Source organism: Ochotona curzoniae, unplaced genomic scaffold (assembly GCF_017591425.1).
Source record: "Ochotona curzoniae isolate NIBS_2020 unplaced genomic scaffold, NIBS_Ocur_1.0 scaffold_4701, whole genome shotgun sequence".
NCBI lineage: Eukaryota > Metazoa > Chordata > Mammalia > Lagomorpha > Ochotonidae > Ochotona > Ochotona curzoniae.
In genome coordinates, this window is record NW_024467122.1 from 46,587,790 (window position 1) to 46,731,968 (window position 144,179).

At 36.4% G+C, this 144,179-nt stretch overlaps 1 pseudogene across 1 annotated transcript; it reads right to left on the reverse strand.

Annotated features, from left to right (window-relative positions):
• Nucleotides 1-12,251: 12,251 nt before the first annotated feature.
• On the reverse strand, nucleotides 12,252-14,157 carry LOC121148683 (annotated as a pseudogene). Its single transcript, XR_005882582.1, has one exon. The product of XR_005882582.1 is annotated as a heat shock cognate 71 kDa protein-like (transcript).
• Between the last annotated feature and the right edge of the window lie 130,022 nt (nucleotides 14,158-144,179).

Sequence of the window (144,179 nt, forward strand, 5' to 3'; positions counted from 1 at the left end):
AAAATAAAACTTCCTGTTATGTTAAAGTTTTAGGAGCATCCCAGACTCCAAAACAACTCAAATTCAATATTCTACATTATAAAGTGAAGTATGATCATCATCATAAAACTTGGCAAGAGGCAGCCAAATGGTTTCCCCAAAACAATTCATCACCCATCACTCAGCTTAATGAAAAAAATAGAATTCATCATCAACATATTGATTTGAAGGAAAAAGTAATCTGTCTAACTGTTCCTATAATGACAACTCTAAAAGCAGACAAAATATGAAAAGCGTAAATCGGCTTGTGAGTGTCAAAGATGCTGAGGAATTACCAGGCTAGAGGAAACAAAAGCTCAGAGAAGTGGGCCTTTCTGGACATCCTCCAGTGTTTAGTATCACACTGGGTATTTCACTGTTTCTAGAGATTGTCCCTAGTGACATGAAGGCTAAGTCCTACTTTTGATAAAACTAGATAGATATTTAAGCCTCCAGGAATATGATTCTTGAGATCCAGAAGCAAAGAGAACAAGATGTCAATAGACTTGAGACTGCAGCTCACCCTTGAACTAGCTCCATTGCTAACCCTGAGCTATGCTTAACCCGTATTGGTGGTGCCAATAGGTACGTAACAGAAGCAGATAAAATTTATATTTGGAGGAAAGCGATATTCTAGACAATACTTTTTTTTTTCTTACAAACAATTGCGTTAACATAAGTTCCAGCCCACTAAACAAACAGATCCACAAAAAGATAATTTAACATAAATAAACACAGAAAAAAGTCAGCAGTGGAAACATATCTAAATAAAATGCATAATTCTACTTTTCCAACACAAAATGTATGACAGATACATTCACTATGTTCAATGATATGAATTGATAATTCCATCACTAACTTCAAAATATACATAAAAAGGAGTGAAATAGAATTTCTAATTCTGAAAAATGCAAAAACACAATCAACATAAAGACCCATCACATGGGTCAGTGTTGCATAAGACATAGTTGAAGAAATAACAGGAAAACTGGAGATCAAGTCAGAAAAATATGCGACTAAATAAGAGATAAAATAGAAAGCACAGAAAAATAATACACATGAGACAGATGGTACTGTAGAAATGGGTAACAATTCTATCAATCTCTTATTTAAGTGTACCCTGACATTGTTGGTATAGACAATGTCAGACAGTCCAGCATCCCATTGTCTACACATATCCAACAGTTTCATTGGGATTCCATCTTTCACCTGGATGCAGGGATGCATGTTCCATTATACCCCCATGTCTGTATATGATAGACCCCAGTACCCCATCACTATACATTACCATAAGTGAGAAGCCATGAAACAAGGTCAGCAACCGGTGTGAGTTAGAACAGACACAACAAAAACAACATCAACAACAAATTACAGTACCATGAAAAAAATGGGTAACAAAAGATGGGGGGAGGGGGCATTAACAAGAAAAATAATCATGGTCATATAGCAGAATGTCAGCCTCATAAAAAGGTTATACTCGGTCTAGTATTGCAACATAATGGTTTAAGGCACTTGCAGTGCTGCCATCCCATATGAATGTTAGTTTCACTATTCCACTTCTGATCCAACTCCCTACTAACATGCCTGGTAAAGCACTGGAAGACGATCCAGTGCTTGGGGCTCTGTCACCAACATGGGAAATCCGCATGAGGCTACTGGCTTCTGGGTTCAGCCCATTGCAGCTCTGGCTATTGCAGCTGCTTAGGAAAAGAATCAGCAGATGGAAGATCAGTCAGCAGATGGAAGATCCTCTCCTCTCTCTCTCTCTCTCTCTCTCTCTCTCTCTCTCTCTCTCTGTAACTTGGTCTTTACAATAAAAATAAAAAGGATGATAAATACTCATTATGTTGATGAATTTTATATTGTATACCTGGTGTTGAGCATTTTCAGTAATAATTGGAAATGTCACTAAACAGTGCCACCTGAGCAAACGGGTCTCTAAAAATAGTGCTATCTGTATTCTACTCAGTAACAGCTCTAGAAAATCAAAGTTAAATTCACATGACAATCACATGCAAGTAAAGACTTATGACCCTCTTGTTTATATCTATTTTTCTTACAGTTTAGGGGTGGAAAGTTATAGTATTTTTTGTAAGATAGTTATGAGAAATAACAAAAATTTATTAAAATGGCTTAATTTCTTTCTTCTAAATGCTAAGATATAGTATCTATTAATCAAAGTTTTAAAAATTCAAATCCATCTGAGACATTCTTAATCATTTCAATTAATTGGAAATATGCCTATAATAAATGAACATTCATGACTATAACAGATTTATATTTTCATTTTATAGTACTATAATTATGGGGTAAATTTTATTTAAAGAAGATGTTATTATTTCTATTGTCTTCCTAATTGGAATCAAAGTATCATAAGTTTCCAAGACATCTCAGTGGTTTCTTAAATATTTGAAAGCTTAGTATACCAATTTTTCTGATTATCAGAAAGTTCATGTGGATCCAATTTGCCCATTACTCTTTGTAAGATAAAATGATGCTTACCTAGTGCAACCTGAACAAGAAAATACTAAGATGTCGCCAATATTTTCAGTTACACATCTGTCAGTGTATTTTGGAATTACATTATTCTATTCTTCAAATACGTGAAATTTCTGATAAGCAAAGCTTTTCTGGATAAATTTGTAATTACTATGAATCCGTGATACTGAAATTTGACAGTAAGATGCAGTCCTTTAAGCCTAGTGAATACATTGTAGATAATCATTGATTGCATTATGATAACTGAATCTATCTGTTGCTCATCTATTATCAAGAAGGAAAATGTTTTTGACATAAAAATGGAAGAGAAGGAATATAATCATGCTGTAATGTGCCTGGTACATTGTGGTGTAAGAGAAACTTTGCTGTCATTGCATACTCAGTACATTTTGGATGAGTAACAATTTTTGCCAGAACAAAAAAGCCATGGCTAAATTTTTCAGTGCCAGAAATATTTCCAAACATTAAAGCTCTGCTAAGTACATCTAGCTTTTAAGCCCCTGAAACATGGTTAGTCTAAATTGAGAGATGCTGCCAGTGTAAAGTACACACCAGATCTTAAATATTTAGTTTGAATTAAGAATGAGAAGCCTCTCATTAATAATTTTGATACAGATTACATTTTGAAATAATAATATTTTGGATAGACTGGGTTAAATAAACCATGACTAGGCAAAAAGAGCAAATAATTCCATATGTTGAAGGTTAGAGGAAGATGATTTAGAAGTGGCAATTCATTTATTCAATCTATTGTATCAATATTTACTGAATAAGCTTAGTGTACATATCAAGAGCTCAGATCCTCTACTATTGAGCTATCATGTAATCTTAGGTAAAATGTTTTTGGGGAAACATTTTATTAGGTGGCTTATATAAGTCTTTGCAAACAGAGAAGCATTTTTTTCCATATTAGGTAAAATATTTTTAATATCTTTAGGCCTCACTTTGCTTATACATTGCTTAAAAAGATTGATAATAATAATAATCACATTTTACAGAGATGTTTCAAGGATTTAGTAATTTATGAAAAATGCTTTGCATTGTCAGTTATCTCCAAAGACAATTTTAAAACACTTGCAATTGAACAAGTTTTGTCTAGTGAAATAGAACATATCAATGGAGACCCATGACCATCTCAGGAAGTGTTAGCAGAGGACTTAGGCTTTAGTTGGGCATTTTTGAAGAAAAATCCAAGAAAGTAAGAGTTCACTGCTTTTTTGCTGAGGCAAACTTGCAAGATAGTCTCATTTTGCCTCATGATCTCAGCATGACTTTGTCTGATATTATATTTTCCAATAGTAAAAATCACATGAACATAGTAGAAATTCCATGTCCATTTCTAGATGTTAGAAATTGTTTTATTATTACTTCTTAGCACTGTGCACAATACATGGTAAGCATTTAATAAATATATATTTGAAGTCAGTTTCATATAGCAAGTGAAGATGTTAAATGAATAGAGAATCTGTGACTGTGATCTAAGTAAATCTACCAACATGCTGGAATTCAGACACTCCAGTATTGGATGTAGGCATCATAAACTGTCTTAAATACTGTGCCACATCTACCTGTGGAAATCATTTTCACATATTTAAAGGTTCATAAGGTTGCTCCCATCAAGTGGAAGTGGTCAAATATACAATAAGCAGAAGAAAAATTATTGACAAAGGGTTCTACTTCCACATAAATAGAACCAAAACAAATATTTGATATTTAAACAGCACTACCAGAAAATAACAAAGTTCATGAGTCTGTGCATTCAAGCTTATTTTACAACTGTTGCATTAAGTATTCCCAAAAGGAATCACACTAAACTCAGAAAACAGCCATGAACAAGGAACACAGGTTCTCTGCTATATTATTGCTTACTATTATTGCTATATTATTTTAGAGTTAGAGAACTTTTAAGATGACTAGATGTATCTTCTAAAAAAAATCTAACAACACATGAAGACCAAGTGTCATTTATTCCTACTTTGCAGGGATTGTCCAACATATGCAAATCAATAAATGTGCTACATCCTACTAACAAACTAAAGAATAAAAGCCATATGATTATTACAATAGATGAAGCGAAAGCATCTGGTAAAACAGAACATCTTTTCATGATAAAAAATCTTAAGCAAACTGGGTATAGAAAAATTTTCCTCACTACAGTCAAGACATTATGATGTAGCAAACCCAAAGCCACCATCATATTGAATGAGGAAATATTGGGAACATTTCCACTAAAATCTGAAAATATGTTTACTTTCACCATTACTATTCAATATAGTTCTGGAAAATTTATGCAGATCTGCCAGACAAGAAAATGAAAGCAGAAGGACACAGACTGGAAAGGAAAATCCCTGAATCTATGGAACTTTATCATTTAAAAAATTTTGTAAAGAAAGGATGAAGTAAAATTATCCTCCTTTGCAGATGACACGATCCAATAAATAGGGGAACCAAAAGAATAGTATTAATAGTACTATCATTAATAGTATATTGGAACTTCTGAGAGAGACTGGTAAAGTTATAGAATATAGAATCAACATGTAAAAATAAATAGCCTTTGTATTCATAAGAAATGCTATGGCTCAGAAGAACTTGTAAGATCAGTACCATTCACAATAGCTACAAAAACATCTAAACAACTTTGAATATATTTAATCGAGAATGCAAAAGATCTCTACAAAGAATATTACAAAACATTAAAGAAATAAATAGAAGAAAACACTAAAAAGGAAAAAAACTTCCTTGTTCATGAACTAGAAGCATTAATATCATCAAAATACCCCTACTACCCAAAGCAATATACAGATTCAATGCAATACGAAGAACACTGTTCTCAGATCTAGAAAAAATATGCTAAAAATTCATCTGCAAAACAAGAGACCTGGAATACCTAAACCAACTTAAACAATAACTACTAATCTGGAGGCACCACAAGTCCAGATTTCAAGACATACTAGAGGGCAGTTGTAATAATATTAATAAAAACCATCTTATACTGGTACCAAAAAATAGACCTGTAGATTATTTAAACAGAATGTAAAATTCTAAAATTAATACATGCAGTTACAACCAGTTAATCTTTAACAAATGAGTTAAAAATCAATCCTTGAAAAAAGCATCAAAAACATGAAAAAAAATCCTTTACATTACACCTTACACAAAAGTCAACTCACAACCATCAAACATCTAAATCTCTGACCTTATCCCCTCAAATCACTAGATCAAAAAACATTGGAGAAACTCTACAATACACTGGCACAGGCAAGCAGAAACATAGGAAATAAAAACAAAAAATGGACAAATGAAATTCCATAAAACTAAGAATCTGCGGCACTGCAAAAAGAAACTGCCAATGAAGTGAAGAGGCAACTAACTAGATAGGAGGTGATATTTATAAACTATGTAAGTGACAGAAATTCATATCTGAGATCTATAAGTAACTCAAAAAATTAATCAAGAATAAAATAAGCAATTCAATTAAGACATGAGATAAAAACAGGCAGTTTCCAAAGGATGAAATAAAAATAGCCAACAGACACAGAAAAGATATTCAGGATCACTAGGCATCAGAGAAATGCAAATAAAAACCACATTGAGGTTTTACCTCACCCCAGTTAGAATGGCTTACTCCCCAAAACACAAGCAATAACACATACTGGAAAACATGTGGAGAAAACATACTCCAATCCATTGTTGGTTGGAATATTAACCAGTATAACCATTATAGAAATACGGAGATGCCGCAGAAATCTGAAAAGAGATCTACCATATAACCCAACCAAAAAAATTTATCCAAAGGAAATGAAATCACTATGCAAAATGGTTACTTGTGCCCCCATGTTTATTGCAGTCTAGTGCACAATAGCTAAGATATGGAATCAACTCTGATGTTGATCAATTAATGACTGAATAAAGATGCCACGGAGACCATTATCCTTAATGAAACAAGCCAGTCAACCCCTACAAGGCAAATACCATAAGTTTTCTCTGACATCTGCTAGTTAATTCATAATAAAAAAAATGTACAGGAGTGAAACAGACACCTTGAGAACTGATGGTTAATTTCAGTCCTTGTTTACACTCCTGTGGAATTGTGATCTTTCCACCTTCTACTTGCTGAATATTATGATTAGTGGTGCAATAAGGCTGTGATTATAGAGTGGATGAAATTATGTTTCAGCAAAAATTTAAAAAATAAGAAAGGAAGGGCTGGATTAAGTATAGCTATCCTTTCATAATTGTACCTGTAAAATAGTAGAATCTCTTCTCTTCATGTTAATTATTTTTTTGGAAAAAAAAATCAATTGAATGAACTCATTTAGGATTTAGAATGATTAGAAGAAATGTCTGAGGTAAAAGCTATACACATGTAAAATATTAGATATACACACGGGTTATGAAGGGGACAATGATGATGATAGTGCCAGTAAAATATGTGTTCTACACTTACAAACAACCAGAGCCGAATGGAATGTAATTATTGAAGATACACTAAAATTCAACCTAAAGAGTCCTCGCTATTTTAGCAATCAGATCATATTAATTCTAGCCTGGCTTTTATATATAAAAAATTAACTCGAAGCTGTTATTCTGGCCTAGCAATGGTAAATTTCCACCTGCAACACTGTTGTCCTATATGTATGCCCGTTTGCCAGCAGTTCAATCCTGGCTGTGCCACAGCTGATCCCACTCCCTGCTATTGTACCTGGGAAGCCAGCTGAGCTTGCCCAAGTACTTGGGCCTCTACATATACATGGGGGACTAGAAAGAGGCTCCTGGATCCTGGCTTTGACCCAGCCCACTCCCAACCTTTGTGGCCATTTGGGGAGTGAGCCAGTCAATGAAAGTCCCTCTCTCTCTCTCTCTCTCTCTCTCTCTCTCTCTCTCTCTCTCTGTCCTTCACAGTATTTACTGAATATCTAAAATGTACCAGCCTTTGCCTAAGTCTTTGAAGTACAAGACTAACAATCTGTTACTTTTGTCATGCAGAAGCCTCTAGATTTGTGAAAAAAAAAAGTTCATGCTTGGTAACATGAGGAAAATATTATCGTTTACTTGTGCTTATAAGGAAAAAGTGAGGAGGCAAGCATGAAGGTTGTTTAGCTTGTGCCTGACATAATTCTCCACATCACACCATGAGGTTCCCTAAATAGTGATGTCATCTTTAAAGGTCACAATGACACTAAAAATATATTCTTCCAAAAATCAGTTGTTATTCCTACCAATGAGATTGCTATTAAGTGTTGTCAATAGAGTGCTGTATCTATTGATCTGTAATTTAACAATCTTAACAGCATCTGGATTTTCATGGACTGATTATACATGCCAATTGCAGCTTTTCTTTATAGAACACAGATACACCTAAGCACCATCAGCTATACATAATGAATCACATGTTCTACGAGGTCATATCAGACCAAGCCTTGATAAATTATCATTTTAAGCAAATTACTACATATCTGTCTTATGCAGTTATGTCTTACATACTTTTTTAGAGGCTCTGTGGCATACTCATTTTTAAACAATAACTCTTAATGGAGGGAAATAGATGACTTAGGGAAGAGATACTTCAGGAAAGATTTAAACAATCTGCTGAAACCTTCACTTGTATTTGACAGGTAAGTTCAATGCTTCACAAATTTGTAAATCGATCTTTTTGACATTTGTTTATAAATCCCCAGCCCTTCAAACTCATTTGTTGAAAATCTCAGAATAGGGCCCAGAGTAGTAGCCTCGTTGCTAAAATCCTCACTTTGCATACACCTGGATCCCATATGGGTGCTGGTTTATATTCCGACTGCCCAGCTCCATGCTTGTGGCATGGGAAAGCAGCCAAGGAGGGCCCAAAGCCTTGGGACCCTGCACACATATGGGAGACCCAAAGAAGCTCCTAGCATTGAACCAGATCGGCTCGGCTCCAGCCATTGCCAACTACTTGGGGAGTGAATCATCAGATAGAAGATCTACTTCTCTGTCTCTCCTCCTCTCTGTATATCTGGCTATCCAACAAAAATAAATACATTTTTAAAAAAATCTCAGGATACTTAACTCTGGCTCATCATTGCAACTAAGGAACAGCTGGCCAAAGTCTTGTGGGCTTTCTGGCAAACTGGCAAACTGGCTTAGGATGGCACCCACAGATGTGTTGCCCATGAATACTCCATTTGATATTACATGGGAACTATTCAACAATAATTCTTAGCAAATGTGACATTAAAATCTGTAAGAGCTAATCTTTAAGTGTAATGATTTTTACTAGGAGATCATTTCCTCTACAGTGATTAAAGTCTAGGAAACCTAAGTGTACTTTTCATAAGATTAGTGTTAGACAGAGGAAAAAATGATGGGGATGGTACTGTAACTCATATGTCCCAGTAAACCTAGCTTTCTTCAGAAAGAATACATCTTCCAATTTCCCTGCGCATTAGCAAAGTAACTGACTCCAGGGAATATTCTAGAACTATTTAGAGCTTATTTTGTTCACATGGGGCAATGGATAAAAATCATCTTAAACTATAATAAATAATACATGTATTATTATTACTATCATCATTTTAAGTTCCATAGGCTCTGGAATTTCCCTTACCTCCTCCCCAGATCCTCTCTCCCACACTGAATTCCCCTATACAATTACAAGACTATAGTTCTTCATAAATAGTCATATGTCCATCATTGCAGGCATGGACAATGGCAGAGTCCAGCATCCTATTGTCAAGATATAGTAAACAGTTTCATTGGGAGTCCATCTTTGATCTGGAAGTAGAGATACTTGCTGCATTGTATCCTAACATCTGGATATGATAGTCTCCATTACACAGTTACTTATATCCCCTTAAATGAAAAGCCACAAAACAAAATCAACAACAGGAAAAAAGACAGAAATTTACAATATCATGAAGTTAAATAACATGCTACTGAGTGACTAATGTAACACTGAAGAAATGAAAAGAAAATCAAGAACCTTCTTGAAGAAAATGATGCTACTGTATGATCTGTCATTAAATAATTTAATGCAAAAAAAACTATTTTGAGGAAATGAAAACAAAAATGTCAAAATCCATGAGATACAGTTTCGATAATCTTTGTTGCTGAGATGTGCCTCCTATAGGCAACAAGCAGATGAACTGTGTTTTTGCTTAATCTAGTCTACTAATCTATCACATTTGATTGATGGGTTTAAGCCAATTACATTCAGGGTTAATATGAATAGGTTGTAATTTGGTCCTGTCATTTTAGCAATGAGTTGTTCATTGACTTAGTCTTCTGATGTTATTTTACTGGAATGATCTTAATATTTGCCTCTGGTTTTGGTGGGTTGTATTCCTTTTCTCTTTCAAAAGAACATCTTTAAATAACATTTGTAGGGCAGGTTTGGAGGAGGCATATTCTTTTAACTTTACTGTGCAAGAATTTTATTTCATTTTCAAAGACAAAGGAAAGCTTTGCTGGGTATGTTACTCTGGGCAAACAGTTTTTTGCTCTTACAATCTGGAATGTGTCACCCTATTCTCTTCTGACCTGTAGAGTTTCCTCTGAGAGGTCAGTTGTGAATTGTCGTTCCTCTACATGTCAATTGATTTTTTTTTTCTCATGAGCATTTAAGGATATTTTCCTTATGGTCGATTGAAGAAAGCCTGATTGTATATCATGGTGAAGATCACTTTTGTTCAACCCTATTGGGAGCTCTGTGCTCCTCCTGGATGTTGTTTCCCAATTCTTTTTCTAGATTAGGGATGTTTTCCTTTATTATTTCATTAGATTCGTCTTTAAACCCGGCTTCTCTCTATGCACCTCCTGGAACTCAAATAACTCTTATATTTAGCCTTTAATAGTGTCCCTTAATTCTTGAATACTTTTTCTAGTTTGACCCAGCTCTACTTACAGTTTTTCGATTTTTTTTTCACCATTGTGACAATAAATATCTTCAAATTTTGAGATTTTTTTCCTTCTGCCTCTTTCATTCTATTATTGAGACTTTCCACTCAAACTTTAATTTGTTCTATTGCATCCTTCATTTTCAGTGATTCAGCTTGATTTTGTTTCAGTGTTATTATTTCCTTTGTGACATACTCCTTAATCCTTGAAATCCTGCGTGTCTTCTCACTGTTGGTAAGAAGCTTTATAATGAGTATTCTGAATTCTGTATCCCCCATTTTCTCGGTGTATTCTTCAGTTAACTCTGAGGTTGACAAAGGCTTTTGCTCCTTTGCAGGGGAGTCTTTAGTAATATTCATTGTGCCTCTGTTTCTTCTTTTGTTTTTGATAACTGTGCTTCTGGTTAGCAGATTCTTCTTAGGGCAGGTTTTTAAACTGTATCACCCACAGATCTACAATTCAATTTTTACTTGTTGCGATTGGTGTCAGTTCTTTGTTTGCAGTCACTTGTGCCACTCCTTCCAGAGAGTTTCTGATCTGGGTTCTTGTCAGTCTTTCACCATGGTCTCCATAGCCCCAGCTCCTGGCTCACCAGTCTCCACCTCCTGTGATTCTGTTCTGAGGCTGCACCATTGTCTGTACAACCTTTCTCCCACTTTCAGTTCATGCTGTTCTCAGGATTAGAGACACTAGGTGTCCCAAAAAGCTAGGTTGTTGGTGGTGTTGATCTTCACAGAACCTGCCGACCATTAAATCTGAGGGCCACACAGACCTATTTTGAGTTGTAAGCTGCCAAAGCCAGAATTATTTTTGATATGGGTCCAGTGTAATGCACTGAGCTCCATGAGTTCACCCCCAGCTCAGCACATGTGCACCTCACTGTTGTCCCTGCAGCCTGAATGCCTTTGCATTTTGTAAAAAACAGTGCCTGATGTGCCACTGGTGGAGTTCTGGATCTGCTGGCCATTAGGTCTGATGGTTACCCAGACCTATTTTGGATAGAATCTGTACGATGCCATGCCACTGCAATGTACTAAGCCTGGAAATGAGTTGACTCCAACGTTGTGCATGCACAGTCTCTCCCATAGCCTTTGCTTCCAACACAAAATGGTGCCCAAATCGGCTTTAGTGGGGGATCTGGACTGTGAAATGTACCCTGTTCCTGCACCACATTTTTGGATCTGTTGCTCTGTCTCTGCTCCTAATCAAATCAAGCAAACCAGCAGGATGAGCACTTCTTTGTCTGGTTTTACCTCCCGAGCTCCTGGTTTACTCCACTTCCCACCTGGCTGCTGGTGTAGTTACGGCTGACAGAGGAGTTCAGATTGCCACATGCTAACTGCTTCTAGGGTATCTGCATCACTGCGATACCACACCATTGTCTCTCATTGTCTCCACTGCTTTCCTGTGTTTGTGAGTCTCCAGGTGCCCTTCTGTTGTCAGTCTGTCCTTTCCTATTTCCTGGAATGTGCCCTCTCTGTTTCACCCTGGCTAATGTTTCTCTGTCTGTTCAAATGTGTCCTTACCCTTTTCAGATATCTTGATTCTCCTCCAAAATAATTTAGAAATATAATTCTAAATAAGTGATATTTCCTTGCGTTGTCCCTCTTCTCTCATTCTCTCTCTTTTTTCCAATTTTAAATAGTTTTATTTGACATTGCATTTTCCACTTAGATACAGCGTATGCATATAAAGTGCAATGTTACTTCCTTTCCCTTTGCACATGTTCCATATTCAAGTATGCAGAATTCCCAGTAATTTACTGTAGCAGCCAAACTTTAAAACTGCTAGAATTTGCTACAAATTTGGGTTCTTCCATCTTTTATTGTGTGAAACAATGCTGCATCTACACCAAGGTTGGCTTAATCCACCTCCTCAATGGTGGGCCCTGTGGAAGCACCTGGGAAGGAGGAGCTCCTCTGTCAGGGAAGCCCCCAGGCATCCCTCCTGGCATGCCCCCTGCACTCTGGTATAGACTTTCTCTAGCTCCTTCTGCTAAAGTTCAAATTCCTCCTTTTCTGCAATCCGGTTCTTATCTAGCCGATTGAAGATCTCATTGTACTTGTCAAGAATCTTATGTTTGTCCTCACCATTGATCCTGTCCTGAAGTTTTTCACCTTCAACAGTTGCTTTCATGTTGAATGTGTAATACTCCAGTGAATTCTTGCAACACACCTTGTCTCTCTGCTTCTCTCTGCTTCTAATCTTCAGCTTTGCACTTTTCAGCTTCCTGGACCATCTGCTCAATATCTTCCTTGCTCAAACGGCCCTTGTCATTAGTGATGGTGATCTTGTTCTCTTTCCCAGTGCTTTTTTCCACAGCAGTGATGTTAAGGATGCTGTTGGCATCAATATCAAAGATGGCTTCAATTGGGGGAATGCCATGGTGTATAGGTGGTATGGTTGTAAGTTCAAACTTACCAAGTAGATTATTATCCTTGGTCATAGCAGGCTCACCTTCATAAATCTGAATGAGCACACCAGGCTGGTTGTCCGAGTAGGTGGTGAAGGTCAGCATCTGCTTGGTGGGAATTCTGGTGTTGCGCTTGATGAGCACGGTCAGGACTCCACCAGCAGTCTCAATGTCAAGGGAGAGAGGAGTGTCATCCAACAGCAACAGATCCTGAATGTTCTCAGACCTGTCCCCAGATAGGATGGCCTGCACAGCTGCACCAAAAGCTACAGCCTCATCAGGATCAATGCTCTTATTCAGCTCTTTCCCATTGAAGAGTCCTGAAGCAGCTTCTGGATCTTGGGAATTCTGGTGGAACCACCCACCAGGACAACGTCATAGATCTGCGACGGTTTAACTTGGCATCCAAAACAGCCTCCTCGACAGGGTCCAGGGTGCCACGGAAAAGGTCAACTCTTCAAACCAAGCCTGGATAATGGAGGTGCAGAAGTCAATTCCTTCATACAAATGATCTATCTCAATGCTCGTCTGGATGCTGGAAGAGAGGGTGCACTTAGCCGCTCACAAGCAGTGCACAGGAGCCTGACAGCTCTCTTGTTCTCACTGATGTCCTTCTTATGCTTGCGCTTGAACTCTGCGATGAAATGGCTGACCATGTGGTTGTCAAAGTCTTCTCCACCTAAATGGGTGTCTCTAGCTGTGGACTTGACCTCAAAGTTTCCATTTTCAACTGTGAGGATAGACACATCGAAAGTGTCACCTCCCAGGTCAAAAATCAGCACATCTCTTTTAGCCCCAACCTTCTTGTCCAGGCCATAAGCAATAGCAGCAGCAGTTGGCTCATTGGTGGTCCAAAGAACATTGAGACCAGCAATGGTTCCAGCATCTTTGGTGGCCTGATGGTGAGAGTCGTTGAAGTAGGTGGGCACTGTGATCACAGCGTTGGTAACAGTCTTGCCAGGGTAGGCTTCTGCCATCTCCTTCATTTTGATCAGAACCATGGAGGACACATCTTTGGGTAGAAGCTCTTTGTCTCCCCCTATTCTACCTGCACCTTGGGCCTGCGAGCATCATTCACCACCATGAAGCATCAGTGCTTCATGTCAGACTGGACAACAGCATCATCGAATCTGTCCAATCAGTCGTTTGGCATCAAAAACTGTGTTGGTGAGGGTTCATCACAGTTTGGTTCTTTGCAACAACACGGATGCGTTGTTCAGTGCCAGTAGAGGTGACATAGCTCAGGGTGGTTCGGTTGCCCTGATCATTGGCGATGATCTCCAATTTGCTGTGCTGGAATACACCCATTCCAAGGTGGTGCCAAGATCGATGCCAACTGCTAGTCCCTTACACATGGTTGGGTGCGCTTAGGCCCGGCTATGCTCGGAAGAAGATACAGCAAGCAGAGAAGCTGCGAACGATCCCAATCTCTCATCCTTTCTTCCATCCCTTCTTCCTTACTTCTTCCCTTTCTCTCTTTCCTTTTTTTTTTCACCTTTTTAAAAAAAAAGATTGATTTTATTTTTATTGGAAAGTCAGATATACAGATGAGGAGAGAGAGGAAGATCTCCCTTCTGCTGATTCACTCTACAAGCAGTCACAATGGCTTATGCTGAGCCAATCTGAAGCCCGGAGCCCAGAGCCTCTTCTGGATCTCCCACACTGATGAAAGGACCCAAGGTGTTGGACCATCCTCAATCACCTTCCCAGGCCACAGCAGGGAGCTGGATGGGAAGCGGGACTGCCGAGATTAGAACCAGTGTTCACGTGGAATCTAAGCACATGCGAGGCGAGGACTTCAGCTACTAGGCTATCACTCTGAGCACCCCTCCTCCCCCGACCCTTTTTTTTTAACTCTTTGAGATACATATTTTTTTTTTCTTCCTGAGATCAGAGACTGTCTTGCTTGTGTTGGAGAGAAAAAGCTCTGTGTATAAGAGGGTCACATAGGAGGAAACAGCAGGGTGGTGTGTGATAAACTCTGAGATCAGGACATGGCCCTTGGGTGCAACCAGCCAGAACAAGGGGACCTTCAGCAATACCACCACCAAGAGCCGAGCACTTCTAAGAAGTCCAAAACCTAACACTCCATAGAGGTGCCCAGCCCGGTAATTAGGGAATTACAGCCACATGAAACCCCTGACTCACTACAATTGTGAAATGATAAATATATGTTTTTAAGCTTCTAAGTTAGTGGTGGATATACTGCAAAAGAAAATGAATTTTCAAAATTGATCTTTGTCTAATCTTCCAACATGCTAGTTTCATAGTGGCTCAGGAGGAAGTATTTCTTAATAGTTTGAGAAGCAGAGAAGAAGAGGACTGGGAAGAAAAACATTTGAGCAAGCAGGTCATTCATCTTGCTCAAATTTTCAGGCATCAGATAGAGTTATCAGAATGCAGTATAGAGGCAGGAAAATATTTGTTTAAAAGGAATAATAAACATCAACTCTCATTAACAAACTATTCACTTTTGCCAGTTAGTCAACCAGCCCAAATTGAGTAGTTCTTAACAACATAGGACCTGAGTAGTCTCCTACTAGATGAAGTATTGTGAAACATGCAATTTAATAGGAAGAAATGATTCTGTTTATCAACCTGAATAATGTAAAAAATCTTATAGAACTAATTATAAGTGATAAGAAACCTTTATGTAGACTAATAATAAATTTAAGTGCAAATCTTCATCCTTGAGTAGCTATTTTTAACACCATATAACTTCTTTCAGAGACAATCCCTAAAATTTCTGGATTCAAAATACGATATCAAACTTAATATTTACATATTAATAAGTTGAAGCTTCTAGAAAGAAAAAGGGAGCTTGAGAATTAACATAGTGACCCATATTTGAAACTTGTCCCTTCATATGTGTAGCATTTTAAATTTATTATCATCCTTGAAGAAATATACCAGACTCACAACTATGAAGAATGATAGGCTAAGGAATCATGGGTTAAAAATGGCAAAAGAAGAAAAGAAATAGAATCACTGAGTCTTACATATCTACTTCCCTTTAAGCTAAGAACATATTAGTCATGTCAGAGAACTTATGCAAATAGATTTGGTTCTTTAGGACCTTCACATTTATATCTGAATATTATCATGTGTATGTATACCTACACATTTGTATGTTTCTTTCAGCACAGATCTGTACTCACATGCACTGAAGATAAAATAGTTACAAGAAAATATGCCCAAGATTTTCTCCCCCATACTAATACATGTTTAGGAGCTAGGTCAAACCTATTCTAACAGTACAAAGAAAACCTGATAAGCAGTTTTCTATAAGTAGAAAAATTAATATGAAGGTTATATTTCAAAATCTAGTTTCTGTCTTACTTGCAAAATATTGCAACTATTTGAGTGTTTATTAACCCACAGCAATAGAGGAGAAAAGAACAGTCTAAGAGACAGCTGGTGAACTCTTGTTTTCTGAGGGTTCAGAGTTTGAGTACTGATGTCACGCATTACACTGAGGAGAGGCAACACAGCTATCTTTACAAGTCGATCATCACACAGATTGTGAGCAACTAATTTCCATCAATACTGAGCACATAATAAGCAAGGCCTCTCTGGCTGATCAAACGGATAACTCCTTCAATTAAAGTTCACTCACAGGGTTGGTATGGTGGCATTTCACCTTAGTTCCCCATCTATGATACAGGTATCCTCTTTAATATTTATATTTATATTATTTATGTTTATGTTTATGTTTAGCAGCCAGTTTGTGTCCTGGCTGTTAAACCTCCCATCCAGCTTCCTGCTTATGGCCTGAGAAAGCAGTGGAGGATGACTCAAGCCCGTGGGCCCCTGTAATCAAGTGAGAGTCAGGAAAAATTTCCTAGCTTTTAGTTTCAGACTGGCTCAGCTCTGCCTATTGTGGCCATATGAAATTACCTAATTAAAACACTGTCGATGCTATACCCATTTCCTTAGAATAACCAATCCTTTTATCTATGCAAAATATATGTGTATTTTTATATATGTGTCATTTAAAATGCAAGAGATAGTGTAAAAACTAAACTAAAAGCCTTGTGGGTGGCTATACTACTTTGAATTTAAAGGGAATGTAAGTTGCAGGGTACAATCAATGGTCCCATTTGAATTGCAAGAACAAGCCCATGAAGCTGAACAGCATACAATGAAATTTACCAATAACTATGTCTACATTTTCAAGCATACTAGAAATAAACCCAATATTTTTCACATATTTAATAGGTTCAATTTGTATCTTAATATATTGATACCATGCTTGTATACAAGATTTGCTTCAGGGTGTAACTGAATTCATCATGAAATAGCAATCTAATAAAAAGTGTAAGAGAAACAGTTTTACGACCCTCTATTGACTTGTGTTTTACATTATATTATCTTATTGCAGACATCTGAATTAAAGGTTAACAAACACTATTTAATGGGTTGTCGAGATGAATGTACAGTGCATAAATACATGCTTCTTGCAATTTCCAACAGTTTTAATAGTACATATGTTTTATGATGCAGGTTAAGATGATTGTTAAGTGGGTGATGGCTCTTGACTGACTCTTTTAAGTAATATGAAATAGCACATTTTTTTTAGACTTCCTCCAATTAAGTGCATCTCCACCATTAAAGCAATCTGTCATCATTTTCACAATGTCATTAACATCTACATTATAACTCACGGGGGCTTTGTTCTTCTTTCAAAATTAGTAGAACATACATTGATATAAAAAGCTTGAAATACAAAAATAAAATCAAGAAACCTTTTACTCTAACCTATAAAAATATTTTTAAATAGGTAATATAGAAAGTTTTATTTTACTTAATAAAGCCTAAGAAATTGCATACTAATTAAGATGAATTAATGATATAAAATATAAATTTCTTTTAATATAACAACCAAGAAATATAGTTTGCTGTGCTGCTAAATTTGTTTGAACATGGAAATAATTTAAATTATTCAACTATTCAAAGTAACAATTAGAGCACAAAATTTATGATTATCATCATTCCAGAAGTATTTTGAAAAAATTATAAATAATAAAATATTAACTGGCTATAAAAAATTAAACCTTCTTAGTGAATTTAAATGGCAATACACAAGTTTAAATTGTTTGAACATATCTTATTTATTACTATGGCTTCAGGACATAGTTTAAAATTTCATAATAATAAATGTGAGAATTCTTAAGTTCATAAAGTAAGGCAGAAGGTATTTGTTTTTATTTACACAAAACTATATAGCCATATGTGTGCTTTAACAATAGAAAATTCTGAAGAAAAGTAAAAGAGTGGAGAAATACTTGACAAATATATATTTGGGGAATATATGAGAACAGGGATTGCTTAATCTTACTTCAATCACCCCTAGGACAGTAACCAGAGTTTTGGCCTCAAAGGTTTATTGTTAGCATCCAACAGTTCAAATTCTGCAAAATTTCTTGAGTATGTTATTATTCAGAAACATAACTAAATTGGAACAGTTTTACATGGGTGCTGATATATCAAAGATCTTGCTGAGTTTTTTAGCTTACTTGTTCTCCCAGAATTTTCTGTAAATGTTACTTGGTTTGTAAAGCTTTCATCATCCTGTAACTCTTTTTTATTTAGTTTGTAGATTCTGTTTGGTGAGAGAATAATCAATGTCAGAAGCAATATCAAAATATTCTAAGAAAAGAGATGAACCAACATCACTCATGATTATTAGATATGGACTACTTCTAATCATCAAATAATCTTGAGCATAGTGTGAGATTTTGTCAATGACAAGCTGTATGAATAGAGAATTGTCATGGTGCAAACATTTTTGCATCCTGTTTGTGATCTAATTGACAAACATCTAAATTATGATGCAATTCTGTTTGACTACTTAAAAAGGTATCTCAGAAAAAAGGAACAATAAATAAAAAATGATTATCTCAAATTTGCTCCAAATACTCTGCAAACTTCATCCCCGATTTCTTCTCAAAGTATTCCCTTTTATCTAATTATCCCCAACAGAAGCAGCAAATTCATTGATGGTAAAACCAAAATTTATAAGGGTTTTAAGAAATAAATCTAAAACTTGAGCATGTACCACATTACGGCTGTCTTACTCCGTTTTAAAGTTACCACAACTGAATGGCACACAAGGTAATGTGCAAAGAAACATTTACGTCTGACTGTTTTGGAGAATGGGCATAGTGCTGGCATCTGCCAAAGCTTTTCATGATGGAACATTTCATGGCACAAGTTGCAGGACAACAGAAAGTGGCAACAAGAGAAAGCCAAGTTCACAATAATCAACCCACCCTCCTGATAACATTAGTCCATTTGTAAGATGCAGCATTCATCATTTAACCTACTTTTATTTAGTTCTACTTCCAAAATGCTGAGGTTGGCATTAAGTTTTCTAACACAAAAACATCAGGGTATCATAACAATGCCAAAGAGAATTTAAAATAGAAAATAGAAATAGAAAATAACCTGGTATATTAATTAGTAAGGGTAATCTATTTTCAATGCAAAGGAATATCAATAGAAAGGAAATAGTGAGTTTTTCTTCAATGGGTGTGATGAATTTGTACAAACTATTTCCTCTTAAAAGTTTGATCTTCTTCAACTCCAGTGAAGTCAATTATTTTACTTCTTTCTCTACACACAAAACTTATTCTTACAAAATACTTAGGCAAAGAAAAAAAGAGTCACACTGTTGAATCAGTATAGTAAACTCATCATCAAAACTAACTAATCCTGATGCTCCTTTATGTTACATTCAATTAAAAGCATATAGAGAAGTAAATGTACCTTGAATTGCCTCTTTTGGAGAAAAGCTCAGTGCACATCATTAAAAATAGTACTCTAAAAGACTATTAATAAAAATATTTCCAATTCATTGCTTTTTCAGTATACTTTTTCTAAGCACTTATTTGGTGAAAGCCTTGGTAAAAGGCACGAACCGTTTTCTGGCTTTTCATTCATTATATCATTAAAAGACAGAATTAAAAGGTGACCAACATATTAACTTGGGTGATCATTTTGACATTAGATATCATTCCTCTCGAGATTCCACAAAATAGCTGAAATGGAAATAGCACAATGTTTGGAATCTGAAGACCAATCTAAACAACAACTTGACTTACACTATTTGAACGTCTTGAAGTCACTGACAGTTCACCCTTGAGTTTTTCTTTGCATAAGTATAGAGAGCTGTAGCAACAAATTACCAAGTAGGGGCCTGATGTGAAAGCATAGCGGTTAAAGTCCTCGCCTTGAATGCACTGGGTTCTCAAATGGGCACTGGTTCTAATCCTGGTGGCCCCACTTCTCATCCAGCTCCTTGCCTGTGGCCTGGGAATGCAGTAGAGGACGGCCCAAAGCTTTGGGACCCTGCACGCATGTAGGAGACCCAGAGGAAGCTCCTGGCTTCTGGCTTCGGACTGGCTCAGCTCCAACCATTGTGCCCACCTGGAGAGTGAACCATTGGAGGGAAGATCTTTCTTTCTCTCTCTTCCTCTCTATATATCCGCCTTTCCAATAAAATAAATAAATATTTTGAAAAAAGGAATTATCAAGTAGTTGAATGCTGCATGATTGTGTAAACTCACCACAAACTATCATTGGGTGATTGTGAAGAATAAATAAGATAAGCATGAAAATGTACCTTGTAAACTCTTTAACTGCTAAATAAATAGTTATTATCTTATGGCTATAATTAAATAATTACAGATCTACTTGTGACAGTTCTGATGATTTCCTGAGACTGCCACAGAGTAGCTTATGTCTCCTTTCTAGAAAGTGGGAGACTTCTTCTCTTCTCCTTTCTGGTTAATTAAACCAAAATTATGGTTAAGTTAAGAAAAGGAAAAAGCAAGAAAGATAAATGTCCTTAGCGTTTTCCATAAGTATTTTCATGTAATAGAAGCTCAAACAATAATTCCATAACTTAGATATGATCACACAATTACACAAATTAGGAACCTGAAGCTCATAGAAGAGAAATGTGCTAACTTTCCAATAGAAAAGGTGAAATTGAGATACATATTAATCTTAGTCAAGATCCAGGTTCTCTCTACTTCATCACACCATCTCATGGGTAGCAGGAAAGGTATTCTTATTGTATCTGATATTTTTAAAAAATGCAGCTCAGTATGTCTTGAGATTTAATAAAAGTAACTAATCAAAATGCATAAAGCCTGCTTAACAAAGAAATTTCACTTACCTAATTTTGAACTATGATCTTCTGTATTTATTATGGTTACAAAAATGGTATCAAGCAAATTCATTAGAGTAATCAAAATAAAGTCTACAACATTTTTCAAATGTCAAAAGGAAAAAAAACTTATGTCTGAATCTGCCTAAAAACAAGGATCAAGTAATTGCTTGAGGTATCTTGTTAACTTAGGACCACCAATGATTTTATCAGTAGACCTAAGATTTTATTTATACATTTACTCTATTCATGACTTTTATGGTATTTAATTGAGAATTTAAAATTATACACATATTTCTATTTACATTTTCCCCCATAACAACACACTAAGACAACCTTATTCATTTTTTTGTTGTTAATTCACTGGCTCTGAAACCAAACTTGTAGTTTTTCAAATAGGAGCTTCCAATTTTATTTAAGTGAAATATAGGTGAAAAAAAAGTCATAACTCTGGCCATTTGCATAATAACCATTAGTCATTTATTTATTTGTTTGATGAGATTTCTAAGATCTGATTTTGATCAGGCCTACACTAGTGGTAAAAGATACAGAAGAAAAAAAACGTAGATGCTGTGAAGCATGGTTTTTCTGTCTTCATTTTACTTTCTAGCTTTGGTTGCAAAGCCAGGAGAAGAGAACTGAATAAGTAACATCAACATGATGTAACGAATATGTTCATACAGATTGATACATGAGGACTTAATAAAGGATATAGCTTAACCTAAGAAGTCAATGAAATTACCTGGAGGTAGGAATAAAATGAGCTAAAAACTGAACAATGATTGCAGTGAGGTTAATGAAGCTGAGAGAAATTGAAGGAGAAGAGATGGACTCCAGAGGGAACAACAGAATAAATAAAAACATGGCCTGTTTTTACACATCAGCTTTGATAGATGCCAGATATCAGGACCTACCCACTGAGGAATAATTGAAGTGTCTAACGGATTTCAGTAGAATTAACACCGTATATACTGAAGGCAAACCAAAGTCTGCATTTTGCTGCTGCAACATATGTTCTTCACACCAGGATTAAATATAACTATAAATAGTAAGCTACAATCACCATTGCATAATCATGTACTTTGTTCTATTAGTTGATACCATCAACATCTTATTAGTACTAGATATTATGGTTAATATAATTATTTTTCTTGTTAGCTCAAGTAAGGATTTTAATATTGATTCAATGAAATATTCAGTGATTTGATATTTAAATATTGCCCAAATTATGTACCTTAAGATTTACCTGGTCATGATTTTGTCAATAATCTAAGGAATTTAAAGTTACATTTTTTTGTATTCTACATATTGTTTATCATCAAACAGTTCAATATTTTCATGGAAAATTATGCATTAATAGCAACCAACATCAGATGTAGGAGCAAATGCTAAACAATGTTAAAACTAAATGTCAGGGTTCTCATTGCTCATTATCATGTAAGAATTACAAGTTATAATTTAATTGAGAATTTCATGTTAACCGCATGCTTTACAATGAGGTTGTCATTTCCAGCCCCTAACAGCCATGCTTTACCTTCTTTGTGTAATCACAAAGTTGATTTTTTTACATGCTGATTCATACTTCATATGATGCAATTTTTAAAGAGCATTTGTAGGATATCAATTATTACTAACTTTGTTCAATAGATATTCTCTCTATAACTTCCTGGCAAGCAAAGGTTTGTCACAGAGGATAAAGAAAGCATTGATCATAAGAGAGGAATTACTTAGTTCTCCACAACTGAACCAAATTTTGTCTCCATTCCATGCTATAATGAGGCAATAACAAGAAAGTTATTGCTCATTATAGTCAATTGTTAAACTAATTTGAAAATTACTAATTTTCATGTGTACATGTGTCAATGCCACCTTGGTAAAGATAAGTGATTTTCATTTATTTAGGAAAATCAAGACTTAAAACGCTAAAAATAGTGGTATAGAATTCAAGCCCAAATGCTCCAAATCTTAATAACCTACATACTACTGAAACTAATTTATCATAAAAGAAAAGGAAACATTTTAACGTGAAATGTAGTTTGATTTTTATGAATAAATGGCAATCAAATGAAGGCCAAAATGCTATCAGAAGTCCTAAGATTCTTAGCAACATTTTTTTGTGTATTTGGAGAGATCAACATCAAAGGAAAATCCAAATAGTAACTTTGAAGCACTGCATTTTACTTCCACTTACTCAAACTCTGCCTATAAGGAAATATCTGTATCATAATATTATGGAAACATAGTAAACTCATCATAAGGTTGTTTTATTGAAGGAATAATTCTTTAAAAGAAAATAGAGCTGAAAGAACAGATGCACAATAAAAAGAAATTGCACACTTTGTATTCTCATTGCCCACATGGTTTGAAATAAGAATATGTCACTAATGCTTGTTTTGATTACCTCAGAGCAAACCACTAAACAAAATTATGATATCCAGTGGCTATTTTAAATACATAGAATGAATACTTTATTCACAGACAACAGCTGAAAATTCCATTCCTGAATTCATAGTTGTTTTTTTTTTATCCAATATTCACTTCTACATCTTCTACACATAAACAACTACATTTATCTTTACACCTCTAGGAAGTATTTGTTATCTATCTCCTTGTTAAAATAAGGAAACAGAGTCAGAGTTCCATGTGACCTATTTAAGAGAAAGGCCAGAAGGAAAAAGAGAAACTTGAACATGATTAATTCCTGTCTTCTTTCCAAATTGTAACTGAAATAACTGCTCATGTATAGAAATAGAGAAATGTTACATCAGCACTTGACACTGTCCATGTGGACATCACACATTACTATCCTTGAGTTGTTTATAGGCCTGCCTACAATGTATGTAGGTCCAAATTGGTTCATAACCCACTGAAGAGCACCTAAAAAAATGAATGTAATACACAAACATCTTTTCATTGCATTAGGTGAGAATCAGTGTTCCTTGTGTGTAGAGACGGTCACTGTGTGCAAAGATCACATGCCTGAGTTCATAGATGACTCTAGTTTTTCCAAAACATCTCAGAAATTCAGTCACTCAAGTTGGAGGTGAGTCCACTTGGGAAATTAACAATTGCATTGAAAACGCCCTATCATTTTCAGAAGTATTAATGTAAGGTGTAGGTGTGTGTTGTTTGTTTTAAGTAGCTTGCTTTTCTGATTACTTTCTCTCAGAAAAGTCATAGGGAAAGCTAGTCAAAAAAACTGAAACAAACAAAACAAAGTAATCAAAGGAATTTCAAAATTTAAAGAGCAATAAGAAGAAAACTTTATAAGAAGTGAAGAAGAGGAGGGGGAAGAAGGGGAAAAGAAAGAGAAATAGAAGATATTTTCTGTAAATATGAACCTCTGGACTGAAGAAACAATTGGATCAAATCTCTAATCACAAAGAGAGCAAAAAGATTTGATCATGAAAAATGAAACTATTATTTTGCTTAAAGGAGTGATTTGAGAGCCTGGCTTAAATTGTAGACCACAAGATTATTGGTAGTAGTTTAAACCTAAATCAGAAACAATATCCACCCAGAATTGACAGAATTGTTCTATGCCATGACTCCAAAATAGCCAATGGCAGCTGAACCCAGAGGTGAGAGGGCAACAGAAATGCATCCTCAGTGCATGTTTGGAAAAATGTGACAGGAAATATCCAGAGGAAACAATCTCATAAATCAGATAGTAAGTGCAACCAGGGATTTAGCCATTGAACTGGCTAGAAAATTGGAGTCCCTGAGTTTGACTACACATGTCTCATGGAAGGAGCAATAAGGCAGTGTGAGGAAATTACTAGGTAAACAGATGGCACAGATTTGGAGAACCAGAATTATGATGAACCTGATATTTTAACACAGAGGAGATAAGCAACTGACAGAAGTGCTGGTATATTGAATTTCTCATTTTCTTAGAGTTACTAATAATTGCATAATTTTTACTTTAATGTCCTACAGTTCTTATCTTCAATCCATATTCATATTTCTTATCTTCAATCCAAATTCATATTTTAAAGTTCCAAAGGGATAAGACAATGAAACCCTCTGAACATTTTTATTAGTCTCAACAGACTTCTTAAGAGTGTTTTGCTTAAATGCAAACTTTTAAAATTTTTGACACTGAGTTAAATGGAATATTATGACTGGTTAAATCTTCAGCTTGCTTGTTGTTATTGACTTTTATTAATAATTTTTATAAACAAATTTTATTCCTGAAACTAGTCTCACATCAGCAAGACAAATTTAAAAGCATTAGGGTAAAAACTTTTTAAAAACGCATAAACTAGAACCAATAGTCATATAACTGAAATTAGAATATGTGAGTGAAATAAAGACATTTGCTGGTTACAGAAGACAAATATTCTGATATTTTTGGTAGCATTAGTGCTTCGAATTGTTGTCAACTACTATGGCTAACAATAATTCATAGGCCTCCAATAATCTAGTGAAATACTTAAATTTTATAAATTTTAATATATATTTATGTCATACAGCATGATAATTCTACACATGTATACAGCCCATAATGATTAAATCAAGGTAGGCAGCATTTTTGTGCCTTAAAAAATTTATCATCAATTTACCCCTATTCCCCATCCCCAGCCTCTAAATAATCACTATTCTACTCGCCTTTTAAGTATAAGTTTTTCTTTTTACCTCTTTTTAAAACTTTATTAATTTATGATAAAATTTCTTAGGCCATGGGATTTTTCTCCCCCCTGCCCAATGCCCCCCACCCCGCCGCTGTGTCCCCCTATATTATTACTATGGTATAGTTCTTCATAAATAGTCATATGTCCATCATTGCAGGCATGGACAATGGCAGAGAGTGCAGCATCCTATTGTCAAGATATAGTAAACAGTTTCATTGGGAGTCCATCTTTGATCTGGATGTAAAGATGCATACTGCATTGTATCCTCACATCTGGATATGACAGTCTCCATTACACAGTTACTATAAATCCCATTGAATGAAAAGCCACAAAACAAAATCAACAGGAAGAAAGACAGAAATTTACAACACCATGAAGTTAAATCACATGCTACTGAATAGTTTTGAAATTGTGTTAATCTGCAAATGATATGTTAGATATTATCACTGAGGGAAATAGGGACTGGGGAGGACAAGTAAAAAGAAACGAAAGCATGCCACTGTTCTTGACTTATCCATCAGGAAAATAAAGAAGAATAACAGACTTCAGTAGAAAAACATAATCTCAAACATGCTTCATAAAATATAAAAAAGGACCCTTCTTTTTTCTCTGTGTTGAGACTGACGAGTGAGTCAGCTGGGTTGATGTATTCAGTATGGCTGATGCTGAAGAGGCAAACTGTATAAGTATAGCAGGTTGACACACAGAGGAGTAAACAGATAAACGCAATGAAGATCGGGAACAAGCCTTTTCTTACACAAGAGTTACAAGCATAGACAAGGAAAATGGGTAGGTTTTGGTATTGGTTGTGGTGTTAATGTATACACACGGTTTTTAATACAGAATGAATATAGAATATACATGGGTACATGTATTATTAGACTCTGTCCTAGAATCAGTGACACCTTGGTAATGAGTACACTGAACACCTGAACCTTGGTGTCTACCTCCCTCCCAAGTAAAAATAGTTATCCTTGTAGAATTGGCTATGCAACAAATTGGGGAATTGTTAAAAGAATGAGGAAAACATCAAACACAAAAACTGATTTTGCAATGCTAAATCTTCAGAAATATATATAATAAGATAAATAATGATACTCATGAAGTATAAAATGAATAAAATTGAAATCTGTGACTCTGTACTAACATTTTTTAAATGAACAGTAAATGAGAAAAACTAGATATCTTTTTATATCAGAATGCTAATTGATTAAAAAGGCTTGAAAGATACTTGTTCTACCATTAATATTTTTATAGCAACTTTATTTTTTATGTTTTTCTTTAATTCATTCTTTATAATACACATATTAATAATCAGAAAAAATATTGAAAGTATTTTACAATACATTAAATGGTCAAAATTACATTAATAATCAGAAAAAGAAGTATTGAAAATATTTTAAAATACGTTATGATATCAACAGGAAAGACCATCTGATTCTTGGACTCAGAATCCTACCATAAACTAGATTCATTCCACCAATAATTCAGATACAAAACAAGATGGAGTCCCCCTCCCATACACATAATTCAGTTCTCCAAAAGGAAAAGGAAGGAAAACTTAAGTGGTCTGAGAACTTAATACTCCGCCATACTAAGCATTACTCTTTACGAAGACTTTATGTATAATCCCTGCGTAGGCTGATGAATCCTGCCAGATGTATTCAGAGTGTAGGGAAATATGGCCCAAAAGAGCACAATAGTTCTGAAATTCAGAAAAGTCAGCAAGTGTTTATAGAAATCCAGGTTTTAATTAGCCAATGGGCCAGAGGTCACTAGGGACAATAATAAACAATATTTATCATCCCTTCAGTACCGTGCTTAGGGGTCATTATGGAACAGAGCAGCCAGGCCAAGCCTTGCAGTTAATAGGGAAATTAAGATCACTCTGAGACACACTTACTACACAGTAGCCTGGAAAAAATACAATAACCGAGAGACCCCCATTATAACACTTTCACTATTACAAAAAAGCTGTTTACTTTCAAAATTAAAATTTCCAAGATAGTAAATTATCAGTACTATCAGTGCACACATACTTAAGATAAAAAAAACCATATTTCTGAGTCATTTGAAAAATTGTGACAATAACTTCATTAATCTAATAAGGCACTTATACCTATACTGTATTAAACATAACATACTAATAGTACCATACTAATTTTACTTGAACATTTTAAAACCTTGATGAAAATCTAAAAATGCTGCAAAATAAGAAATTCCCTTTATAAATTTTAACTTCTGAAGTATTTGGTGATTAAAAAAAAGCCAACTTCTTTAAACACAGAGTGTATGTATGGGCAGGGGGAATATTAATAGTAACTATCACTTAAATGTCATAATCTGTTTTTCTTCATTCCTCAACATAGTAATTACCGAATTATGGCCACTGATTGTTCTTCCTAAAAAGGTCCCTATAGATAATTTAGGGGATACACGACACTATAGATGTAAGATATGAATATGGAAAGAAATCATTCTCTTCCCTCAGAAGAATGCATTTCTGTAAAAACAAGTCTATTAAAGACCAGAGGCAGAATCACTTCATTGATGTCACAGAAATCAAATGTGTTTTGCTTAGGAAACCCAATGATAATGATGTAATCTGGGAGAGAAATCTCTCGGTGTATTCTACTAACAACATGATATCAAATTATAAGCACTGCAAAAATCTTGTATAAAGATGAAGATTTTTGAAATACTTTCTTAATTCTGTTGCTCTTAAAATTCCTAAGTCAAATGATTTAAAATCTGCAGTGGTAAAATATGCTTAATATTGACTTTGTCATGAATAAAAATCAATGCTTAATATAAATCTAAATTTGAACTGGATTTCCTCAGCTACTGTTAGTCCTTGAGGCAGAGATGCAAACACTTCCCACCAGAATGTCTGTGAAGGAATGTTTTCTAACTATGACCCCACAGAAAACTCCTTAGCAAAATGTACATCAAACTCTAATACTGGAGTCCAGTGTGATAGCCTAGCGGCTAAAGTCTGTGCCTTGCATGCACCAGAATCCCATATGGGCACTGGTTTTAATCCCAGCAGCACCGCTTCCCATCCAGCTTCCTGCCTGTGGCCTGGGAAACCAGTCCAGGTCGATGCAAAGCGTGAGGACCCTGCACTCACATGGGAGACCTAGAAGAAGTTCCTGGCTCCTGGCTTTGGATCAGTGCAGCTCCAACCATTGCAGTTGATTGGGGAAATGAATCAGCAGACAAAAGATCTTCTTCTCTGTCTCTCCTCCTCTCTGTATATCTGACTTTTCAATAAAAACAATAAAATAAACCATTTTTTTAAAAAATTATAATAGTGAAGCCATTGTTTGAATACAGAGATAATTTATCCTGAAAATATGACAGACAAAATAAGGAAAGACCACTCAAAGTGGAAAAAATAAAAGGTGTAGGAAGTCTTTCTGCATCACTGCCTTGCAGCTTACATCTTGAACCACTGGACTCGTTTCTTCAGTGAATTTGTGTTGCTTTTCCAGGAAACAGATTTTTATATGCCCATTCCCAGCCCAGTCTCCAGGAAAGCAAGGAGAAATTAGCTAACAATTATTTATTAACTGAATGAATTAATCTATTTTAACCCACACAGGGAAACTCAGAGACTGTAGAAGACTGATATTGACACGATATTTCTGCGCAATTTATTCTCATCCAAGAGAGTGCTAGCCCCAGAGGTCAGCAGAAGAGAGGTCATGGAACAGTAGGTCTTAGAGAAATTAACACTAGGATGTACCCTTCGTCAAAAGCATCCCAAAGAAAATGCACAAAAGCTAGATACTAGGAACTGTGCTCTGTGATGCAGAATCAACCTGCTCTTCAGATTGACCCCTGGGGAAAAAAAGTCACCTTCATCCAGGGTTAAGCTCTCTTATACTGTACTCAAGTACAGACACCAAGACAAACCGGAAAGAAAAGCATCTTCCATAGCATACAAGAGTAAATGACAAGGAGCAGGAAGCCAAGAGCAAATCAGAAGCTGAGGCAAAAATAGAATGGATGCACAAAAAAAATTCTGTAAATAGGCTCAATTTCCAAAAAGCACAGCCAAAGATGAAATCTATTAATCTTGGAGATTGAAGTAACACTCCAGGAATAAAGAACAAAATAAAGAAGAAACCATGAAAATCTATGGACATTGAACATGATAAAAGGATTCACCTAGAAATAACATATTAAGGGGATGATTGCAACAAAAATCATTCAGGGAGGAAGAAAGCAGACAAGAAAAGATAAAATGGGAATGTGAAGTCACATAACATTTACCCATAGAACCCTGTGACAGAAAAATCCCGAGGGCAGTGTCTCACCTTGCAACAACACAGTTCAGCTTTTTATCTCTAAACAGGTAAGCCATTGACACTTGCCCATTCTCCAATCAAACCAGTTTCAAAGGGTCAAGAAAAGTTTTCCAAAGAAAGTTGCAAGTGCAAACAATCAGCAATAATTATGTAGTATTTGGGAAATGTATTTAAAAAATAAATCGGTCACAGTGAAACTTGGAATGAAAACAGTAACATCTACTAACAGAAAATATATATGTATTTTTTAATTTAAATGCCATGAGGATAGGTCAGAATTTTCAACATCCAAATCTGCCTCTTTGAATCGTTTAGCACCATCATGAAAATACAGATGCAATCTTGTGATCACAATTTAACAATTATGAGAGAAAGGTCAAACAGGTGCTCTGTAGCTTGTGATCATTTGACTTGAAAGTGGTGTAAAGACGATACATATTCAGGAAATTCATATTTTCCATCTTGATCATGTCCAAGACTAGTGACATGCAGCCTGGTATTTCCTAGAGATGCTGGGCGACTAAGGGAATTGCTGCGGTTTTCAGGTGGGTGAGCATGGAAGGACACAACTGATATCCTACAGTGTACTCTGTTAGAGTTTTACTGTTTTCAGAGGTTTGTTTTTGTTGTTTTTCATTTTTTATGGGAGTGTGAGGCTCACATATTCAATGAGTTTCATGATATATGCAAAACTTTCTCAAGCTTGTGATTATAAAATTAAAAATGTCATAGTAAAAATTAAAAGAAAAATAAGAAAGGAAGGAGTTGGGAGAGTAGAAGTGTGGGCAGAGAGAGGATAAACAAGACAGTTTGTGTTCTTAAATCTGTATATATGAAGTATATAAAATTTTCCACATTATATAAATAAAAATTAATAATAAAAAACAGGCTTTGGAGCCAGGGTTAGGGCACAGTTCAAGTTCTTATCTGTAACACAACCATCACATGTGTTAAGTACATGAAATGGCAGCACCACTCCAATTCAGTTGCCTGATAATGTGCCCGAGAAAGCAGCAGAAAATGGGCATAGTGCTTGGGCTCCTGAACCCATTTAGGAAACCCAGACAGCTGACTCATGACTTCAGCTCGGCTCAGTCCCAGCCATTGCAGCCATTTAAGGAATAAACCAACAGATAAAAGATTCTCTCTCTCTTTTTCTCCCTCTCTCTCTGACTCTCTTTCTCTCTCTTTTCTTCAGCCTCTCCTTCTCTCCCTGTACCTTTCAAATATAATAAATCCCAAATAAATAAAAAAATAAATAAGGCTTTGTGTTAGCTGATTTTGCTAGAACATACTCAAATGTATGTTCTGAACATTATCAAGATAAGCTAGGCCTGGCCAGCATCTAGAACTGGACTTCATCAATCAAATTAAAACCAATCAGTTGATTCTAATTAGGTAAGAGAAAATAATGTTTATATAAATCACTATAGTTATTATTTTTTTTTAAATCAGGGACAAACAATTAGCACAGCAGGAGCCGGCATTGTGGTACAATAGATTGAGCCTCAGCCTGCAGTGGTTCAAGTCCACATGGGTGCTGGTTGGAACCTCAGCTGCTCCACTCCAATCTAGCTCCCTGTTGGTGTACCTGGGATGACAAAAGAAGATGCCCAAAAACTTGAGTCGCCATATCCACATGGCCAACTCAGGGGAAGCTTCTGGCTCCTAGCTTCAGATTGGCTAAATTTGACCTAAATCGCTTCTATTTTTGAAGTTCAAGAAATTTATCACTATGTTCTGTAAACACAATAATCATCATCCTTTAAAAATATTTTTATGTGTTTAATCTACAAACCAGCTTAATAAATGGCTAAGAATATGACTACTGGAATATCAATGATCAGCACCAAGTGGAAGAGTTTGAACAGATATTGAAGCTGTGATTCCACTTCAAAAATTTCTCTTGAATAAGTAATTAGAAATACAGATATAATTTTATATAGAGGAATGTTTATATCAAAATTATCTCCATAACAGCAAAAATCTTGAGTTCATCTAATTGGTACAAAAATTATGGTACCTTCATAAGATAAAAAAAATAGGGCCTGAATGGTAGCCTAGCGGCTAAAATCCTTGCCTTGCACACGCCAGGATCCCATATGGGTGCCACTTCTAAGCTCGGCAGCCCCGCTTCCCATCCAGCTCCCTGCTGGTGACCTGGGAAGGGACCCTGCACCCACGTGGGAGATCCGGAAAGAGGTTCCTGGCTCCTAGCTTCAGATTGGCTCAGCTCCGAATGTTGTGACCATTTGGGGAGTGAATCATTGGATGGAAGATCTTCTTCTCTGTCTCTCCTTCTCTCTGTATATCTGAGTTCCCAATAAAAATGTCTTTAAAAAAACTTAAAAACCAAAAAGAATTAGAAATCAAAATTAGCGTATCTAATCACATGTAATATGATATTAAGTAATAAGAATGGGATAGAAAAATAGCATATAAACAGCTGCCTTGCCTTGCTTCTTATGGAAAATGTACTTCCATAAAACACTATATCCATAAAATAATAAATAAAAATAAAAATAAATCAAAAATTTAAAAATAAAAATAAACTATAACAGTTATAAATGGATATTCCTATTTAAAATGCAGTTTACATGGTTAAGGAAATAATAGAAATTACAAAATCAGTGAGCAATTTTGAAGAGGTGTGAGTTTTCTTCTTGACTGTAAGGGAATGACTAACTCATATACATAAAAATAGTATGTATAATAACACATACACATAAAAATAACTAAATAGAAATAAAATCCGGTAAAAATAGTTCTACCATCATTTGCATAGAGACCAGTTAAAAATTGTAAATATACCAAAGTAGTGCCGGTAGTCTTTCATCTGCCTTTCTTGATAGGATGGAAATACTAATTAATTTATAGGTAATATTTAAAGTTTATTTTATGTAACATGTCAGCAGATGCAGTCAAAAGAGGGAAGTGTGTTTTACAATGCTATGGAAGGTAATAAATGTCAGACATATGTAGACACTGTTATAACTTTATGAACACCCAGGGTAATGTGCCCAAGAAAAACCTTACAAAAAATACCAAATAAAAATAAGTATTTGCTAAGCACAGTCAAGGGACTGTTTCTAACTCTGTGTGTAATGTAGGTGAGATAGAGGGTTAAAGGCTGCAGTGCAGTGGTCCGACAATAAACCCTGTGCAAGTGTAGAGTTTGATGGGGTGTTAATTGAGTAGCAGGTGAACATAAATAGAAAGCACCAAGGGTGTGTAGGGGGAGTCTTTTTGATGATAAGGGAACATAAAAATGCTGAGCTCTCTAATAAGAAATAAATACAATCTGGGGTTTATTTCTCCAACCTCATTCTACCTTCTATAGTATGGGCTGCTTTAGTTGGAAACATTTGCAAGGGAGTAATAATATTGCTTTTAAAATTTGTTGGTGGTGACAGGAAAATCAGATTCCTGAGGCTCATGAAACCTAGGGCTTTATGTCTTATGTTTTGTCATTTGCTTATGATTATATGCAACATTTTGCATGGTTATTATGATTTTCTGAAATAATTACCTCAGAAAGCCTCAACACATGCAAACAATGTCTAGGTTTTTTAGCATAAAAAGTAAAATTTCCTCAGAATTTTATCAGGATATAGGCATCACTAAACAGAGTGGACAGAAATCTGAAGAATGATAAATTTTCTGAAATTCAAGGTTTGCTAAAAGAGAAGGTATTTTTTTGTTTGGCTCACCTTGACAGATATATTAAGATACACAAATAAATTCTTTAATGAAATATTTTCAGGCTTTAATGTTCAAATTTAATTTTGGCCACAGAAAGGCACATGAACCTATGGAACTATATCAGGAAAAATGAAAATTAAAGAAAACAAACAAACAAACAGAAAATCTCATTAACACTAGCATATATACCCACCACACCTTTCTCTGAGAAATGTCAGAAGCTTATACTGGAACATATTCAATAAAACATTGCATATTTGAAAAGAATAAGGTCCCTGTGCACTGTATTGTTGCTTCTAGTAAGGTACTAAATACACTGCATATAATATTGGCAGGCTATTAAACTTTAGTCAAGATAGCTAATGCTTACATTGTACTTCCTGTATACTGGAACTATGCTAAATATATTTATAATACTGTGTCATTGTTTTCCCCCAAACAATCCCTTTGAGGTAAAAATTTCTAAATTCACTTTTATAGATGAAGCTACCAATCTGGAAAACACTTAAGTATCTTTTGTGGAAATATTTCTGAAGCCAAATGCTCAGCCCAAGTAAACTGATAGAGCTCAATTCCTAAACTACAATGCTATAATTTCTCCCACAGTAACTCTTTTAAGTTTGTGCAGAATAGTCATTAAAATGAGTGTTTTCAAGGTATAGAGACTCATTATTTTAATAGTTAAAGTAGAATATCAGAAAGTTTGCCTCTTTTCATATTCTGAGAACACTGGTTCCCAAATTTTCATGTTCAGGTGAGTCAACTTTGATTTAGCATGTCTGAGAGGTGACCTGGAATCTTTGTTCCAAACAGTTCCCAGGTGGTATCTCTGTGAGTGCCAAACCACAGTGTAAGAAGCAGGTCTGCAGCACTAGGCTTGAGAAAGAGTTTGTGATACTCCGGTAGTTTCCCTTTGCTTTTCTTCCAACTCCTTCCTTTCTATGAACTCAAAATGTAGTCCATATTATACACCTGTACCACCTGCCACATTCCACTCCTATCTTTCACATCCTTCTCTCAAATATTAGCATATTTTGAGGTTTGCTAATATAAATATAGACTTTGATTCAAATTCTAGGAGGGAAATAGCCAATTCAAGTATACATTTAAAAAAATGTGCCCTCTTTATATTGCTTTGTAGATTATAGACTGTCTATAGAAGTTTTAAATCAATCTTACAGCCAAAACTAATGTATTATTAAATACATGGGATAAAAAAATCAAACAAGCACTTTTCATAATCAGCATCTTGAGAATTATCAGAGGAACCCAGGAATAATAAGAAGCACAGATATGGTTAGTCAACTAGGGATCAAGATATTGCTCAGAAACCTAAGGTAAGTTTTAGGCCTTAGGTTTCTTGCTCTTATCCAAACCCATATCTTCACAGCATACCAATTCAGCATACCCTTAACCTTGACACAACAAACAGAATCTCTGTTCCATCTGCCACTATCTCATCACTTCTCATTTTACTATAATTGCCTAATATGGAAAGAGGGAAGGGCTCCAGTTGGCTCTCTGGAGTACTTCAACACCATTCTTGACACTGCTGCCAGACAACATCTTCAAATTATTAATCTAATGTCATTTCTTTGCTTTAGGTCCCTTAACAGCGCCTTATAACATTAAAGTTCAGATTTTCCAGTTCAGCACACATGGCTCATTTTTACCAAGCCCCGTCTGTCTTGGTAACATTCTTTCCCTTACTTTCCATCCTCCTCTTACTGAACTAGGTATGATGCTAGGTAATTGCATCATGGGGGTTTTAAGCTTTCCTGCGTTCACATATGCTATTTTTATATAGAAGCGTTCCCCTTTTCTTTTACAGCCCTCCTAACTATACATCCCATTAATTAGCCAATACTCAGTTCAAGAACCATTCCAACAGATCTGGCAGCTCCCTGAATCCTACCAGATACAGAAACTACAGCAGAAAAATCAAGATCCCTAGAATAGATCACAATAACCCTAGGTCACAACTATACATACAAAGCCCAAAATATTATTGGATGTAGCTAAATCAACAAAGGCTCCAACATACATATGACGTCAACATTGAAAGTGAGAAATCAGAGGAATGGCAAAGGAACCAGTGAGGTTCCTGGGAGATGGAAAACCCAATTCACAGTCAGGTGCTCACCAGAAAGTACATGGGTCTTCCTAGCGCAGCAGGAAGGAAAAAAAGATTTTTTTTTTGGCAGTTTTTAATACTGTTTAATGACAGGTATATAGTAGCTAAGGAAATTTACAAAATCTTAAAACACTACATTGGAGATTTTCAACATAAACACAAAGAGTTTAATCTAGAGTATTAGTAATGGAAGATGAAGTCAATAGATGACAAACTTGAAGATTTCATTTCTTTCTTCCTCGTTCTTCCTCCTCAGCCTTTGCTTTTCTTTCCCTTCCTATGTCTCTTCTTCACCCTCTGCTTCTCTTCCCTTCTACACCTTCTCTTTCTCCTGTCCTTCCCTGTGTCTTGCTATGTGCTAGGGAAGACTGTGAGTCTATCACAGGTGTTGACAATTTTAATTCTTTTTCTCTTTTCATTCTTCTCCTTCCCCTCCATATGCTATCATTGCACATTTTGGAAATTCAAAGTTGAGCGAGACTTAAATGATCCAAAGTAAGACTTAAGAGTAGAGAGTTTGGGGATCTGAGACATTTTTGAAACTCACAAATAGAGGCCAGTGTTTCGGACAGTGTTGCAACACCAGCATACCCATGAGTACTAGTTTGAATCCTGGCTGCTCCACAAAACAGATGAAGGCCCTAATGTTTCAAAATGACCTAAAATAATTAAGAAATTATAGACTGTACAGATAACAGCATTATCAGAATTTGAAAATTCGGAGGTGAGGTAATTAAAGAAAAAGGTGAATTTAAAAGAGCCAAAATTTTTAAATTTAGGAAAAAACTTAAAAACAAGTGGAAATACAACTATCTCCAAAATTAAGGAAAACAATAAAGTAAATAAATACAATTAAATATACTTTAAGAGAAACAAAAGATAGAAAAGTGAAAACTTATAGAAAACAATATTAAATTTGCTTTTTAAAAAGCATTTAATAGTAAGTGATAAATATAGAACATAAAGCTGTTCATTGTTTCTATGCTTTTGGGGATAGAGTTAAGAAACAGTTTTAGTGACAGATAATAATTGTATATGTATATGTGAGATAATAATTGTATATGTATATGTGAGTTTCAAAAATTATCTCTTGAATTGAGAGCCTCAAGTGTTTAGAACGTGTCCTCTAACATATCTCCTTAAAAAGAGAGAGAGAGACTTGAAGAAATCACTGATCTGTTTGCAGTAGGAAATGTGCTGCCTGGAGCAGGTCTCAATTCATGATCATCCAGCCAGCAGTGCTAGAAACACGTGGAAAACACAAATTCTCTGCTTTACCTCAAAGCTACTGAATCAGAATTTAACAAGTCCTCCAAGAGAGGCTGATGAACACTGAAATCCGAAAACCACCGACGAATGGCAGTGATTATCAGTGACTCTCAATAAGAGAGAAGCAACCAAACCTTATATTCCAATTGATACAACTACACATCACCAGCTTGTGGAGTAAACATGTCCCTCCAAAAAAGCACTTCTTAAAATTTTTTAGATTTATTTATCTGAAAGGTAGAGTTATAAAGAGACATAAAAATAGACAGATCCTCCATCCTTTGGTTCTCCAAATGGCTACATGGCCAGGGTTGCGTCAGGCTGAACTCAAGAACCTGAAACTCCTCCCTAGTCCCAACATGCCAAAAAAAAAAAATATTGAGCAGAACTCATCTTAAGCTCTAATTCCAGAAATCAAGTTATAGAAAATAAGATCACATTAGGTAACAATATAGAAATGCAATAAAAACACAAATCTAGGGAAAATTCTGCACTAGGTCTCTCCAACAAAGAAACTACAGAGGGAAAATTACACATGGAAAGAAGTCACAGAATGGGAGAAACTAGTTATAACAACATATAGGCTTCACTTGATCCAACATCAAATAAATAAACTAGAAGGGACATTTATGGGTTTTTGTCAATAACCATTTCATCATACTGAAATTTAATCATCAATATTTTTTAAATATAATAGTGTGTTTGTTTTCTGCAAGATTTGAAATTACATATTGTCCAGGTATAATTTCAAAATGAACTCAGAGATAGGTGTAGAAATGGATGAGGTCAATAAAATTGATGTTGAACTGATTGTTGAAATCAAGTGATAGGTACTTACAGATTTATCTAACGTTACTACAATTTTACAAATTTGATTTTTTTCAATTATAGAAAGCTTTACATCAAGGGATCATCTCTTCCAAAAAAAATCCTCCCTTGCTACCATCCTCAACTTCATTCATATAAACTTTGCCAATGACGGAAGAGCTAGATTTGGCTCAGTTTCGGGCCACAGGGGAAAAGAAATTACACCGCAAGAAGATAATTGAAAAATGTTCAAAACAAGAATTATTGATAAGAATGCAGTCAGAGCTAAAAGAGATACGAGTTAGTAGGACCTGGCAGTGTGGCCTAGAGGCCAAAGTCCTTGCCTTGAACGCACCAGGATCCCATAGGGGCACCGGTTCTAATCTCAGCAGCTCCACTTCCCATCCAGCTCCCTGCTTGTGGCCTGGGAAAGCAGTCAAGGACAGCCCAATGCTTTAGGATCCTGCACCCGTGTGGGAGACCTGGAGGAAGTTCCTGGATCCTGGCTGAGGATAGGCACAGAACCGGCCATTGCATTCACTTGGGGAGTGAATCACCAGATGGAAGATCTTCCTCTCTGTCTCTCCTCCTCTCTGTATATCTGACTTCCCTATAAAAATAAATAAATCTTAAAAAAAAAAAGTTAGCACAGGAAGCGATTGTCTTTCTTGTTTTTATCAATAAGCAAGGGAACAAGTCTTCCTTTAGCCAAGCAAGAGCGGTATCTTTGGGAAGGGGTATCTAACAGAAATGCTAGCCTTTGTTAGAGATCCAGAGGACTAGGTGGGCAGGAAAAGTTTTCTGGAGAAATCTGTTATCGCCTGACCACTCTAATAATCTTCTGGTCCCAGTACCCCACAGTCCTACCCACACAGTGGAATCCAAATGGAAGTAAGAGAGCCTGTTAAGGTAATCAAAAAAGAGAAAGATGGGAAAGACAAATGATCTTTAAAGTAACAAAATCCAGCACATGAATAAGTAATCATTTCCAATAAAGGAATGATGCTTAGAAACAGAACAAAACCAGAGGCAAAACAGAAGAATAAATATTGATGTTAGAGGAAGATGCAAAATTATAGGAATAAGGGGCTTCTGATTATTCTCTGATTGAGAAAATTCTCAAATCATAATTCCTCTCCTATTTGCTCTGTGGTGTGCGTGTGTGTGTGTGTGTGCGTGTGTGTCTGAGTGTGTGTTTTTGAATGTGTAGGTGCAGGTGTGTACACAGTGGAATACTGGCGCACACACAGGGGTATGCATGAGTGTAGGGAGAAGCACTTGAGGACACTTTTTCAGAGCTAGTCTCTTGCTCTCAATCCACAGATCACAGGTTTTGAAAAAATCAGTTCCTGCGGCAGATTATTAAAATGGCCACAAATATTTCTACCAATTATTTGAAAGAAACATCTTTTTCTTTTCTACCAGCTTTTCCTCTTTAATAAAGAAGTTTTAGTTGGATGCATACTGTCTCACCTCCAGTGGTATTTTTAAGCAACATGCTAAATCAGAATATCAGTGTAAATACATCTGCAATTGTCAGTTAACCTCATGCTATTATTTTTAGATTGCCTGCGGCAGTGTATTGGTACTGTCAGAAGGAAAATATAACACCGAATAAAACATTTTTGAATTCTTTTTCACAGACCAAGACATAAAATGGGCTCATTATCAACACGTGGTTGCCTATAGCTCAACTTGAATATGTCTTTAGCTCTCCAGTAACTGCTGTAGAGTTGTGTAATTCAGCAAAACGTAATCATGTGTCCTCTTGGGAATGATACGCTGTCAGCAAATGAGCTTTTTTGTTGTTGTTATTCTCAGTGCTTGACTTGAAATACACTAATTATTTGGGAGTTTTTGACACACAATCCTTTTTTTTTCTTTTCACAATTTATTTATTTTTATTAGAAAGGCAGATTTACAAAGAGAAGGAGACAGAAAAATCTTCCATCCTTTAGTTCACTCCCCAGGTGGCTACAACAGCCATAGCTGAGCCCATAGAAAGCCAAACAGGGGCATCTTCCAGGTCTCCCACATGGTTTTAGGTTCCCAAAGCTTTTGGTCATCCTCAACTGCTTTCCCAAGCCAAAAGGAGGGAGCCAGATGCAAAGTGGAGATTTTGGGACCCGAACTGGCACCCACATGAGATCCCAGATGTGCAAGCTGGGGATTTAGCTACTTAGCCAGCACACCAGGCTCTGCGCACAATTCTATAGAAAAAAATGTTTATAAGATCACAGTTTTGCCTGTATCCAATCTGTTCAAGTTGATGGTGCTATTAAATACACAAGACCTAAAAATGATCATGTGTAGAAAGAACATTTTTTATTCTCATATTTTCGCAGGATCTTCCTCTGATAATGTCTGTGTGGGAATTAAATATTTTTTTTAATTTTGGGAAATATAAACAATATGTGTCTGAGCTTTAAATCCAGGTGGAGAAACATTTTTGGCAAATATCATTTGGATGAGTATAGTATAACTTGCAGCTCATACAAAATTATCAAATTAAAAATTAGACAGCTACAGATATATTGAACTTTAAGTCTGCCCTTCAGTTACTTTAGCAGAACCAGATCAAATGATGTTGGGGGCCTCATCTGGCCTGCAGGCTGGATATTCCTGATCTCTGATTTAGATAATATCTGTCTTTGAAAGTACTTCAATTTACCTGATCAGAGTCTTAAACTGTGAGAATTTAGCATATAGTGCTGGTCTTTGCAAACCCAATTCTTTGAAGCAACACTAAATATCCCTAAAGAAATTGATTTTAAAAATCCTTTTATGCAAAGAAAAATGGTATAGTCCTTTATTTAAGTGGACAGGTGGAGCTAGTTAAATGGAGATAACATATTGCTGTTTTAGAAAAGGTGATGATGGGCTTTCAACATTTGCACAACTACCTTGTTCTTCTGAAGTCTAAGACACGTTCAGCTGAGCTACAACTGACTATGGTTTTCACTCTTCATAACAACCAGGATATCCAGGAATCAAACCTCCAACTTCTGGCACAATGGCCACAGAGCTCCAATGAGTGGGATTCCCCTATGGATCTGGCTCTGTTGAAATAAGTTTGAAGTAGAACAGCACGGCTGGAGGAGCACAAAATCTGCACATCAAAGACGTGTGGCTGGACTCTGCCTGCCTCCTGCAAGCTGGGAGAATGAAGGCAAGCCACCAAAGATATTTTAATGTTGTTTTATTATTCATAAACTATGCATAATTGCTTCTACCATATAGAGGTGTTGAGAAAATCAACACTGATGTATGTGAAAAAAAATCTTGATACACTACTGAATATCATAAATTACTGGCTTTTAATTGTTTTCTTCAATCAACATTATTTGAAAATTTGCAACACAGGATTTCTCATGATCTAGTTCTATCTTCTGTTCTCTGTCTTTTCCATTTATCTTTTCTTTCCAGGCTTTCTAGTCTCCCTCCTGATTTAAAGTAATAATTCCCAATAAAAATCTCAAGGCTAAGCAAAAGCCTTGGCAGAATTACTGTGGCAAAATTTGTTCTCTTTCCTTACTCTTAAAAGTGAATGTATTTCTAGTCTAGATGTAGGGATTGAAGCCAGAAGCTTTGCAAATGTATAGCCAAACCAAAACCAACCTCAGGATTCAGGATATTAAGTGGCTGATGTGACAGAAGTCCCAACTGAAACAGTCCAGAAGCACAGAGAGGCTGTTTGAGGACTGAGATGTGTCAGAGCCTTGTGTAAGGCAATTCCAGCAAGGAAAAATAAAAATCATCTTATATTGCTTTTGTTTGCCAACAATTCTGTAAAGAAATAAGCATAACTAGATGCCATATAAGGAGAGGTATTTGACTTGCGTTAAACATTGAGTTTCACTAGTTTTGTTACCAACTAGTGCCATAACTACTCTGAGCAAGTCTTGAGTGGTCTGAGCTTCAACTTCTCCAGCTATGAAAAGCCTAGATATATTTTTTTTTTTACTAAATTCCCTTCAAGCTCTAATACACTGACACAGTCATAAGTAACTCATTTCTGTTTCCATTGTGTTAAAATTAGTTATTTTACAAAAGAAAATAAAAAACAGTTACCATCAAAATTTGTGGTTGCTATGGCTTTCAAATTTTCCCATTCATTTCATAGAATTCAGAGACTCTATATGAGAGTTACACAAAAGACAAATTAATAAATTTATAGCTATGCCTGAAAGATGAACCTTTTATAGAGCATCTGCCAACAGCAACCAGTCAAAATGCACTGAGTATGAGATTTCCAAGTAATCCCAGCAAATAATTATACCACATGGGTATATGGAATTCTTAACTTTCACATTTAGAGAAAATTATGGTTTGGGGGATGTGAAAAATCATAATTAGAAATACTTACTATGCCTTATTCCAGAATTCTTGACAGTTTGGGCAACATTTGTCACAGAAAGAGGGTCAGTAGAAAAATGCCTTTCAGGTAGAATAAATCTGACTCTAAACTTCTGGCCAGGAAGACTCTGTTCCTCATTATGTTTCCTTTGTTCATTCCCAAAAAGTAATCAACATTTTAATATCCAAAATCTATAGCAGATAGAATTTTTAAGGTTTATTTATTTATTTGTTGTTTATTTAAAGAGGTACAGAGAGGGAAAAGCAGAACCAGAGAAACAGAGAAACAAAGAGCTAAATCTTTGATCTGCTGGTTCCCTCCCCAAATGGCCATGATGGCAAGGAGATTCACATGGGCTATAGGGATCCAAGCACTGGATTATCTTCTACTGCTTTTCCAGGGTGCATTTTCATCACGAAGCTGGACTGGAAGTGGAGCAGCTGGTACTTGATCTGGAAACCCATGTACGATGCTTGAGATGTAGGCCGCAGCTTAACCCTCTGCACTACAGCACCAGCTCCATGACAGCATTTGTTAAATTTCATTTTGAATTTTTGTTTGTGCCAAGAAAACACTAAACTTGGTTAATGCAAAGGCAGAATAAATGTAACCTAATGAGAATGAGGAGACATTAAGTCAATGATTAGGAAATCAATATTATACATTGATAAAATCAGCAGTAAGATAACATGGTTTAATATGTTTATTAAACCATCAAGCAAATACTATCATTATCACCATTATATTAAGCAGAAAAAAATTGGAAAAGAGACAGAAAGGGATTCTTGCTAAGTGCTGGCACTTTTGCCACCAAAGAAGTACTCGGAGATCACATCGATACTTGAAGTTTCATGTTTCTGTATCATTCAATATCTCTTGCCTGCTTTTGAGGTCTTTATCTTTGCTTTCCCAACTCACACTGTTTTCATGCCCAGATAATGCCAGTCTCTGTTCTATACTTAATTTAATTTTTGCATCTATAGGTTATAGATAATTATAATTCATTGAAAGGGGTTGATGTTTGATTAAAAAACAGGAAATAATTCAGTGCACCATCTTCCAGCAGCTATAAATAAATGGTATTTTCAGCTCAGCGTCTCCAGAGCTCTGTTGGAAAACAAGAACTTCAGGGTCCCGAGTTGTGGTTTCTATTGCCCTCTGAGAACAGCAGCAAATGTAAGTCCAACTCCTTTCCTCTTATCCTTGGCTTGTGTTCATTCAACAGCCTGGGACATCTGCCTTCTACGGGCAAGGTTTGGCCTCCAAGGACATGAGGGAGACAACATGGATGTTCTTGGAAAATTAAGTCTCAAATGGGATAAAAATATAGATTATCATAAGGCCTTCCCACTCAGGGGCAAGAGCTGTATCACCCTCCTGTATGAAGGACAACTGATCTCTCCCAAGGTAAAGGAGGAGAAGAGCCACACAGGTGTTTTATCCATGGCTACCTCTTCAACTTTGGCAGATATTATTAAAATTTAAAAAAATGAAAGTGTTATTGAATGTTGAACCCAGAAAAACTGAGCCAGTAGGAGTTTCTTTGCTGTGTAAGTAGACTTTCTGCCATCTCTGCACACAAAGGATTAAAGGCGTTTGCAGGGCACCAGAAAGCTTTCCCCAGCTGAGCTGTCATGGCCCATCCTTCAATGCAAAAAGCTGTGGAATCTCTGTAGAACTTGATGCTTCAAAAACACAGATGTATTGTTCCTAAGGCCCAGGTAGAACACAGGCTTGCTGTCACGAATACTGATGATTTTCCCCATTTGGGGAACGATTGGGGTGGTGGGAGGGGGAGTGAGACAAAGGAAGGGAAACCTCACAGAGTCACAACAAACTCCTGCACATCTGAGGAGAGACAGTTCCAACCTTCTCAGTTCACTACTGGGCTCTGAATAGAATTACCTACATGTCAGTCAGTCAAGGTAGTTTAAAATACCTGTACTCCCAAAGCCGGGGTGTCATTATAGATTTAGCACTACCAGCAGCGTTCTCTTTGTCACACAATGAAGCAATATGGCTAATTAACGCTCACTAGGGAGCCCGAGATAATGATGCCTCTCTCGTCCTAGAGCCAATTACCCCAAATATTCAGATTATCTACCTACTATTTCACTGAAAGAAGTGTCTGGAATTTTTTTCTTAATTCAGGCATTATGTATCATGTAACGTCACATTATGTGATGTTGTGTCACAGCCTGACAGCTTACAACAAGGGATATGCTGAATATATTGGGTAGTTAATACCTGCCTGAATTAACAAGACAACCAACTTTCCAAAGACAGAAAGTCTGAGAAATATCTGCTGTACCTCCTGGGATATCTGGAGGGAGAATATGTCTGATTCACTCCATTAACCACTGTGTGTCACTGTTGCTTCTTTTAAGGACACATGAAAGGGTATTTGTCTGCAGAGTTGGCACACATCTCTGCACAAACTGTGGATGGGTTTGTACAGAATCCTTAAGGATACTCATTCATAGTCATGCTATGTCATTGCTCTTTAAATGTTCTCAACCACCCAAGAGCTAATTATTGAGTCAGAGTAACATAATATAATAGGTATGAAATTCAGCAAAGCAGTTGAGAATCTGGTATATGATATTTCTTCATCTGTTAGTGTCAATAATATTTATTACATAATATTCTGCATGGATCGTCTCTTAAATAAAAATGAAATGTATCCTTGCTGCATTATCTTTGTTGCTCCTTAAACAAGCCACATAATGCCTCAGGGCCTTTGCACATATCTTCATGATGAATTCTTTCACCATCTTTAAATATTGCTCAAATGTCAAGTTATCAATGGGACTTATCCTATACACCCACTTAAAATTCCATCCCTTGTTTATCTAACATTCCTCATTCCATTATTTCCTATAGAAAAGAAAATTTAGACAGGATTGTTGAAGGGACTCCCTTTGAAGAACGGATATAAAAACAGGGATAAATGGTGCTAGTCAGACAACCCCAAGAATGGAAAGAAGAGATGGCTCACCTTCTTCCTCTGTAATAAGTATTTTCCACTTATTTGGTAAGGAGATTAAGTGAGATACCATAGAACATGGTAGAAACTTTTTAAAGATGCTAATTATTTAAATTGTTCTGATATTCACCCACACAACATTTTCTATGCCTTCCCACTTGATTTTTCAAAACTTCAAATACTTAGAACAATATAAGGCACTTTATAATTCTAATGCCCAGTCCTAGTCTCTCTTCCAATCCCCTTTGTTCCCTCATTAACTCCTCCTACTTTCACCAACACTTATCTCTTTCTTCTATCCATATTGAATCCATTATAAACCCCAAACAACCATGACCTGTTTTTGATTATCTTGTATTCTCTTCTGGTATAAACAGTCCCAGCTGAACATACTGCCTGTGTTTTAAGCACAGTTTCACAATGCATACATTTGAATCGGTGACTGAATTCATCCAATGCTTCAACGCTAGATCACTGGTTGGCAGAGTTTCTTCCTAATAATTGTTGATGCTCTCACATTATACTCAAGTGACATAAGATATAAATGTGTACGATTTGAAACCATCAATAGATACTGGTTATAAAAAGTGCTGCTTATGGGCCCAGAGCAATATACTAATGGCTAAAGTCCTCTCCTTGCATGTGCCACGATTCCATATGGGTGCAGATTGGTATCCCCACTGCTCCATGTCCCCTCCAGCTCCCTGCTTGTAGTCTGGGAAAGCAGTAGAGGATTGCCCAAAGCCTTGGGACCCTGCACCTGTATGTGGGAATAAGTTCCTGGCTCCTAGTTTCAGATCAGCTCAGCTCCAACCATTTGTAGCTAATTGGGGAGTGAATCAGTGGATGGAAGATCTGTCTGTCTTGCCTTCTCTCTGTAAATCTGACTTTGCAATAAAAATAAATAAGTCTAGAAACAACAATAACAAAAAGTATCTGCTTACAGTTAAATCTAAGTACGTGTCAGAGAATAAGATATTTTGTTTGAAAATGTGCCACATATATTTTAGGATCTATTATGGGAAGAAAACTATTAACATTACTTAAGCAAGATTTAGGCATAAAGTCATAGATGAAAAGTTAATGCCTTTTGTGAGCTTACAATCTATTAAGAAAGAGATGGGCAAATGATAGTCCCACTATTGTTTGGGATAAAATGCATTGTCATAAAAGTAGTGCCCATAAGAGCAACAACTGATGAACTTGTGCAACAAAGAAAAGGATGAGTTTTAGAAATTGCCATGGAGTGAAGTTGGAGAGTTAGGTATGTGAAGGGGCTATAGGGCCTGCAACATGCAGTCACGGAGCTAAGAATATGCTGAGTTCTAGGAGGGAAAAATAGGGACTCTGGAACTCATGAGGATGTTTGCTATCTTAGAGCAATACTAACAAGTCGGGGGTTAATTTTTCAGTTACTTAATATGTAATGTCAATATTGTGATAGGATTTAAAAACTTGTAATGTGTCAGGGAAAACAAAAGTTGAGGATGAAAAAAGGTGAAGGGTGGGAGTGCTGAAGTCTGGGAGGCCGAGTAAGAGGCTTTTGTAAAGAGGCAGATAGAAGCGGAGGAGTAAATGAACTGAGATGAATCAAGAGTAAGCACTGAGTAGAGCCAAGTGACTGATGGCACCAGTGATGATGTCAGAAATGCAAACCTAAGTTCCAGGGGAATGATAATCCCATTATCCTGGACAAAGAAATGCAGAAAGAATATCAGAAGCAGCACACAGATAGGCAGATCTAGCAATGATTATTCAGGCTTGGATATTATTTGCTACGATATTAGGAATCCAGGGTCATTTAGACGGAGGTTAGCTAGAGTGGGCAGTAAGAGATGGACTGGGATGAAATTTAATCAGGAAAAGTATTGTATTTTGAGTAATATAATAAGTAAATATAAATAAAACTATAAGAAATAGTTACACAAATATGGGGCTTTTCTCTCTTTCCAATTATTTCCTTCAGGTAAGTTTCCATAAGATACTGTATGCTTTTTATTCAGGAAGGTTTTTTCCCAAGCTTTTAATCTTTTCACATAGAGCAAGCAAAATATATGTCAGTGCTTCCTTAAAAACATGGCTGATATTTTGCTTTCATTTTTTTGTTAATATGAAGAGAAAATTTTCATGTGTTTCATAGATACAATTCTAAGGCGATAACTATAACACCCCCAACTCTTAACCCAACTCCTTCCTTTCTTTTTACTTCTTTAAATTTTACAATAACATAATTTTGATTTACTTTATAATAATAGCTTAGTGCACTACTAAAAACAATGTTCAACAAGTAAATACACAATGGAATATTACTCAACAACAACAACAAAGAAAGAAACCTTGCCTATAACAATTGGGCAAAGCTAGAAAACACTTAGTGAAAGAAGTCAGTGCTGAAAAGAAAAAAAAAATATTTTCTCTGATATGTGGTGGTTAATGTAGAATACAAAAAAATGCAAGAATGAAACTGATATAATTTGATTTTTTGTTTAGCTTTGTTCCAACATAGAAATACACCACATTCTTTATAACAGTATCCCAAATTTCACAATACCTTCAATAATTTTACAACACTGTCTCAAGATAAGATCTCATTGGCTAAGCCAGCATTTTGAGACTAATTTCTGAGGTACTGTGATAATCTTACTTGTAAAATCTCATTTACATAAGCCAATTCTATCCAAGAGTGGTAAGAATAAATCATAAAAGAAACATTCCATTTTTTTGGACTGAATCCATTGCATTGGCATGCTATTAATATAAAGATACGAATTATTGTGAAACAAGTTTAGATGTAGGATTTTTTCAAGCTTTTATATTTCTGTTGGCAGCATAATATTAGTGCAGGAACCATAAGTACTATTTTTGCCTTTCACAAACCTAGATATATCCAACAAACATATCCCTATATATCTTGTTATTTACTGTAAATGGTAAATGTAGCGTCTCACATTCTAAGAGGCTAATCAGTACCTATACAAGTAATTCCTATTGTCATCCAGTGCAATGAGAATCTGGGGCACACATCCATTATTGCTGCCTCTAAAAAAGGTTTCAGTTTTAGAAATGAATTCAATAAAATCTCAAGCAAACTGTGCTGAATGCTGCAAGCCTTACTTTTCAATGCTTCTTTACAGTTTAAGAAGTTGAATTCTATGTCTTCTGCATTCACTTGCATTTGGTTCATCAGAATTAGGCCAGTGCAGGTTAAGCCATCTTCTGCCGAAATCCCACAAGAGCTCCAGTTTCAGTACCAGTTGCTCTATTTAATATCAGCTACCCCTTATCTGAGAAAGCAATGGCAGATGGTCCAAGTGCTTGGGCTCCTGCACCCACATAGAGGACTCAGATGGAGCTCCTGATTCAGCTTGGCTAGGAGTTGTAGCCACTTTGAAACCAAACCTCTCTGTGCAACTCTTTCAAAAAAAAACAAAACCCCCTTTTTTAAAAAAAAAATGTTCAGCAGGATAGGGTTTCATTAATTATAAATTAATATTTTAATTAGTCTTTTAAAACTAAATATGACATTACATTTTTCTTACTAAAATATTTATTTTACTTGAAAGACAGTTGTATACAAACACACATACACACACACACACACAGAGGGAGAGAGAGATCTTTCATCTGCTGGTTGACTTCTTAAATGGATGCAATAGCTGGGGTTAGGCTAGACCAAAGCCAGGAGCCTGGAGTTTCATTCATATCCTCCTGGATTAGTGGGGCCATATTTCACTAATTTCCCAGTCAGATTGGTAGGAACTGAAATCAAAAGTGGAGCATCTGAATCTTGAATCGGGGCCCAAGTAAGATGCCAACATCTTTGAAGTGGCTTAGCCCACTAAAACCACAACACCTGCCCCTACATTGCATTTTTTCTAATGAAAGGCTTCATTTTAGTTCAGGTTATAAATCCAAAATATTTGAACTATTTCACAAATTTGCACAACAGGTTCTATTGTTCTAATACAGGATGATCCAGAGGAGAACAAACAGCTCATATATCACCACTGGCATCTCTTGACAAAATAAATAAGTCATCTTGTTCCATTTCCAGAAAAATCCTTGAACATTGACAATCTTTTATTGTCTTACTCAGAAATCAGAAAGTTTTTTCAGTGGTTATTCACAGTGATGGTCACTGTGCCCAGCACAGACAAAATAAAAGATCTACAAGGGCCTTTTCATCAAGGGTTAAATGAAGCACTTTGTCCAGCTCTGCTTCCTTTCATCTTCCAAATCAAATGACATTCTGCCAAGAAACATCACCCTCTAAGTTTTCCATGACTACATTCATAATTCATAAAGGATATTACTTTATCCAGCTACATTTTATTATATCAGCATCCTGATCTTCTTCATCAATAAGGTTTCTATAGGGAAGGGACTACTCCTTATTTGTTAGACATAAGAAATACTCAATATAGAAGCTGGAGAAGAGAATACTGATTTGGCATTGGATAAGTTATTCAATCTCACTGCTTCAATATTGTACTTTGTAAAATGGAGACTACAGTAACATGGACCTCTTATTGTTTAGCCAATTAAAAGACATGTCTCTACAAAATGCAGAGATGGGGGAGTTTACTATGTATTTTTTCCTACCTTCTGTGTTACATCATTAAGAGACTACAGTGTCATGGCACAGTTGGCAAAGACACTGCCTACAAAGCTGGCATTCCACGTTGGCACTGGTTTCTGTTCTAGCTGCTCCACTTCTGATCCAGCTACATGAAAATGTGTCTAGGAAAAACAGCCAAACATGGCCCAAGTTCTTGGAACCTAGCCATACAAGTAGAAGACTCAGAGAAAGCTCCTTGCTCCTGCAATTGGCCTGGCCTAGAGCTGACCACTGTGGCCATCTGATAAGTGAACAAGCAGATGGGAGATCTTTCTATCTTTCACTCTCTATATATAATTCTGATATTCAAATAAATAAATCTTTTAAAAGTACTTGCTGTAAATAAAAATGGAAAGTAAGGTTGAATTTTTTTTCTCAGTTTTCTTGGTGAACTAACATTTTCACAATGTATTCATAAATATGCTGCTTTTACAAAAGGGAGAAATTACACTGTAATGTTTTTTGATGATTTTTCTTGAGTATTAAATTCAGCTTACTAGTGTGTGTGTGTGTGTGTGTGTGTGTGTGTGAAAAAAAAAAAAGAAATGAACATCCATTGTAATCTTTGAACCGACGGACACATGTTGTGCACAGTGGATTAAACAACAACTTCAGATGCCCATAACAAATTGGAGTGCCTGGGATCACATCCCTCCTCCTCTTCGCCTCCAACTTCCTGTACTGTGCCTAGGAGACAATATATGATGGTTCAAGCACTTGAGTTCCTGCCAGCCACATGGGAGAATCCAACGGCATTTCAGGCTCTTAGATTCAACCTGGTCAAGTCACTCCCATTTCTGGTATTTCCTAAATGAACCAGCAGTCATGCTCTCAATTTCTCCTTCCCTCTCGCTCTGTTACATGGAATTTCAAAATAAATGAGCAAACATTTAAAAATATTTATTCCAATGATTCTTCAAAGTTATTTTTAAGATTTTATTTAGTTCATTATTTATTTTGTCAGATATATTTTCATATAAAATTTAAAATTTATTAAAATTACAAAATGTTTTTTAAAATCATAACCATCAATCTATATGTACTTATTTAATGATCCCTCATAATTAGGTATTCAGCCAATAATATTATAACAATACTTGTGACAATGGGCACACACATAGCTTAACCTCATAACAGTTCTAGAAAATAGATTATGTGCTGTAATATTCACTTCATATGAGAGGAAAAAAGAACCACTGTGAAATGATTTTTTAGTAGTCTATCATTAAATAAAAGCCATGAGCTAAGTCATTGCTTTAATGGCTCTCTCATCACACCACTTCACATGTAAAAATAAAGCAACATAGTTGTCATTGTTATAAGATTACTGGGGTGTGTATTGTTGTAGTGTAGTAATAATGATGTGTGCTAGTCTATTGATATACTGCTTTTTTTAAAAAAAAGGTTTATTACTATTATTTTATTGGAAATTTAGATTCACAAAGAGGAGAGATAGAGAGAAAAAATCTTCCATTCACTGGTTCACTCTCCCAAGTGGCCACAACAAATGAAGTTAAGCCAATCCGAAGCCAGGAGCCAGGAGTTTCTTTCAGGTTTCCCACATGGGTGCAGGGTCCCAAAACTTTGGGCCATCCTCCACTGCTTTCCCAGGTCACAAGCAGGGAGCTGCGTGGGAAGTGGAGTAAACGGGATAAGAACCAGCACCCATATGGGATCCTGGCACACACAAGGCAAAGACTTTAGCCACTAGGCTACCATGCTGGGCCCTACTCAAATACACCTGATTTTCTTCATGATCAATGATAAAAATATGTGAGACTACCCAGAACTTTCAAATCCACTTGAATTTTGATTCACTGAGTTAATCCTCCAACTTCTGCACATGGAGGTTGAATACATATTGGAAAAATTAAAATCCTACTAAGGGGGAAGAGTTAGCAATTCTGCAATGGACACAAAGTTAAATGGAATTGTAAGTTGTCTATGCAACTTGGAAGCAATATGACCTGATGTGGGATCTATATTGATTTTTTTGTCTGTATCCTCAAAGTTTCTCTGGATGATAAAGGACTAGAAATGACCAAAATTTGGATACTGATGAAATGAGCACCACAGCAGCAGAATTTAGTTCACTACTAAATCCCAGAAGCTAACAAAGGGTTAACAAAGCCCATCATCTCAAAAAGATTTTTAGAATGTCATAATGAAGGTATTTCAGCAAGAGATATGAAGATGTATCTCTTATAATTGATCCATAATTAGACAATATTTGTTTTCCTTTTGACTATCATCTAAAAGAAGCAATGCAAATGAACAGATCCCCTTTGCCAGTATTATTGCTAACTTTCTTTCAATCAGCTTATTCCCATAGCTATTTAAGGGCTTTACTTTACATTATGTATATGTTTATGTTCTATTATTCTGCTTATGTACACAGTATATATAAATTTATAATTAATCCCTGAGTTCATAGAATAATAACAGAACTGTGAGAGAACAAAATAGGACTTTGGGTATTATCAGAATGCATTTATTTCATTTTTGCTTGGTCGCACTTCTGTACACTGAGTAACCAAAGTAAATAACTTTGACATTGTGAATTGACACTTAGCAGCCATTCCAATATCTTGCCAGTATAAATGCTTCTACTTCAGTGGCTACAAGGCTAAAAACTTCTTTTCCAAAATTGCCTTATACCTAAATCTCAATGTGAAATTAAATTCTTTCAACAGTATGTATTAGCACAAGATTTAGACGATGGATGCTGAAAACAACGACTTTGCTGCTGTTTTAGTCATTGTTCCTATAAAACAAAGATGTTTTCTGTGTCTAAGATCTGTGTCTAGCTTCTGTGAGTGTCAAAACACATTTGAAGTGGTAGCAATGTCTGATCACTGAAACAACAGCTATGACCATTGGTTCTAAAATCAAACTTCACATGAACGCCAGTGACTCTATCATTGTAAAATAAGTAGCCTACCACGTGACATGGCATTTCTTTGGTCTCATTCTAGAAGTTCTTTCTGGACACCACGCATTGACTTTCTTCTCTATCACTTTCAGTAACCTTACAGTGACTAATTTTTCATATTCTTTTTTTTTCTTAAACAAACCTACATCGCTTTTGAATGCTGTAACTGAGTCCTAATAGAGTGTAACCAATAAATAGGAGAAAAATCGCCATCCTTTGTGGAAAACAATGTCTACTTTGGAAATATATATGATCTGTGCGATTATCCTTTATTCTCTGTTTCTGTATGCGTCTTTCTGTATATCAAATAAATGAAGTTTAAACCTTGTTCACAATCTTTAATGATTTCCATTGGCACGGCCATTATTCTTGCCATGTACCATGTATCCTACTTATTCCTTTCTTCACTTTGTCCATCTAACAGAGTCAACATACCTGATGGACTCATCCTTTGGAAATGTCTACTATTACTCCTCCATTCTAAACAATTTTAACTTAACATACAATTCCTCCCCTTTTCTATCTGGTTTCCTTGTCCCAACATTACCACATAAAAATCCTTACAGAAATTAATCCCTAAAGTTGGAAAATTTAGCAATCATAATTTCCTCTAAATGCTTCCAAGTCCCATAAAAATTTGAATAATAGGGTCTGAATACATGAACTCCCCACCACCGAATAATGATGCCAAGATAGATAAAAGACAATATGTTAGTTGTTCAGAACTAAAGGATATTAGCCAAACTACCAATGTCCAGGCTCAACCACATTGGTGGTTTTAGCCAAGGAACAGATCTCTCTACCCATAACATACACACAAAGATGCAAAACATCATTCCTCTCCTATGTTCTCAAATCATGTAAAACTTTCATCTATATTTTCTATCATTTCTTTTTAAAAAAGATTTATTTATTTGTATTGGAAAGTCAGATTTACTTACAGAAGGAGAGACAGAAAGATCTTCTGTCCACTGATTCACTCCCCAAGTGGCTGCAATTGTCAGAGCTGAGCCAATCTGAACCAGGAGCCAGGAGCTTATTCCAGGTTTCCCCTACCCAAATACTGGGTCCCAAGACTTTGGGCTATCTTGTACTGCTTTCCCAGGCCACAATCAGGCAGCTGGAAAGGGTATAGAGCAACTGGAATATGAACTAGAACCCATATGGGATCCCAGTGCATGCAAGGTCAAAACCTCAGGCACTAGGCTATACTGCCAGACCTTATTTTCTATCATTTCTAACTTGGTTCACTTAAACATCACAAGGACACTAAGTACTTGAATTTTACCACTAAAATATTCTCCAGTTAATACTCAATGAGAATTATTTAAATATTTCATCATTTACTTTAAACACAGAATTACAGAGAAAGAGGGGGAGACACCAAAAGATATCTTCCATCCACTGGTTCACACCAGAGACGGCCACAATGATCAGGAGCGAGCCAAGCCAATGTGAGGAGCAGGATCATCTTCTGGGCATCTCATATGGGTGGCAGGGCACATGCACTTGGGCCATTTCCCCACTGTTTTTCCAGATTCATTAGCAGGGAGCTGGGTTGGAAGTGGAGCAGCTAGGCCTGGAACTGACACTGATATAGGATACCAGGATTGCAGGCAGTTGCTGAATCCTCTACATCTCCATACCAGTCACTCAATTGAGAATCTTTTAACAAAAATGATAGCTTACTAAGTATAATTGAATTATTGATCACTGAGATGGAAGTATAAAATAATCACAATTGTGGTAATAATGTATGGCAATAAGAGGAAACAGGACATTTGAATCAAACACTTGGAGTCTTGAATCTATTTTCTGAATCTTTTACTGAAAATTATGCTTAATAATCTCACAAAAAGTAACAACCACCATTGATTCTGTCCACTTTTGTTCTCTGTACCTTAATAAACAATTCTGACAATTCTTTCTGATAGCAAATTTGTGAAACTATTCCACTGTAAAAGTTAGGAAGTCAGGCTCAGAAAGGTCAGTCATTTCCCTAAATTCACACAGATATGGAATAGAGGAGAAAGCATTTCCGCTTAGTTTCCTTCTATCCTACCCTGTGTCATATATACAGAGAGGAAAAAATTGACTTAGGGAAGAATTTTATTCTGAAATCCAAAAGCAACTTACATCCAGTTTACTAATAACACAAATATACTTCTCTAGATCGTCCAAACTCAATTTGTTACCTGAACTAGCATGACATCTCTCATTATTTAACCTCTGTTAAGAAATCATTGCAACAGAAATGTTTCCCGTTAGAGCGTTAAGATCACCTAATTCCACCTTCTCATAATAAATGGGTAAGAAAAAGAGACCCTGAGAGTAGAAGGCAATTCTTCAAGGTCACCCAGAAGCAGGACTGGCCTGGAACTCAGCTCATTCCCAAGCAATTCAATGTCCCCTTGCAGAGGGCAATGCTTGGAACATTCATGCACACACACTCACATGCGCACATTCCTGCCTGCTCTGATAGTTTTAATACTTACAGTTTTTTAACTAATAAGGAAATACATCTATTCCTGAAATTCAGAAGAAGAAATACCATAACCATTTCTCCTCTTTTCCACCGAGTGCAGTGCACTAGAGAGAAACTGACAGAGATTGACAGTGGCAGTACCTGCTGCCATGGTACAGACCTGTCAAGAGTGAGATCAGAAAAGAGCGCAACATATAAATATTCCAAATTTTCCACTTTTAGATGGTGCTTCTAACATGCCGCTGATGAGAGCTCAATCTTTCTCCTAGACATGGGCCCCTCCCACCTTCCCCCAATGCTATTTTCACAGGTTATCTTTCATTCTGAATTTCCAAAGTGAAAGATATGTGCAATGTTTAACATTTTTGCTGAGCCAATTAGAAAACTGGAGAGTGTAGGTTCGAGGAGGAAGGAAAGTAAAACTTTTGTTCATGATAACAAAACCACTTAAAACTTACAACCAATATCACTCTATATTCACAGTCTAGGTAGGGATTATGGAAGGTACTCCTATGAAAAAAGAACAGCCCCAGAAGGTGAAACTCATAAACCCAACAGCCAAACAGCTCAAAAAGATTAGGAAAAGAAAGAAAACAGCAAAGCCAAAACTATCAGAAGTTCAGTCAACAAATCACATGGTCTTAGACCTAGATGGAACCTAACACTCCAATCACCATGTCATCCACACAAGAAAATCAAGAATGATGATGATTCAATGTTTGATCCAAGATCACACAGTGAGAGAGCCAGAAATAAACCAAGGCATCAACATCTCACTTTTGTTTTCCTTCGCTGGGTCTAGTATGTGATGTTAACGTTGGAGTCACAAGGACCATTGCTCAGTCCTCTTATGTTCACCAACAGGCAAGCACGAAACCTCCACTAGTCTCTCATTCAATGAGTAGAAACAAACTTTCTGAAATTACACCAGCAATCCCGCTTCTTTAGCAGCAAGTGAGAGGCTGTTTTTGAGACTGTAGGGTACAGAGGTAAATGCAAACACTGAAGTACTCAAACAAGGCAGAGAGCAAGGACAACTGATAACGACTTCCAGAGATTTCACTAAAAAATAAAAAATTAAGGATAGAGCAATGACCATAATAGCTGCCACATAAACATACAGTTCTGCTACTTGGAAAAATTCATACATAATGCACGTGTTAATTATGTGTTATAATGTCCCAAGAAGAATTTTTCCTATTATACTGAATACTGTAGTGAATACTCTTAAATGAGATTTTTCTTTTCATTTCTCAGAATCCATAAAATATTTCATGAAGCCTGCTCCTCAATGAAAATGTCAAATCCAAACTTTTTAGAAGCAAATAATGTAAATTGCATATCAACTCTTTACTAACACATTTATTAATCTATCTTGATTTGATACTAAATCCTGACAGTAACAGAGATAGAGAAAATACAGATTGTTATAAACAAAGATTCAAAAATCCTGAACTAAGTATTTGTAAAACTAATTCAGCAAGGTATAAGATGGTATTCTCACAAACAAACTGAAATATCAGAAGGAAATGTAATTTTAAGTAATATTGGTTTAATATGATAGTAAAAATCAGTTATTTCTCTATAATACTATATCTGATTAGATTATGAACCCAATAAAATAATTTTTAATTAAGACAGGCAAAAGATCACAGAATTCAGCACCCAGTATTTACATTTGAAAAATTCTTAGCAACATGAGAATAACAGGAATTCCTTTCTTTTAAACATCATTTCAAATGATGAAATACAGAAACCCATATATTTCAAATTTTGCACAAGGAAAGGTAATTGCTAACCTAAAAACTTGAAATCCTAGCCAGTTTATTCTGAGAAAAACTGATATAAATGTTAAAAATCACTAGAATACATTAAAAATTTAGCTTATTTGCTGGAAATGAAATCCACATTTTTTAGTTTTATCATTTCTGATTACTATTCATAAACAGTAATGAACATTTTATTTTATTGTTAGTTATTGTTTTCCATGGTATAGTTTTGTAAGTATAGAGCATGCTTCCTCCCCTCCTTTTCCTCCCTCCTCAACTTCCCCTCCCACCATTTCCCCCGTATTATCACAGTAGCATATTCCTTCAATAACAGTTGCAAGCTTAGTATTCTGCTATTTAAGTGCATTACGGCATTGTAGGTATAGGCAAAGGTAGACAATCTAGTATCACATTGTCAAAGCAAATTTAACTGTTTCTTTGGAAGCCTTCCTCTTTTTCAGGAATAGAGCTGTATGCTGCAACCTATTTTCATTTTCAAGTATGCTAAATTCCATTACACAGCTCATCTCAACATATATGCATACACTTTTTTGCCTATAAATCCATTCATTTTGTAGAAAATGAAAATTTTAAGAAAGCTACTATTTACATAAAATTAACATTAATTGCATAGAAATAAAGTAGAAGATACATGATTATTAGGGAAAATTTAAAAATTTAACTGAAAAATGCTAAAATAGTTCTAAATATGTAAATATACATATCATATTTATGCACTGAAAGAAAACACTATAAAAAAATCAATTCTGGGGGCCCGGCGCAATGGCGCAAGTGGTTAAGGTCCTCGCCTTGATGCCCGGGATCCCATATGGGCGCCGGTTCTATCCCAGCAGCCCTGCTTCCCTTCCAGCTCCCTGCCTGTGGCCTGGGAAAGCAGTCAAGGACGGCCCAAAGCTTTGGGACCCTGTACCCATGTGGGAGACCCGGAAGGAAGAGGCTCCTGACTTGGGATCGGCATAGCATCGGCCGTTGTGCTCACTTGGGGAGTGAATCATCGAATGGAAGATCTTCCTCTCTGTCTCTCCTCTGTATATCCGCCTTTCCAATAAAAAAGTAATAAAAATAAATCTTTAAAAAAATCAATTCTGACAAAATTAGCTTGCAGATGCTATGTCATGTTTACAAAATCACAGACCTTTTTGGAAGAACTTAGTAAGTTCAATCTAAAAATTAAGTTAAATGTCTGAGAAGGGATCAATAAAACACAGGACATATTTGAAGAAAAAATAACAAAGGAAAAGGACTCTCCCTACCAGAGATAAAGTCTGATTATAAGCTTGTAGTAATTTGAATAATGTAAAAAGATGTTGAATAGATAAATGGAGAATAGTGTTACTAAAAAGACTATACATAAATGATATATATGTTATATGAGCAAAGTGAGATACTGCAAATCTATGAAAAAAATTCCCCCAAATTATGTTATGGCTGAACCTTATCTAAAAATGGAGACATAGGAATTATTACATGTCTTCTTATATTTTAAAAAAATGAAAAGAAGATGAGCTACAAAAATAAAACCAAAGATTAGTTGTAGAAGGATGATAGAATGAGGTGTGTATTTGTTGAGAAGACTCTACTTGAGATACCTACATTCTAAAAAGCCTGGATTCAGCTCCAGCTCCACTTGCCATGTGTATGCGTCTGCCTTAAAATTAAAATAATAATAATACATTTTTAAAGGAAGAGTGACATAATAGAGAAAGAGGACAAGGACAGATTTCTCTGATCGCCCTTTATGTTTTTAAAATTAACATTGCATTTGATATTTTGCTGACAAAATGCAAATTATCTTTAAAAACAAACATATCTGTGTCTTCACATGCTAGCAGAATCTCAGTATAATGAAGGATTAGTTTTGTCCAAAAGGAGATCTGTCCTTTGCCCACAACTACTGAGAGGTATTTCTGGGCCTCTTGAAATGTGCTTTTTGGTAGGAGTGTCTGTCTTGTTGTATTAGTGCTAAACAGGGAAACTGGAAACTAAAAACTTTGATGTGACCCAAAGAGAATGAGTCATATAACAGTTTGTGATAAAGCTCCAGCAAAATTTCCTGAAATTAAAACCCAGGTAAGTTGTCCTGGCTGACAGCAATCTTCGAATATTGCTCTATTTCATAGCCAAGAGGATGTACTATCACTAAGATGCCATGAAAACAGAGGATAGCTCCAAGATGCTTTGGCTCTTTCCAAACTTCAATTTATATATCATCCGCTTTACTCATCCTAATTTGTATTTTTTCATTGTTCTAAACCTGTTATCATAAATGTAAAGTTGATCTGAGTTCCGTGAGTCATTCTAAGACAAATACAGAATTTGAGGATAGCCCTGGAAAATTCTGAACCTGAAGTCAGCTGTTAAAAATAAAAGGGGTCGGGCCCGGTGCAATGGCGCAGTGGTTAAGGTCCTCGCCTTGCACGCCCAGGATCCCATATGGGTGCCGGTTCTAATCCCGGCAGCCCCGCTTCCCATGCAGCTCCCTGCCTGTGGCCTGGGAAAGCAGTCAAGGACAGACCAAAGCTTTGGGATCCTGCACCCTAACCCTAACCCTGGAGGAAGTTCCTGGCTTTGGATTGGCTTAGCTCCAGCCTGGGGAGTGAATCATCGGACGGAAGATCTTCCTCTCTGTCTCTCCTCTCTGTATATCTGCCTTTCCAATAAAAATAAAATAAATCTTTAAAAAAAACAATGAAAGTGGTCTTGGAATTCCTGAACTCAAAAATTGCAACAAGTCTCATGAAATCTGGTTCATTAGACATGGCAATATGTCTAGACATTTTTCTATTGCAGGCTCAAGTATTAAAGGATTCTAAATGACAGTAAGTATCACTATAAAACAAGGAGAAACAGAAATATTTCTTAAGTATTTAAATAATCATATTGTTGGCTGTAGCTTATGACGTGTTCAAAGATGTGGGCCCTTCGTCATCAGTCTTTTTTAATACTTATACTTGTATCCAAAACCTTACCATAATCAACTGGGTCGGTTTGGCTATGTCCTAAGAGACAAATTTTGTATGAAATAGAACTACTGTTATTTATCCAAATATTTTGGTAACAATAAAAATTAAACATCAATAACAGCAATAACAATAGATAAGATTTTACAGGGTTTAATGTGTGGCATTACATGCTTAGCATATATTATCACTGTTAATTCCCACCGAAAATTCTGGTACTAATCCACTCAAAATTCCATCATTACAGCATTACTCACTAATACCTTGAGTTGACCTATGTTGTAAAACAGAATACCTAAAGATTGGGCTTCAAGCCTCAATGTAAAGATTCTTCAAAACTCATTGAATTGTGGTCCTAATACAAATATTGCTACTGCTCTCCTAAATATTTTTTCTGAGGAGTAAAAAATGAACAAAAATATCTAAACAAATATTAAAAACAAGATGAACATGGTAAACTCTAAGTCTCCATATCTTCATTGTCCTTTTCTTCTCTTTAAACATTCACTCCGTATCATGAATGAGAAATGACATATGAAGTGAAGTCAGATGCAGCAATTAGCTTCTCAACATGCTTCTGGAATCAAAAACTTTGATCACTGTAATTTTTTCAGAAGTATTATTATATTTTCACTATCTTTTTTAGTAGATAATTTCAATGATTTTATCAGCAGTGAAAAAAAAATGCTGGAAGTGCTACAAAATGCTTATAAATCAGTTCATCAGACCTGAAACATTACAGCGGTTCTCAGGCATTACAATTTAAGCCAAATCTAAGAGACAACATAATCTAACATGTGCATTTCACAGATTACATAAATATACAAATTGATGGGGTCATTTACTCAAAGATTTCATTCTTGGGGTGACTGTTTCCAATTCTTTCATCTCCTCCAATCTGAACACCACATATACCTCTTCTCTTTCTTAGCTGATTAAACTGTTTCTTACTTCACTGAAACATAAAAGCAAGGGAAACAAAAAGTCCACATGCTCCGATCACCGAACATACCTATCTAAATCTGCTGATTTTCTCAGCAGGGCCTCCTGTGTGGTGGGTACTCTATCTGATGCCAACCCCTCCATTCCAGTGGTTCTCTTCACTTTCTTTTTTTCCTGCTCATCTTTCCTCCTGTAACTTTTTCTCCATCTTCGGCATCATCAGTGTTTCTCTGTCTCCTGGATTGTGTTCTACACACAGCAGAAATGATATGATAAAAATATTTGTCATATTGTTTCTCCCACCTCTTCTCCACCAGTTTATGTCATCCCCACTCCTAGAACAATGCCCAAAGACCATAACAACCCTGTCTCAGTCTCCCATCAGTTTTCTGCCCTGTTGATTTTGTTCTTTACACCAGACACTGGTCCTCTTCTTGGGAGTTTGTTCTCCCTGCTTGTCTATTCCTGTCACTGCAGCCATTACTCAAATGTCACCTCGTAGGAAATGGCCTTCCTCAACCACCTTATTTAAAGCAAATCTACCACCCTACCTAATAATTTCTCATAACATTTATCATTTCTTGACATTATTTCCTTTACCTAATTATTGTCTGTTGCCCACACTAAAATGTTAGTCCCTTAAGATAGTGAGTTTAGCTTATTGTTCACTTGCATATTCGCAACTTGAAGCCTATATATAAGATATTCTGTATCCAGAATGATGAATAAACATAAAAATGAGAGAGTGTTTCATTATCATTATTATTATTATTATTTGAGAGCAGATTCCATGACACATGGTAGTATAGATGGAAAAATCTAAATAGCTTATGTAAGCACATATTGAGGGGAGTTTTAAAATAAATACATATACTTTTTTACATAAATATATAAAAAAGCTTGCATCTTTTAAGTTATTTCAAATTTCGTACAATATCCCAATATTACATATTTGGTTTACATTTTAATTAAACTCTTACACTAAGAAATGAGCGAGGGGAAGGGACGGTCTCCTACTTATGGCAAAAATAAGTAAATAAATATTTATACATAAAAAAGAAAACATACATTGGTGCTATTTGCTTTTTTATGACTATTAATAATCCCTACACTGTAGATGCAAATCACTTAGTAAAAGACATACAATTAATTAATAAATACAAAGGCAAAATGTGATTACTATCTATTGTACTTTATAATTATGTCAATTATTGAACTAGTTGAATGAAGTAATTGCAGACATAATCATCAATGAAATGAGAAATTACTAAACTTTATGGAATACCCAAATTGTTTAATGCATTCACTTATCAAAATCAAAACAAATAGTAAAATAGTGATACGTGGACTCTTGTTTTGATATTTGAGAAATGTTCTAAAAATTCTTACATTAATTTTCCAAAGAAAAAAGAGAATGAATATTTCTTTCTGTCAGCTATCATTGGCTTTATTCTCAGTTCAGCAAAGAAGTGGATAATAATTGCTTTATTATTTCAGAAAGCAAAGCCATAAGATAATCACATTTTAGTGGCACATCTACTTTGTAGAATATTATTCAGCCATTAAAAAGAACGAAATTCTGCCACTTGCAACAAAGTGGTCCCAACTGGAGGCCATTATGCATAGTGAAATAAGTCAGTCTCAAAAGGACAAATGCCATATGTCCTCTCTGATACATGCCAAACTGCATGCAAAACACAAAAGAAAAAGATATATAGGGCAGCAACTATATACATATATACCAATAAGCAAATAGTGTAATAGAGCTTGGAGTATTAGGACACAAAGAACTGCTGCAGTATACAGCTGTACTGCTAAAGGAAAGAAGGACTCCCAGTGAAACTTAAATATACCTTGACAAAAAGATACTAGATTCCCTACCATTACTTGTACCAGCAATACCATAACACATTGTAATTAGCAGAGTGCTAGAATTGTGATTGCAGCTATAGAACTATACTATTACAAAATCAGAGGAAAACTGGGGGGGGTGGGGGGTTGGGAAGGAAAAAAGAAAGAGAAAAAGGGAGAGATGGGGTTAAGTCACATACCTACAAAAGAATACATGCAAAACAAAAAAAATCTAATTACTTAAAAAATTGTATTCAATTTTAATTATAAATTAAATGTTACTAGTTATTATTAATGGTTAAATTATGATTTGCTTTATATCAGCTGAATAGCTGAGCTGATATGAAGCAACCTGGCTTAGCATCCACACACCGTTTACTCTCTGGCTTGACATCACACTCATTTGACCACATGAATGTGTGAACGTGAGTGGCAGAATGCATAAGCAGATTTTTTTTTCCAAAAGAAGTCACTGCAGTGTTACTCCCAAATTCATGCAAGAGAGATGCACAGTGCTTGATACCCATAACAGGATTTTAAATAGCATCACATGTGCCTTAGCATAACACTGAAATTTGTCTGATACACACTTTCCTCTCTCAAGGAAACACATAACAGTTATTTTTCCTAGTACATAAAAAGACTTGTAATTAAGTCCTGTGATTGTTTCTCACTCTGAAGTGTTCGTCTGTTGTAAATGAATTAAGTCGCATCAAATTCTTAATCCCCACATTAATTGTTTCACTGAAATCACAAATTCCAATTTCAATTTAAGTATTTAAAATATTATAAAATCATCTGAGTTCTACCAAACTGATGCTGATTCACAGACTCAAAAAGGTCAGTCAATGGTGGTCAGATAGTTTTATCATAAAGATGAGACATGCATTCATTCATATTAGGTTTTAGACCTTCACTGTGATATGTTATTTTCTCTAAATTTAAGCATATTTACACTCACATTTCAAATTTGATCATTTTTCCAGGTATTTTTTACATTATATTAATGGGACAATAATGATGATATTAGTGATAGCTAACATTTATGGTATATTTACTATGAGCCAATACTGTATAACTGTTTTATATGCATTATTCAATATTTTAAGCAATCTATTTTGTAGGAATATCTCTATTTTGTGTATGAAAGATCCAAAGGCTTCATGGGTAGAAACAGGATTCTTAACTTTGGCTTGTCAGGTCTCAACTTGTAACCATCTATTTAGAAGAATACACTTTAAAGTCACTTCTCTTTCATTATAAATTCAATGGGTTGAAAATGATTAATGTACGAATGTCCCAAGTCTTTCCTCTTTTTCCCTTCCCTGCTTGCTAAAAAAGATTTCTAGTTTTTCCAGCTTTTATGTTCTGATCTTTTCTGCCCTTCAATTATTCCTCAAAGGCCCTCCTCCCCAGCTGTATTTTTAAGCTTTTGTGAATGGGAGTAAAGTAACAAGGAAGGCAGAAGACAGTCTTGTTCACAAGTAGTCTGGAACAGTGTCTGTGAAAACTATGAGAAGAAAAGAAAATGAGTATCTACAACAGGGGAATAATAACCGGTAAAATGAATGGCTACACTACAACTTTTACTTTGCTCAATGAACATGAAATATTATTCTGAAACCACTTTTGGTGCCTAAAACTGTCTTTGGATGACTACAAGACTAGGCTCCAACCATGAGAGTTGATGCAACATACAAAAAGAAAAAGATTTATAATAAGATTTCTCAAACCACTGAGTTAAATAAAAAATACCCTTTATTTCCTGTTGTATACAGCACAAGACTCAGTCAACATTGGGGCTCTGTGTACTGTTGGAGTCTGTTGTTAATGTTCCTGGGGACCGGCTAGCATGGCCTTCACTGACCCCATCAGGGCTCAGTTGTGCATGGTTTTCTCAGGACAACACTAAGAGTGTCAAAATACTTACTAGATGAGCCTTTATGTATATTATCACTATAAACACAAAACATTAAAATGACCATTAATGTTTTCATTACACAAAAGAACAGGTTTACTTCATTCTTTCATGTAATTGCTTAAGAATATATTTGAACCACAATAAAATGTGTTAGCTGAAACTTTTGTAAAGGTTTGCCTCTTAAGGTTTCTTTACAGTATAGAATATCACTGAATTTTCCTTCTTAATTGACTTTTACTTGCCAGTTATTCTAAAATTGACATTGAAGGCAGCTTTAAGCAATTTTTGGTATTGTTTACTCTGAAAACAACTACAATGGATGTTGTTGGTCCCCACCCCCTTTCCTTCCCTCTGGGCATTCATCCTTATACATGGAAACCTGCTTACTGAGATACTTGCAACTCTGCTTGAGATTGTCTTTTTGCTATAGAAGCATATTTGCTTAGGGACCAAGATGAAAGTGTCAGAGTTACACCCATGGACATGAAAAGTTTCCAATGTGACAGATGTAACTGGTAATTTAATGCCCTACTCCACTGGGTATTAGGGATACTGTGTGATATGTGCTGAATCCCAGAATTTCCCAGCCCGATTGCACCCCAGTTGTCCACATGTGCTAACTGGCTTAATTAAACACTCTTTCCTTTTAATATTCCCCTACAATTCTCTGATTCTTTTACAACTTCCTAGTGTTGTTTTCCAGGATTGCCTCCCAAGTATATAATTTTCATGCAAATTTTTGTTGTAGGGTTGGCCAATGAAAGAAACTAAACTGAGACACTACGTTGATATTTTTATAATAAAAACTTGTTTGATGGGTGGCAATTGCAGAAAGGAGATGATATTTAAGATATATTTAACATATATTAGTGGTGAACATATTTAACATACGTTAGTGGTGTTTCCTGTAATTAAAAGATTTTAAATACTGTTTTATAATGCAATAAATTTAATTTTCACTAATCCAGGAATATATACATACACAATCCACAATGATATGCTCCTTTATTATGCTGGTCTGATAGCATTATGATACATCAACTGTCTTTGCTGAATGCATAAAGAGGAAATAAGAGGAAAGCAGAAGGAGACTACAGGGAAGAAAAAAGAATTCTGAGAAAATAGAGTGAAAGGCTAAATAAAGCTTTTCAGACTTAGTAAGTTGCTAAAAAATTTGTAAATATGTATAAAAATATCAAAAGCTTTTCATTAACACAGAACTGTGTATATGGTGCAATATCTGCTTACAAGCAAATCTACCATGAAACAAAGAAACAGACCAGGCAAACCATCCATGAACATGTTTCTGAAGAGTGACACTTCCTCAAGAAGGGCCTCAGGCAGGTCATTCAGGAGCAACCCAGAAGAAGGCGTTGCTATCATAGGAGATGACAGCTCCATGATGTGATATTGATGAACCCTGATCTGTGCGGGTTCAGGCTAATGGGTATGCTTGTGTCTTAGTTTTAAAACTAAGAATATAAGCAAACAAAAAGTTATAAAACTAAAGAAATGGAAAGATTAAGAACATACAGAAAAAAATAATTTGGTTCAGCTGTATAAAGTATTCATGTTTCAAGCTAAGCAGTCTTACAGAAGAGTAAAAGAGTTAAAAATAAAAAAAAATTTACAAAAGCAAATGTTTCAGTCATCAAAAATTAATTTCATATTGAAGAAAATTTCATTTATAAAGTTGGTGTAACTAAAGCATTAGTGAGATAAGTCTATAATAGTGGACAGCAATGCCACTCCAGGCCTATACATTCAATACTAACTTGTTCATGGCCCCATCCAGAGCAACTTCCAGTCCTAGAGGGTCCACTCAGGGTAAACACATATATACATGTGCACTTGTGCAATAATTTTACTGTACCTTTTCTGTTTAGATATGGGGGGTCTAAGATTGCCAAAGAGAATTGGCAACATTTCTTTCCTCCCCTGCAGGGAAGAGTCATAGACATCTAGGACTAGACAGGAAGTCCAAAGAACAAAGACATGGAGTGGCAGCATCAAGAGAGGAACAACGCATGCCAGCTGTGGAGACCCTGAAATCCTTAAGAAGAGGGTAACCGGCAAAGCCCCTGCTTCAACTACAGAGATGATGAACATCAGCAACATGAGCTACACAAGCGATGCATGGACTTCACGGGTTGGATCCCAGCAAAGCAGGCGACCTGGAGTACACAGAGAAGCTTGCTTCAGAGAAGAAACTCACATTGTCTCTCCCCAATTCCCCACAGTACAGGCTGGGTAGTATGACAACTACTTAAAAAAAAGAGTAACTATTAGAATCTACACTTTCACTGGTACCAAAACTACTTACATATCCTTATCCTTTGGACTTCAGACATTTTATTATAACCTCACTAACCAAACTAGACCAGCAGTGACAGTGGCCTCTTCACCATGGCCCAAGACATCTGTACTAGTACGGGACAGGTAGTTTAGGACAGATAGTTTGGTACAGCAGGCCCTGCTTCAAGAACTTTAGAAGCCAGGGTACTTATCCCCACACAGGTGGGGCCAATCCCTCTTTCCTTCTCTCCAGGGCATACAGATGAGGAACGCCGCATCCTTGTAACAGCTCTCTGAACTCATCCTAGCTCCATGGATGAGTTGTGTATGTACATTTGTTGAAACTTTACAACTGCCTTCAGTGGGCTTTAGCTTTGGTGAGTGATCTGGGATCCAGCCCTACCACCATCTAAGTCTGCCCTGCTTTTAGTGGGTATGCTTGCGTTTAGAGCCATTCAGGCTACTTGCTGTCTATTCCAACAGGCTCCAGCTTTGGAAAGCAACTTTACCTCAGCTTGAGCTCACCTGATTTTAGTGAGCCTGTGTGGTTATGCACCCGTGATTGGGCTACCAGCTGTCTTTCCCAGTCTACCTTGCCTTCCAGGACTGTGTTTGATCCCAGCCCTAGCCCTCAAGAGAAAGTTCTAACTTTTTGGGTTGTGTTCATTTTCACTTGGGCTGCCAACCATTTTATCCAACATGCTCTGACTTCATATTCTGGGCATTCCTGATTCTAGCATGAATTGAGCCTGCCTATCTTTGCTGGGTTTATATATTCATGCCCAGGGCTTGGGCTGTTCATTTCCTTTCCCAGTGGACCACAACTTTGGTGAATATAGTGAAACCAAGTACCCTGTGGCTTGAGCCTACCCAAGCATTGATGAATGTGTTTAGTGTCATACATCTTTTCTAGAAGGCCCTAGTTTTGGTGAGTCCCCTTCTTCTGGTCCCAGTGCAGCCCTAGCCCCCCTTATAGATTTGGTGGGTACAAGAGGTGTTACATTCTTCATCAGCTGTATAGCTCCTTTCTCCAGTATGCTCCTGCTTTGGTGAGCACATAGACTGTAATCTAAATTTGACTGGAACTCACTCAGATTTTAGCCAAAGGGGAATTAAGGAAATGTTTCATAGAAGTAAATATCGAGGTAAACTGGGCCATGCCAGACAGGACCATAGTACTCAACCAGCATGCATGGGACCCAGAGGAAGAGGGGAAAAGCCAGTGTGGGAACTGCATGTGGCTCTCCATGCTGGATCACCACTCCCACTAGAGAGCATGAGTTAGAATGGGGACAAACCAGGCTGGGCAGGGCTACAACACCTGTTGGCCTCATATGAGCTGGATCAGGAAAAAGCCAGATTGGGTTAACTATTCCTCCTGGTGCATGCATAAGCCAGCATGGGTGTGGGTTGGTTGGGCTTTGCCACAGCAATAGCATCAGCTGGTAGATGCAGGCACAAGGGGCTAATTCTGTCAAGTCAACATGCAGAACCAACTGAGAGTGCAGGATCCAGTGGCAATGTTGGGTCCAGTAGGGAAATAGTGGGCACCTCCCTCTTGGGTTGCCATTCCCACTGGTGAGCATTAGACCAAGACTGGGGCAGGCATGACTAGACAGAGAGTGGCACCCACCACTGGCACATGTGTGGGCTAGATAGTGGGGCTGGTTGGATTGAACTAGGCTTCAATGCCCATTAACATATATGAAAGCTAAAGGGGATGTGGGACAGATTGGTCCAGTCTGCCGTACATACTGACAAGCATGAGAACCAGGGCAGGGGGCGGGCCTGGTAGGATTATAGCGGGTCACTCCAACTAGGCTGCGGCTCCCACTGGTTTGTGTGAGCACCTATTGGTTTGTGTAGAATACAGGTCTAGAGGCAGAACTGATCCAGCAATTGCAATTACCAGCATATGCATATGCTGATTTGGGCTAATGACAGAGCCAGACCCACTATTGGCAAGCACACACTAGAATCAGGTCTGGGATCACCTCAGATGAAGTTCCTTCTGGTATCTTCCCAACTGAATCACTGGACTCAGAACTCCATCCATGAAGAAAATTGCAGGTTTTTTGGTCTGACAGTAGAGCACATGTGTCAAAGCTTAGCCTCCTTAGTGGCTCAGGTAGAGCAGTGGACAGCATATCCAGGTGCACATGAAGGATATGGCAGTACATTGGAGTCTGCAGAGGACACCTGGTACCATGAGAGAGGACAGAACAAATCGATCAACTACCCCAGCCAAGTGTTGGCAGTGAATATCTGGGCAAACGAAAACTCTAGGGAGGACTATGTCAACCAGTGGATTCTGGAGCAATTTTGTCGTGCTTAGATTGACAAGATTGTCAGTAATTCATAACTGTTGAACCATCAAAACCTCATGAGCAGGCCCTTGGAGCATGCCCCACATCAGGAATCCGGGGTGGTGCTGGGTGCCTATCCTCCATCCCAGGGTGCAGAGGTGTTTGGGAGGCTGGGTGTGCCTTCTCTGCTTGTTCTCCCCCTTCCACCAAATATAGGAAGGAAAAAAAGAGAATGTGGAAATGGTGATCTCACCCACCTTCCTGTAGTTCTTGATTCTTATTACCCTAATCAAGTATTATCAAACTAAATATAATAAATAAAGAATTTTTAAAAAGAATGGTTAGAAGGCTATTAAAGAAATACCAGAGAATGTAGATAAGTAAATAAATAAAATTAGGAAATCAAATAATAATATCAACAGATGGCAAGGAGATAAAAATCTTTAAAAAGTAATAAACAGAAATATCATAAATGAAAAATTAAATAAGTCAAAAAATATCATTGAAATATTCAACAGACCGGATCAAGTTTAGCTTAAAGACAGATCTTTCATAATATTCCTGTCAGATATCTGCATAATTGATATTCTCAAAGAAGGAGAAAATAAAACTATAATAAATCTATTCGGTGAAATTGGTGAAAGATATAGACATTCAAGAGCAGGATGGCCATAAGACTCCAGATGCAGTACACACCTCAAAAGTAAAGAACAAAGAGGAAATTCTGAATTTGAAAGAGAAAGGAACTAGATGAGTTTTAAGGGAAACTACCAGAGTAATAAAAAATATTTTAAATCAAAATCTTTACCGGTCAAGAAGGACTATAAAGTTATTCTAAGTTCTGAAAGAAAATAATTATTAGTTAAGAGGAGAGATATAGTATAAATGCTGGAGAAATAGACTTTGTAAAACATGTACACAATAATCAGTAGCACTTTTAAGAGAAATTCCATTTTCAATAAATTCTAGGAATTAAGTAATTTAACTAAGAATGTAAGACTTTTACAATGGATACTAAAAACAACTTACAAAAGAAACAGGATACAACCATCACCTCCCTTCTCCCCCCCACTAAATAGCTCCCATGGATCGGAAGAATTAATACTGTTAAAACATCCATGTAGCCCTAAGCAATTTGCAGAATCATTGCAATTCTTATCAAAACACTGACATTCTCCACACAACCAGAAAGAATAATTTTAAAATTCACATGGAAACACAAAACATCATAAATAAATGAAGAAATCTTGACTAATAGGAATGAAACTAGAGCATCAAATATCAGATTTCAAGACATACCATGGAGCTATTATAATAAGAACACCATGGTACTGGCATAAAAACAGACACATAAACTGACTGAATGAAATAGAAACTTCAGTAACAGCTTCAAATATCTACAGCTAATTTATCATTGACAGAAGAGCTAAAAGCATACCCTGAAAAAGACAATCTCTTCAATACATGATACTGAGAAAACTGGATACCAGCAGGATAAAAAATACCTCTACCTTTCACCCCATGCAATAATTAACTAAGAATTAACAAAAGTTCCAAATTTAATATCTAAATTGTGCAACAATGTTTTTTTTTTGTTTTTTTTTTTTTATTGTTCCTTACATTGTATTATGTAGTACAGTTTTATAGGCGCTGGGGATTCCCCCCACCCCTCCCATACCCCTCCCCCCATGGTGGATTCCTCCACCTTGTTGCATAACCATAGTTCAAGTTCAGTTGAGAATCATTGCTTGCAAACACATGCCTAGCATAAAGTTTAGCGTCTTATTGTCCAGATAAGTTCAGTGGCCTCTTGGGGAGACCTTCTATGGTCTGAAGATAGGTCTAACAGAGTAAAGATCCGGTCAGTTAAAAGCCCCAACAAGGCCTCAGTATCAATATACAACATTATGGAATTAATTGACATAGTAATGGGTAGACAATATGTTAAAAATAATGCAAGTTCCATTCTTCGAAACATCTGGGTTGAGACAGTATCAATGACAGGTTCAAAAAATAACCAACAACCAAACAAAAAATTACAGGTTAAATCAAGGCAAACATGTGGTATCTAATCTTTTGGGATTCACTCATTTCCCTTAGCATTATAGTTTCCAGTTGTGCCCATTTAGCCACAAAGAACTGCATTTTGTTTTTTTTAATAGCTGAGTAGTATTCCATGGAGTAGATGAACCAAAGCTTTCTTATCCAATCTTCTGCTGATGGGCATTTCGGTTGCTTCCATGTTTTTGCAATTACTGATTGTGCTGCAATGAACATAGGGATGCATGTTGGTTTGTCGTAAAACAGGTGTTTTGGATATATTCCTAGGAGTGCTATTGCTGGGTCATATGGTATGCAGATTTTGAGTTGTTTGAGTGTTCTCCAGACTGATTTCCATAAAGGCTGTACCAATTTGCAGCTCCACCAGCAGTGGAGTAGGGTTCCCTTTTCCCCGCATCCTCGCCAGCAAGCGTCGTTGGTGTTCTTGTTTATGTGGGCCAATCTTACTGGTGTTAGGTGGTACCTCATCGATGTTTTAATTTGGATTTCCCTTATTTGTGCAACAATGTTAATAAAATATACAGGAAACACTTCATGACATTGCCGAAGGCAAGAACAAGAATTTTTGGGGAAAGCCCTTCAAAATACATGCAGAAAAAAAAAAGGTAAATGTGATTCTATCAAGCCATGATATTTCTGCACAAAACAGAAAATACAATTTAAAGAGACAGCAACAGAAAAGCAGAGAACATTTTGAACTATCCATTAGACAAAAGGTTAATAATAAAAATGCATAAAGAATGCAGCAAACAAAACAAAAGCATATATATTAAACCTGAACTTAAAATAGTAATTACTAGAGGATGAGAAGGGACAGAAGAAGATATTTAAAAAATGTGGGCAATGGATACTGAAACAATCAAGGTGGACCTAACAGTTTTTGGTGTCTTGTAACCAAGGGGCATGACCACGGCTGATAATGATGCATAGTGTTTTTTTTTTAATTATTTTATTTTTATCGCAATATATTTATATCGCAGATACACAGAAAAGAGGAGAGACAGAGAGGAAGAACTTCCATCCAGTGTTTCATTCCCCAAGTGCCCGCAACAGCCGGTGCTACGCCAATCTGAAGCCAGGATCCAGGAACTTCTTCCAGGTCTCCCATGCAGTTGCAAGATCCCAAGGTTTTGGGCCATCTTGACTGCATTCCCAGGTCACAAGCAGGGAGCTGGATGGGAAGTGGAGCTGCTGGGATTAGAACCAGCGCCCATATGGGTTCCTGGCACGTTCAAGGCAAGGATGTTAGCCTCCAGGCTGGATGCATAGTGTTTTAAATAAATAGTGGAAACAGAGGAGCTGGTAGACTTTAAATACAAAATAATAACAATAATCGGGAAAGGAATGTCTTTTGGGTATAGTTGATTTAAACTATGCACATGTTGAAAAATTGTACTATATCACTTAAAATAGGCAAGTATTATCTGTTACTTCAAAAGTTAAAATTAAGCTTTAGAAAAAGATACATTTACATGCACAAATTCTTGCCACTGGGTGACAAGTGTCTATGGGACCTGGTACATTAATGTGCTGCATTAGTATATGAGTGACATTGATTGTTTTGTCAGAGAGTATGTATGCATATTTTTAATTTTGTTGCATTTGCAATTCAGAAATATGGAATAAAGAAAACAATTAATAGCTTCTTCATGGCATAGCACATTAAGCGACTGCTAGGGTCCCTTGTACCCCATTCAGAGTGGCAGTTCCAATCCTGGCTATTCCACTTCAGATTCATCCTCATATGTGGGAATGAAGTAGAAAATGCTGCAAGTACTTGGGTCCCTGCCACCCACATAGGAGACTTGGATTGGCTTCAGTCTGGCCTGCTCTGGCTATTGTAGTCATTTGGAAAATGAAATAGAACATAAAGATAGCTCACAAGCTCACTTTGTGTGTGTGAATAGAAATGAATTGATATTTGAAAAAAGTATTGGATGACTGGAAATATTACAGAGTTTCCTTGCATTAAAACTAAATTGAGTACAAATTTCTTTAATAGTTTCTCATTTCTTTTAAAGCATCATTCTGTTTACTAAATTTACACAAACCTTTTTTAAGTATCTGTCATAAAGCATGAGACATGTTTACGGTTGTAATATGCATTCCTATTATTTTAGTCAGGATCTGTACTGCAGGATTAGTAATAACATATCTATTTCCAAAGATTTTCCTATTAAACTCATTGGTCTTGGTTTCCTGGATAAGTGATGCTAGGTGATTCAGGGGGAAAAATGTGACAGGAGGAAATGGTTTCCTTGAAAAAGTTTCCCATGTCCAATCACCTTCATCATTTGTGCCAATTTAACTCTTGTTTTAGTCTAAGTATAATTATAATTTGAGCCCAAGGGTATGGAGTCACTCCTGACCCAGATTTTCTGGGCCATCTTCAAGATGGCTGGGAGTGAGCAACAACCTTTAACTGCTCTAGAGGTTAAATGATTAAAAGAAGGATATCTAATTTAGTGTAATGAAGCTGTCACTGAAATGACCAGAAGGAGGAAATTTCTCATCTCCAATTTCGTAGGATCATTTGCTAAGTAGTCATACATAGATGTGGAGTGAGAATAGTCATTATTTTCTTTACAAGCACAAAAACCAGCCTCCAATTTCAGGGAGAAGAGATATCCATGAGGATAGAACCTTTTGTTTTTCCTGTCTGCATGCACTGTATCTATACTTCAAGAAACAGTACAAGACATCCTATTGTGTATTTAACTCTCTGAATAAACTGAGGCTACAACTCTAACATAATTATATATTAATTACAACCTCTTAAGAGGGAGCAAATATTTCAGAATTTAGGTGAGTATAGTTAGGAAATGGTTCCTAAGCAAATAAAGTCTCACTAGCTTTTAAGCTGTAAGCTACAGGCTGAATACATTTAGTTCAGGTAACAATGTCAGCTTGACTGATACAGTTGTTGTTTCAGCAGTTGGCCAAATAGCCTCTTATGTTGCAATCAAGTAATAGATACAAGATTGACAAGTAACAAAGAAAAAGAGCTTTCAGTCAACATGGACTAAAATCCATTATTGTGGTATGTACACTGTGTCAGGGACCTGTAAACACATCTTCATTGATCCCATAGAAAGATAGAAATATCTTCCCTTGTATGGCTCAATCAAGGCCCTTTACACAAAGGTAAAGTGCAAACAATATTGAAGAACCAGAAAGAGACTGACATTACAGTCAAACAGTAAATAATGGTTGGGCTCAGGAAACCTATCTATAACATTTCAAATTCCTGTCAGCTCAAATGAAATGTAAAACCTCTCTATTGCAACCTCAGAAGCATCAGAACATAGGAGACTACATTCCTCTTATTGTCATCCTTTTTTTAATCAACTGACCATATCAATAATAAGAAAAGAAATTTCATCTTACAATTTTGCATTCTTATAGGTCTTTCAGTGTTTATATTTTGGGAAAAGATCTCATCTGTGAAGATCAATAACATATCCCTTCTGCATCTAGTGCCCAGTTGGTGTCTGCTGCCATTTATGCAAACAAATTTTGTTGATTATAAAATAGAAAATATTAGCAGGCAATGACAGTAGAACTGGGATTTCCTGCCAATTTGAAGTATTGTTAGAATTGCTCACTGCATCAATTCTGAACGTCCACTTTCATTTGTGTTTAAATATTTGTAATTAGGAGAAGTTATTTGGGAGCTACAGACACCAATAAATTGTTTGTATGGGTTTCTAAAAGGTTGGCAAGATAGTCTGAAGCTCAGCCTAGTTTATAAACAGATTCATATGCTTTGTAAATCGCTATCCATGATCAGTATTTATCCATATTGGTTAATTAGTTTTCCAAGAATAAGAAAGGAACTGATAATGTCTTTTAAACAACTGCTCTTAATACCTGCAAATTCCTTAAATTTAGCCATCAACTGGCTAGATGTTTAATCCTTTGTTCTTTTTTTAAAATGCCTAAGCCAAATCAATACTGCACCTTTTTAAAACAATGTGCTCATTTATATACAGAACAGGGAAATACGAAAGAAATTGAATTAACTTGTTACAACATTTTTATTACCCTACCTCCTTTTTTTTCTCTTTCCTATCCAAACATAAAACTCCAAAGAAAGAAATATTCATTTAATTCAGGATGAAATATAGATTATACCTAAGTGTAGCAGACAGATGTGACATGATAGTTTTCAATACCTGGGATTCTTGTGCAGGGAGCGTTAATGAGGTGCTAACACAGCTCATTGTATAATCCTTTGATGTAGGTTTATAATCAGTGTCCCAAGCAAATATTCATACAAGGCAATGTGCAATTCTATATTTAGGACCCCAGAAAGAAGATTATTAGAAAACAAATAAGCAAGCAAGCAAACCTAGTCAAAATCAAACAGAATTGTTACCTCAGTGTCCCATACTTGACCCTGTATTTTGGAGAAAGCTCAAGAATTTGGTGTTTATAAGCAAGCTGCATATTGTTCTCCTATTATGTGTTAAACATTGTGATACCTACAGCTAGCCAGTATTGAAAAACATTAAAAGATTAGATTTCCACAAAATTAAGCCCATTTTTGGAATATGGGGTGACTAACCCCTTTGAAAGACCTGTCTTGAGACAAGGAAAAGAAATAAATATATTACAGAAATTACACACAGCAGACATTCCTGAGGAAAAAAATGTACAAGCAAATACTGCATGAATTGTGCTCTTCTGATACTTTGACAATAGTCTCCGCTTGGTAATATTTTGTCAGCCTTTTACTACCCAACTCCTTACCTCCAACTTTGAAAAATCCAATTATTCTCCATGTCCCAGTGAAAAGTTTGTTCTCTCTGGTTTTTTTTTCTTTCCTAATTCTTTATCTGAAGACACTCTCTTTCTTGAGATGAATTATCATGACATACACCTACCACTTGTTTAATTGAATTGGTTTATCTTGGATCATGGCTCACCCTACCTATTTAGCAGAAGTTTATTGCAGAGCAACTTTGCAAATGCTTTGGAAGTTTCTGTGCTTGTTCAGTGAACAGAAAGTCAATCACTGACATCGAGTGGTAGAAAATAGAACTATTTATTGTCAAGCACAGCACAAGGATCTATTACTTGCTTCCCAGTCTCCCCAGTAAGTTTGAGATAACTTTTTTATAGATTCACATTGGAGTTGAAAGGTACATGTTCAGCTCCTATCCACGATCCTGGCTGATCAGTGGGACTCATGACCCGTTGTTGATTGGCTAGCAATGCTTCGTTCCATAGAGAACTTTAACCGATGGTTAGGTGGACTTGAGTTGGTTTGGTGCAGAGAGGTAACATCCAAGTGGAAGTTACCTTCTGCCCCAGATGTGGAATTCCCTTGCTTGGTCCAGAAATTCTCCAATACAAGCTACAATTATAGACAAAGCATTTATTAATTGGATATGCGAGGAAAGTACTTATTCATTTCTATGATTAAGCTTTTTACAAGGAAAGCTGTGCCACTTTCTCAATTGTAAGAATTTATCATGTTCAAGACAGGAGAGGTCACCTTGGTTGAAGTGAGACAAGGCTGAGTCCTGCCCTGACATTATAGGAGTTCTATTTCATACTGAGCAATAGCACATAAAAACTAACTGAAGAACAGCACTTGTAAATAAATACCTGCCAAACTGCATCAGGAATATACAAAATTCAATAGTAAACAAAAAATAGAAATGATTCCTCTAATTTTAATAAAAGGAGAACTTCTTTGATAGGTTCTATCAATAGTTGTAGCTTAATAAATAAAATAAAATTAACAAAACCACCCAAATTTGTTCTCAGATTTTCAAACCTAAGTCCATTTCTGAATGGTCTTATTCTGAAAAACAAACAAAGAAACAAAACCAAAGTTGAAACTGAAAGTCAAGAGACTCCAAGGAAAGTTATCCACTTGTAATGATTTTTCTTGGGTACACAAAAATGACTCTTCATACACCTATTGTCTGTTGCCCAGTCTCATGATTCAGAATCCAGCCTAATCAAAATTAGGCCTTGAGAATGGTATGAGTGTAAGTTGAAATGAAGGCCACATGCTTCCAATTTTTGAAACTTTGAGACACAAGCAGCAAGAAACATTCCATTGCCCCAAAAAGTAAATTGTATTTCATCACTTCTCTATGCAACCTAAATAAATCTATAGGACAGCTACTTTCTCATTCCTCTCTTCCATGCCAACTCACGTGCTTAAAGAGCAATCTAGGTCTAAAATACCAAGCCATTTGGTTTCCCTGAATTTAAAACTATTTCAAAAATCCATCTTCACGAATGATGTTTCAATGAACTAGGTGGCCCACCACTGAAGATGATTTATTGCACCTATTTCCTGGACTAGTAATGCTTAAGATCTATGAATTAAAGAGGCTATAAAGTGATGATGGGTTGGTTAACTCTTTCCAGTGTATAGTAAAGCAGTACATTGTCAAGCACTTCTCAGTCATTCAGTGCACAGGGCACTTTGGTGTCATCATAGTGTTCCAGTTATAGATTGGGCTTCTCAGAGTAACATTAAATTGATGGATGACAAAGTCAAATAGCTTTTATTATTACTTTGTAAGAATTTACGGAGAATGTTTCATTCTCACTTTTGTGTGCAAATTTGTGAAGTTATTCTATTGCAAACTATGTGCATGTTCAACATATGATCTTCTTAAATTTACAATTTTACTGGAATCACTGGCCCTAAGTACAGGATGACATATCTCAAGCACCTGAGATAGAATTTCATGAGCAACATTCCCCATCTTTTCTTCTATCTACTTTCTAGCCCTCAAACACCCTCCCCTTTCCCTAGACTTGGAAACTACTTTTGGCACTTTTCACGTTAATTCAAATGATCTACTCCTTGAAAACTTCTGTAATGGAAATAGAGAACTTTAACTTATCAACAAAATGAATTGACAAACAGCAACATGACTAGTTTTAACCTTCCATCTGAAACAGTAGTAAATTAGATAATGTTTTCAGACATTGAATATCAGGCAAATGCATGAGATAAACACTAATGTTTTTCTCAGCTTATTGCTTAAAGCAATTTCCAACTCAGGGCAATGATTGGGAATCCGGAATCATATTTCGCCTGCTCAGTTTTCCTGAGTTGATGAAGCTGCTGTAAATGTAAAGAACCCAAGGCAGTTAGAATGTTCACAGTATAGAACCCAGAGAGAAGACATTTAAAATTCACAAAGGGTCTCCCTCTAGTCATTTCAGTATGAATCAGTATATGTTATGAAGAAATTAGCTGCCAAAGGCCAGGAAACAATCCAACTAAAAGGGAGTAAGCAAGTAATTCCCCTAATACTTAAAGAAACCCTGTAAATCACTAGGTTACAAATTGAGTATTCAAGAGCTGGGAATTAGGCATAGCAGGTATAAGGTCAGTTATGATCCTCATATCCCACATTGGAGTACTTAGCTTCAGCTCCCAGCTGCACCCCATGATTCCATTTGCCTGCTAGAGTGTACCCTTGAAAGTACTGGTGATGACTCAAGTAATTGGGTCATCAGTACAAATGTGGGAGACCTACATTTGTCCCTGACCTCTAGTTTTGACCTAACCCCGTCTTGGCATTTGTGGGCATTTAGGGAGTTCACCAGTGGATGGATACTTATTTTCTCCCCCACTCCTCCCATCTCTCTGCCACTCAAATAAATAAAATGAAATAAATTGTGTTCTCTGGAGGTTATGAACTAATAATGGTCCTAAATTTTGCCAAGGAGATCACAGGGAATTGGAGTGCCCTCGTAAGCCAAGAACTCTGAGGTCAACCATTCCCTACTGGATTTCCCACATGGAAGGGAAGAAGCCCAGAACCCTCCTCACAGGGTCTAATGACATCGGAACAACAGCCCAGAGCCTCAAGAGGACCTCAGCAACAGAACAGTCAACTTCCTTCGGGACTCAGGAGAGGAGCTTTCACTGGTGCTTACTTAGCTCCAACTTTGGTTCCCCATTCTCTCTTGCAATGACCATCAGGGTTGCTCAGGATCCCCCAAAATTAGATCAGATAGAAAGAGAGAGACCAATAAGGAAAGCTTAGAACAGACAAAAAGTCAGCTTGGACTCCCATATACTTTACTAGGTAGGACACAAAGATCAGTTACTTCTCACTAAAGTACTGAAGATTTCTCTGCACACCCCTCCTAAAATTGTTCTGCTCCTCAATCATTAACATATGACTTGTTAGAGTCATAAGCCTGTTTGGACTATCCCAAAATTAATGAAGTTCAGTAAAAATCATGCTTGAATACTATAAGCTGCTAAATATAACTATGAAGAAAAAAAAGACAAGAGACAACTGAATAGTACCCTATAACCATTTTATGGTTTATAGCAGTTGGTAATATATAAGCTAAAATTGAGATGTCAATGAAGTAATTACAGGATGTGGTTAAGAACTTGCATTTTCTAACACATTGGTTACTCAATACCATAATTAACTTCATGATGTTGTAAATGTCCGTATTTCTTCCTGTTGTTCAAGGTGTGTAGTGGCTTTTCATTGGAGGGGATGATATTCTGCCAGCTCTATTTTCAGACCAAAGATGGTCTCCCAATGAAACTGTTGAATTTATCTGGACAATAGGATGCTGGACTCTTTAAAATCAATGTCAAGATTCCTGTTTTTGTAAATAAGCTGGGATTCATAGAAAAAGGTCACTTGTTCAAGATTACACACTTAATGAAAGGAAGAGGAAGAAATTGATGGCAAGTTTTTAGCTACATTCCTACTATACTATTGCTACTATACCACTATTCTTCTTTCCTTAAGCCCATCATCCTCTCTGTCTCTCATTCTCTCATAAAAGGAGAAATTATCAAGCTAAATGAATAATCCATAAAATTGCTTTTCAAATATGTGTTCCTAATAATTTTTCCATTGCTTCAGGAGAGTAGGAGAATTTAATAAACAACATTTCACAGAAAAACAGCAATGTGAGTTTAAAATGTGAAGTCTTGTGGGTAAATAAAATGCTTATGTTGTCTATAGCAAAGATAAATACAGCAGAATCAAATAAGATATTGAGAACCAAATAACATATCAAAATGTTTCTGTAGTTTTTAAGAAGCAAGGTGGCAGTTCCATGGAATCTGTCACCCCTCATGTTAGATTAGGACTCTCCTACCCAAATAAACTCAGGCTAGCAGTAACTGCTAATCAATTCCTTCCTTAGAAAGTCTGCTTACAGGAACACATCCTTTTATTACCATAAAAAAGATCCCTGAAGGTCTTAAACTCTTCCTATTTAAAAATACTTTTATTGGGCCTGATACAATAGTCTAGTGGGTAAAGTCCTTGGGTTGTTTAGAATTGAAAACAAAATGGAGTAAACATGGCTCCTTGATACTAAGAAACTGTGTGAGCTTGCAGGCCAAACCTCCTATGTGACCTTTAGCACCTATGGGCCCCAATTCCAATGAATCAAGCCCCAAGTCTGGTTATTGTAGAGATGGCTCCGAGGCCCAAGACTGGTTATCTCGCTGGTGACTCCAAGTAATTAAGTGGGTGGTTACCTACATTGTTGGATCAGAGAAGAGCCAGGAATGGGCTGTACAGCCAAGATAGGCAGAGAATGTATGGTATATCCCTCCTTACCCAGCAGGCTGTTGTGGATTGCCCATTTTCAAGCTATTGTGGACTGCCCATATAAAAACCCTGTGAATGTGCTGTTCAGGGCCACACATGTAAGGGGTGTTGGTCCTGGACAGCCAGTTGCCTTGCCTCGCATTTATAATAAAACTTTGCTGTGACTATCACTAGTAAATGCAACATTCTGTTTTAGCGGTTGAATGGATGCAACAATTACATTGTCCAGGATCCAATATGGGCGACGGTTCATGTCCCGGTGTTCCACTTCCCATCAAGCTTCTTGCTTGTGGCCTGAGAGGAGCAGAGCATGGCCCAACACTTGGGACTCTGCATCCATGTGGGACACCCACAGGAAGTTCCTGGCTCCTGGCTTCGGATCAGTTTAAAGCAGCCACTTGGGGAGTGAATCAGCAGATGGAACATCTTTCTCTCTGTATCACCTTCTCTATATGCATCTGCCTTTCTAATAAAAATGAATAATTTTTTTAAATAATAATTTTATTTATTTGTTTGAAAGATAGAGTGACACAGAAAAAGTAAGAGACATCAGGAGGGAGAAATTCTACATTTGCCTTTTCACCATCAAATGCTCACACAGCCAGCGCTGGAATAACCCAATCCAGGAATCTGAAACGATATATGGTTCTCCTACATGAGCATCAATGACCCAAATACTTTGGCCATTATCTAACACCTTCCAGGCACATTAGCAGGACACTATATCAAAAGCAGAGCTTCCAGGACTCGGACTAGAACTGTGATTTGAGATGCAAATGTAACAAACAGTGGCTCAATACACTGCACTACATTGTTGATCCCCTCACCTTTAAGTACTTTACCGCATGAGAGGCAATATCTGAAACACTGAAATCCTCCAGAGGTAGATAAGAACAAATGTGTGTGTGTGTGTGTGTGTGTGTGTGTGTGTGTGCTATGCTTAGTGCAAAAGTGTACAAGAGATAACCTTGTTGCATGGAAAGAGAAACCAAGAAAAAACAAAACAAAACAAAAACTCATGTGGTATTAATCTTACTACTAAATTGAGTTGAGGAAACATACTTTGAGAAGCATTTATGAGCCCTCCTCCTGGTTTTAGAAGTCTGAACTACTATGTAGACATATTTCAAAAATTCCAAATAAATAATTATTACAGTGATATCTTGTTGGCAGTATAGTACACAATACTTAAAAGCAAAGGGAAATCTACCAAAAAAACTACTCCAGTTTTGGCTTCAAAGAACTACTATATATACAGGTCCAAAGTAGTTAAGAGTGGAACATTCTGAAGCACACAAAGCACCTCAAGTGGAAGCAAGCAGATAGAACAGGTAATCAGATCTAAATATAAAGATTTCAGATAGAACTTCTAAGGCTTAAAAATAAGGTAAGGAATAAAAATCAAAAATAATACAAATCATATTTGCAAAAAAGAAACAGAATTTCTGTAAATAAAAGCACTAAAGTTAAATTACACCCTTTCAAACACAACTCCTACCAGATTTCTGTTCTCTAAACATTCCTTAAACTCTGTTGCTTCTATTATTTTGTGGTCACTACTCTTCCATTTTAAATGATATCTTTATGTCATCATTTTGAACTCATATCCATCAATTAAAACTGAATTCTAATGCCAGTGCTTCCATTTGGTCATCATAGACATCTGTGTTATCCCAGTGCAACCAGCTGACTAGCTAACCCAAAACAGACTAAATGACTAGTTTATCCAAAATTGTCTGATTGAATTGACTAGAGATCAAAATTATGTAACATATATTATGTAATACATTCTACATCCACAAAACTTCAAGCAATGAACAAGAAAGTCACCAATCTTGGCATTATTCTTGTGCCACCTTGTTCATTTACACAAATGTAAAATTTCATCATCTGCAATATTCTATATTTCCTCTGAGAATTTCATGATAGTTAGGGACTCGTATTTTTTTGTTGCACCAAATTAAGTCAGTTTTTCTCAATTTACTTTGATATTATTGTAATGATGCTATTTTACAAGTATGTTAAAAGATTAAAAACTCATTTTAGACTAATTCTGTTAAACATATTTAATGGTTTTAAAACAATACAGGAAACTGAATCAAAGTAGATTTAATATATTTTTAACACTATTAAGAAATATTAAGAAAAGGCTAAGTGCACAAGGTAGGTGGTAGGGTGGTAGGGTGTATTGAGCATGAAAACAAAAAATGTTTTCTGCAAAATATTGATTGGGAGAACTTAAAGACTTTAAAATGTACATTGCTTTGTATTGGGCAATGATAAAGCAATAAAGCAGAAAAAAGAAAGTGTGCATAATGGGAAAAAAAAGTGGGGATGGTAAAGCTACAATGGGGGTGGGAGATGCTGGGTAGTTTTAGGAAAATATTCATGGAAAAATAGTGAAGATAGACATGCGAGCATTAAGTAAATAGTAGACCATGCTTTCATGATGACCATCTCTTGGATAATACCAAAGCAGTTTCCATTTTAAAAAAGGAAATTTGGCATGAAAGCATTCTGTAACATGGCCTGCCCACTTATGGGATTTAGGGTTAAAAAAAATGTAAACCAGCTGTGATACTGAGGTTTAGGAATCATCTGTTGTCCATATCCAGTAGCCTTTCCCATGGAATTGCAGAAAGAATTATATGATGGATAGGCTATAGCCTAATTATGTAATTACACAGTATGAAACAACAGCTGAAGAGGAGCTTTTCCATCCTTCTGTCCAATGACTGCATAATCCATGTCTCATAAAATGTGCAGAGCTCTTACCCTCCCATCAACCATAGTTTCATCATGAAAGAATAAAATGTTGGCTTTCATATGGGATTAGGATACCTATGGTCAAGCTATAGAGACAAAATTAAAGCTAATCTAAAGCTTCAACCTGAACATCAATCACTTCCAAATAAATTATTATTAAGATTGTATTTTTAGAGGATAAAAAAAAGAGTCATGGGTTTCCTTTTCTCTTTTAGATTTAGGCAATAACTCATAAACACCAGAATGTATCCCAGTAGACAAATATATTGAGGATGTACACTCAAACCTTCTAGATTTGAGCCTATTATATGTTTCTGAACCTAAAAGAATATTTCAGTGCTGAGCTCAGAATAAGAAATCATCTATTTTATCAACTATTTATGTACCCTTGATTGTATATATTGTGACAAGTATTTGGGGCTAATACCAAGTATTGGATAAACTAAAATTGGATCTGAGGTGGCCATTTTCCCTATCAGAATGTCTGGAAGTTAGAACTGGCTTTACGCTGCAAACCAGCTTCCTGGTAGCACACACCAGAGATGCAACGTGTGATCACTTCAGTACTTGGGTTCCAGCCACACACGTAGGCAGGGATTGAATTCCTGCTCCCTGGCTTTGACCATTGTGGACATTTGCAAATTGAGAAAGTAGGTGAAGGATGTTTCTGTGTTTCTTTGTTTCCCATCCTTGCTTCCTCTGTATCTCAGATTTGCAAATTCTAAAAAAAATATTTTAAAGAATAGAGATCAAGTACCATTACCTGTGCTGTTATCTTTCAGAAAAGTCCAGGTTACTAAAAAGCAATTGTCTCTAAGTATGGAAAACCCACATTATTAGCTATTTAAGAACAGCAAAATGTGACATCAAAGAACACAGTAACTCATAAATAATTAGGCTAGAAGCATGAAATAATGGAATGATATTATTTACAATTTTGGAGGACAAATAGAGGGGGAAGAAATTACCAGAATGCTGCAGAATTCTCACTGCGTAAACCAAATGCAGATGAATTCTCAAGACTCCTGAGATGGAAATAATTCCTGACTGTAATTCTTAATTTTTATTAAAACCACAGTGACTGCTAGAGCTATTTGACTATGCACTATACAGAAAATGAAAAGTTGACCAAAATAAAAACAGGTAAAATAAATGTTGGTGAAAATGTCCACTTAATCATTCCAAGGTAAATTTTTTTTGGGCCCAAGAGAATAGGAGTCATTTTTTCCTTTCTCCACTGACTTTGTTTCTTTGTGCTTTATCCTTTCTCCATCATGAGGGGCTTCTGGTCAGACAGCAAAAACTCCCCTCACAGAGCCCTGTCTTTGCTTACTGCAGCAACACGTCTTTCACTGCTACAGCATGTGACATGCTTAGTCCTGGAAATGGATTTGGGATTTAGTCCTGGGCCACTGGTCCAAATTGCAGAGAACAGCTTGCTCAAACTCTGGGGGAAAGATGCTGACTTACAGTAATTGATAAGGTCATTCCTGCTGGATGATCCTCTAGTGGAGGAAAGGTAGCTACTGTGTTTAGTAGAGAACTGGGAACATCAGTACTAGAAAAATGGCTTTGTATTTCACATGACATCCAAGAATTATATCACTCCCTGTAGCCCACCGTATAATAAGAAGTCTGTAGCTTTCATTCCGTAAAAATTATTAATCATTTGTGGCTGAAAAATGAATCAGTGAAGTTAACCTACATTGTCAGGTTTGATTTATCTGGAGGTAAACAACATTCTAAGAGGATTTAGTGGGCTAGTGTTTAGTAAAAGGGTATGTCCAGGCCATGGCACCATACAGATTGAATGTCCAAGCATTTAAAAGCTCTTTCATCATTGGACTGAATACAAAAATGGCAGCTATCATTTGGTGACCTTACAATGTCCCAGCTATTTGTAACAGACTTTTGGTAGTGAATCTAACTTCCTATCAGGCTGGGGTTAAACAAATGACAAGTTTTTGGTTTTTTTTTTTTTAACTTTAAGATTAATTTTGAACTGCACTATTATAAATATGTTCTTTTGAATGGAACATTAAATTATGATTATTTGGTAGAGTACGTGAAAAAGGGAAGAAGAAAGGGGTGATTTTTTTCCTTGCCCCATTCCATTTGGTTTCATTAGATGGGTGTCTCTACACCTCATCATAATATTTTTCTGTCGGTAAAGTGATTGCTACACTAACCACCTGTGCTAGACAAGCACCTGCCTTAAAAATGTAATTTTTAGCAAAAATTTAAATTGCAAAGTAGAATTCTTAGGCCCCCTGCCAAAACAAACTCTTCTTTTAAAGAGTTTGTTGTCTTCCAAGGAAGCTTTTCCTGTGCAGTATTTTGTATTTTGACTTAATAGGAAATCTCTTTCTCACTCACTGAATCTTTTCCTCCCTTGTCAAAGGAATATCTTCATCAAGACCTCAAGCAGTCAGATGGAAGGACCCTTTCCAACTCTGAAAACAAACCTCTGTTATCATTAAGTCAGCCATATTTGATGGATCACTTTGTTCCTTATATACCTTTGGAACAATGAAGGCTTTCAAGAAACAATCCTGAAGGTGACAAGCTGAGCAAACTGATTGTCCCTTTACACTCAAACCTTATTTGGAGAGTATCTTAAGGCTTATTACATTATTTGTTTTTTAAAAATAGCTAAGAAGTTCTGTCTTCTGTTGCTTGAGTACTCTGATACACTGGCACAGTGGCTGGCACCAGGACAAACACAGGCTCAAAAGAGAAACTAAAGCTTCAATAATACTTGGCTGCAAGAAACTTACACTGTCTTCTTTTAACTTAAACCTAGTAATCTAAATAGCACCAATAGATTTTTAAAAATCAGTGTAACTTATCCAAACATACACTCATGGGAAAGCTAAGAAAAGTACCCAAGGGGGCATGCTTTAATGTTGATATCTCATATATAAATGCTTGTGATAAAATGGGCATTCTATGATGTGAAGGTCCCCATAAAGTGCTCTTAAAATGCAGTGCAAGTGCAGAGTAATGAATTTCATAGAGTTCAACTTTAAAATACAGGTAGAAGTCTCATTGGGACACTCTATCACAATGCTTTCCACAGTAAGATACAAATATCAGTAGAAGTAAAAAATGAGTTCATCATACAAAAGTACAGGAAAGGGAAAGTAGGGCCAGGCATTTTGACATAGTGGTTAAGAAAACATTTGGGACACCTACATTCCATGTTAATGGGCCTGGGATCCATTCTTGTTCTGTTCTCCATCCTAATTTCCTGGTAAGATAAACCCTTAGAGGCCTTGGGGTTTGCACAAGTGCCTAGATCCCTGTTGCCTTTGTGGGACACCTGGATTGAAATCTGGCCTTCTAACAATGATGAGGACCATTCTTGTCTAATGTAGGAATTTGTGGAGTATCTCTTTCTTTCTGATTCCCTGCCCTTCACATAAATAAACTGAAACAATTTTGAAATTAGGAGACAGTTAGAATAGCTAATCTTGTATTTGGCATGGAACAGAACTACAATCCCTTAAATCCCTAATGATCCTCATCACTTGTCACTTCTAACCATGTGATAACTCCCTTGTGGGCCTCTTGTGCTCCTATACTTCTTGCTGAGCAGGTCATGAGTGCAAGGCCATAGCTGCTGTGTTTGAGCGATCTGTTTCTCAGAGCTGTGTTTTAAGTAAGCAGTTTTGGAGAGATTCAATGTAACCTAATTTAGCCAACAAGTTCACTGTCCCTCAGCTATAACACAAATAATCTGCATGTGCCATATCCACCATTCTGTCACATGCCACTCCCCTGATATCTGAAAAAAAGCATTGATATAAACACCATAAAATCACTTGTTTCTAACTTACAAAACTCATGCATTCTGCCAGCACCGAGTTAACTTATTAGCTTGTAAGGCCCCACAATGGTATATTCACAAAGCCACTTTGAGAACAGCATTTATGTTACCATATGAACACAGTAGTTGCATGGAATAAGCACTAAGAAAACTGCGTTGAATAGCTATATGACTGAACTAAATTATTTACCAACTTCACAACAGCAACTTTTGTGTTCAGCCTCACATAAAAGAACCAATGACTCAATGAGGTTTATAGTCCTTATTAAAGATACAACATCCTGGAGGGAAACAAGAAAAACACGGTGATCCAACGGGGCACCAATAAGTTTAATCCTTAAGACTAAACAGACAACAACAATACCTACATTTTTGAAATGAGAAATTATCAAAATGTTCATTGAATTTGGACTATAAAAATTGTACATATTTGTGAGATTTCATATAATCTTTCAATGCATGCATACATTGTGTGATTGGGTACACATATCTATGTGTTTAAAATTTTATCATTTCTCTATGCTTAAACATTCAAAACTCCTTGTTCTATGCTTTCTGAAACACACAGCACTTTCTCATTAGCTATGGATACCCTAAAACCAAAATGTTCTCCTCTTGCTATGACTTCACATTTGAATACTAATTTATCCCTTTTAGAGTTTCTATACAATTATTATCACTTCAAAACACAGAGGCAGAAAAAGCATTCATAGGTCCTCATGGATGATAAAATGAGTCCGTAAGGCAAACCCAAGACATTTCAGCTGGTGGAATTCTGCAATCCATACTTTCATCCTTCACAATTAGGGTCATTATACCCAATATTTTAATATATGTGTACTGATTTTTTTGAAGGCTTCCATCCACGCACTGACTAAACCTGATGCATTACTGCTACTGTTTTCAGATTTGTGTATGTATACACATATGTGTATATTTAGTAGTGAGCCCAATTTCAATACCATCAGGAAAAAAAATGGTCCTCAAATCTACTTTGGATATTGGATTTTTTCCATTCCACATCCTCAACTCAACAATGCAGTGAGGTAATGAGACTTATGTGTTTCAGTACAAATGTCAAAAGCTAACCAAGTAATTCAAGATTTGTCTTTTCAAAATGATAAATTCCAATAGAAGGTATCTATTACAATTGTACATAGGATGATACAGTGATCTTTTTAACTGATTTGGGAATTGGACCAGACTCGTCCTAATATTAATACTTAAATTTTGTTAGTTTTAAACCTATAAAGTTCTCCTTCTAAATGCACTAGAATTGTATATGAACTTTGTAAAAGAATGCTTTTTGAACTAGTTCCCCATCTTTTAAAATCATCTTAATTTATGATAATATATGCTTTCTCATGGTAAGTGGAATAAATTGCCTGAAAGGCAAGCAAAATGCACTTAAGTGTTATACAAATCAGAAATTGTTCACATTTCCATGTTTATTTCAGAGGAAAACTTAGAAACATTAGCAGTTAAAACTTTACTTCAGTGCTCTGTGTCTCACTACTCAGCATGTGGATTTTTTTTCTTCCTTTCTTTTTTTTCTCCAGAGCAGTTGGGGTTTTGATCTGTCCTGTGCGACAAAACATACAGATTCTGAATACCCTAGTCATTCTGGTATACATGATACAGCTACTTGCAAAATAACCAGTTCATCTTTCATACATTCTGATTTCTATGTAACTGATAAGCTCCTAAATTTTGTGTTGCAGATCCAAAGCAGAAGGGAGGAGTAGTGAGAACTTTACAGACAAAAGGCCACCAAGTGCTGTGAATGGAATCCATTGAGTGATATAGCAACAGGAAGTTGTTTCAAGTTCTCACTCTGTCCAGTATGATTTAGGAATCTTCTACAGCAGGTCATGAATACCCCAGGTTCAGCTGTTTATATTTATATATATGTACACACACACACACACACAATCACATAAAGCTTGAGCCCAGTGCTGTTGCATGTAGGTTAAACCACAGTCTTCAGTGATGGCATGCCATACAGGTGCTGGTTCAAGTTCTGGCTGTTCCACACCCAATTCAGATCTCAGTAATGCAAAAGCAGAGGAAGTTGGCACTAATTCTTGGGTCCTTGCCATTCATGTGGGAAATTTGGGAAGAAACTCCTGACTCCTGGCTAAAGCCAAGCCCATCTCTGGCCCTTGCAACCATTTGGAAAATGACCTAGTGGGTGGAAGACTTCTTTTTTCTCCATCTCTCTCTCTCTTTCTCTCTCTCTCTCTCTCTGTAATTCTGCCTTTCACATAAGTAAAATAAAAATCTTTTTAAAAACTACTATCCACGCATAACATGTATAAGTATCAATCTTGAGGATAGATTTCTTGGGTCATTGTTATTTCTACTATATAGCTCAAATTGAAATTACATGAGGAGAACATATATATATGTTTTATATATATATATAAAACTTTAGAAAACCCCTAGATTACAGGAAAATGGTTTATGGTAATTTATTATTCATAAGCAAACCTGCATGTATCTTCTTCCATGTGCTAGTTCAGAATGAAATCGTAACTAAGAAATTTATAATTGCAAAATGGAGAAAATGTAATGAAAATTCATCAATAAATGATGACATTTGTTAATATCAAAAGAAAGGTAAAATTCTACAGATAATGTATCTGTAGGATAGCATAAAACTTCTCTTTCTTACATTTTATAAAGCAGAGTTGAAACATGGTGTTTCTTATATCCTATATAGCCTTGAAACATGGTCTATTAATCAAGAAACCAAAATTTATATCAATTGCAAACCCAGCTCTGAAATAGATGTTACAGAAAATACAAAAAAATAGAAAATAAAAACAAAAGCAGACTGCCATTATCAAGAAACTAATGATCTGCAACCTGTCTGAAAGTTCCCTGCACTGTCTCCTCCTTGAATATCTCTCCTTCCTATACGAGTTATGTGTGATCAACTCCTAACAGAGAAGCCCTATGTATCGTCTCAGAAGTCTAATAAAATATTACATTGACTAAACCCATAGATAAAACAGCTTTATAAACATCAGATAAAAAGATCCCTCCAACTGTCATCAGGTTTCCTAATTATCATGGCAGAAGATAAAACCACAGTCCCCTGCTCACCTTTCTTTCATCTTGCCATCACTATTTGGTTCTGACATAACAAGACATTCTTGTGTCCTCCTCCTTTTTCAGAGGAAAGTAGGAGGTCTGTGCAGTGGCAATGGACTCAGGACAGATCACCAGTCATGAGTACAATGCCTTCCCAAGACACATTCCACCTGACAGTGAATGGAATGAACTGGTTTCCTCTGGAATCTAGTACAGGAATCATGGGCTTTCTACCTCATGAGTAAAGGAAACACACACAGTAGGTGCCTAATCACAACATCAACCAGCAAATAAAAATATAGTCTATCTGACTGTCAGTAAGTTCTCCTCTAAGATGTCAAGATCTTTTAACAAGCTTTTATGGTCTTTAAACAAACTGGCTAGAAGAGATGGACATTGTCTCATAAGAGCTGACAATAGTGCATCAAAATTGTTTAGCAAAAGTTTGCATTAATGTTTTCTGCCTGCAGCACTGCTGAAAATTAGATGGTGTATTAGTGGCAAATTAAAATCAATGATTCGGTTTCCTAGGTTTCACAATTAAAAGGATCAAAAATAGCATATTAATTTCTGTAGAATAAAGAACATTAGCACTTAAGAACATGCTGCATTATCAATAAATCCATGCTTCATTTTCACAAATGGAGTTTGTTTCAATTCTCAGCTGTTGGATGATGATTTGACTTGAAGCAAAGACAATGTAATTGGGTAACAGCTGAGATGGGCTTGTTTGAGTGGGGCTGAAAGATCCATTGCAGGATTTCGAAGAGTGTGAATTACAATTCCAATGATATCAGAAGCAACTAATTTTGTTCTTTAGAAGTGAGGACATAAAAGAAGTTTGAGGTTTTCTTATTTCGAGCTTTAATTGAGGGATGGGTTGTAATTCATTTTCATCCCTGAGTGAGTGGTAAAAACATACACAGCAGGTAATTCACACCAGCTCAAAAACTGTTGGTACAGTTAGAAGACTAATCAGGGTAAGCTTTCCGTAGCAAATTATCAGCTACAAATTAAAAAAAAAAAAAAAACCTTACCTCATACTTCCTAAAAAGAAACCTTACTTTGCACTAACCCAAATGTGAATCTTAGTAACTGTTGGATTGCAGAGTGATGGGAAGATAGGGATTCGACCGGCTTGCTTAAGAGATCCCCAAAAGGGTGCAAAACAAACTAGACTTCAAACAAGCCTGGATTTTTGGTTTGAAAATGAAATGCTGTCATAATTCTAGGCAGAATAGGTTTATTTTGAAAATTGAAACTTAAATGTTACACACAAATGGAAAATGCATTTATATGTGGAAGAGAAAGAAATAATTTGCACTCAAGTCCTCCTGGGTAAGCATTCTCTTGAACCATATTCTTCAAAATTGTTGACAACAACATGAATTAATTTGTTTTCTGATGTTAATTATTCTTCAGAAAATAGAAAAGGATGGTAAAGTAAAAATTCTTCTGAATTTCCTGGTTTAATGCCATAACCTCATTGTAACTTAAAAAGTGTATTTTTAGCTTTTAACCTTCTTAGTGATTTTTTGCTCAGACAATGTTGAAAATTGTTTCAAGAAAGCAGCAAAGTGGCGATGATAATACATAAAGAGTTCAAAATGGCTGCACATATCTGATAAATATATACACTATATACATAATTATGTGATTGGCTTAAATACCATAATTGTACCTCTTGGGCTGTAGAACAAAGCAGTTACAACAGCAGTACAGACACACGAGTACACAAATAGCAGAAACATTGGGTTCTGCCAAGGCTCATTTTCCAATTTTGAAAATCATTGTTCTCTTAATACAGAAAATCAGGAGAGTAAAACAACTACCTTGTTGTGGACTACGCAAACTTTCATATCCAAACTGCCAGTCATTTTGTCCATCAAGTGTCTATCATGAAAAAGCACCAATGAAACAGAGGCGATTTCCTAAATGCCAAGTTTCATGCCAAATGCAAATTACCCACCATCACTGAAATCTCTGGAGGAGGTGATGGGGTGGGAAAGAGAGAACAAAAATAGAAATCTTGAAATGGCCTTTTGCATCACCTCACTCTAACAACCACGATACAAGTCAATTGTCACCTTTTAATTCAGAGATCAGATGAATGCTGGACTCTGGTAAGCATATATGGCTCTGAATTTGTACAATAAAGCATTTCCTAGGATTGTATCTTGAGAATCAATTCTAGGTCCAGTCTGGTAGATTTCTGGCTGACTGTGTCATAGAACACACCAGCAGGCATGTGTATACACATGTGCCCATGTGGGAGAGTTTGTGTTCAGTTCCTTTTATCAGGATCTCTCCCATTAAGGCAACAGCTGAGGAAGGGCTGAGAACAATGCCTTTGTTTCCCAACAGATTCCCATTATTTTTTCAGGATCTGACCATTTGTCCCAAGAACAAATAATTTCCCTATAAAGTGTTCCCTATAAATAAATATACTCTAATGAGAGGGGTGTCTTGCCAAAATGCATTTCGGGAGAGTATTTGTATATCCAAAATCTTACAGGATTTGCAATTGCCATTTCATCCTCCAAAGAAATTAAAGGCTGTTCATTGTCATGTAGGCCAACCACGAGGGGTGTGCAATGTCTGAAAGGCAGCCCTAGTCCCCCAGTATCCTGTTCATCACTCAGCCTAGGCAGTATCCAGTGCCTGGTGGAAACAGCAAATCTGTTTGTCCACTGACCTTCCTCATAGTAACGGTTCCTAAACATTTCCCAGAAGAGTTAAGTGATACAAAAGCTCATTAAAACTGCTAAGATAGCTGTTCAATGTGTTACTCAGTAGATGAAACACCAAACTGGTCTTAAGAAATCAGTTAAATTGCTTGAAAGAACAACAAATTCATACATCAGCCCATTTTTTATATTCTAAAGTGCAATTTCTGAGGCTAAACGAAAGTAAATGTCATACCTTTAATTTCGTAAAAAGTTATGTACAAGTCTATTATTCAAAATAATCACATAACAGAACAGCTACCTTTCTGCTCAGTGGGGTGCCATTTTATAGACTTTAAAATTCCCTAAGTTCAAGCAGCTTTCCTTCTAAATAATACATGTGCTAAATATGTCACATTAAAAGTGCTTTTGGCATGTAAATGATCCGTTTTCTCATAGAAATGCTTTTAAAAGAATCTGAGCTCACTTTTTTCTTTTCCTTCTTTTTTTTTTTTTTTTTTGGAAATTCTAAGTGCACTGAATTTCATTGTCCTACAGAACCATGCAGAGTTGAGCGAAGTGAACTGCAGGGACAAACCAGCCCTTGTCAGCCTGTGTACTTATGTATCATTTGAACTGTCAGAAGTATATAGAGTTCTATTTGCTTCAACACTATTTTCTATTCCAATCTGGTGGAAATTTTCTCTTTTGCCCTCATTTTTTTCCCCCTAAAACTAAATGTTAGCAAGCAGTTCCAGCTCTAAAAAGTTATTGGTTTACTATTAAAACACAGGGCACAAGCATGAGCAAGTTTGCTGTGTATTTATTTAATTCTTCAAACACTTTTTAAATTTTTGTTCTGTAATACTGAACAAAAAAAAAAAACAGTTGTTGGGGGCGGGGGTGATTCAAGGTGCTTATCTCAAAAAAAACGAATTCAAAATTCTTGTGCATAATATGAATAAAACTGAAAGCATAATCTCTCCTTTTGTAGCTTCATTATATTGTAACATACGGAGGAGCCTTCCCACACCATATATCCAGCCTACCAGGAGTCTTTCACAACTTCTGAATTGATTGCTCCTTCTTTCTCCTTTGTAATGCCATCTAGTAGAATTTGATGATATCACCTATCTTCTGCTCTTAGAGATCTTTTGCTCTTACTCATTAAAATAGAACAATGTAAGTGCAGCTTGATATTCATTATGCAATTGGTAGAAGTTATTTCTCACAGACAAGTTAGCTTCAGGGTTGTCCTAGAATTTTAACTTTACCATCTATTCTCGTATACATATAGTTGTTTCAGGAAATAGCTCTGAAACGATATGCATAAAAGTCTGAGATCAATTAAAGCAAAGAATTTGGTTTTATGGTAGGATAACTCATAGTACAAACATCAAATGTATAAACAGAAGTTTAGAACATGAGAGAGATTGTTAAACAAAAACATAAATAACAGTTCAAATTAGATCCAGTGCTCATACTGAAAGTATATTTATTGTTTTTCTGTAATTCTAACTTTACTGGGCATCTTGTATTTTATCTGGCAATTCTAAATGCATTCTAATACAAATTCTAAATAATTCTAATACAAAGTTGATAAAACAATACCATAGCATAATGGTTATTTAAGTAACAATGCAAGTCTTTCATAAGAAAAAAAGTCAATCTTCTTACATAATTGATGAAAGAATTATCCATTATATCTATTAATTTTTCCACTCTGATCCTTTTACATTCATTTTAGTTTTAGCTATGTATTTCTAATTAACTGGTTTGAAGGCAAGAAGGCACATAGGAAGTTGGAATAACAAAAGTATTAACTTTTGTTTGTTCAGCTAGTACTTGAAAACTTCTCAGTGTTTCTTTTAAAATTATCAAAAATTGTTCCTTCTCTCAATTTCTCCATCTTATCACTTAAAATTATACCTGAAAATTCATTTCTTCTAGTAGTATACCTTCAATTTGATTTTTTGTTGTTGTTAAATCAGAATGTTGTATAATTGTTTTTGGGAAAAAAATGCTTTAATATTTTTGGCTTTCTTTAATCATCACAAAACTATAAAAGCTAAATAGCAATTATTATCCTCATTTACACAGCTAGAAAAAATTACAGAGCTAATGTGGGGCATGACTGGAAATGCATCAACTGAATGGCAAAGTTCATACTTCGTATTATATTATTTCCTTGATGAAAGGCAGCCTTAGTTGTCTGAACCTTTCCTCTGTCTGATTCTTACAAGAAAAGATTAGAATTGGGTAAAAATCAAGATATGCATCTTATACTAACTCAGAGCTGTTAAGCACAAAACTCAATTTTATTCCTGTTGTTCTTCTAGCAAATCTGAAGTGGATCAGTGAATGAAAAATTTTCACTAGGCCCTGGAACTAAGAACATTTTTCCTACATTTTTTCTGCCCTTTAGATTCATTTCCATAACACAGAATAGTTATAATTAGATACCTATGGAACTCAAATTTAAAGTAAAGTCTTAATCCATGTCGACATTGAACTGGTAACTTGTACATAAGCTCCAAAGCTACTTCTTTGGATCACTCCTCTCTGTAACTCCTGGGAATTATTCGTTAGCATTCCCAGTGTGAAAAATACAGGAGTAACACCATTGCATTTGTAAAAATGCAGTTTTTGGCAGCCTGACTAAAATGTTGGCAAGCATTACCATTTTTCCAAAATGTATTTGCATATAGGCTTACTGATTTTTATTACTCTACCTGGACTCTCTCCAAATACTCCCCATATCCAAAACTAAACAAAGCACTTCAGTAAAAGCTTCTTATAAATTAAAAAGCACTTTTAGAACAGGTGGAACATGAAACTAGCACTTTACATATTGTAAAAGAAAACCCTGAAATATATTCACAGGCATTTATTTACCATGTTTCTAAAACTGCATTTGATAGGTAGATAGACAGATAGATAGATATAGATATAATCTATAAGAGCTTGACAGGTGACCAGAATGAAACCTTTTCCTGGAGTCTGACTCAAAGAATTCTAAGAAGAAGACAAAAAGAAACAAGCTTAGTCAGTTTTATTTTTTATTTTACTATCATCTCCAGCCATGTATAGGTGGTTGATGAATTTAATTCACAGAAAGAATCTATATTTATGTGGTCTACCAAAGATCGGAGTTTGTTATGCCAACAAGGAGATACCCATAGACCATGTCACCATAAAAAATCCTTGACTCTTTCTCAGCTGTATTTTAAAAAGTAAACAGAACAACAATGAAATGAGAGGGTTGTGGAATTGTACAATAAAATTAAAAAAAAATCAAGCCTGCCACTCTCTAACAACAAATCTTAGAGATAAGGAATAATCTCTACCAGGATGCCAGATCGTGTCTCTGCTCTTGTGGACACCATCACCTAGGCCCACCAGACAAGAATGGCTTTTGAGCAGTGAAGAGACTGAGAGAATTCAGTGAATTGATGGTGTTACTGACCTCATAAAACAAAATGTTACAGCTTTTTGATGTGTTTGAAGACTCTAATTGCACAAAAACAATTCCTTTTTGATATAAACAGTTTGCAGATGCCTTGGAAAGTCATAGAAATATTCTCCTTTGAATAATTCCTATTGCAAAGCAGATTTTATCAAAAGATAACTGTACAGAACAACATAATTTAATGTGCTTCTGTGTGTTTTCTGGAGACAATACTATACTTTGTTATAATTGTTCTCCTGAAAATATCTAAAGTATAAATATCTGGTGTAGATGTTTTTCATAAACAGTTTCTTGTGTCTAGAGATTGTGTGTAGGGTTATCTTTTTAATAAGAGAGAGGCTTATTTGATCTATTTTAGAGTGTTGACAAAAACTTCAGCATAAGACACCATGAATTTTCAGAAAAAGAGATAATATTTCCTTTTACATTCCTGAGTGGTCACAGTGCTCTCAATCACGTAAGTAGATTTTGCCCTTTGAAAGGAAGATTAAATGTACTTGTAAATAAGTAAATTACCACACACGCACATATACAATGTAGGTTTCTTATGTGAAAATTAAGTTTTCTTTGGCCAAGAAAAATTAAGATAGATTTAGAATTTGAAAGTTTTAGCACTGTTACAGTTTTTTACACCAAGATAAACTAATCCACGGTAGATTAATATGAGGTTATCAAAACCTCAATTTTATTACTATAAAATGCATTATCCTTCATTCATAAGGATGCCATTTATTAAATTCAAGAATCAATTTGCACTGAAACAGAAAGGATTCAATTTAGAAACAAAGGGAAAATTTACCACGTAGCTATGGGGTTAGTGAGTTTATAAAAATCACATCTTTAGGACAACTTACATCTTGGTACCACTACCAGGGGGCAATTTCATCTTTAAGCTGGATGATGACCCATAGTTCATCACTGTGTTCCCATTAATCAGAAATCCAAAAATTGCTGAATGATCATAATGGGAAAATAATATTTAAATGAGTTTCGCCTTGTCCCTAAGAAATATATGTAGAGTTAACATGATGTCAAAACATGTTATTCATGTAACTTCAAAACAGTAGCATTTTTTCCCAATTGATACTCTTCAGTGTGACCAAAAAGACAAACAAGCAAAAAATAATTCTAACACATGCTTTTCCCCTTTTTTCTTCCTTTGAGTATTTTATGAAATAGGTGGTGAACCCTGAAAATATTCTAGAAATTCATGAACTCATCCATACGCATCTCATGGTTCCCTAAGTTAGGTATTTCAGATAAATTTTTCATTTAAAAAAATTTTGGTCAGACTGATTTCTCACACAATAATAAATGTGTAAAGCTCAAATTGTCTTAATTTGCAGAGGATTTCAAGCACAATTAGAGATCAAGTACTTTTCTGCTTTATTATTATGTCAGGACCAGCACTGCATAAATAGGAATCCTTAAATTTCAATGGTCCCATGGATGTTAAGGCAGTAGGAATCAGGGCAAAAATGAAAACAAGCCAAGCAGACAGTTTTGTAGTATAAAGAAAAGCAATATGGAGAAAAAAAAAAAATAGAACAGTAGGGCTGTTCTCGGTTCATCCTAGCTCCATTCCTGGTTAGCTGTGTGACCTTCGGACTGAAACCCAGTTTAATCAGTAATTTTAAAAAGGAATGATGCATGATCTCTGTTGTCACTGTTTATAATTTTCTGTTTTAAGTAACATAGTAATAAAGCTAATATATGCCCTTCTTTATAATTTGGAACTTAAAAACCTCTGACAACTAACAGAGCTTTGTATCTCATGTGATAGCAAAACAGTTCTGAGCAAATGGTGATATGCATTCAACTCACTGCAGAAATACTAATGCTATGATTACAGAATCTTGCTGAGATGCTACTAGTGGTGATAACACAATATACTACATGTATACCATGTTCAATTTTGGCAACCCAAATTTATTCACTATGAAATAGGTCCATCCTCAAGGACTTTAGATACAAAGATTGCTATTAAAAATCATTCTTTTTTTCCCTTGGCCTTTAAGAAATTAAAATAATTAAATAAAAATCATGCACATGGACTGACAGGCTGAGATCTCATTGATATCACCTGTTAAATTATTCATTTTAAATAGCGTTAAGTAATTTCTTATAAAAATAAGATGGAATAAAGTGGCTTACAAAAGTGTATTTAAAGAAGGATACAATTCAAAAATCAAAGTGAATGTGCAAAAAAATAAAAAAGAAAAAAGAAAAGAAAAAAACAAGATACTCCAGGAGGAAAGCCAAGAATTAACTAGAGCATGCTGATATGGTTGTCTGGAAAGAAAAGAACGCAATTTTTGTCAAAAACTATCTCACCCTGAACCTGATTTTACAGGATTTGTGTTACTCATTCCCTTAAAGCTCTTATCAACAAAGCAAACCCACCAGCAGTGATCATGGATTTTTCTATCAGAGAGCTGTTAAGGATGAATGAATATGTTTAAAGAGTGGTTTATTAATAGCAGTAATGTCCCTTGCTGTCCAGGCCTGAATGGGCTTTACTAAACTAGACAATGCTGGTTTTTAGCTAATAAGAATAGCACTGGTTGGCTTGAAATGAAACACAAAACAACAAGGAGGAGTTTAGACACTTGTAGTCCCTGAGGACTTATAACAAAGGGCAGGGATTGCATCTCCTAGGTCCTGGCCTCATTCTTACATCAATGATTATGTTCAACTACCTAAATCCCTTCAGTGCACCACTTCATTTCTTATTCTCAACTGTTGTGTCATAAGCACCTGCCAAGTTTCTCTTAAATTCCTCTTGGATGACTTTTCAGGCAGTTTCCAAAGTATCTCCCTTTTGTGATAAGGATTCCACAATGTATTTCAGGTGACGAATTTAAAATCCCACTCATAATTGTTTGAAATTTTCCCTCATTCAAGCTGTCAGAGCTTGACAGCTCTGGTACTGTTGTTATGCACTATTAAATGGGAGCTGCTCTCCAGCCTAGGGGTACCTCTCTGTTTCAGTGGTGGGAAAAAGGGTGAAGCTTATTGGGCATCCTTGGGGAAGGCAACACCACATAAATGGAAGTTTCAGCAGAAGGAATAAAAATAATAAGTCCCTTTTTCAGAGCTCAAATCTACAAAAATTTTTGAATGTGTTGACAATGTTGCATTTTGATGCTCCCATTTCCATTTCTGAGTTTCAAAATAACTTTAAAGTATGCAATTTTAGGTCAGAATATGAGAAAGACATACAACGTTTATTTTAAATTGAGGATTTTTCTAAAACAGCCACAGAGCAACAAGTATTTTGTAGATATTAAATAAATATTTTCAGAATTTAGGTGAAGGTGAAGAGAAGGGGGAAAGATGTAATAGCTTTTCCATCTGATTTTTATTTCTGATAAATACCTTAATGATTTCTGCCGTAAGATGCAGAGGTCATTAGAAAGCAATATTACTAATCTAGATGGAAACAAATTTCAATCTGGGCCAGTAATACATCTTACAGCTCGTAAACACATTGTACCCAATTACCTTGATATGCTTTACATGATAAGAGCAATTACAAAATATCTGGAAGAATTGATGTGCTGAGGGTAATTATTTTAATTTATTCACACCTAGAACTGTGTTAAGATATGAGACACACTTCCATCGTCATCCTTTTTTCTGGAGATACTCATTTATTTATATACTCATTCAATCATTGTATCACATCATTAGCATTTGCCAGATATTGTGTTAAACAGTAGCACTACAAAACACTCAACCAAGAAATAAATATAAAATCTATCCTAAAGAACTGGCACTCCAGTATAACAGATGAAGCACTTACATAAATAAAGTGAATTACATACAAATGGAACAAACTCTAACAAACCATCCATCGTACAAAACTACTTTTGGAAAAATACTAATACAAACTGTTCATTTTACAAGAATTCATTTAGAATGAAAAGACAGAATTGCCAGTAGCAGTTAGCTTAAAGAAGAGGCAAAATCTGAGCTAGACTTGAACATAGGATTTGAGTAGCAAGGGTGAGGGGAGAAGAAATGAACCTGAAAGGGAGAAAGCAGTTCCTGAAGAGAGATGCTGTAAGTTTAGACTGGGTCAGGAGACAGCATGCACTTACAGGGAACAGCCAGCGCTGTAGCCTGAACCCAAGGAAAAGAACTTGCAAGTGAAAACAGATGAGGCCAGGAAGGCTGGCAGCCAGCCAGACCATGAGAGAGACTCGGAAAAAAAAAAAAGAAGAAGAACAAAGGAATTTGGACTTCATTAATAAGCACTGGGACACTAAGACAGACTTTGGAGAATAAGTTGACATGAGGCTACTAAGACAAGAAATCAATCAAGGTTGTGTAGAACAGAAAGATGGAAAAACTTAGAACAAACTAGGCAGCCCAACCCAAGGAACTGCTGAGGAAGGGACAAACGTAGAAGGATGGACAATATGAGGGTTTTTGTCATCTAAGAATACCTAAATGTGTCAGTGGGTAGAGAAGAAAACGGAGATATTGAAGACAAAGAATGCTTGAGGAAAAAAAATTGATGAAGGGATGTTCAGATGGAAGTGAGATCGGGGGAGGCTAGGAGTACCTCAGGGATTTGATAGCAAAGGCTATGTCTGAAGCAACCAATACATAAGAAAGACTCTAGGAGACAAATATGTGTACTGCTGGACAAATGATATTATGGAACTGAGATTGGTACTATATGGAGTGTATTAAAGATTAAAGCAGGTAACACAAGTAAATAAATTATGGCATTTTAGAAGTTTCAATATCAAACAGTATAAAATAAATATTAAAAGTTCATCTAAAGTGGCAATGATCTGAAAGTCACAGAATTTTACATTTATGGGATAGTTTGATCTAGGTGAAATGACACTGTTCTGTATGACTTTTCCCTTTTAAAGTCTATATGAGGTTTCCTTTGGTTTTGCTTCTTACTATGTACAGAGCAAAGCTCGTGTTTCATAAAGTTTGACTGTGGTACAAGATGCCAACTCTTGTTCCCACGTAAAGCTCCTTGAAGCCACTGCACTGCAGTACATGACACATTCAGGAAACACTGCTGAAGGAACGGAATGCAAGGAAAATATCTCCCACTCCATCTCCCACTCTTTTCCCAGTTGACAGGTGTCTTCCAGCTCCGGGATTCACCAGTTTTAAGCCCTCCTGTCAATTGTGAAAAGAGCTGGCCCTTTACTTTTCATCTGATTTTAAAACTATAGTTTTGCCCAGAAAGCACAGGTCTACCACATTGCACACAGAAGGAACTGGCTGAGTCCTCTGCTGCTCACTTCCCAGGAGATGAGAAAGAGTATATTTTTTGGGAAAATTTAAAATATTCATTGAGGATAATAATCTTAAAAGACATGTCATGACTACATTTTTTAATAATACACATATAGTATAGAGTACACTTCATTTTGTGGAGGGATGATTTCCTTTGAAAATCTGCTACTATTATTGGTTTTAAAATTCTCTCCTGTATGTTCTTTTCTCTTTCCAATACGTAACATCATCTCTAGCACTTATGTACAAAGACTTTTGAATTCAAGTTATAAGTCAGACAATGTTACTGTAAAAATTAAGCAAAGAAAAGTAAAACTCCACACTTGTCAGTATTTGCAATGATAAAACAGATAACAAAAAATTGGTATCAGAGGTCAAGATACATGAATCAATCTATACACTATTCCCACAAAGAAGTTGGCTTAGCCATGGACCATTATTTTAACAAGGTGAATGAGTCAGTGTTACCCTGAGAGAATAAGCAGTGAAGATGGTAAATTACACTGCATTAACCCTTCCAACACACACACACACACACACTCAAACACACACACACTCACACACACACACACACCAGCTTATTAGTATCTCAAAAGTGAGACAAAGAAGGGTAATAATCCAGGAACCAGGAACAAAGACATATAAACTGATTTACACGTAAAGGAGATATTAAGATGAATCTTCTACACCTCTGGGAATTAAACAGCAAAGCTAGGTCTGTGCTGCTCCATCCTTGAACATTTCCAAAGTTATCAAACTGGTACTTGGTCCAGCTCTTGGGAAGTGACCTCTCCTTACTTGGAGGATACAGTGTAACAACTGTCTTCTATTTACATAAGGCTTTGAGGTATGCCAAGCAGTTCATGCTAACAGTGCAATTCATGTAGATTCCTGTTTTTATGTGCCAGTTTGACCCTAGACTAGCATTTGTGCCTACTTCCACTTCATGTACATAAATAAGTTAGTAGGTGAACACATGAGAAAAATAAATTCATATACATTGATCTAGTACTCATGAAGAGAACTAGGAATTATACAGTTCTATTCATAATATTTCTGAAAATAAATCTTCCTCAGAAATTAAAATAAGGATACTATTAGAATGAATCCAGTTATGAAAAAAATAATGCTTCTCAAGCAAAGAAGTTGTGAGGATGAGGTACAAGTACCTGACCCACCACCAGGTATATGGAAGAATAACAAGAATCTAAGGTTAGTTGTTATTTATAAAGTTATGGATACATTTCTCAAAGAAACCTGGGTTTCTGAATTGGATTCTTACATGCAAAATGATAATAATAAAAATAATAACTTTTAAAATATGAAAGCAACATACAATATGCCCAAATCGAATCCCTAATAAACTGGCAGGAAGATAAGTAGAGAAAGCCCATAAGTATATCAGTCACAAGAGGCATCCTGAGAATATTTGGAGCCAAGTGTAATAGGTGAGTCTTTACTTCTTGAAATAGTCTTTCTGGAAGGTCTGTTAAGGGGAAGTAGTCTTCTCTTTCAAGCCTTATTTATGAAACAACTACCATGTAAGAGGCTTTGTGCTAAAATCTCTAAGGACTGTGGAGATGAATAAGACATAGTTTCTGCTCTCAAGGAATTTTCAATAAAGTATTTTTTTTTCAGATGTCAAAGAGTGAGCAACATTACCACTACACAAAGAAATGATAATCCAGAACAGGTAGTCACACTAATTCTGTGAGTAGTTATGAAAGTTATATCCAAAAGTGATTTCTTTATGAAAGACTCATTTCCATTTGAGTGCCCATTTTGGAGATCAGAAAGCACAGTAATCAATTAACGGAGTGAACCATGAGCAGACAACACCTTCCCAATAGTTTCTAATCCCTCTACCAGATGATGGAAACAGGGTAAAAGAAACATGAATCTCTTGTGTATATATAACCCAAATGAATTTCACTTTAGATCATACTGGAGCCTTAAAAGTCAAGCTACGGGGAAGACTGAACAAGGTATAGAATTGTCTCTGAAAATGCATGACAAGTGCCTTATAGAACATCCTTTTGTTCCCATGATAAACTTTCCATTTATCAACTTCCACAAAGTGCAAAAGATCAATATTATCAGTAGGAATCTCCTAACAGCATCACTAATCCATTTAAAGTTGAGACCACAACAAGAGGGACTAGCATCTAATTTTCATCACAAGAAAACATGCAGTAATAATTTTAACACTTGAAATTAGTAAGTGCTTACCACATGCCAAGTAGGAGTGTTTAATCTTAAAAGCTATGCTCTAAAAATTATATTTTGTAGATGATCAAACATCCTTGCAGAAGTTGATAATCTTACCCAAGTTAATAATATTACCCTGGATCTTAACTAGGAAATACTATTAATTTCATTGACTTTTGAACCTTTACTTCTGAAGATCAATAACTAGGCAAAGGATCCAAAACTCATTCAAATGGACTAAGCCAGAAGGCCAGTAAATCAGTTCCAATAGGCATACTCCTGGTCAGAGTAGCAAGTACAGAAGATTTAGAGGAAAACAGATCATTGTACTGGCCACAAATATGGAAAACTTACAGGATTAGAAAATAGTTTTTTTTTTTAACATTTATTTATTTTTATTGGAAAGGCAGATTTACAGAGAGGAGACACAGAAAGATCTTCCATTCCATCCACTGCTTCACTTGTCAAGTGCCCAGAACTGGGTCTTCCCAGGCACACGCAGGGAGCTGGACAGGAAGTGGAGAAGCCAGGACAACAACCACTGGCCTCATGGGGTCCCTGTGTGTGCAAGGCATGGATTTAGCCACTGAGCTATTGTACCAGTTCCATTGGAAAATAAATTTTAACTCATTAGAAATGAGATAAGTTCAAAAGAAAGCAGGAAAAATTAAATAGAATAAATTATAGCATAGAAAATGTGAGAATTATATAATACCTATTTTCTTTTCGTTTCTTAAACTACATGTGAATAAGGTCTTCTATTTCCTCTGCCATACATGTTTTAAAATGTTTTAAAGTGATTTCAACATTTTGGGAAAACAAATTTGAGAAGACAAAACAGAGTCCAGATTAGTTATGAAATCCTACAAAACAGTAATTTCCTCAATTTGAGCAGAGGCAGAAGAAAAACACATCACAAGTGCAGGACAGATTCGCTTCTACTGCATACAAGATGTGATCGTCTTCATCAAGAGATTGATTAACTTGGCTTTATTAACTAGACTTGCCATAGTTTCCTTTTCTTAGGCAGAAAAAACAAATGCTACACAAGTGGACTTTCGTTTTATCTACCGTAGACGAGCACTAAGCTTCACAAAATGGCTTCTGTCCCTAGCATGCTCTCCATTCCATTAGCCTGGTTTAACTCTGGAGGAAACAAAAAGCCACCATCCTCCCACTAGAGGGCATTGCCACAGTTGGATTAGGTATTCTTTTGTAGATCCAACTTAGAAACATAATAGTTTAGAGAAACAGCAATAAAGACTAAATATACACCAAAGTGTTATAAACTTTAGAGTAATGCAGAGAAGAATGCAGCAAACAAAATATACTGAAATAGTATTGTCCCAATGGGGCATAAATCACTAAAGACCCTACTTTATGACCCGATTCTCTTCCAGATACACCATGATAGAATGTTATTTGTCCAACATATTTTGCTTCCCAACATTTTTTCTTTCAAGCTATTGAAGTTAATATTTAACAAACACATTCTCTGCCAAGTTTTAATGTGATATCATCCTCTGAAGAAGCAAAGTCGAGAAATAACTTGTCTTTGTTGGCAATATTTATTGCTATTTTGACATAAAACTTGAATTATTATTGAAAGTAAATAGGAAATCAAGGACTCAGATCTCTTGAATTTTTTTAAGGTGCTCTCAAGGTTAACATGTGCTCTATGGCAATGAAACAGCAGATAAATAAAGGCTGTATGGTGTCACATAATCTGTAATATTTCCTATAACTGTGACTATTTTTAAAATAAAATTTTCTAGCTGACAAACTTAACTTCCCTTTTGGGTTTTGTTTATACACTGAGGCCCTAGTGTCATGGGACTGAATGCAATGCTAGATGCTCCAAATCGCTACGCTTCCTTTTGCCTATCTAAGAACTTTCTAGATCTTTTTTATACTTTTATACTTATATCTTTTTTATACTAAACAAAAACACTCATATATAACTACCCTTATTTTGTAATATAATAGTGTCAGTTATATAACAGGCTATTTCAAAAGCATTTTGGTGCAAAAATTTTTGAAATCCATGTGTAGGTGAACTCTTCAAAAAGTTCATGGAAATACATATTATGAAGAAATTGCATGAAATTCAAAATCTTTCACAGCAAAATAAGTTTATTTTAAAATCAGTTTTTCTAAAAATTTCTAAACATGTGTCCATAATAGACAAATTATACCATCAATTCTATATTATAAATCATACAATTATTTCTATTATGGCATGCAATATAACTATGTCCTCTAAATGAAAAGCGTCAATTTGCTAAGGAAAACAAAGGGAGCTGAGTCCTATCTAGGAAGTTCCTGAATACCTACTTAAACAATGTGGAAGGCAAAAAAGTTCCTGTCTTCACACCATTAGGTGTGTTTAAAAAAAATCACAGGAAATGAACCAGCTTTGAAACTGGCCTTGGTCCAACAGTTTTAGACTTGAATGAATATGTATGTATGTGTTGTATGCACAGAAAACAATACACACACACACATACACACAGGGCCAATAAACATGATGTGAACTCCACAGCCATTCTGGTCTAAGTTTAAACAGGAAATAAAGTTAGGTCATTGTTACCTTATGGTCAGGGCAAAGATGACAATCACAATAATTTTTGCAAAACACATTCAAAGAAGGAAACAGGAGGGTGTGATAGGAGCTGTCATTATACCAAAACAGTTAAAAAAAAAAAAAAAACTGGTTGATGATAAACATCCTAGATCCACAGAGAGACCATGAATGCCAAAGTAAATTTTTCCATCCTCCAGCTATGCCTTTATTGTGCAGGTCTGGACTGTAATTAAGGCTCTTTTGAATGAGTAGTAGACAGTGAGCAAGGCCATTTGTGAGGATTTGCTTCTGCTTCAGTCACTGAGAGTTTGACTCCGTAAAGAGCTTTGCCATTACTTCACAGTTGTTTGTTCTGAGAATACAGATAGACCAAGGAAAATCTGAAACCCAACAGCAGCATTCCTTTCACAATGAGCCACTCCACACTGAAGCATATAATATTTGACAGCCTTTTGTGAGTAGCGGAGTCCACGGATTTTTTTTTTCTCCAGCAGAGATATCCTTTCACCTCATTATAAAATATAACCTGTCATAGCTAAATTGAGGAGTTTTTTCAACAGGGCTGGAAAACTCATCTTTAATTACTATATAGGGGAATGCTTCTGAATTATCAACTATGCAGAAAAAGGCTGAAAGGCGATTTGACTGCTGTAAGAAATAGATTGCCCTTGATAAGGAAACCAGGGTTGTTGAGTTTCCAGTTTCTCAGGTGATGGTGCTTTGATAATAAGGTCTTTGAAATCTATATAAGATGAAGGAAAAAAAGGAAACACTTCCATGATTCCTTTGGTATTGTGTGTACACTTAACTACCCACGTACAAAATGGTTTAAGGATTATACTGGGTCCCTAGCCTTAGGTTACAAATATCTAGCTGTGTATTTTAAGATAATTTCCAATGGAAGTTTTCTAAAGGAAGAGATCATGATACCTACATTATATGATTGCTGAAAGTTTTAAATAAGATAAGGTACATGAAAAGTTTAGCAAAGTGTTTCATGCATTGTAATCACTAAGGAAAGAGAAAGAAACTAGTTCTCTTATTGGAAATATTTTCCACTGAATTACTGATGCTGCAAGCTAAAAATACAAATTATGTTTTCAAAGTCAGACTGAGTATCAGACAGAAATGCTTCTTTTTTTGCAGGTGAGGCATGGGACAAAATGCCTGTTTCACAAACAGGAAAGTTAGTGTGCAGGGAACAAATAAATAGGTCTTTGGCTATTTAGCACACTGAATCCTGGTTTAATTAACATTCTCTTACAGTGATTTTTTTTTTCAGTTTTTCAGATGAGTCAGTTATTTGAATTAATTTTTTAAAAGGTTTCAGACAAAATTCTGCATAACATTACAGGCAACATTTCAGGGTTTGAAATTCACAGTGCACATTAAATTGTTTAAAGGTCTCAGGCAGTCCTGCAGTAAAGTGAAACAATATTTACTTTGATTTATTTTCCCAAACATATCTATCTATTACCACACCATTCTCAACTTTATACATAGTATACCACTGAATCACAATAACTATACAATGATATTACTTATCCAAGATTACTCAACCATTCAATGATAGCAGGGTTCAAATCCAAGGTCTCTAAGCAAGTCATATATTGAATCAGTATTTTATATGTCTTCTTACAATATGAGCCACGTCATATGTATTGGTTAGAATCTTTTCATTTATAAATAATAGAAATCCTAGTTAAAACTGACTTAAAGAATAAGAGAATTTCGTTGATTCAAAACCAATGAAATAAACTGGAATATCAGCTTAGGACTGATTTCTGAAGCTAAGAGTACAGCCAATTCCAGGCAACTGCATAACTGGGAAACGGGGTCCTTATAGGAAACAACAGGAATCCAGTCCCAGTAGTCAGACTTGGAAGAAGATAAAGCACATTCACATTGAAGTAAGTGTTCTGTGGAACATGCATTTGAGAATACTATTTTATGTTTTTCTTATCCTGACACCCTCTGGTATCTGATGGCAAACGAGGATGGAAAGGGGAATGGAAGATACTGAAGTTAGTGAAAACAATGTGTCTGAGCCTTGCCACCCAGGCAACGTCAGCTCCTCTTCCTTCAAGCCTACAATCGAAACAGACCATGGAACTGTATTTATTGTCAATCCTTGAATGAAAAATGGAAAAGTCCTCATGAAACATCACTTTAGGGAAAAGCAAACAAACAAAAACTGCATTTGTTCTTGTTCTTTATGGTTTAAAAAAATATTCCAAAGACGGAAATTGAAGGTCACCTGCCCTCATCTGAGCTTTGCTAGAGGTGGTAAATTTGGTATACATATTTTTACATGCTCCAGACTTTCTCTATCTTTACATATGCACATATAAAATGCTTTTTGTGATACAAATTTGAATATGTGATAAAAATGGGAATTGTTTTTTACTCAACTGTACATCAAAAAGTTTCTATTATTATTAACATATCTGCTTTATTCCTTTTTATACTATATAAAATGTCACAATACAGATAAGTCATCGCCAATGTTTTTCTAGCTATTATTTGACAGACATCTAAAGATTTTAATAACATTAACTTTAAAAAAGAAAAAAAAAAGAGCTGAAATGAACATCCCTCATATGCTATTTTGTGAACATGTGAAAATTTTCTTTAAGCTAGAAAACCACCAGTGAAGCTATTTGGTTAAAATAATCTGAGCACTTTAAATTTCGATAAAATTTGGCAAATTTTACTCGAAAAACACTGCCCCTATTGACACACCCACCAACAGCATACCAGCGTACTTGCTGCCACATTGGATACTGGCAATTCTTTTGCACTCAATTTCAAGGAGTAATCAATAGGACTCCAGTTAACTCTGTAATCAAAGTGGTTCCCTAAGAGCTGTAAGAATGTATCATTAGACAAGAAAGAAAACAATTATTTGGTGTGACTTCACTCTGATTTGCATTATAATAATTTTAAGAACCCTCTTCATTGAACAGCTACTTATCCTCAGCTTTACAGACATTAACTATTTACCTTACAATGCTTTTATGAAGTCAATAAAATCTGATTAACCCCATTTTGCAGATGTAAGTTTTAAGACATGAAACAAGAAGTAAAATTTTCTATCAGACCATGAACAAGAAAAGAAAATATGCATGTGGTTCTTTTAGATTTCTACTTCATTTTCTCGTGATAAGGCAACCTCTGAAAAGCAGAAGTAAAACTGACAAATATTCCATTGAAGCTAGCTAATGTCCAGCTGCTTGCATTAGAAGCATATTTCTTCATGAATTTGCACATAAAGCTGAATGCTGACCTTGAAACACAGCAGAGTCCAAGTCAGTTCAGTTCCCAGATAGGTCGTGGCCTTTGCTCTTTCTGGTAAACTGATCAACTGATCCTACTCTCTTCAAAAAAACATGCACAGAAAATAAGGCTTCATGTGAAGAATTATAACCCTTTCTATGCTCTCAGAGAGTTTTGGAAAATTTCAGACTTGTGAACTTGAAATCTCTGTACAATAGGTGGCAGACCATTTACATTGTATTCATAGCACTTTTGTAGTCTCTTACTTGGAGCTCAGTCCCACATATATGTTCCAGAGGGGAGGTCATGTGGACTTTAGTGCACATCTTGTTCCCTCAAAGACACGTCACAACTTACCCAAACACACTTGTTCACAGACAATCTAGATGAAATCTCCAGATTGATGACAGTGGGCTCAGGGAAGGCACAAATACTCCTTTAAGTGTGGAAGCAACCTACTCACATGCTTTGAGATGAGTATGCATTTTCTGAGTACTCAGTTGTTTTTGATAGTCCAGTCTCAGGTCAATGAATTGTAATGACATCAATAAAAATATTAAGCCATTGGAATGCTTGTGACAAAGTGGATTTTCAGAACAACAACAACAACAAAACACATGTTTTTCTTGAAATATGAAGGATGCTTAGCTATTTCAGGAGTAAATGTCAGTAACTCCCACAAAGACTTGCCTTTTCTCTCTTTGCTGCCTCAGTACCGTGACTTGGAGGCAAGATGCTGCTCTGCATCTACCCAGGTTCCATCAACATCGAGTATTCCCCCTCTAAAGCTTTGACACATTTGTCACAACAGCTAAAGCTGAGGAAGAAAGTTGAAACAATTTCACAAGGCTTGTTATGACTCACATGGCCCCTGTGTAGTCCTGTTAACATCCTTTGTTCCCATCCTTCCAATAAAACATGAGCACCAGCCATTTCCCCTTGCACAGTGTGAAGCAGAAAGGCTGGATCCTTTGAGCTCCTGTTCAGTCTACAAATCATTAGAACAGATGACATTGTTCTGTACATCAAACCTTTCAAGCCAACTTCTGAACAAGAGAGAAAGACTGAAGTGACAATGACCTCTCAGTACCCCTTTTAATAAAGATACCTCTTTCCATGAAGATGCCCCATTTAATAAAATTTAAAGAGACTATGCAGTCCTTAGGGCCATGGAGGGAGCAAGGGAGGAGTGGAGGGACAGGTGAGAAGAGAGAGGGTAACCAGAGAAAATGAGGTAACGCAGGGGGAAGAGGCAAGAAAGAATACCAATTGAGCTTCCTGAGCATAGTGTCCTGCTGCTCCGCCTCCCACTAAGATTTGGAGATCTGTGGTTCTTTAGAAGTCACCAGATAGCTCCAACTGTTTTCTAAAGTTTAATTGTCACAAATTGATAGGCTTGGAGCTAAGATGGAGACATCTGTGCTTGAATGTGTCTGTAAGAGATAAGCATAATGACAACCCATATTTTCAGAGGGTCCTTCTCACAAAGCTCCAGTCATTTTTATTGTTCCATCTAATTATTCTTCCACAACACTGATGGCATCAGGGAAGAAAGTAGGTGACAGGGCAGTGAGTATTAGGAAAGGAACATACAAATGCCATTATCGCCTTCTGCCTAGGAAAAATAAAACATGGACTATTTATAAATATATCCTAATTCAAGTTTTCAAAAATTTCTTAGCTGCTCTACACTTTTATTCATATGAAAAAACAATGAACAAAACAATTCCCTGCTATTAAAAAAATCTACACTGAAGTGTCTGATGAAATAGTCTCAGAGCTCTGCCTGCTTAATTCTTTCCTCTACTTCAACGTAACCTTTAAAACTCCGTGGAAATACTGTTAAAAAGAAATAACTCACTCTCCTAGGTGAGACAACAAAGACACTGGCAAAGTATAGTATCAGTCACTTCATCAAATTCGACTCCAAGCAGGCACTGCACTCCTGAAAGTGACAGAGACCCAGTAGCTTTTGCTGAAAGACAGGAATTCAAGGTTTATCTCCAAGAGAACAGGATGTGGAACAACCTAGCAGAATCATCTCAATACCTTCTTCTACGCAGGAAAAAAAAACATGAAAAAGAATTTTAATGACTGAATGATGGTATTCCATTTGTCCCCTACAAAACTATGAATCTAGTTATCTTGGATTTTCTGAGAAGGCACACCAATGTCAGCATGTTAAGGTATTGATGGCAGCATTAGCAAGTACATGTGTACATTTAAATGGATCTAAGCTAAAAGAACAACCCAATCCTACAAATCCATTCTGATTAAGCAGAAGATGCTATTCCATAGCACTTAAATGACAAGATAGGAAGAAAAAGGATAAAAACAAATAAGCTTGAATCATTTGCCTAGTGATGTTACCACCGAGTCAAGGTGTAGCCTGTGAATACAGATCACCAAATGTTAGAAAAACAGACCACTATTTGTTATGTAGCCTTTTATTGCATGAACAAGAGAATTGGGGAGATAATATTATTTTCATTAACCATAGCCATGATAATATAATAATCCTACACAAATTGAAGAAATAATTTCAGTAATTTTACTAAACATTGCTAAATTTTATTTGTCCTGTGACTATTGACTACTAATTTGTTCCTAATCATATATATTACTAATACATTCCTCATGTTAATTCTGATCCTCAATCCCAGGGCAAGTCATTAACAGAATTAACATTAAAATCTACTCATTTTTCATTTTTCCCCCAGGGTTTACAGTTTTCCTTACATGTGATTGGCAATCCATAGCTACAATTGACACAATGTGAAACATGCTTCCTGACAATTCTAAACGGTAGTGACTCAACATGTTCTCCCACAGCTGGTTTCAAAACTTTCCAAGACAGAAGATCTGATTAGGTCTATCTTTCACCATCCACACAGTGGTCAGAATACTGCCTCTATTGTTTCTAGCCCATAATGCCTGTATTTGGCACTTCTCTCTGGTTAGAGTAATGACAGATCAACCTGTGGTGTTGTACTTGATGCACATAAAGTAAGTCATAACAGTTTTACCAAGAGGCAAAGATTGGCAACCAATTTCCTCAAATGACTAGACTGTTAGTTCAAATTATAACAGCTCCTCCCTGAAATTACACCGTTTACTTAATCAAAGAATTAGCAAAGGACTTGCTCCATTAGGCCTTATTTGAAGTGAATGATAATGGGATTACAAAACTCCTTACATTTGGGGCCATGGAAGTGATTTAATAGTGTTATTAAATGTGAAATATCAGAGTCTATACATGTATACTGAAAAGCCTTTTTTGACAAATATTTATTCTGCAAATCAGCTTTCCAGTAATATTTAGAGTGGAGTACTGCAGATGAATGAGAAACAAAAGTCTACAGAGACTGAGTATCAGAACCCAGACACAAAACAGAGTTCAAAGAAGTAAAAAATAAAGTACTCATGTGCAAAACAACAAACACAGTCATGTGTATTCTAGTCTCATTATTCTCTGTGATTATATCCTATTAAAATGTTACTAACACGGAATTAGAAAATACCATCCATTACTCCTAAAACATACAGTTAGGTTTCTAAGAGTCACAACATTTTTATCAAGTAATAAATACATAGCCTTGATTCATATGTATTTATGTTTGGAGACAATTAAATATGTATGCTTAACTCTATGCTTAAATATTTATTCATTTTATTTGAAATCCAGAGTTACAGAGGAGAGAGGATATTTTTCCACCTACTGGTATACTTTCCAGGTGACCTGCAATGGCCATGTCTGGACCAGGACAGCAGGTCTCTCACATGTGTGGCAGAGCGCAAGCACTAGGCCATCCTCATCTGCTTTTCCCAGGCCATAGCAGGGAGCTACATCAGAAGAAGAGCAACCGGGTCATTAACCGGTGCCCACATGGGATGCAGTGTCCTATGTTGAAAATTTAACATTTTTTTAAAACTGAAACAAAGTAACACTTGCAGGTTTGTAGCTCAAAGATATTGCTGAAGTTAGACTTACAAATTCCATTCTAAACAGAAACTTTAGCTATTACTTCAAATATTCTTTATCAGGGCTCAAAAACTATTCAAAAATTCCTCTTTCCCATCTCCAGACCTATGCCTCCACCAAACTCACCTTCTGTTGCTCAGCCCTAGTATGTATTAGTGATAAGAAATAACAGAGAAATACTGGAGAATAGGCTGTTATCTCTACATGGCAACTAATAGTCTTATTAAGAGTTCACTAGAGGAAACCTCAAGTCTATAGCCTACTGAAAAATGTTGTAGGCAGACTTTCCTTGAAGACTCCAAATTAAATGCCTTCTTTCACTCACAATGTTAAAATCAGCTGGCTGTGTTTCCCATTTTCCTTGCCTATAGGTGAGTCAATATAAAAGTCCTAACAACTTGGAATTGGAAAACAGAAATCACTTCCCTTGAAGGATGGAAACACTGAAGATAGCTTAGATGAACATAAGTCCTTGAGGATTTTTACTTTTTAAGTTGAAATTGAAATATATTTTTAAGGATTAACCTTAATTCTCAACAAAGAAAACTGATCTAATGATATATCCAAAGCAATACAGATTCTTAAAAACTAAATATTTCTGTTACATTTAACTTGAACTTTTTATAAACGTGTCTCCCTTAATTTTGTGTCTCCCTTCAAAATTGTAAGAACTGAATTCATATAGTTAATCATCTCTTCTGAAGTCAGCTATCACACTCCATGATATATGTATCTTTCTCCTGCCTGAAAGTCAATCACATCAATAGTATTTTAATAAGGGTGTATGCAAATCAGATAATCTGATAATGATAAATTTTAACTAATCTCAAAGTTCTTGAACTTAATGTAAATTTGTTAAGTGTTTAGAAAATGATTAAAGGTTATACCCACGATTGATCTCAAGATTTTTTCTAAGCTTGTTCCACATTAAATTCAGATATTGAGTCTTCTCCCAGCAACTGAAGCATAATTATCTAGATTTGAAAGTAGGACATATCTATCACTTATCACTGTCAATATAACCAATGTTTTTTTTTACTGTAAAACACAGTAACTTGTAGGATTTATAACAATCTCTCAGTGACCTTTCAAATGCCATACAAGCTACCTCAGTTTCTCTGAACTTTCCAATTTGTGAGGCTCTCAATATCCTGCAAATATAACCTAACTACATAAATAACTAACACTGACTTCCAAAGAAAAGCAAATAAAAAATTTATTGTTTCTTGCCTATTGACATAAAATCATGTATTTCCTTGAATTTATGTGTATCTTGATTATCTCTCACTACATTTTATAGTTGACCTTCAGAACTAATGTTTCAAATTTTTAAGCCAAAGATTCCTAGGAACTCCTATGGAAAAGATGGGGAGCATCTACTCTGCAAAACCATTTGGTCTAACTCTGCCAAAGCAACCACACACAAGGCTAAAAATTCAATGAATCTAAAGGTGGCTAATTTTGAAGTTGCTAATTTTGTATGGCCCACAAATGATGCTATAAATAAACCAAATGGCTTTGGCAGATAACTAGCTTCCTATCCCTGCCCTATAGAGTAAGAATTGTAATGTGATAACTAATGCTAATGCACAGATAACCTCAGGGTTTTGGGCAATAACAATTAGATGTCACTATTCTAAACTGTGGATAAATTTAACATTATGAATATTAGTTCACGTATTTGATGCAGTTAAATATTTGGATATTGCTCCATAAATATTCTAATTTCTGTTTTCAGTTTTTTTTTCATTAGCAATTTTGTCTAGTCTATCTCGGACTGTTTTTAACAGTGTAATCTAAAGATGTACTTGCTTATGGCTAAAGCCAAAGTGGACCAAGAGTTCTGACCATAATTCTGCAGTTACTTGTAATTTGATACAATGTTTATGCCTGCTTATTTGTCATCCTATCAAGATATCCATAATTTTGAAAAACACCTTAACTTCATTTTAGAATAAGGTAAAGGAATAGTGAAGCCAAGATATACAGCATGCCATTTATGACCCTCATGAATCAAGTTTGATCTTCTTTTGCTTACAATGGAAACATTTATTCATCAGTTATTTGGTCTCAATGGTAACAATCTACTTTATATCAGATATGATTATCTAAGAATAAAGACCCTTATCTCTGTTAATGAAGAACACACAGACTGAAACTAGAAAGCGAGATCTAAAAATACACCTAATGAGTAATTACAGTTGCTACTTGCTATAATTAAAACACTCATCAACCTAGGTGGACACAAAGCCCTAAGTGACCAATTCCTCACGGGACTTCAGATCTGAATAAAATTATTTTAAAGAAATCCTTTAAATAAATACTTTTATTCAGATCTGAAGAATTTCAGTAATGCTATACTGATGAAGTTACAACTCTGAAGGGTTCTGGGGACTGCACACACTCTTAGAATTGGAGCTTAGAGAACAAAGAGTTATTTTGAATGCTTTAATGACAATGTGGGAACAAATAGTGGGAGAGGGATATAGGAGTGGGAGAAGAGAAAGAGGGAGAGGGGATGAGTCTATATGCTTATAAAACTGTAGCATGGCAAATAATACATAATACAATAATTTTTTAAAAAGAAGATGTAGGCAAAGGTTGAGATTATGACAGGGCTTGTCTGTTACAACCAGAGTTTGTATTTTATCCTATGGTCAACTGGAGCCATAGCGAGATACAAGGGAGTAACGAGACCAACTAGTTCAGTTTAAAGAGCATTGTGTAACTGTGGAAACCAGAGAAGGGCAAAAAGAGCAATGTAAAACTACTCTAAACTTCCATACAAGATATATGTCTCCTTCAGCCTAAGGGTATGGTGGGAATATAGTGACCACTATTAACTAAGTGTTCCAAGAGAGTAGAGCAGATAAGATAACGAATGTTTTGTTGGTATCAACAGTCAATCTAAAACATTAGATGTTCTAAGTTTGAACACAGCAATCAACTGTGGAGTCTGGATCGTCCATATGAGATAAAACTAGTGCTTAACTTGGAGCCAGGCATGAAATGGGAGGAAAGAGTGATAAAACAATCTACTCACTACTCTCCTCAACAGAAACTTAAAAGTCTTAATTTTCCATGTATTGAAAATGAGCTCTAGGAAAAACACTGTCGGGCCCAGCGGTGTGACCTAGCGGCTAAAGTCCTCACCTTGAACGCCCTGGGATCCCATTTGGGCCCCGGTTCTAATCCCAGCAGCTCCACTTCCCATCCAGCTCCCTGCTTGTGGCCCGGGAAAGCAGTAGAGGACGGCCCAAAGCCTTGGGACCCTGCACCCACGTGGGAGACCCGGAGGAAGTTCCTGGATCCTGGCTGAGGATCGGCATAGCATCGGCTGTTGCACTCACTTGGGGAGTGAATCATCGGACGGAAGATCTTTCTCACTGTCTCTCCTCCTCTCTGTATATCTGACTTTCCAATAAATAAATAAATCTTTAAAAAAAAAAAAGAAAGAAAAATACTATCACTCGGCAGTTAGGCTGCACCATGGGATGCCTATATGCTGTACTGGAGTGCTAGTTTGAGTTTTGACTACTTTGCATCCAATTTCCTATCCTCTTAATATATCCTGGAAGGCAGCAGATAATGATTCAGGTGATGGCTTAAGTATACTTGCCCTTGCTTCCTATGTGATATACAGACACGCAGGTCAAGGCTCCAGGCTTTGTTCTAGCCAAGTCCTGGCTATTGTTGGCATTTTGGGGCGTGACATGTAGATGGAAGATATCATTCATTACCTCTCCAAATCTCTTGCCACAACCCTCTTTCCTGACATTTAAGAAATCAAAAAGAAATTGACACCTAAATAATGTGAACAGCAAACGTGTTTATGCAAGCATTCCTCTAAAAGTACCAAGTACTTAAAAGAGGCTGCTGAGTTGGGAGGACAAAGAAATGAGTATGATGGATCAACTTCACTAAAGATGAGCATGCAAGGTTACAAGTATTTAGTTCTATTTAGGAATGATGATCCATTGGCATATCGAACATTCCCTGAACCCCAAATAACATAATATCTACTACTAATATTAGTCACTTTTCTTATTTTTTAGATTATTCTGCTCTCTGTTTATTGAAACCCTGAGATGAAGCAATCTGGTATGTAAATCATTTTGGCAAAAGTCATGATGGAAAAACTAAAAAGTAATCATTATATTCCTGAATTTATCTGGAGCAACAAAAGCAACTCAAAAAAGAGTGAGAATTAAAATAAGAGAGGGAGGTGTTCTAAACTACTTTCCCCCTGTTTCATTTTTCTTTGTGGCTTGAGGCAATGTGTCTAGTACTTGTGATAAACCTATAGGTTTGCCAATGCTATACTTTATTAACTCAAAGTAAGTATTCTACAAAGTACAAAAATGCAAAAACAGTACTGATACAAATTAGGAATAGCAGCAGGCAAAAACATACCCAATCTGTGAGGTGTGTATTATTTTCCTTAAGAGAAGGATAAAACTCAAGAAAGATTATTTATAGTTTTTTGAGTGATGTTAAAAAGTATTCATAAAGCCAATTAAACTTGCATAAGTGATTCAGTGGTTCTCATTTCAGCAGTTATGTATTACTTTGGTTCACAACGCTGACTTTGATTGTTAGGCAGTTAAATCCAATGAGTTAAAAAAACATGAACTTCACTTGCTTTGAAGAACAAGCCAGGTTTAGCTACATTTGGCCCCAAATTCAGTTTTTGCACATGCACAGAATAGCAAAATCTTAGATGATTTTGTAAAGCTCTTCCATGACTGTACCTTTAAAATTGTAAATATCCTCATCAATCCTATTTTTAGCACCCAAGACTTCAGAAATGGCTGCCTGAAAGCATTAGAAAAACAAGAATATTCATTATAGTTGGTAATGATACCAAATAAGAAATAGCCTGACCATTCTAGAAAGAAAGTACAAATGCAACTTTGTTATGGTCCAAATGTGTGGATTTTGAAAGAGAACAGTGATATACTTTTGAGCAAATAAAATCAAGCTATATAGCAATATGTATAGGCTTATTTTTGTTTACAAAGAAAAAACTATTAGTAGTGACCAAATATAACAGTTCATATATGTAGCTTTGGATTTTTACTTTATATATTTGCAAAATTTTTATGTAAGAGAGTACTATTCTTGCAATTTAAAAGCAAACCAAAGATAACTATCAAATTTATCTTCTTTCTTGTAAGAAATACATCATCATCGATGCACAAAATTTCCCTGGTATCTGGCAGCCATTTTGATTAATTTAGCTCTTGGAATTTCAGCTAATACACATCAGAATTTCTAATGATAGCCAAGGGATATGATCCCCCATGACTAGCACTTTAGAAATAATTTTCATAGATCTCTGTAGACTAATATTAGCTTTCATACAGCTCCAATGCCAAACAAAGTCAACAGAATTTTAAGCTCTTCATTCAATATGGTTAGAATCTCCATAACTCCTATCATCTTCTAGCCACCACCCCCACCTTTTAACAAATGGATAAACTATGAATCAGAAACAAGTGATAATTTCTCTGAGATGGATAGTAAATGTTGATTCTTATATACACATGTACAGGAGAAAAACATATTTATGCCTCTTATCATGAGGATGGCAGTTTCTTAGAGCAAACATTCCTCTACCTCTGGTGTATAATGGGAAACATACCAAAAGGAAAAAGGGTTCTCTCAATTTCAAGCCAACTGGTTTTGCTTTAACTTTTGACTAAAAACTTAACTTTGGAAAAATAAAACACCTCACCTATAAACAATGTGAAACTAATTCATATAACTACTTCACAAAAATCCAAATATATCAACGAATTAATTACATTTTAAGTGAAAGATATCAAGACTTGTCAAATTCTAGGCATGATTGAGATGCATACTGTTTCCGTCATTTTGTATATTTCCAAATAAAAATCAGTGGATTTTAAAACTTGCTTTTTCAAAACATCATATACCAATACATGTTAAGAAATAAAGTTCAGCTCTTCTGTTTATTAAATTATCTTGTTAGAGTTAGCAATATTTTTGTTCTAAGAACCCTTCACATCTTTTGGAAGTAGAAAGAGGAAAGAGGAGGACTAGTGCCTGTCACAATGGAACCAGTCAGATTCTTGGAGAGTGATTATGGAATAAACCCTCAACATTGGTTTCTTCTTTCCTCTTTTCATTCCAATTTATTTGTCCTTTTAAAACTAATAACAGTATTTTGAAATCTGCAGGTAGATATCAAAAGTTAACCAAACAACGAATGCTTTACAGGCCCACAATTCCTTTTTACCTACACTAAGTATATAATAGCATTCTTTCCTAAATAGCTTATCTTAAATCACCTTGGAAACTTATATTTAAATCATCTAAGACCTATTACCTTGAAATTAAAAGTTCCTTTCAAGTCAGAAATAAAGAGATCATCAGTTGAATGGACATGTATTTTTTTCCTTTCACATTTTACTTTTATTATTATTATTATCATGTTATGATACAGTTCCATAGGTTCCTGGTATGTCCCTTATCCCAGCCCCAACCCCCCCACTAGTTCCTCTATATCATTACTAAACTATAGTTCTTCATACACAGTCATATGTCCATCATGGACATGGCATGGACAATGGCAGAGAGTCCAGCATCCTATTGTCAAGATAAAATAAACAGTTTCATTGTAAATCCATCTTTGTCTGGAAGTTGAGATGCATACTACATTGTATCCTCACTTCTGGATATGTTAGTCTCCATTTCACAGCTACTGTACATCCTTATTGTTTTTAAATATTTGCTTATTTGAGAGTTGGAGATACAGAGAGAGACTAAGAAAGAGATATCTATTACCTACTGATTTTCTCCCCAAATGGCCTCAGGTCTGGGGCTGGACCAGGATGAAGCCAGAAGCTTGGAACTCAGTGCAGATCTCCCACATGGGTAATAAGGGTTCAAGTACTTGGGTCATCTTCTACTGCTTTTTCAGACACAATTGCAGGGAACTGGATAGGAATTTGCAGAGACAGGATTCAAACTGCTCTGTATGTGAAATACCAGCATTGTGGGAAACTGTAGCCCACTGTCCCACCATATATGTTTTTCAGGGAATTAGTTTTGTGTTTAAAACAAATCAAAATTCAATTTATTAGGCACAAGAGTTCACAAACTGGAAACTTACTGGATATATTACTTGACTTCAAAACACTAGCATGATCATGGCATCACCAGGAATTAGGAACAAAAAGAATTTCAAGGAACATTCCATTGAGTCTATCTTATTTATTTAATTGTTAATGGCTTATAAAACAAATTTTAACTCCTATTCGTTACATCCTTATATCTTTTAATGGCATGTCTTTACAATTTTCTTGAAACTTAACTTTCTTTAGAATTAAAATTGATTATACTGGGAACAACTCAAGCCATGAACATACCAAAACAGAAATACCATAAATCTTTGGCAATATAGGTTTGAAGCTCTCCAAAGCTTAAAAATATAATTAACTGAACACTTAAGAATGGCTGTTAAAACCATTAATGCAGGAGCAAATATTTGGCGCCGCATTAGTTGACACAATTTGGGACACAATATTGTAGTCCCTAAGATTAAGTTCCAGGGTCCTGGCAAGCATTTAGGGCAATGATATAGCAAATAGGAGTATTTTCTTTCCTGCCATATTACGTCTCTCTCCTTCTTAAAAGAAAAAAAAAAACAAAGAAGAACTGTTTTTATAAAGTCGTAATATAAAGTAACAAAGCAGCACAGCAGTTTCTCTATCTACATGGAGAAACAAGCCAAACTTCAGATCACTCTATAAAATATTTTCATTATATAACTCACCAGTTTATAAAAATGAGGATGCATTATTAATATGTTGTATTTACTTTCAAACCATACATTATCTTGAACAAGTTACTTCTGTGGACTTCAGCACTTACTTTACAGGATTGTAGTAAAGATTAGATAACCTAACATAGGCCTGGTATATAGAACACTAGTTCTATATTCTATATCCCAAGTTACACACATACATACATACACACAAATAGTCATATACATGGTGCTAATATATAATACATACTTAATAAAACCCACCAAAACTATGCATCACACAAGCTAATGATAAAGAACAAATACAATTTCTTGTATGTTCTTCCCAAACTCCAACTGATTCTCTTAAAAGACTTTGGACATGTGTTCTCTCCAATTCGCAGGGCATTCTTTCAGAGAATTCATATTTCAAAGGGAAAGGAAAGAAAAGACCAAGACATAGTGGTGTGCATGAGTCAGCTAACACCAAACAAAGAGAGATGATTGCTCACATCTCTTCTAACTTCTGCATTTAGGAGCATGACTATTGGTAATTGTGAAAGGGTCACAGTGAGAATATCCACATCATATAATTCATAAAACTCAAAAATTGGGGCTTTTTGCCTCCCCCAGGGAAAGGGTTGTTAACTATTTGCCAACACATATTGTTAGAACTTCAGAAGCAGGAAAGGAATGAAGAATAAAGACAAAAAGATTTAAAAGGAGAGAATGAGAAGGCTACATGGTCAAATTGCCAAAAGCTATGGGAGTATTACTGGCTTGAACCCTTAGTCACTCAAGAATTTAAAAAAAATGGTTTGGGGAAAGGCATTTGGTGTAACACTCAAGATACCGCTTGGGACATGCATCCCATGTCTGAGTGTCAGGGTTCAAGTCCCAGCTCTGCCCTGATTCTAACTTGCTATGAATGTGCACACCAAGAGGCAGCAGATTTCTCAACTAGTGGTACTTCTGTCTTCAATATGGGAAACTGAACTGAGAGCCTGGTTCTTGGTTTTGGCCAAGCACAGCCCAAGACTGAATGCATTTAGGCAATGAATCACAAGATTTCTATTTCTATTTCTATTTCTATTTCTATTTCTATTTCTATTTCTATTTCTATTTCTATTTCTCTCTCTCTTTCTCTCTCTCTTCCTTCCCTCTCCCCATCCTCCCTATCACTCCCTCTGTAAAATAAACAAACAAAAATTTAAAGAAGAAAAATCAGTTTCTGGCAATGGATGGAGTTCCACTAACAAAGGGCTATATGGCAAACCAGAAATTAGGGGGGAAAAAACTACAAAGGAACAAGCATAACTGAGCCACATATTTGGATGGGAAACTGCTATAGAAGGCTTAGGGAAATAAAGCAGTAAAGAGGCTGAAACTGAAGCAAAATAGACTATGGCTTGATAAAGTCACAGCAAACATCAGTTGGTAGCCCAGAAGCCACATGGCAGCTGTAGGAAGGGAGATGTACAAGTTGGTAGGTGGGGAGAGGGCATGTTTCTGAGGGGTGACTGCAAGCAGACAACAGGACCAATAACAAGCACAGGTTGATGAATCAAGCAGGAAGAAGTCAGAAAGCACTCTAAGGCAAAACTGAAGTGTCCCTAATAACGGGAGCCAGAAGGGCAAGGAGAAAAAGTATTCACACTCTACATTTCTAGCAGGATAAAAATTGATAAAAATAAATTTAATATATAGTTCTCTAAGGTGATCATCTCTTCATTGTTAAGGCAATTATAACTTCATCAAATGAATAATGTTTAATCATTTGAATGTGATAGCCTAATCACTAATTTCACAAGGTCAAATTCTCCTATTTTGTTGCATGGGAAAAGATTGATCCTGATCTGCTTATTTTTGTACAACAAGTTCAAACATTTGATTAGAAACTGTGCTGGAAACTTCATATCACATTGTGTGCTTAGCACTCACACATGCACTCTATGCAATGGTTGAAAACAGAATCATAATATTGTGCCAATGCCTTTGTAACTGGCACAAAATCACCTTGGGCAAACACATCTGCCACTTACAGTCCAAGACAAGCCTTCCATTAATTGAGTTCACAGTTTTGTTTTTCCATTTTATTACTTCTCTTCAGCTAATGTTCACTTCCTGTGTTCTTAGAAGAGGAACAGGTAAAAAGCCAGGTGAAAAATAAACTTCCACTGGCAATATGTTCTGAGTTGTTTCTAGTGAACAGTCAAACTCACCAGACTCTTATATCATCATTTATTTGCACCTGTCTTCAAGCATGGCTTTTTGTGCTGCCATAAGCAATTTTTAATTTACATCAATAACCTTTCATTTCAAGCATGGCCAGTTTGCATTATGAGTGTAAGAGCTGAGAACCATCCTTTGTAGAAGCTGGAAATTGAGGACCACAAAATAGGAGCATAATTTAGACTGGACTAAATGCAACTATCACAGACCAGGTGGGCCTCAGTTTGTAAATTGGACTGAGTTATCTCATTGGGTGTAGAGACCTCAAATTTAATGGAAGTGTTACTGGGAGAAGTTATGAGAGTTGTGTTTGATTAACACTGTTATTAACCCATCTGGAGTTAACTGGACTCCCAGAGAAAGTAAAAGAACTGTAGGAGCTATGTCGCTGCTCTCTTAGAAACTTGTATTTGTTCTAGAAAAGCCAAACCTGGCTTCCCACCATTGCAGCTCTAACTAGAAAAGTACCAGGGATGTAGAAAGAGAATAGCAATTCTAAATTTTAGGAGAAATTTGTACCTGATAGACAGTAGATATAAATAGCTCAGATAAGGTTTTTTATTGGCTCTAGAGACAATATTACACAAACTGATCTGATGGTAAGGAGAATACATTATCTCTTAAGGTAAAGGACCAACTAAATCAAATTTTTCTCTGTGGTCCCAAATGAATTCTTTCATATGAATAGCTTCTCAAAAAAATAATATGCTGGCTTTCAGAAGAGAAACAAAAAATATTTAGGAACACAGTCTGTTACTCAAAAGTGTTTGGTTCCAGACTGTTTAAGTACTAGGTTTAACTAGAAGGATTACAACTGCCAAGAATATTCCAATGATATTATATGTTAACCAACTAGTTACTACAAAGGTAATCAAAAGCAAGGTAGAACCTATGGACACACCACAACACCTAAGTATTTCTGCCACAATTTTAGATAAGCATCTCTTAAAACTTACAGCTTAATAAACACAATAGATGTATTAATTAACAAAATATGGATGATTTTTGGGTAGGCATTGTGGCACACCAGGCAAAGCCTTGAGCACTAACATTCTATATCAATGATCCATTCAAGTTCCAGCTGCCCTGTTTCCAGTTCAACTCCCTACTAATGTACCTAAGTGGAAGATGGAAGATGGTTCAAGTGCTTGGAATCCTGCCACCCACATAGGAAAAGAGCAGATGGAGTTTCCAGCTCTTGGCTTCAATCTGACCAGCACAGGCTGTTTGGACACTTTGGAAGTGAATCAACTGAAAAAAATAAAAAGAACTTTCTCTCTGCCTGCCCCACTCCTCTCCTTCTCCCTCTCTCTGCCATTCTATGCTTCAAATGGAGTATATTTGATTTGGGACATTGGGTCTACGGCCATACCACCCTGAACACGCCCTATCTCATCTGATTTGGGACATTGGGAAACTCACACCGTAATTTTATATCTTTTTGGCTGGTGCTTAGAGTTTAAACTGAGCAACATCTAGAATCAACCAATATCTGCTACCATGTTTTAAAGATTTACTACAAACTTCAATGGATATAAGCAGAAAGGATAAGCAATGTGACTTTGACTAATATATTCAAAATCATACATATAATTTAGGATTTGATTCTCACTTTTTCACTATCTTTTCACATATTTTCATACTGATGTATCATTTCAGATCTGGAAAGGGAAATCATATTGTAATGTGGCAATAAAGATCAGCTAATAAATGCATGTGCTGCTATTATGATAATGCCACTGTTGTGATTCCAGTGTTGGAGAACAATTTGAAAAAGATATGAAAATATAAGTTTTGTAAGAAAGTACAACTTCCAGATTTTTAAATATGATACCTGGTTAAAGTAGATTAATTCAAATAAGTATATACCCATTTCTCCCTGAATTTTCAAAGTTTACAAATTTAAAACAATTGATCTTTTCTTAAATGGACGAATCATGTAACTAAGAACCACAAGAATAACCAAGAACCACAGGAAAACCATGGTTCTGATATCACTATAGAAATAATCACACACCAGGTATCCAACACAGGTGACTATTTCAGTCAACTTGACACAGGGATAGCAGAGGAGCAAAAGACAGAATCCTGTCCGCTAGTCAAGAAAAGAAGCTGAGAAACGAGAGATTCATGTAGTCTAGCAGTCCTTTCCAGTCCTTGAGTTGAACACAATAGGGATCGGAGGAAAGAGACAAAGCCAAAATTTCGCAAAGCCAAATTACGCTTCACTTTCAGGGATCCCTGCCTTCATCTCCTGCTTTCTCTCTTTCCCTTCAACACTGTTTTGCAAATTCTCCATAAACGTTTCATTTTGCAAATTCTAATCCTAGAATCACTCCAGATACAGAAAAGCAGTTGAGACAGTCACCTAAAGCACAATGAGGAAACGAAAGCTGTACTAACATGTTAAAGATGTTACTAACCCTCTACCATGAAGTAACAGCAAAGAGATTTATAGCCAGTTCCAAAAGAGTGACCCTCTCATCATTTTTGTTGGCTCAAGATAACAATTAAAAAACGGACCAAGTTGTTTTTCTACGACGGTACAGGTGTTTTTCCAGTCTTTTGTTTCACCACTTTCAAATCTTGCTTTGTCTCCTTACTGACCAGTTTAGGAAATGCAGAACAAGAACCTGGCAAGCTCAGCTTCTTCAATTTCTTTGGAAATAAGTTGTTAGGACTTGCCATTATTGAACCAGCCTCACCTGCTCAAACACCAACTTAAATAAACTAACTGTACCAGAAACAAAAGGAATTTCAAATGTGAGTGTTAAATAAGCCCTTAAAATGGCAGAGAATGATATACATTGTTGCTGAGTCCGACTAAATATTGAAATGTTGTTATAAGCATTCAGTTTGACTTTCAAGGTACATACCTGAGTGTTGGGGGTGGAACGCAGGAGGGGAAGGCTGAGTGGAGCCCACACTGCTGGAAATAGGTATTTCTTTAACAGTGTGATGTTATGTACACCAGACTTGCTCAGCCTGGCAAAATACATGTAAAATAATATAACATGCCAGACTTTTGTTAACAGGTACTCCACAAATGTAAATTAATGCCTGTCCTAAAGTTATTGAGAATGAATTAAAGTCATTAATGCTAACACATTATTCATAAAATCTAACACTTTTTTCAAAGAGGATACTCAATCAATATGATCCCGTAAACCAAATGTGATTTAGTACGGGAAGCAAGTGAATCCTAGTTCCCATGAAACGGATTCAGGATAAGGTAGCAAAATGCATTACTGTTTAACATTCTTTTCACTAAAAATAGATAAACCATCTTTTCAGACCCTCAAGAAAATATGTTTCAATGCAATTTCCTTGAGAATGGCTGTTTTTCGTGTTGCACATCTGAACATATACTCAATGTGAGTTAATTAGCACTGGTTACTCAGCTTATGTTTGATTCACCATGAAAAACAAAACCTGTTCCCTTTGTCTGTTGACTAGAAAAAGAAAAGGCAGTGCTTATGTCATTAACACGGTGTGTAATCCTGGAATAAATGTGACACATAGAAAACCTCTCTGTAAAACAGTGCTTATATCTCTGAGGTCTGTTAATATTAGTTTTGTTTCCTGTGTTTTTCTTTTGCTTGCTAATACTTTTCTGTTATCTCTCCCTTCTTCATGCTTCTCATGTATTTCCCTTTCAGTTAGTCTTGTTGAATTAACTGAAGAATAAATCTATAGAATGTAGTCTTATAAGCTAAAAGAAGAAAACACAGAAGAAAACACAGATGATCTGATAAGATAAATCACTGAAGGTTAATAACTTTCTTAAAATCAATCTTCTTTCAAACGAAAAAGCTAAATGGCTTAGTGGATGAGAAGCTAGCCTCACCTCTGAGACCATACATAGTTCCAACCTAAACTGGGAAGCCTTAAGCAACATGTTTACTGGATGGAGATCAGTCTCTAGTGGACAAAATTCCGCACTGCATGAGTCTGAGACCACCTCAGGAACTCCCCCGCTACCCCCATCAAGCCTTTCCCGGGCATGACATGTTCTATGTTTGTAACTCATCTTGGCCCTTTCGAAATGGTTCAAGTAGGGGTAATGTCATGGTCAGGAAACTGTGAGTGTACTGAGAGCAGTCTCCTCAAATAGCACCAGGGCTCTGAAGTCACCGGAGGCTGCTGTTTCCTGATTCTGACCCCCAAATAACCTAATCTTCCCCTCCTGTCAACTGACTGACTGACACCTTTTCCTGTATAAGACTAGGACAAACAGAATTGATCGGTTGACTTTTCCAGAGCAGCTAAGGACTCACTTACCACAGAATGGTTTCTCATGTGGTAGGCAAACTATAATAATTAAATTTAAGAACATTGCAATAAAGCAAGGATGCATTAACACACATGTATAGGCACTCATATATAAATGAATATACATATAAAAGTGTGAAGTTATGCTTTAACATACACAAGTTGGAGTGTCCTCCCTCCATTGCTGGCTTCTGAAAGGAATGTTTGGTGTGCACTTCCACATTGATGTGTTTGCCAGTTTCCATCCTTTGATACTGTGGTGTGCTGCATTTTGAGTCTCCAAGAGAGATATACAAACTGTTTACAGAACACACACGTGGCACAAATACCTGCTATTTAAAGAGATTGCAGTCAGCTCAATTTTATGGGAAAGGTACACTGGATAATCTTATTGCAATGTCCAACTCAAATCAGCACTTTATTTCACAGTTTTATGGTGAGATACGTTTTGTCTGCGTCTTTTATGCATTGTGCAATAGCTCACTTGAAAGTGAAAGCAATATCTGATTTGGAACTATTTGAACAGAGAATTATATTTGCATACAAAGAAATGCCTAAGGGAAGTTTAAGAGTAAAATTATACAAAAATATTGATGCATCCATGAAACTTACATATTCCTCCAAAATGATTTATTGATGGTTGTTGTTTATGGCTAATTCAAACCACCTGCAAATCTCTTTGTTATGATTAAAGCAGGCTTCCCCCTCCTGAGGCTGATAGATGGCTCTGTAATTTCGGAGGAAATAGGCTAAAGGTCATGAGTTAATACATTCTCTGGTACTTTCTCTTCCCATCCTTGCTTTCCCAAATGGGAGGAAAGCTGTGTTATATTATTTCCATGTCTTTGTAATGTCCATTCAAAATGAAATTAAGGAGTGCATTAGAAAGTGAGTATCTGTGTGTACACACAGCAAAAATCCACAATATTCTGTATAGTCTATTAATAAAATTATACAATTGCCTTTTGAGAAATTTTATACAAAAAAATCTTTCCTTAATAATCTATGAATATCACTGTCTGAATCAAGTATTATTATTCCTTTTAAAATTAAACTATCCACAAAACATGCATTTACTTTCCACTATACAAAATGCTAATAATGCTTTTAGAATGGTCTTTAAAAAGTCTAATTATATCATTTAAAAACTGAGAGACCAAAGGGCAAGCTAAATTCTCCTAACATAAATCAGACTTTTTTATTTCAATGACTTTAAAAACCTCAAATGCAGTAATTTTAATAGCAATGAAAGAATGAATAAGTCATAACTCCGCCTGATCACATAACTGTCTATAACTGTTATTAAATGCTCCAAAATAAGTGAACTCATTATGTTTCTGCACTGCTTTTAGCTAATCTAAGATTCTGCTCACTTAATCATGCAGAAAAGGCTTCAGTGCAGTTTTAGACCCTCAGCAAGGTCACTTCAATGCCTTTTTTCTGTTCTATACTGATCATTTAAGAACAGCACTTTGACCTGAAACTGATGCTGTCTCATATAAGCTTAAATGTTTAACCCCCACAGAGCTGCATTTGCGACATACATTTGCACAGCCTGTTGTCATATTTGCTACAAACTGAGCTCAGTTCACCTTTCAACAAAGAAGGAAACGCCAATCAGATTTTGTAAATGCCATGTCCCCAGTGAAACTGTCTCTCACATGATACCGACACAGTTAAAATTTGTGATTTTAAAAATATACCACCCATCCACAAACACTGGTGGGCTTTACAAGTGTGGTGACTATGTATTTGTTCATTCTATGTGTTGGACAATGTATCTAACCCAGCAACTCCTTTGGACATGGCTGAACATTTTAATGCAGCTAAGGTGGCCAGGAGATAAAAGTCACAGTGCAAATCATCAGCATATTCGGGTACTTTGCCAAAGAAATAAAGACCAATTGCAAACGTGAATAATATTCCTGCATATTTACTAAGCCACACATATCAGAGTGAGTACTACAGGACCCAGTGTTTAGCCTGTGGGCTAAGATGACACCTGTGATCCACATAGGCATGCCTGGGTTCAATTTTCAGCTCTTGCTCCAACTCCTAACTCTGGCTTTCTACCAAAGCAAACCATTGAGTCAGCGATGATGACTCTCGAATAATTGGGTCCTTGCCACCTATATAGGATATTTCTATTGTATTCCGTCTCCAGGCTGTGGCCCCAACCCATCCCTGACAATTATTTACATTTAATTAGTAAACCACTAGAGGGGATCTTTCTATCTGTCTCTCAAACAAACAAAAAAAATAGTAAAAATGAATAGTGCAGGAAAGGTCCTCACAGCTGTTCTGCCACCTGGAAAGTGGACTTCCTATTATTAAACACACAAGGAATCTGCTTATTAGCAGACTCTAAATGGAATAGTCCTGAGTGCTGATGATAAGAAAGGCACAACAGCTGAGCATCAGAATGCATGCAAGAAAAGACACAGCTGATAAAGAGAAAACAAGAAGAATACAAAGATGAAGAACAACAATGAGAAAACCAGCCAAGGAAAAGCTAGCAAGCGATTTTTAAAGTTCCAAACAAGTGTTTTTAAATGATAATTTAACTCTGAATAAAAGGTAATCTGAGGAGAATTTTGAGTTGGAATCTTGTATTTAGGTCAAGTTGCTGGAATGGGTGGCATCTTGGGAGTTTTCCCCGGGACCTGATTCCCACAGAGACAGACTTGAGTTCACTATTCTCCCATTGCTAAGAGACCAGGAGCAGGACTCAGCTCACACATCTGATCATGCAATGTTGGTTGATCATTTCTCAGACCAAAAAATTACCAACTGGATTCTAATCTGGAATCTTATCCACAGCGTATGGCATCTTTTCCTGGTATCTTTTTGAGGAATACCAAGCATGGCAACGGAACTGCAAACTGAGAATGCCCATAGAATAAGTACACAGATAGAAGTCCGAGTGATCTAACTTCCATATCATTTCCATAGCCAGTTGTGTAATACCTGCCTACAATTTCAGTTTCATAATTTTGCATAAGTGTTGGTGTTCAGGCCTAGACTGTGAGGTCACACCTTTCAAAACATCTATTCAGGTGTCTGGTGCAGTAGCCTAGTAGCTAGTCCTTCAGATCGGCTCAGCTCCAGCTGCTGTGGTCAGAATATGTAAAGTTACAAAGTAAAATATAAATGCAAGGAAGTATATTTTTCTTCAAAGAGAAGGTTCAAGTGTGGATAACAAGGAATTAAGCAAGAATCAGTTTAATTATCCACCAGCATAATCTTGTTCATGAAGCACTATCAGTGTTTCTTACAATTACTACCAGAAATAAGCAGTATATGAGCTACAAAATACAGTTGACAAGGAAGATAGGTCAATGCCATAACTACTCCCACTTGTATTTGATCCTTCCCATGTCTTCAAATCCACCTTACCTTCCCATGTCATTACAGCAACAACCGGGCATCTACCTGATGTACCCTCGCAGTTCTACTCAGAACATAGGAAAGCCTCACATGCAGACTCTACCTTCCTGGAACTCATAACATAGTGGTGAGAAAGAACTAGCCTAGCAAACACACTCATTCAATCTCTTAGCCATCAATCATGTTCTGAAATGCTTTGTCAAAAATTCTGGGGACCGGTGCCATGGCCTAGCAGCTGAAGTCCTTGCCTTGAAAGCACCTAGGATCCCATATCGGTGCTGGTTCTAATCCCGGCAGCCCTGCTTCCCATCCAGCTCCCTGCTTGTGGCCCAGAAAGCAGTCCAGAACAGCCCAAAGCGTTGGGACCCTGTACCCACATGGGAGACCTGGGAGAGGATTATCTGGGCTCCTGGTTTCGAATTGGCTCAGTTCCAGCTGTTGCAGCCACTTGTGGAGTAAATCATCAGACGGAAGATATATCTCTCTGTCTCTCCTCCTCTCTGTGTATCTGACTCTAATAAAAATAAATAAATCTTAAAAAAATTCTGTACTGCTCATAATACAAAAGAAATACATGCAGGTGGACTACCTATGTCAGGGCAAGGAGGCAGAGGATAACAGCGCATTTAGCTAATGCTCAGAGAGATTGCAGTACTGGTTTGTTTGTTTGTTTTACCAAGTTCCCCATCTTTGTCTTATGTGGGATGTGAGCATTAAATTGCAGAAGGATTCTGGTTAACAAATTTAGTAATATTTGGGCAGATGTTCCTTTGTAACACAGAAACAACTTTATTCCCCTAACTATAGGTAGTGCTCTTCACCAACTGCTCTTTTGCAATCAATGTGTCCTCAGGTCCCTGTCTTCTAAAAGAGATCCGGGGAAAAAATTGTTTTAAATAATTCTTAGAAATTTGTGGTGTAACATAAAGAATAAGGAGATTTTATACAAATAAAATCACAGCTTTTTAAAAAGGTGAGTGCAAGACTGATTTTCTAAAAAATTATGATGCCCCCATGCCACCTGAAGAAGCACATGCCATAAGTAATCAATGCAGTGTCTTGTTAGAGTACCAGAACTAACTAGCGGACTTGGAGCTACCATTGGAGCATGATAGGCTAGGCTACCACCTGTGATGTCAGCATGCCCTGTGAGTGCTGGTTCAAGAACTTGCTGCTTCACTTCCAATCCAGCTCCCAGGCAATGCATCCTGGAAAGCAGTAGAACATGGCACACGGACTTGCTCCCCTGCCATCTACATGAGAAAGCTGAATTAAGCTCCTGGCTTTCTCCTCTCTCAACCTTTAGCCATTGCAGCCATTTGGGGAGTGAATCTGTAGGTGCAACATCTCTCCCTGTCTCTCCCCCTCTACCTGTTAACTCTACCTTTATTGCTCAAATAAATCTTTAAAAAGACAGACTCATAGATAGATAATGTCAATTTAGCAGGGGCAGGACACTTTAGAGATAAGAACAAAACAAAGCAAACAATGGAAGAAATATAATCTACCTAAAGAAATCCATGTGAGTTAAAAATCCAAGAGAATGAGTTGTTGAATCAGGGCAAAGCACAATAATTGTGGAGGCAATGACAGTCAACAACATGAAGAGATGAGCCTGAGATGCCACAGTGGGTCTGTTTACGAAAGGATATATAATTTCTGATTATATTGGAGTGTATGCTTTTAGATTTTGCTTTATAAAGTGCCTAATAATCTTAATTTATATGTGTATTATTTATAATAAATAACCTATATAAAAGAGTTCAAAGAGAACATGTATTATAAAAAGCAATACATGGCTTTCAGGTATTTTCAGACATCTAAAAATAAACTTATAATTTAATTCAATTATTCCATGAATTTTCTGAAGTACCCTCACATACTGGAATTCTCAAAACATGTGTGTTGTATGTGTGTGAAATGTAGATGTACATATAAATAAATATATTGTGTGTATGTATATATGTTTCCTGATAGGATAATCAAGCAGAAAGCCATTTCTAGGGAACAAAAAGCTTTCAGAATCTTAAATATGAATTAATTGGTTCTACTTACATTCTACTACATAAATGTTATTTATGGGTTCACCAAAACATTTCTTACATACAGGGATCCTGTTGTCAGCTCTCACCTGTATGTGTAGCCTCCACACTATGAGTTGGAGGAGTGAAGTTTGCAAATTCACATCTTGTAACATAATGCCATTACTTGAAAAACCTTCAGTAGATCCCCATTGCGTATAGGAGAAAATCTGCATTCCTTAGAGGAAAATACCCTGTTCTCTTTCATCTCTGAGCTGGTATACCTGCTATTCCCCAGGGACAGAGATGGTAGAATGGCTATTATTTAGTCTCTGTGTGCAATTGATGTATAGGCAGAGAATTTTCATGGTTATCTCTGATTTAGCTACTTCAATTAATTCTTTGTTCTCCATACCCTTAACCCTTTCTCTGTAGCCAATTCTGACAATGGGCTGAATTACTACAAAGAAGGAAATGAACATAAGCAGTAATGGTAAAGTGTTTAGTGCCACCTCCTACAACCTTCAGCCCCTACTCTACTGCCATCTGTTCTCTCTCATATTGTGGATTTCAACCTCCCTGTGAGCTCTGAATATGCCTTCAGGAGAGTGGTAGCCCTCCACATGAGTTCAGACTTTTTATTTGGCTTCTTTGCCAGGCTGGTTGGTCCAGGCAAGCAATGACTAAGAAGTAGACCTTCCTATATTTTGGGAAAATAGCTGCCTATGCAAGTCTATTTCTAGTAGCTAGCCTACTTGTCAAGACTCTTGTGCTCATTTTGTCGTCACTGCTGCCTTCTCTTGAGATAAAGTAATGGGCATCTAATGGCCAGATTCTTAGGATTTCAGACCTGGATGTTGGACTTTATCTATTGGACTTTAAACAGACCAATGGAGGTTCTGGCCCTCATTTTAATGCTTCTTTTTTTTAAAACAGTGGTTATCAGATGACAAACTGAGTATTTATTATATATTCACTATGTATTTCTATTTCACTACATTTGTATATTACCCAGTGATACATGATTTTACACTTTATCCATATGTATAGCACTATTTCCACAATCCAACTGAGAAACCACTGGACCCATGACATGGTTTACTTAGTCCTCAAAGCAGATACAGGTTACCCTTAGAAACCATATTCCTACACAGACAGAACATTCCAGTATGAAAGCCCCTGTCAATCACTTGAGACTACCCAAAAATCTTTCTCCTCTGAGGAGACATTCCTGAGCAGTGCTCCCTACAGTCTCTCAACTTCCACGTAGCATACTGGGTCTTCTCCATAGGTTCCCTTATCTCCCCTCCCAAAATAAACTAAAGGCTCCCAGAGCTGTGGATCTTTCAGATATGTCATAGTAAGATTTCTCAGGGAGAACAGGGTCAATGAGTAGTTGATCCAATGTAAAAATGATAATGGCTGCTGACAAAAGGGAATTTCCTCCATTAATAAACAGTTCTCTAACATAAACCCCTGAGGCAATAGTACAGGGGAGGAGCAGGCAGGAATTCTAAAGCAGAAGAAGGAGTGAGATTACCACAACCTTTCCCAGTATACATCCCAGTCACCGCACCCCCAGCGGGGATCCCAATATAAATCCATATTAGAATGGTGAAAGGCTCAAGGGCACTAAGCTGCCAAAGCAGCAAGTCCTTACAGGCTGACAAGGCATTTTTACCTAATCCTCCAGCCAATGTAAGAGATGCCCAACACAGGACTAAGTCAGAAGGACTGTTGGCCACTAATTTCTCACTCACATCCACCTATCTTTTCATGAGGGTTTGTCAAAGTGTGGCGCCTGGAACTGCAGCTGATGACCAACACTAGAAATTCTAAAGCTCTACTTTAGATTTACTGAGTTGGAAACTCAGGGGTAAGCCCAGCTCACAGTGTTTAATCACTCCCGCACAGGATCCTGAGGCACAGACGGCAGCACCTATTGTCTACATGATCTCTGTGGTCGATATTCAGCTGCCTGGGAGATCAACTCCTCAAACTTGATTCTTCAGCCAAATCATTTCACTGAAACATATTATCCATTCCACGTGGTATTTTTGCTTTGAATACCATAGGTGCTTCACTAAAAAGAGTAAATGAATTACAGAGTAAACTTGAAAAAGAAAATGACCAAAATTGAGACCATCTGCCCCTGCTGCTACATCCACTGAATCAACACACAGGTTGTTGTCAACCACACAGGTTTTTCTCACCGTAACACCATGCATGGTATCCAAACAGAATAAGTGTGTATCTAAGCACAGAAGCTCCTAACGACTTTTTATTAATTTATATATAACAAGTGGCACATTTAAAAAACCATATTAGGGCTTACTAAAATTGATATTATCAAAAAATATTGAAATAGTTACGGAAAGGATTTAAGGATGTAATGATATTAATGCATTCTGTGTAGTAACCAACATAAATGAATCAGCAACACACATTTTTAACTTTTATTTTTAAATACCAATGGGTGCTCATAAACAACACTATCATTTACATAAAAATTCTCTTAAAACTTACTACCATGTTTTACATTAAATCATTATTGGCTTTCCCTACATGTCCCCCTTCCTCCTTCCTGAAGAATAGCAAAGCAATGGAATCATGTTCTTTCAAATAATTCTCATCTCCTTAAAGTGTACTGTTGAATTGATCATATGTTTTTCTAAATATGTTGCCAGTGGTGATAGATGTCAATATTGTGCTCAATCTTCTACTTAAATACGTTGTTTATGTTTAAACTGACAAACATAAAAGTTGCTATTCCTCAAAGCATTCTGAACCCAAATCATTTCACAGAGCAAATGCATTCAACTCTCAGTTCATTGCTTGAATTTCCTGTGTCTACTAAGAATTACTAAGAAGCTCAGTGGTTCTGCTCCCACAAAGCTATGAAAAAAATTAGAGATACTAAAGGACACACTTTTTTTTCTTACTTCCATAAAAGGATTTTAGAGTAGGTGCTAAAAAAAGAACAAACCTAGTAAACACAAAATTAAAATGATAGTAAAATTTAAAACATGGAAGGCAGATGAAAGTAGTCTATTCTATCAGCAGCTAAGTCATAGCACTTGGTGGAGGGTTGGGCAGTGATTGTAAACTAAGAAGAGTGAGTTTCCAGGGCAACACAGTTGTGTCGTTTGTGAAAACAGCAAGTAATGACTTGTGCACTTTTTCTGAAAGTATTTCAGTAAGGTTTCAAGATTTTGAGAAAATAATGATCCTTTAATAACAGTAATGGGGAAAATTTTTTTTAAATATTCAAACTAGTCTGTTACATCATGTGCTTACAGGGCATTTCACAATTTATATGGCTACAAGGAAGATGTAGGATTCCTTAACGCTAACACATAAAAATATAAGAAAATAAAATAGTGAAATAGGCCACAGGAATCACTTGTTCCTTCTTTTAGTAAAAACTCCCTCCATATTTGCTTTTTGTCTGGTTCTATTCTAAGCACTGCAAGTACAGAAGAAAGTGCTCACCTTTCAGATGCTTCAATTGCATTGGCAGAAGCCAGCAGCCAGACAACATTAAAGTAAAACAAATTCATGGTGCAGGTAGTAGAGTAGTTTTTACACCTTTTAGGACACTTGCATCCCTTATCAGAGCGCTTGGGTTTGATTCTCAGCTCTGCTCCAGTTGTAGCTTTGCACTTCATGCACCTTGGAAGGCAACAGGTGATACATCAAGTAATTTGGTTGCTGCCACCCAAGCAAGAGAGAGATTAGGACTGAGTTCCCAACTCCTATTTACATCCTGGCCGAGTGCCAGTTTTCTAGGTACTTGGAGATGATCCAGTAAATGGGAGATCTATCTCTTTGTGTCTGTCTTTCTCTACCTTTCAAATACATAAAGCTTAAAAGTTCTTTGTATAACATCAGGAAGTAATAGACGCTAATAACAGTGGGGTTAGACTAAGCAGATATATCTTTTAAATGGTGACATTTGAATAGAGACTTGCAAAAAGTGTTTGAACAAGCCCTGTATGGTTCATGGAGCAGTATTAAGGCACATACAAGTCCTTGTGTGTTTCATCAAGCAGTTGGATGTCGTAAAGGCCAAGGTAGATGAAGCCCAATGGGCTGAGTCAGTAGTAGCTGAGGAGTGGCCAAAGCACACTTGGCATCATCAAAAGCCTGGGTTTACGTTTAGAGGAGTTTGCTAGGAAACCACTGGAGAATTTGGACAGAAAAGCAAGGAGATGTAATGAAAACACAGATTTTTCTAAAACAGCAAGAATATGTAATTAAATTTTAAGCATATATCATTGTGATTAAAAAATCCTTATGATTGGGTTTGGTGTCATGGTCTAGTGGCTAAAGTCATTGCCCTGAACGTGCCAGGATCCTATATGGGCACCAGTTCTAATCCCAGCAGCCCTGCTTCCATCCAGCTCTATGCTTGTGGCCTGGAAAAGCAGTCAAGGACGGTCCAAAGCCTTGGGACCCTGCAACCGCATGGGAGACCTGGAAAGGCTCCTGGCTCCTGCCTCCTGGCTTTGGATTGGTGTAGCACCAGCCATTGCAGTCATTTGGGGAGTGAATCATCGGACGGAAGATATTTCTCTCTCTATCTCCTCCTCTCTATATATATCTGACTTGGCAATAAAATTAAATAAATCTAAAAAAAATCCTTATGATTGAATTTAAGTGGTTTCTTATCATGTGACCATTTCGGCTAAGTTTTCTAAAAAAGCAAAACGGTTTTGTGTACTAACTTCAAATGTCACCTCTCCAAATACCAGATTGTTAACTTAAGGCATGTTTCTTAATTTTTTCAGAAATGAAAATAAAAGCACTTGGCATATAACAAACACTCAACAGCAAATGATGGCATAATGCATTAGAGGTGCACATAAATTAATAAATAAGAAATGAATCTTTGAAGCACTCTTTAAAGAAATAAATAAATCTCCCACACAAGGAGTAGGGTGATAGATATTTCTAAAAAATACTGTAAGTAGTTTATTCATACAGCAGTTCCCTGATACATGCAGCAAATGATATTCTGATTGTAATCTAGCCAGTAGCATTACTGAATTTTATTTATGACAAAAATAAAATAAAATTTTCAGAGAAATGAAGGCTTCCATTCTATTTCCTAAAAAATAAATTCTAGGGACTAGCACTTGGATTAACCATTAGGTTATCAGTTGGGACACTCATATCCTATATCACAATTCCCGGGCTCAAGTTCTGCCTCCACTTCCAATTTCGGCTTCCTGCTAATGCAAATCCTGGAAATGGCAAAAGATGTTCAAGTACTTGGGCCCCTATCATCCATAGGAGATACCCAGACTGAATTCCAGGCTCCTGGCTGTGGCCTGGCACAGACCCAAATATTGAGGAGTGAGCCAGCAGATGCAAAAACAATCTTTCTTTCTCTCTCTCTTTCAAATAAACCATTTTTAAAGAACTTGTTTGACATATCAAAATAAAAATATTTCCCCGCTTACAAATTTTTAGAAATTTAGTTATCTTAAAAATGAAATGCCTGCAGTTAAGAAGAAAACCACACTAGAGAAACAACAAATTATGGAACTAATGCCAACTACTATGGAATAGTTACAATAAAAAAATTAACTCTCCAGTTAAGCCATAAAAACAAGTTGTAGAATTACATAAATAATGTAAAACTATAAGATAAAAATAATTTTAAAACATCTTTTTTTAAAAGATGATCACAATATATTGCTTTGAGATAAAGTGAATGTAAAAACAGCATACATGGGAGGACCGGGACCAGGTTGGGTTCAATGTTTCGGGCCCAAGTCTCAGCCACTGCTGCCAAGCAGTGGCAGAATCCTGGGCTTGCCTTCACCCGAGAGTTTTCTTCCTTCACAGTAACTACATTGTGAAGAGGTCTTGGACAACTCAGGTCCCTGGCTCTGCCCACGACCATCATTTCGGTGAGAAGGGCCAAGGTGAGTTCAACCTCAGCGCTTGGGAAAACAGACCTCCCAGGGGCATCGTGGCTGCTCGGAGGACCCAGGCCAGGTAGGGCTCAATGCTTAGGGCCCAAGCACCAGCCACCACTGCCATGTAGTGGGCAAATCCTGGGCTTGTGGGTGGACAGAGCACAAACTGGAGCCAGGCTTTGTGTGCTCTGGGGACTTGGCGGTGAGCTCTGGGGACTTGGTGGTGAGCTCTGGGGTCTTGGGATTGTGGAAATACTGCCTAAGGATATCCATGAATAAGGCCACTGCACATGTAGGTGAGGAACGAATCCTGAGGGACTCCCAACAACAAGTCCACTGTACTTGCAGGTAAATGGGGAACTGAAACCTGGTGGTTTAGAGGGGAGAGATCAGAAGATCTGTATGGGTCAGATTCATGTACCAGTCCACAGGGGAGTCCTGAGTTGGGCTTGTTAGCATGGAACACTGCTGACCACCACATGCCAGTCAATGCAAAAGCTAGGACTGGATGCCTGTCTAGCAGGGCTAGATCCAAGTATGTGACTGAATGTTGTAACAGGGCATGGCACTATCCAGCAACAAAAGAATCAAGTCCAGGTATAGTCTGGGGGGGGCGGTATGTGGCCAAACCCTGCGGAAATTCAAGTCCTACTGGTTAGTTCAGGAGTTGAGGCGGTTGAAGTCACAGGATGCAGTTGAGAACCTGCATTTTCCTATTAACATATGGGTTAATCAATACCATATCAATTAATGCCATAATGTTGTAAATTGTTGTTGATGTTATATTGGGGCTTTTGATTGGGACAATACTTTGCCAGCTCTACCTTCAGACCAGAGATGGTCTCACCAAGAAATCATTGAACTCACTAGGATAATAAGATGCTGGATTTTATGCTTGGTAAATACTTCCAATGAAAGAACCTCAACTGAATTTGAACTGTGGTAATGCAACAAGGTGGGGAAATCCACCATGGGAAGAGGGTTCGGGATGGGGTGGGGGAAATCCCAGTGCCTATAACACTGTGTCACGTGATACAATACAATTTAAAAAATAATAATAATAAAATTTTAAAAAAAAAGAGTTGAGGTGGTGATAGGTTGAGCTAGGTGTGACAATGGAACCTGCCACACTCACAGATACATGAACTGAGAATAATCTGGGCAGGTCCAGGCTGCAGCACCTGCATATGCATCCTAAAAAAGGGCATGGGGTGGGCCAGGCCACAACATTCACAAGCTCATTTAAGGCCAAAAAGGAGGGGCAGGCCATGCTTGGCAAGAGCATTACACCCATTGGCATGTGTGAGATCTGGGTCTGGGAGTGGGCCAAGTGGGTGAATGTAGGAACCTCCCTTAGTGGGGCATAGCTTCCAATGGTGAACACGTGGTCCAGGTCTAAGGATCATGGAAGCTGTGCCAGGCAGCTCCAACTGTTGGCAAATGTATGGGTTGGTTTGGAAGGGGGTTGACCAGGCAGGGCCAAGCAAACCTTACCTCACTGGTAAATGAGAAACCAGGCTGGAGCATGCTGGGCTAGGCTGTCACACCTACCAGTTTGCTTAAGCCAGGGATGGGAGCAGACTGAACAGGGAAAGGTTCCAGCACCCACCAGTGACAGTGAGAGTTGGGACTGGTGGCAGACCAGATCAGGCCAGACTACAGCTTTCAAAGGCAAAGGCCAAAATAGGTGAGGAATTATGCCAAGTTGGATCAGAGCAACCACTGGCATACGCAAGATCTATGGCTGGAAACAGGACTGGCTGGGGAGCAAAGGGAAGACCCTGGATGGGTTGTGGTTCAAGATTCGGGAATGGGATGGGCCCAGTAGGGAAACAGTGGGCACCTCCCTCTTGGGTTGCCACTCACACTGGTGAGCATGAGAGCTGGCACTGGGGGCAGACCAGGCCAGGAAGGGCTATGACACCTGCTGGCCTCAAGTGAGCTGGATCAGGAAAAAGTCAGGCTGGGTTGACTGTTCCTACTGGTGCATGCATAAGTCAGAGTGGGTATGGGTCGGTTGGGCTTTGCCAGAGTATCAACTGGCAGATGCAGGCACAGGGCGCAAATTCTACAAAGTTAAACTGCAGAACCACCTAGAGAGTGCAAGATCCAGGAGTAGGAGTTGGCCCAGTAGGGAAACAGTGGGCACCTCCTTCTTGGGTTGCCATATGACTGGTGAGCATGAGAACCAGGATTGGGACAGGCATGACTAGACAGAGAGTGGCACCCATTGGTACAAATGTGGGCTGGATAGTTGGGCTGGTTGGGTTGAACTAGGCTTCAATGCCATTGACATGTAGGAGAGCTGAAAGAGATGTGGGCAGATTGGTCCAGTCTTCTCTACATAGTGGCAAGCATGGGAACTAGGGCAAGGGGTGGGCCCGGTGGGAGTTATTGCAGGTCACTCCAACTAGGCTACAGCACCCACCAGTTTGTGTGAGGGCTGAGTATGTGGTGGGCAGGATCAGACTAGACTGCAATATCCATTGGTTTGTGTAGAAGACAGGGCTGGAGACAGAATTGACCAAACTACTGCAACCACCAGCATGTGCATAAGCTGATTCAGTTCTGGAATGTGCCAGACCCCATACTGTCAAGCACACACAAGAATCAGGTCTGGGATCACATCACATGAAGTTTCTATTGGGATCACCACAACTGATTTGCTGGACTCAGAACCCCAACCATGGAGAGGACTGCAGATTTCATGAACATCAGTTCATGAGTACATGAGTCAGAGCTGAGGAGTGAGCAGCATAACCAGCATATCCACCTTTAATTAACTTGTACATGAATGATATGACAGTACATTAGAGTCTGCAGAGGACACCTGTACCACAACATAGGACAGAGGACAGAACAAATTGATCAACTACACCAGCCAAGTGTTGGCAGTGAATATCTGGGCAGAGACTCTAAGGTGGACTATGTCAACCAGTGGATTCTGGAGAGGTTTCATCTTGCTTGGAATGACAAGATTGGCAGTAATTCATAATGGTTGAACTATCAAAACCTCTTGGGTAGGACCCTCACAGGGTGCCCCACATCAGGGACCATGGGGTGGTTTTGGGCGGCTATCCTCCAACCCAGGGTGCAGAGGCGTTTGGGAGGCTGGGTTTGGCTTCTCTCCTTATCTCTCCCTTACCCCAGATACAGAAAGGAAAGAAAGAGAATGTGGAATAATGGTCTCACTCACCTTTCTGTAGCCCTTGACCCTTATCACATGCATCAAATATGTAAAAATAATCAGAAATAAAAATAATTATTAAAAATTAGCATATATACCTGTATAAAAAGGGAGTTATATTTGTATGTTCCAATAATTACAAAAGGCAACACAATGCAGAAAACAAATTCAGAAAATGGGAAAGGAAAATCCTTTCAATTTTTTTGCATTTATGCATCTATGATGTTTAAACACCTTTAATTCACTTGTATTTAAAATAAAGAACAAAGTTTTTGAAATTTTCAAGTATTCTCTGAAGAAAACTGAGACCTAGATTACTGAAGAATCTGAAACCACTAAAATGCTACAGTTTTAAAATCCATGAAATACATATTGTGTGTAAGTCTCCATGCTCACTATTTTGCATACATAATCTATTTATTCCTTACAATAAAATTCTGAAGCAGATACTATTCTATAGACAGGGTGAGTGAGCAATAACACTCCAAATAATTTGTTCAGATGTGTGCTTCTGTTTCTCAAAAATATTCTTAGTATAATCTCATTACTATCGAACCTAACAGAAATACAACTAACTCAACAGGATTATTACAGTTGCAAATTTTATGTTATGCCCAGCTTCCTGACTAGTGTCCATGCATATTGGCAACACTGATTTATTTTAGATACTGATACAAATTGTGACCTGCAATTGTGCCACCAAAATTACAATCATCTGCCATTGTAAGCCTTTAGAGGGTAAGGGCTGTATATAACAAAAAATGAGTAGAAATAATTCTGATGTTTCTGGCATTGTTGGTGAAATTAGACATCCATATTAAAAGTGACTGATTAATACAAACTGCAACTTGTAATGTTTAGTTTACACTACAATTCAATAATTTCACCAAGTGCAGGCTCTGTTTTAACTTGCCTACTTGTTATTTAGAACTTGTCATTGTATCTTTTTGCTCTCTGACAGGTCTTAAGAGTGTTTTACTAAATTTAAGCAAATAAAATAATACCTTTAGTGCATTTAGTGATTCACATGTTCTTTATGAACAAAATGGTGACTCTTCAAATAGGCATATATTTTGTATTTTTTAACGATTGCCATGCAGTGTGGCAGAGAATATACAGAGAAAATATCTCAGCTGAAAGAAAAAGTTAACATTTACATCTTAAAACTGTTTCCTTGCCATGTTGCTTGACAAGTGATGTGGATAATTTTATCCCCTAGTGAGGTTTATAATTTGCAGAACTAGTACTTCTGTTGATCTCCTCAGAACCAAGTGAAAAAGAGTAGACATTACCTAAATATCATTCTTCAGATGGAAGTA